The sequence below is a fragment of the Oncorhynchus gorbuscha genome, linkage group LG03, assembly GCF_021184085.1.
Source record: "Oncorhynchus gorbuscha isolate QuinsamMale2020 ecotype Even-year linkage group LG03, OgorEven_v1.0, whole genome shotgun sequence".
In the NCBI taxonomy this organism is placed as follows: Eukaryota; Metazoa; Chordata; class Actinopteri; order Salmoniformes; family Salmonidae; genus Oncorhynchus; species Oncorhynchus gorbuscha.
Genome location: NC_060175.1, coordinates 74,734,228 through 74,878,406, shown reverse-complemented (window position 1 = coordinate 74,878,406; position 144,179 = coordinate 74,734,228). Strand labels below are relative to the sequence as shown.

Below are 144,179 nucleotides of genomic sequence, written 5' to 3'. Positions count from 1 at the left end.
GGATTTCCGCACATTGGCAGCTGGGAATGCCTGGAACCCGGAAGCGCTGTTCGACATGTTCCTGCACGGAGGAAGCAAAGGACGAGCTTGCACCCAAGGAACTACCGACGGATCTCAACTCGCTCAATGCCTTGACATTCGGATGGACGGGCGACTACATGAACGAAGGAAGGAGATTTGATTTCACTTGCCCGCCGACGAGAGCTTTGTGGATGCTACCCTGGAGTTCGAGCTAGGCATCCCCACTCAGCCCCTCTCCATTCCCATGGATGTTAAAGCGCTCTATAGGCCGGGTCACCGACAATAGCACCTCCATCAACCTACGGGTGTCAGGGAACCACAGCGAGACGATCCAATTCCTGCTCATTAAGTCTCCTCAGGTTCCCGTGGCATTGGGATTTTCTTGGCTCCAGTAACACAATCCCCTCATTGACTGGCAGGCTGGTGCCATCATGGGTTGAAGCCCGTTTTGCCACGCTCAGTGCCTGAAGTCAGTGTAGCCTGCCCCGGGACGTCTTCCTGGGGGCTCGGAAGTTGCCCTGGACCTCTCCACCACTCCCGGGGAGTACCATGTGGTGTTCAGTAAGGCCCGGGCCACTTCGCTTCCGCCGCACCGACCCTATGACTGCGAAATTTACCTTCTCCCAGTCACACTTTGCTCTCTGTCGGATCCGGAGACCAAGGCTATGAGAACCTACATTGAGGACTCCCTAGCTGCAGGTTTCATCCATCCTTCTGCCTCCGCCGCCGGTGAAGGGTTCTTCTTTGTGGAGAAGGACAAAACCCTGCACCCTCCATTGACTACCAGATTCTCAACAACATCACGGTGAAGAACCGCTACCCGCTACCACTCATCTCCTCGTCCTTCGAGCCGCTTCAGGGGGCCACCGTGTTCTCCAAGCTGGACCTACAGAACGCCTACCACCTGGTGCGGATACAGATAGGGTACAAGTGGAAGACTGCCTTCTACACAGCAAGTGGTCACTACAAGTATCTGGTCATGCCGTTTGGCCTTACCAACATCCCTGCTGTGTTCCAGGCTCTGGTTTATGATGTTCTCCGTGTCATGTTGAAAAGGTTCATCTTCGTCTACCTCGACGACATCCTTGTCTTCTCCCACTCCGCCCAAGAACATGTGCTCCACATGTCCAACAAGTTCTCCAACACCTCCTGGAAATCCAGCTTTTTGTGAAAGCGGAGAAGTGCAAATTCCATTGCTCCACCATCACTTTCCTGAGTAACATCATCGCTGCAGGGAGTGTACAGATGGATCACGGGAAGGTGAGAGCGGTGGTGGATTGGCCCCAGCCTTGTCCAGGGTGCAGCTGCAATGTTTCCTGGGATTCTACAACTTTTTCCGCCAATTTAACCGGGGTTACAGCACCCTGGCTTCCCCTCTGCCTGCACTCACCTCTCCCAAGGTTCCGTTCACGTGGTCCAAAGCTGCTGACCGGGCGTTTTGAGATCTCAAACACCGTTTCACCACAGCTCCCATCTTGGTTTATCCTGACCTGTCCCGCCAGTTTGCGGTGGAGGCCGATGCTTCAGATGTCGGAGTGGGGGCTGTCCTGTCCCAGCGGTCTGCCCTGGACCTCAAATTACATCTCTGCGCCTTCTTCTCCCATCGCCTCAAAGCCACGGAGAGGAACTATGATATGGGGAATCGTGAGCTTCTCGCGGTGAAGATGGGGTTGGAGAAGTGGAGGCACTGGGTGGAGGGGGCGGAACATCCGTTCAAGTGTTTCAATTTCAGGCAAGCTAGATGGGAACTGCTTTTCACCAGGTTCAACTTCTTCCTTTCATACCGACCGGGATCCAAGAATGTCAAGCCAGATACGCTGTCGTGCCGCTACAGCCCCACGGCTACAACACTGGAACCCAAGACTATTCTTCCCACCTCGTGCCTGGCAACAGCACTCAGCTGGGGGATAGGGAAGCAGGTTTGTAAGGCGCAGCGTTCCCAGTCGAACCCCGGGGAGGCCAAGATAACTGGATGTTTGTTCCTGATGAGGTTAGCTCCTCGGTCCTGGAGTGGGCCCACTCCTCTAGGCTTGCCTGCCACCTTGGCTCCCGTCAGACCCCGATCTTTGTGCGACAGCGCTTTTGGTGGCCTACCATGATTTCTGACGTCTCAGCATTCGTCGCCACATGCACGGTCTGTGCACAGAACAAGACTCCTCGGCAAGCTCCGGCTGGTCTCCTTCAACCTCTGCCTGTCCCTCACTGTCCCTGGTCTCACATAGCCCTGGACTTTGTCATGGGTCTCCCCCATCTAATGGCAACACCACCATCCTGACAGTAGTGGATCAATTTTCCAAAGCCACTCACTTCATTCCTCACCCCAGGCTACCCTCTGCCAAAGAGATGGCCCAGCTCATGGTGCAGCACGTCTTCGGAATCCATGGGCTCCCAGTAGACATGATCTCAGACCGGGGTCCTCAGTTCTTGTCCCAGTTCTGGAAGGCGTTCTGCACATGGTCAAAACAGGAACTATAGAAAAAGACAAGAGCAATGGGGAAAACGATGGTAGGCTTGACAGACAGACAGAGAACACAGGTATAAATACACTGGGGATAATGGGGAAGATGGGTGACACCTGGAGGGGGGTGGAGACATGCACAAAGACAGGTGAAACAGAACAGGGTGTGACAGTAGTTGCTGGCTCCAGGTGGTGGGGTTGGTAGAGACCAGGCAGTGAAGAGTCATTACCAAGTATTGGTTGGCTCGCTTTGACTGGCTGTTGGACTGGGGGTGGAACCCGGAGAACAGCCCTGAGCCTGCCTGCCGTTCTGTACCTTTTGACTCTGATCTGGATTACAGACCTCTGCCAGCCCCTGACCTGTCGTTATGCCTGCCCCTGTTCTAGTAATAAACACTGTCTGCATCTGGGTCTTCCCTAAAATGTGATAGTTCATCTCTCTGCTATTTTATTCTGTAATAGGGTACATTGTAGCCATGTGTTCAAGCTAATCAAATAAAAGTTTATGATACAGCGTGTTAGCTATAAAATGAAATGCCTTCTCACAACTAAAGCTCTCATCGCAAATTATTTTACGCTATATGTATTTGTATTTACATTAGGCTATAGCCTACAAATAGATATACCATGTGGACGTAGGACTATTAGGCTATAGGCCTACTGCTAATGGCAGAGCTATCCTAAAGCATCACAAGTTGGTTCAGCTTCTTTAACATCATTGCACGATCCTGATGTTCTTTTAGCACAATAAAGGGATCTCCAATCGTTTAAAATTACACTCATCAAGATGTTGCCTAATAGTCCTACTCATCACTTTATTACAAATAGAAGATTATCACTTCTCACAATGGTGCTCGTTTAGTAAAGTTAGATCAAAGCTGAATCAATGTCTTGCAAGATGATATATTGCATTTACATAACAGAACCGAATATGATAGCATAGGTTCATAACGTTGCGGTTACACCAAAAACACCTAGTTTCTAATGACACTTTAGGATGGTCAGCTGAAGCTGAATAGTCAACAAATAAATGATCATGCATCAAAACTCAAGTGTGCCATTAGGCAGTGTCAACGTTCTAGTTGAATGGATAAGGCGGAGTCAGGCGCAGGACACAGGTATGAGTAAAATCAGAGCTTTACTCAAAATAAGCAATATTCCAACAAGGATAAATATAAATATCTATAACACATAAAAGAAACCACTTGACAACGACATTCACGCATGAAACAAAAGGGGAAGCCAGTGGGTTAAATAAGGAACATTGATTATGGAATGGAAACCAGGTGTGTACAATGAAGACAAAACTAAACGAAAATGAAACATGGATCGCTGGTGACTAGAAAGCCGGTGACGTCGCCCGCCGAACGCCGCCCGAACAAGGAGAGGGACCAACTTCGGTGGAAGTCGTGACAGGTAGGATATATGCTTTATTGAAACAAAATACAAGAGACTAATAGTTAATACCAATTGCTCTAATTTGCTCACAAAACAGTTATTCAAGAATATATAAATGCATATTCCCATGAAACTGATTGAGCTCAATCAAACGATTGGCATGTAGATGCAGTTTGGACATTTCCCTGGTAAAACGTGAATTATCATTCACAATTGACAGTGATGGCCTAACTTGGTTTTTGAGGGTATTAAAAACATTTGTTCTTTAGTCAATTTATGTGTGGGCATAGGCAGACTTTGCAATCGGATGACTCATTTTATGCATATTCTATAATGATAAGCTATTTAACTGGCTACATCTGTTGGTAGAAATCGATTGAGGTAATGATGACGTCATTAAAAAAAGTGCGCTCAACCTCACCTAAAAAAATAGCACTGCACCACTGGAACCAAATGACCTGGACTGCAGTTGAGATTACATTAAAAGTACATAGTGCTAGTGAACAATGCCATTCAAGTTATTGCTTTGATTATTACAACAATTGTGAAGATCTCCACAGACCTGCGACGACCTATGCATGCTATCTTGAACATGCATGGTTTCTATGATTACAGAAGACATTTATAGTTACAGTAACCTCAATGTGGCCATGGATGTGTTACTCATTTTAAGGTTGAATGGATTGTTACATTAGTTTGTGAGAGATCCTTATGAAACACATTGCTTTTCTGTGATCCGTGGGGGGGATGCTTCCCTGTGACATCACAAGGTAGGATTAAAAGTTTTCAAAACGGTGATTTTCAAAACCTGCAATGAGTTTCTAGCCCAAGGGAGGGTACTTTCATCTCATAGTGTTTGAAAATCACTGTATGTCATTGAGTAGAACTTTATATTTTCTTTCTACAAAAATGTGCCATTTTCACATGAGTGATAAAGTATGGTCACATTTCAATGTCTCTGTTAAACCTACCCTTTGGAATAACTTCGATAGCAAAAGTGAATCTATATAGTTTTGAAGTGGAGATGTCTCAACAATAATTCTCACAATCGCACATTGCTAATAGTTAGTAACAAACATAAAAGCTAAGTTCAAATCCTGGATGGGAGACCAAAATAATAGCTGTAGATCAATTATCCAGTAGGAGGTGCTGCCAATCCTATTGTTTTTTTATTTTTGTTAATCCTAAATTGTTTGTCACAAATTTACATGCAGAATAATAAGAATTGCCCTGAGACCAAGTTGGTCAGCCTGTGTAGGTATGCAGGAAGTGACTGTACCCCTTTGCCTGACCGTGCCACTTGCTATTGTTCCCTGTTGCTGATAACCCTGCCGACCCAAGCTCAAGGAAGGAAGGCCATCACTCGGCTGGAGGTGGCGGGCTAGTCGACCCTTTGTCATCAGATAACTTATTAACCCAAACAGTTCACCATTGGAGAATGGGTCTTCCCATGGCTCCCAGTATGTTTAACCCAGAGCAAACAGGAGACAGCCCACAAATGATAAGTAGACGAGGTTTGGGAGGATGTTCTTGCTTGCTCTCTGAATCCAATGAATCATTGTCGGCTGTTGCTGCAAACCTCCATAGATCTAAACAAGGACATTGTTTAGTGTTCATCTAATCATTCTCCACACTCAATCTAAATGAATCCGCTGGCAAACACTGTGATCGCCTATTACAGGTGGCCTGAATGATCAACTATACTGAGCAAAAATATGAACACAACATGCAACAATTTCAACGATTTTTCTTAGTTACATTTCATATAAGGAAATCAGTCAAATGAATTAAATTCATTAGGCCCTAATCTATGGATTTCACATGACTTGGCAGGGGCACAGCCATGGGTGGGCCTGGCAGGGTATAGGCCCACCCACTGGGGAGTCATTTCAGATTTTGTATTTCCCCAAAAAAGGGCTTTATTACAGACAGAAAAACTAATCTGTTTCATCAACTGTTCGAGTGGCTGGTCTCAGACTATCCCACAGGTGAAGAGGCCGGATGTAGTGGTCCTGGGCTGGCGTGGTTACACAATTTCTGGGATCTTATATTTCAGCTCATGAAACATGGGACCATCACTTTACATGCGTTTATATTTTTGTTCAGTATATATTGTGTAGAAATGGGGTAAGACATCTTAAAACTCTCCTGAAATTAGTTAATTCCTTTGTATAGTGCGTAAAAGGTCTACCCGCTCAGAAATGGCTGTTTTCTCCAGGCCGAGCTTATCAAAAGCAGTACAGATGATATACAATACATTGGTACTGTTATGAATGAGTGTGACATTTGACCTTATTATCTTCATTGACAGAGGAAATCAAATTGATTACCATGTCTTAATCTCCTTCATCTCAACAATGCAAGTCACTGATTTCCATGAATAAAACTGCTTTTTAAAATATGAATTTATTCATAATTCTATCTCAGAGTAGCCAGATGTGTCAGAACATCCCAGCTGTAAAAGCAGGTATAGAGAGCTGACTTTGCTGTCTTTCTCTAACAATTAGCCCAGGGCCCAGAGGGTAATGCTTGGTCATGGGGGAGATAGTCATGACAGCAGCGTCCCGAGGGGGAAGAGACAGATCCCAGTCAGCCAGTAACAACCAGTGACACCCAGGGTCACCCAACACCTCAGGCATATAGCTGCTGTCCCATCAGGCAACCTGGACTCAGGAGTAGTTGTAACATAGTAAATGTAAGTGTGACACCTGAAACCCCACCTCTTTAAGGAATACCTAGGATAGGATAAAGTATTCCTTCTACCCCCCCCCCCCTTAAAAGATTTAGATGCACTGGATGTCATAAGGTGAATGCACCAATCTGTAAGTCGCTCTGGATAAGAGCGTCTGCTAAATGACTTAAATGTAAATGTAAATGATATGTTACATTTCGTATGGTGCTATATGTATTAATTTGGGGATGTCCATCATCCATTTCAATTGATAAACAACGGTGACCAGGTGAACAGTTTCACATACTCATGATCATTACACACAGTAAAAGGTCCCAAGTCACTTCCTGACTGGTTATTTTCGGCTGTGCTGGTCCCTGCCGGCAGTAGCAGTTCTGAAACCTCACCTTGATCTGTAGTAAAGAAACGTGTCCCCTTCACTGGATTAGGGTGAGCTGTTTGAGAGCATTGCTTTGAAAGTCTGCTGTTCCCAGGCAGTGGAACAGGGCTTCGATATCTCCCCTTTCTGGTCCAACATCCCCTGGGTCCCTATTGGCACCTGACGATGTCCCGCCAGTTTCCTGTTCAGATGATCTGTTCTCGGCTGCGACGGCATCTGCTGGAATTGATGCATGCTCCGGGCTGTAGACTCAAAATTTGTGACAATGTCCAACACTTTAGCCCATGTCAAGTTCTTACCATATGCGACTCTTAGTAGTTTGCCACGCAGCTCCTTGCAGGAAACTCATACACTAGCTGGTCCCTTAGCTGCTCTTCTAGTCCAGCCCCAAACTCACATGTAGCTGCCAATCCCATCAGTGATGCGATATATTCAACCAATGTCTCTCCTGATAATTGTTTCCTTACTATGAAAAATATACCTCTCGCTGAGCACGTTCCGTTTTGGTGCATAAAAGTCTCTCAGAGCTTTCATTAGTTTCTCAAATCTAGCCTCAGCAGGCTTCTTTGGCGCTACCAAGTCTTTCAGTAGTGTTAAAGTCTTTGTACCAGCGACCGATAGAAACACCGCTTCTAGTTGGCCTCCAAAAACAGTGAAAACCGTTTATCACATGCTGAAACTCTCATTAGCTTTTTTCAAAGCACAAACCGATCTCACTACTGAACAATTCCATGGCTCTCGTTGGCCCGCAATGTGCGCACACAGATTCCAACTAGCCGCGCAGCTAGCTCTCTCTCGGTTGGTCGTCAGCAAACAGGATTTTACCTCAGAGTTCATCCCATCCTTGTCGCCAGTTGTTGCATCTTAGATGCTGGGTTCTTTACTGATGACTCTGAGACTTTGCTCATTTGTAAAACAATTGAGTAAGTTTATTTCACATTCACACAGGTAACACAGCTAGCCACCACTTCTTTGCTGCTTCAGTCCTACTAACCCTACTGCCTTTCCAGGTGACCACCTTGCCTCTCATTAGCCAATCACACACTTTGGAGGGCAGTAACCCAATTACTATTTGTTCATCCAAGCCATAACCCTCTGAGGAATTAATATGATTGGTTATTCTGAAAAATAAAGTTTCAAATACACCACAGGCTGCTGTGTTGTTCAAAGTACATGTAACCAGGTCATGTACATGTAACCATGTAACCAAAAATCGAACCCCAGGCTGTGGAAAACATGTAGGGGGTTTAGTGATGGAAGAACAAAAAACATATGACTATCAGGTGTGATACAGCAAATATATAGTCAAAACAGCCACAGTTGCATTAACTTATGCTCCCTGATCCCCCCCCCCCCAAAAGAAAAATGTTGGCTAACGTGTCAGGTCTTGTCAAACTCTGATACTTATATTATGGCCAGCACTTGCAAGATCCCCTGTTAATGATGGTACAGCATCCACCTTCAGTATTAGCTTCCTAGAAAGACCCATTTGAATGTTCTCCCTAATGATATTGATATTGCCTGACTCCTGAATCCAAATATTTGACACAGAGGGGGGTGGGAACCAGTAACTTTGTTGAAACTTAATCAATGTACCAGCTAAAGTCAATTGAACTGGTTTCATCCAAATATCATTAAATCTTGTGAAAATGTGATTTAAACTTTTCGGGACCTTTAAGGTTGGGGTTAGGAGCTAGGTTATAGGGTTAGGGGAAGGGTTAGCTAACATGTGAAGTAGTGGCAAAGTTGTCCGTGATGAGATTCAAACACACAACCTTTGCGTTGCTTGACATTCGCATTATATGCCCACACACCCGAACAACCAACCACCCTTTCTGTGTGTTTTTTTGTTGTGCCTTTTAAGTAACACACAGTTCAGATGCCGAATGTATGGTGAGTCGAACTGAATAGAAACTAAGAGCGGGCTGGCACGGTTAAGAACTTTGTTTGATGTACCGATTGGTTTCTTACAACCGCTCCCAACACAGCAACAGACTTCCTTGTTCGTTTTGGCGACATTCACCGAAGTCCTCCACCTGCGAATCCGAGGCCATGGTTGTGCTTCCGTTGTGGGTATGGTAGAGAAACAACCTTTATTTCCATTTCGCCTGACAGTGTAAGAACTGGGGTGTATTCATAACGGAAAGCGTTTGCCGTTTAAGAACCAAACGGAAGCGAACAGCAAAACTAGAGTTTCTGTTGGACTAATTCAGGTATGTCCCTCCCTGTTTCATTCCATTTGCTTCCGTTTAAGAAACGTTTTGCAACAGAATCTGCCGATTTAATACACACCAGCTCTGGTGCGCTGTGTGAAACAGGTGTGCTTCACCCGCAACATGCCAAAAGAGCGACAGAGGCTGCTATATTGTTTCAGATGGCACTCTATCCCCGCTCTCCAAAAGAGAAAGTGACGGGTTTTTTTCCGATGTGGTGTTTGAGTTAGGACTAACTCTTTGTCTTATGCAACCATGCCAATCGTTACATACAATATAACACTAATTTGAGTGTCCCGGATTTACGTTCACTATGTTGCGTAAATTGCAAATGAAAAAAACACTCAACACCAATTTCCCCAAAAATAAATGTCATATTTTCCGAATTCTATTATGATCAATATTGGTTGAAATGTTGAACATGTGAATTCTGACGTTAAATTCACAACCCTGATTTTGTTTTTCAGCCAAACTTGATCACAAATCTTAACGGGGACCATTGCAGGTTGTAGCCTACCTCGATTCCAAGCAACTGCGCCCACCCAGGATTGCAACCTCAAACTCTGTATCTCTGTGAACCCATTAAGATTTGAAGGCTCTTCATTGCCATCCTGTGTTCATTTAATGCATTGAAAGGGCTTCCTGCCACTGCCTGTTTTTGGCTATTTTGTAGTCTACTATTGCAGCCTACTTTACTTTAGATGGTAGGCCTATCAAGGCCCATTCCACATAGTAGCCTAAAATGAATTAGGTTGAGATTGATGTCGGTTATTCTCTAGGGCAAAATTGGATCCATGTTGTTAATTGAATATCAAATAAGAATCCAACTTTTATATGGCCAATTCAGCAAAACCAATTTGTGTAGCCTATTCGCAATCGCAGCCCATTTGATATCGAAGATCTGTGAAACGATAAGTCTATGTGCCAAACTAATTCAACTATTTGTGTAGACAATTATTCATTTCAGGGGTCCTTAAACTGTACCTTAAATATGTGGTATTTCGGCTATCGTAAATCAAACACAGATCTCCTTGAAACTTAAGTTGAGTAACCATTCTTTTTGTCAAAGGGGGTCTATTACTAGGACATGATCATTCCAAAATGCCGAGTGCACTGACACCTATTACTCTGCTCAGACGTTGCTGACACATGCCAGATCTTACAACGCCTGGATAGGTATTTTACGTATTAGCTAACCACATCATATGTTATAGCAATTTGGTGCCTGGAGGTACAGATGATGGCGTGGCATTCAACCTTCGGTTGATGCATGCAATGTCTGAGCAGGGGAACACGACCATTGTTTGCAGGTTGATCCAACACGCGGGGTCGCACTACTGGCACCTCACCTTCATATCCTATGATCTTCTGCATGCGGTGATCACTGTCCCACAGTCCCAACTGTGCCTTCGGCAAGGCGCTCTCTCGCGCTGAGGTAGGATAAACTGTGGGCTAATCTTAGGCCTACATCAAGCTACAACCAAGATGAGAGGAGAAGAGAGGTTTATGTGTAGACTATTTTTCTTCGGGTGTCAAGAGGATAATATGACAAATCCAAAAAGACTGTATGCTAGGCTAGGCTAGGCTAGGCTAGGCTAGATAGGCTACCTATATATGAAAAAATATAGTGACATGAGTTGAGTTCAAGACAGTAGGAAGAGAAAGGCACTCAACCGTACATCTAATTAAATGATCATGTTAAGGCGCAATCTGTCATTGTAACTGCATGTTAATTGACACTGAGATTGACATGATAGCAAAACATATTTCTTGAAGCCATAGCCTATGCCTACGTGTCTTGTTAACAAAGTCTCAAATGACAACGAAAACCAGGAGGAGCTGCACTCAAAAAGCAGTTTTTCCGTTATTTTCCTCAAGAATTGAATGGGTATATTCATTGAAATTACCAACCACACATTTTTACATTAACCTTATTACTTGTGCCATGCAGCTAAAACCACTGCTCTCGTGGTTTAAATGGGACTGTGCTGTCTTGCTCACTGTGTTGTCAAGCTCAACTTGAACAAACTTAATCCCCTAACAACATAGCCCTCAAACACCCCGTGAGGCATTTGTAACGTCAAATTGTCAAAACAACCACCAAGCCTCTAAAACAGCCTCTTTTGTCAACTGTTCTGTCATAGTATGCTCCAGACAGAATACAGTGCTCCCCCCTCTTGGTCATAATAGAAAATGTTACTGACTGTGCCACCTGTGAGGTACTTGAGGTGCCACCAACCAAGGCATGCAAGCCAGTGTGGCATATCCATACAAACCCTCTCTGTATAAACAACATCATGTCGCTATGTCTGCCCTCTGAATGGCTCTGTTTACAAGGCTTTGTTTAATCTATGCTGAATTGCCGGAGGTGACACGGTGAAACAATTAGCACAAACCAACCAGGCTTTAGCTACTGTTAAGTAGTCCAAACAGATTCTGATCTTAATCCCCAAAACTGACTTCATGAGGGCCTAATCCTGTCAATGGCAACAGAATCCCACCCACGTCAAAACAGCCCACTGCTCTTGCCCCAGGTGCAGTAGTCACACACAGGCCCTGGTTTGTCTCTTTATGAAACCAGATTCATTGATAGGGCTTTTTTGGGCACATGGCCCAGCCTGCAGTTTGTTAATTAGGTGGGCTGTTTTCCCATAATTAGCCTTAGTGGTGAAAATCAGAGAGCATAATGGCCCGTGGTGGCCGTGGATAATCATAGAGTTTGTGAATGTGGAGTGTAGATGCAAATCCTGAATGTTTTTAGACATAAATTCGGAATGCCTAACAACAGTCTCTCCTCCAAGACTGGAATCCAACTGGTGTTTGTGTGAGCCAACCCTGTGGATGAAAGCGTTTCCAAATGTAGGCTACTCTTCTGACAATATGGTGAACAATTTGAAAGCGCCTTGTTTGCTTTCTGTATCTAAACCTTTTCTAAAGTCAATGTCCTGGTCATCCCATTCCATTGCAATCGAGACACATCAGCAGTCTGTTATGCCCATGTTAAGTGTTGATAATGAGGTCATAAAGTCAACATTTTTAGAGCTGGGATGGCCCCATAATCCCATTGTTCTCATTAAATCCTTCTGATAGCTGTAAACAAAGACTTAAACCCACCTCAGTTTAATACTGGGGCATCTGAATGGCAGTCCTCACAGTTTAAACAATGTATATGCAGAAGTTAAGTCACGTAAAATAACAGAATAAGAACCATAGATTGTTGTGAAGATATGGATGGTCGATATCACCCTCAGGATCACTTCTTTGACTTGTCTGATTTATTGTAGAGTTCAGCTGTTGCTCTCACTCAAACTATAAAAAGGAGCCCCAAAAAATAAAATACATCCTAATCTACTGCCATGCTTGAAATAATACAGAAAGTTACATGGCAAAGTTTTTATTTAGCACATTATTGCACTTTGCACACACACACTTTTTGTATCCAGATGAAATAATTGTAGAATTATTCTGTCTCCCACATGGAGGCAGAGCCGGCTCCAGGCATAAACTACATAAGCAGTTGCTTAGGACCCAACGGTCACCTCATGTGTAGAAATGCAGGAAATATACTTTAAAATATTTTTGTTCTCTCCACTGTCAAGAGGGGACACCATTTTTTTCTCCTCTTGGTGGGGAGGCTCCCTAACCAAATCTCGCTTAGGGCCCCCAAAAGGCTAGAGCTGGCCCTGCATGGAGGGATCAGATAGCTAGATTCTGGCTACAAGATGGCCTGTGTCAGACGACTCTCACATAAACTGGCATCCATTTTTTTCCATGGCCGCTCCAGCACTCCAACCTCTTCTGGCATTCACTCTGACTGTCCACAGTGTCCAGTGTGTCTAAGGGGAAGATTCAGATCCTCTGTCACCCAGTGACATCATACCAGCGATGTATCAGCTGACTGACTGCCACGAATGACCCTCTTCCGTGGGAGTGTGGCCATTGTCAGGAGCATTAGCTGCCTCGCAAGAGGCCCTGGCTGTTCCATACAACCAATGTTGGAATGAATCTGTCTAATTCACTACTACAAGGAAGCAAGGAACCCCCAAAAATATAAACTTATACGAAAGACCACTTGCTGTCCAACTGGCATGAAGAAGGTGTGACAAAGTGGGTAAACTACATTAACATCACATGGACATTCAAGATCTTGTGATCACTTTGTGAGTGTGGCATCTATTTACGGTGCTGAAACGTTATACCTCTGTTGGGAATGATGGCGAGCGCCAGACTGGAGCATTGCGTGTATTACGTGATGAGAGGCACCGAAGCACCTCTCTATTTATAACGGATCATAGGGCCTGACACATTGCACTCTCACAACTTATGGACGGCCAACCAGAGGACACGTAGAGAAACAGCATGCCACTGCTGGGACACCGGAGCATAACACTCTATATAGGAGTGGCACAACAGCAGGAGGCTTAACAGGTAGGACCTTATGGCTGCACACATGGACAATACACTTTCTGATACAGATGTGTGGGGGGAGTCCTTTAATAGTTAGGGTAATTTCAATGTTAAGGTCATTTCAAGTACTGTTGGAGTTAGTGAATCTGTGACATACATGGATTTCATGACAACTATCTTTTTATTTTAGTTAATGATTAAATCTCCCCACCTAGACAGAAGAAATTGCACATGAAATGGTGGCTCATAGCCCACACAACGCATATCATCATGCATCAGCAGACATTATCTATGAATGCTTTTTGCAAGGCAAGTCTTAGTTGCTCTCCTCAAACAAGTCTTCGCAATGCACTTGGCAAACGTAGCCAATTCTTGGTTGAGACATCATGTAGCCTAAACTGATAGCAAACAAAGATTTTCAAGAGTTGACGTTATCTGTCATTCATTGCAGTAGAACTGTTAAGAATCCCACTTTTTTTGTTGAACTAGTTTGAGACACGAGTATCTTTATCTTCTCAGGTGTAGCACCATGTTTGCAGTGACATTTAAAGCACAGTGTTGATTTATTTCACAGGTAGTGGTGAAACTGTTTTGTAACCCTTCCTCACAATGGATGACTATGAACACAGTGTGCACGTCTCCGAGGGTGACTGGGACTCCTTCTTCCAGGAGTGCGAGGAGTGTGACCTCCACCCCCCCGCGCTGGCTGGATTGGACTCTAGCAATAGTGACTACAGCTTGAGTGACGTTGAGGATGCGGGAGGGTCCACTTTCTTAGACAAGGGTCTGCGAGTTGACCTCAAGTCAGATGCTTGGGAGGCTGTCTGCTCCATGGACGGCCCCCGGGATTCCGAGGGTTCTCCCGTGGAGCATTACCTCAACAAGTACAGTGTCAGTAGCTTGGAGAATGTCTTGTCGTGCAGCGAGGATGAGGATGTGCACCTGGAGTCTATCAATAGGTTCTTTGAGAGGCTTAAAAGTCTCCCAGAGGCTGAACAGTTTATTGAGCACAGCCAAGCAAAAGTGGGGAAAAGCAGCAAGGTGGGGCAGGGGGAGATGTGTGGTGATGGGCCACGAGCCAATGACGACGCTTTGCCAATAAACAACCCAGAGTTCAACTCCCTGTCTGCCAGCAGTGAGGCAGCAACTGGCATGGAGACCACAGAGCCAGACAATGCCAACACAACAGATAGGCCTGACTCCAAGGTGGCTCCTGAGCTCCCAGTCAATGATGCCTCTGAGGGCAAGACAGACAAATCCACCAATCCCAATGTAGAGTTGGCCATCAGAGAGAAGGATTGGATGTTGTTGCCAGCAAATGAAGCAGGGAGACTGAAAAGGGAGGGTCAATCCTGTGACTTACTCAAAGCAATATTGGAAATGACAGCCGACTCATTAAAGACACCTGCCTCTGGGAAAGTGCTGAACTCAGAATTAGCTGTATGCAAAAGTGTGGGTGATGAGAGTAATGGGGATATCATGTTATATAAACAACTTCTTAAGAAAACCTCTGATTCATGCCTTAACCCTGATAGGTATTCATCTACAAACCTTGAAGTGATGCCACACAATAAATCAACAGAAGGCAAATACCTTGCTGTCACAACACCAAAGAAAGACCCAGAACAGCAGAGCATAAGGAGCCCAGATCAGTCTCCAACATTCACCATTAAAAAGAAGAGAAGGAGAAAAAAAACGGTCAGTATTGTGGACGCTGGCCAAGGGTACAAGAGGCAATTCTTTGCCAATCATAGTGACTCTGAGGCGGAGAGATGTGCATGGGGAATAGAAATGGATGCTCATGTAAGACTATCAAGAGATTACACTGCAGTTTGCATGAATGAGGCCGGCTGTGAGCATATCAAATCCTCAGCTCACCAAACTCAGAGTTTTCATTGTCCACCTACACACTCAGAAATACTCCCAGGGAGAGCCAGAAACAATGTGACACCTGGCCCAACTGCAGTGGAGCATGACGAAGTGAGCCTCAATTTACCAACTCCCCTTCTAAGAGACCGTCAAAGTCAAACACTAACTGAGAAGAATGAGTTGAGGCCAGTAAAAGCTGAGCCTCTTGGTATGGAGGCGAACTGCAAACAAGCCAAATCTAGCTTACCTGTAAACAGTGAATGCACTGATAGATCAACATCCCCACCAGGTCGAGATGTTGACAGCGGTTTGTCAACACCTAATTATGACGGTAATGTGGCAGCACATTTACAGCCAAGCAGCGCATTACAATTACAGCCATCAACAGAATCTAAAGAATGTCCTGGATTGCCAGTCTCAATGTCCACCTGTGCTTCTAGTGAGTCATCTCCAGTCACAGAGGAAGCAAAGTTTGGCCCAGATAACATCACAAAATATCAAAGGGAGTCTGGGCCTCTGCGACTGCACGAAGTGAATGGAAAGACTCAAGACAGGGACGCCTCATCTGAGATTCTCAATACACCAGAATCAACAGAACATAACACCGCACACAGAAAGAACAACTTACTCATCTCTAAAGGCAGCAGTGGTGTTGTTTCAAACACATTGCAACCGCCTGCTCATGAAAACATAGTCCTCAAGATGCACCGAGAATTTAAACATGTACTCATCCCAACTCTTGATAAGAGTATGCCATCAGAAGTGGTCAGCACTAACACAACACTAAAACCTCCCAAGACACCATTGCTTGGCCAAATCAATAGTTTCAATGAGCCCTGCTGTTCAAAATCAGATGACGTAATCAGTCAAAAAACATTTGGAAACCAGACAGTTAATCCTGTATTAGCAATACCTCTTTTTACTGTCTCTTGTTACTCTGTTATTCCAAAGAGTGCTATGAACTCTAATCAGGCGGATGAAATAAATAATACTTATATAAGTTATGTCACTGAAAAAGACCCTGATTCGTGTACTCCAGAGAATGTCCCATTAACTCAATCAAATATTTCACTTTCGAATTCCCCTGAATTACAAATGGAAAGTAACCAAATTGTTGGGTTTCAGTCTAACAAAACATATATGACAGCACTGCCAGATAAACGTAACACTGACATAGACTTGCCAATGACGTTATTTGAAAGCTCTGATACACCTGATATTCAAACCCGATTCAATGGTCAAGAAGCAGAACTTTCTGTAGGCAAAGCAACCAGGGAAATGTCTGAACATGACAGTCAGGATACGTCTCGAGATACTCCAGAACTCAAAGTTGAGATAGAGGTCAAAACAGAGGACACTGTTAGCACAGCCAAAACAGCAGAGTGCGAGGGGATTGAAAAAGCACCCGACGAAACACGTCCTGTGTATGCCATCTCCGCTTTTTGGAATGAGATGGAGAAGCTGACCATTAATGACATTTTGCGACTACGTATGGTCAGCAATGCCCACCAGTCCAGTGTTCTCCCCCAGCCACCAGAGGCTGAGGCAGCCGACAGCTCTGATGCCGCAGACTCAGGCTACTTCACTCACATGGACGACTCCAAACCTCACCGCTCCAGTGGCGACATTTCCACCATTTCTGATTTTGACAAAAAATTCTCACAAAATACAAATGCTGATAATCCAAGCACTGATCCAATCACGAGAAATGAATCATCCAACTCTATTGGTATCTTATGGGAAAGCGAGCCAGACTCAGTTAGCGTTGGGGCTGGTATATACCCAGAAAATGTTGCAATGCTAAGCTCCGCAAGTTACATCCCCCGTCCAATCTTTTCAGGCAGTGTCCCACGGTACGTAAGAAAAATTAGCAAAAACGTCAGTGTGCAGAACCTACTAGCTCTGGAAGTTGAACCACTTTGCCAGGTGTTGAAAGGTCAGGCCTTACCAGCTGTTATATCAGAGGAAAGAGAATCAGAAATGGAGTCCTGCAGTGATGGACATTTAGTGAGGCAGCACAGTGGCATGAATTCTTTACCTTCAGCATCTTTTTCAGAGGATGTGTCAACAGAAAGCAATCAGATCTCTTTCTCTGAGATCATCCAGTACGTCTTTGGAGGAAATAAATCGGAGGCCAGTCCATCGGAAACAAACAACATGGCCGCCTACTATGTCAACAGTGATTCAGTCCCTGATTATGAGCATTTCTACTCTGAGTTTGATGCAGGAAGCTTCTTCTACCCTGTCAGGGAGGCATCAATCCACAACAAGGATGAGCAGTTGCCCATCTTTTCCTGCGGACATTCGGCCAACAAGAATCTTCAGTTCCCGGAGGCCTACGATCATTTCTTCTCCAGTGACTCGTCTGCAGACTCGGATGAGGAAGATAACCAAGTCAGAAGTCCGATCCGGGTGATCACGCGGTTGAACCATAAGCCAAATGAGACCCAAGGTGTAATAGTGGCTCCGGACATATATGAGGACTTTTTCACAGACGAGGGTCTAAGTGAGAACTTCTTCTGGAAAAACTATTTCTCCCTACGGAAGGTCCGCCTCACTGGCTCCACCAGCCAAAGTCAGAGATCTGACTCCTGGTCGCTGGTTCCTGTGGATGAGATCAAGAGTTCATTCTGCAGAAGCATTAGACCCATCCACACGCTGGGCATCCAAGACCAGCCTTTTCCTGATCAACTGCTGTACAACCTAGAAGGCAGGATCTTCAGACAGCTGGCCGAACAGAAGAGGAGATATCCGGATCTGCAGATGGCTGTTGCTAATCCCAGTAAGGCCATTTTCTCTATTATCACATACACATTACTATGCACATTCAGCACTTGGAGTCTTCAAGTATTTTACTTGTTTTATGTATCTAACCCAGCTGGGAAAACTGATACATTTCTTGACATCATGGCCAAGTTGTATACTGGTTGTAAAAGGATGTTTTTTTTTTATCTGGTTGTAATCTGGTTACCTGACGTCTCATCAGCCAGACAAGTCATTTACCATGCCAAATTTTGCAAGCTGGCAAGTTGTAGTGCAATCTAATAGTTGATGACAATCACGTTAGATAAAGACCTTAGTCATAATCAATTACTAACTGTTGTGATCTTAACGTGCTCCCTCAATCCAGCTGTCAAGGAACATTGACTAGACGCACGTAGTAGTGCTAAGCCAAGTGCCAGAGGAATGGTTGCACGTGATAACTCTTCTTCAATCACTGTCCGTATCATCTCAAGTTGCCTAGTGCCAAGCGTTATTCACATGTTTGCCGTCAAATGATAAGTATAAATAGGCCCACCATGGTGGCCAAAGGAGCACCATTCCATCCAGTAAGCAGCTCTAAGACAGAACAGTGACCTTGACCGCACATATACACAATAGCACAATATACACACATAGCACAATGTGTTTAACATGGTGATCAACAATGATTCACCCATAGATTTTCCTTAAAGAGAAGTTAGCAAAACACATATCCAAAAACTGTCTTGGAGTCAACAACAGCCAAAGTGGACATTTTTCTTTAGTAGAACATCCCTTTAAGGTGCACAGAAATACCTGTTTGCCACAGAGCTGTCCCAGTGTCACACTTTAGATTGATTGGAATTAGTCCAGGTATCGCTATGGCTAGAACCTGATCAGGGCACAGTGTGAAAGAACAGGACATTTCCTGCCTAATGTAATGAGACCTAGTCTGTCTGCAGCAGGTATGGGATTTGAGATCAATGATCTCCTCCTGGACATATTCCCTGCGTGAACGTGCATTACCACAGTATGCCCATTTCCTCTGTGCTCCATGGGGACCATTGTACTCCCAAGACAGCTGAGCAATGCCACGTCCCCACTGATCCTATATTTTAGTTTTGTAGCCAAAGAGCACACAAAGTACTCCAAAGTACTCACACAAACAGTTTCACCTGTGTGTCATCTTTACCATTGCATAGGTATTTTCCATCTATTCTATTATACTTGTATAAGTCAAATATATTTTTCAATCTACTGAGCCAAGCCAACTTGTACTGCGCTGGCCTCATTACACATCCACGATAGTTGCTGGAAACGTGCTGGAGAGGACGGTGTGAAAAGAAAATATCCAAGCCAGCACAGTACGGAACAGTAGAGAATGTTCAATCTTGAATGTGATACATTTTGTTTGACTATTTAAACAGCCACATACTGTGTCCTTTCTAGGATTAGATGCCTCCCTTGTACCTCTCAGACAGTCAGACATGTGTTTAGTCTGCATCGCATTCGCCTCCTGGGTGTTGAAGTCCGCTAACCCACAAGCTGGAGATGCCTGGAAGGCTGGTATGTACATTCTATAGACCTTGGCCTGGTTTCCCAATAGCACCTTAAGGCTAAGTCCATCGCTAGAACCTTTGTCTGAGCATGGTTAAATCTCCGAGATGTTTCCCAAAACCATTGTTACTAAAGTTACACTTGAAAATACTTGTTATTTAATGATTTGCTCAGACCACTCATAGAGCAGCTGTGTGCTTCGTTAGATGATGTATTTATTTATTCCCTGCCGTGTCGCTTTATCCATAGAAGATCTCAGCTGAACACAAAATCAAGATGTTTATCGGTCTTTTTTGTGACCACCGATGACTTCAGATGTCTTTGCAATTGGTAGAAACTGTTGGAAACAAGCATGGTTTTCAGACCCCTTGACTTTTTCCACATTTTTGTTACGTTACAGCCTTATTCTTAAATTGATTAAATTGTTTCTTTCAATCTACACACAATACCCCATCATGACGAAGCAAAAACGTTTTTTATTTTATTTTGGAAAATGTATTAAAAATAAACTGAAATATCACATTTCCATAAGTATTCAGACCCTTTACCCACTACTTTGTTGAAGTCTCCCAGTACCTGCCGCTGAAAAACATCCCCGCAGTATGATGCTGCCATCAGCATGCTTCCCCGTAGGGATGGTGGCAGGCTTCCTCCAGAACGTGACGCTTGGCATTCAGGCCAAAGAGTTCAATCTTGGTTTCATCAGACCAGAGAATCTTGTTTGTCATGATCTGAAAGTTTTAGGTGCCTTTTGGCAACACCAAGTGGGCTGTCAAGTCCTGATTGGTGGAGTGCTGCAGAGATGGTTGCTCCCATCTCCACAGAGGAACTCTGGAGCTCTTTCATAGTGACTTGGGTAATTGGCCATCTCCCTGACCAAGGCTCTTCTCCCCTGATTGCTCAGTTTGGCCGGGCGGGAAGCTCTAGGAAGAGTCTTGGTGGTTCCAAACTTCTTCCATTCAAGAATTATAGAGGCCGCTGTGTTCTTGGGGACCTTCAATACTGCAGAAATGTTTTGGTACCCTTCCCCAGATCTGTGCCCCAACACAATCTCATCTCGGGGCTCTACAGACATTTCCTTCGACCTCATGGCTTGATTTTTGCTTTGACACCGCACGGCAAGCGGTACCGGAGCGCCAGGTCTAGTACCAAAAGGCTCCTTAACAGCTTCTACCCCCCATACGATTGCTGAACAATTAATCAAATGGCCACCCAGACAATTTACATTGATCCCCCCCTTCCACCTTTGTTTTTACACTGCTGGTACTCGCTGTTTATTTAACTATGCATCTATGCATAGTCACATAGTCACTACAAATAACCTCAACACACCTGTACCGCCTCACATTGACTCAGTACTGGTACATAGCCTCGTTATTGTTATGTCATTTTCTTGTGTTACTTTTTTTTTCACTTTAGTTTATTTAGTAAATATTTGCTAAACTATATTTCTTGAACTGCATTTCGTAAAAGACCAAGTCCAAATTAAACAACAATCTATCATTACTTTAAGACATGAACGTCAGTCAATATGGAACATTTAAAGAAGAAAAACCCTTGAATGAGTAGGTGTCCAAACTTTAGACTGGTACTGTATATCTACACAAACTGGTTTTAAACCTGAAATAAGTTTGGTGAATCTACCTACAAAGCAGATGATGCCATCACAAAAACAAATTTGGCCAAAAAATGACTTTCTTACCCCCAAATCTGATTTTTGTCAATAAAAAATGCGCAGAGTTTATCACAAGGTCTTGCTTCTTCACGGGGTTTGAAGACTAAACTGAGCATGTGCACAGTGAGTCACATGATTTTAGCTTGTTCCTGATCGGAGATATTGAGAATGTTACAACTATCCAGTTTGCTCAACAAAATAATGTCTTACATGAATGCATTAGTAATCTAGTTAACACTGGTAAAGTTGTCTGTTTCCTTCAGGGACCGGGGAGAAAACGCAATAACTCCAAAACAGTATGAAGATTGGTCCTGTCCAAATATCATCAGTTTGATCGGTTTTAATGAAATGAAAAGCTGAGAAAACAACTAAACATGTTTCTGATAAGACTTCAGTTCCTCTTGGGTGCATATTTTATGTGGTTGAAATACTGTCTGCTTCACAGGAGGCTGCTGAGGGGAGAACGGCTCATAATAATGGCTGGAACGGCGCAAATGGAATGGCATCAAACACCTGGAAACCATGTGTTTGATGTATATGATACCATTCCACTGATTCCGCTCCAGTCATTACCTCGAGCGTTCTCCCCAATTAACGTGCCACCAACCTCCTGTGGTCTGATGGCATAGCAGTGTCAAAGATAGCAGATTACACGTTGATTTACATTTTCTCAAGAGATGCCACTGCTGTTCGTTCAGACAAAGTTAACATTTGTTGTAGAATTTTACTGCAAGAAATGCATAATTCTGCAGGAGATAATATTATGTTATGCTACATGTGAGAGGTTTGAGGCCTACAGTCAGTGTCCAGATTTCAGTTACCATTCTATTTAACCCATATGAACTTAAATGAGGAACACTCTGTTTATTCATAGTTACAGGGATACTCATGAGCAGGATATCAAAGGCGCATGTGAACGGCTTATCCCGAATAAGACCTTGAACAGGATATGACCTATTATCTGGAAAACTGTGCACATGTAAACATGGTCAGTATTTCATAGCGAATCATGTTACACGAGGGGACACGAGATGCTCAAGAATAGGTTTTGGAATGTTGACAAGTTGCAGTTGGGCAGGGCCGGATCCAGGCATAGGCCTGCTAGGCGAATTTCTTTAGTCACTCTCACTCAGATATCATTAACATGGAATAACCAATGGCAAAATGTGTATAGTTGCAGGAAATTGGCTTTAAAACTGCCACAATTTGCCTCTGGCCCATGGCAAAATGAGTAGAATTGCAAGATATATTATAAAATTATAAAATTGCAACAAAAAAAAATCTTCCCCATGGAAAAATAGATAGAACCCAGAAGCCAGGTGCACCAATGTGTCAGAGGAAACGCAGTACACCTGGCGACCATGTCAGCGTGCACTGCGCCCGGCCCGCCACAGGAGTCGCTAGTGCGCGATGAGACAAGGATATCCCTGCCGGCAAAACCCTCCCTAACCCGGACGACGCTGGGCCAATTGTGCACCGCTCCATGGGCCTCCCGGTCGCGGCCGGCTGCAACAGAGCCTGGACTCTAACCCAGAATCTCTAGTGGCACAGCTAGCACTGCGATGCAGTGCCTTAGACTACTGCGCCACTCTAGAGGCCCTCCTTTGTAGTAAATTTTGACACGAGAATGAATGTTTCTCTGAACTTACAATGGCTAGCCCCAAGTTGTTATATTTTTTCTCTTGTGCTTTATGTTATTTGCCTCATGACTCCTGCGTGCTTTTTTGACTATGAATTTGCTTGTTTACCCAACCGTGGGACAGTCTGTTTGTTCCTACACTCGGGACTCTGACTCTATTGGCTACACAGACTCTTGGCTTCCCATCCTATTCGAACCACCTCTCGCCGGCTTTGTATTCATGTTACCTGATGAAATTGCTGTACAATATCATCTGGTTGCCATCTGATGCACATTCAAATGATATAAATCAACACTGCAGAGCTCTCCCTGTCCTTTGCCATGCCCTGATTATATTACTTCTGATTATATCTGGAAATGTGCATGTACACCCTGGCCCATCTACAGTTGCTAGCCCCAATTCTGATTTGTGTGCTGATATCTGCGTCACTGATTTCTGCTCTCGTAAAAGCCTGAGTTCTCTGCAAGTTAACAATAGAAGCTTATTACCTAAAATGGATCAATTGAAATTGTGGGTTCACAGCTCCAATCCAGATGTGTTTGTCATTACTGAGACGTGGTTAAGGAAGAGTGTTCTGAACACTGATGTTAACCTTTCTGGTTATAACCTTTTTCGGCAAGACAGATCTTCCAAAGATGATGGAGTGGCAATATTTACCAAGGAACACCTTCAGTGCTCGCTTGTCTCCACCAAGTCTGTCCCCAAACAGTTTGATTTGCTGGTTTTAAACTTTCAAATAACTCTTTGTTGACTGTTGCTGGGTGTTATTGGCCACCATCACCACCGGCCTGTACCCTAAATGCCCTAAACTCTCTCCTGGCCCTTTACACTAAGTCTGAATTTGTCCTGCTGTGTGACCTAAACTTGGACATACTTAAACCACCTGACCAAGTCCTAAAGCAATGGGTCTCCCTAAATCTTTCTCAGATTATTACAAATCCCACAAGGAAAGACTCCAAACACCCAGAAAAGGCTACTCTCCTTGATGTTATTCTCACAAATAATCCTGACAGGTATCAGTCTGGTGTTTTCTGTATAATGACCTTGGTGATCACTGTTTTACAGCCTGTGTTCGTAACGGCTGCTCAGTGAAACGACCTGTCCTGACATGTCATAGACGCTTGCTAAAAAACTTTAATGAGCAAGCCTTTCTTCATGATCTGGTCTCTGTAAATTGGTATAGAATCAGCTCGATCCCCCTCTGTCGAAGATGCTTGTACCTTCTTTTTGCCTCTCTATGTTAGTGATGGCTGTTTAATAGTCTGATGGCCTTGAGATAGAAGCTGTTTTTCAGTCTCTCGGTCCCAGCTTTGATGCATCTGTACTGACCTCGCCTTCTGGATGGTAGCGGTGTGAACAAGCAGGTGCTCGGGTGGTTGTGGTCTTTTTGGCCTTCCTGTGACATCGGGTGCTGTAGGTGTCCTGTAGGGCAGGTAGTTTGCCCCCGGTGATGCGTTGTGCAGACCGCACTACCCTCTGGAGAGCCTGAGATACCTACTGCAGCCCTCATCCTCCACATACAACACCCGCTCTGCCAGTCACATTCTCTTAAAGGTCCCCAAAGCACACACATCCCTGGGTCGCTCCTCTTTTCAGTTCGCTGCAGCTAGCGACTCCAACAAGCTGCAAAAAACACTCAAACTGGAACATTTTATCTCGATCTCTTCATTCAAAGACTCAACCACGGACACTCTTACTGACGGTTGTGGCTGCTTTGCGTGATATATTGTTGTCCCTACCCTCTTGCCCTTTTTGCTGTTGACTGTGCCCAATAATGTTTGTACCGTGTTTTTGCTGCTACCATGTTGTGCTGCTGCCATGTTGGTGTCATGCTGTGTTGCTACCATGCTGTGTTTTCATGTGTTGCTGCCCTGCTATGTTGTTGTCTTAGGTTTCTCTTTATGGAGTGTTGTGTTGTCTCTCTTGTCATGATGTGTGTTTTGTCCTATTTTTTTATATTTTTTATCCCTGCTCCAGTAGGATTATTATTATTATATTATATGATTACATTATTATACAACATGTCTCAAACATTCAATTCAATAAGAAGAAAATGTCATTAGTTGTTCAGTCAAGAATGATGCAGTCATGCTATTGGCTCATGTGATATTTGTTTCCCACGGAACATTGCACAGTTCTCCTGGCCAACATAAGTGCGCTGTCTGCCATCCGATACCTGCGGAGAAGAGGCAGGGAAGAGGCATCTGGAGAGAAGCCATAACATCAAACACCCTCCATCTGATACAGGGACAGTCACCATGCACAGCTATGCCCTTCCTAAGTTTACCCCTTACTCCCATGGAAACTGAATTCATCTTGGGTGCTTTGACGTTCAGTCCTATCAGGGTTCCTTGGGACGTCGTACCCTAACCCATTAACATTTCTACTTCAATGGGGTAGGGACGACCCAAGGATACCGTATAGCATGGACCATCCTTTGACTGCAAGTGAAATCTGTGGTTTCCTCTTGTAAAAATATAGATTTTTTTATATTTTTAAATAGAGGGATAAAGCTATGTTTTGCTGTGCCTGAAATGTTTGCACTATAACTTATGAACATCAAGTTAGCAATAAAAAAAAACATGTCCAATCCTCTGAAATGGTCAAGATAGTGTGTATGATAATATTCCTGTATGCCATTTTTTAAGAGTGTGTTTGAGGTCTGTTAATGTCATTTGGATGAATATAACCTATAACAAGGGTTTAGATGACAACATCCTTGGGTAAGAGATGTATGATATTTATGAGCGTACCAAAAGAGACAGATATATTGAGATTTCATAATGAAGGTACCAAAATGTAGAGGAGAGACATAAGATGCCAGTGGAAAGTGCTCTAAGAGATATACACTGTCAATGTGTTTGGATGAGGACATGAATATAGTGTGTATGTTTTGGAATTGAATGGATATAAAAATATACCTATGTTTGATTATTCAATCAACTTCAAAGTATTTTACTATGTGAAATCATCGAAAACCCCAATACAAAACAACGGTGTGTTATATGGGGTGACAGGTGGTTAGAGCTCTGAGCCAGTAACCAGATTTATTTAGGGGACTACAAAAATGTGCCATTGTTTTTTGTTTATACATAATTACATAATTACGGCTGTTTTATTTGATGGCCTCTATTAGATGACTTTCTGTCATTGTATGGTTTGTTCTGTGAACTGTGAATGTATTACGTTTCAAATATATGGCATTTCAGAGTTGACAGCGGTTTCCTGTGTTCTGTCAGATTTTATACACTAGAGGGCGCTATAGTACCGTGTATAAACTACCTCCACAATACTATCAATACTGCCAGATTATAAACCACTATAAAGTAATATAATAATAATAATAATATATGCAATTTAGCAGACGCTTTTATCCAAAGCGACTTACAGTCATGTGTGCATACATTCTACGTATGGGTGGTCGTTTTTTGCTCTTAAAATGTGCAATCCCTAACAACACACACAACATCACATTTAACTTCTACTGGGCCATTTGCATCAGACAGGCACTCCATAGACATGGGGTTCCAATATAATTGTAGAGATGACTGTCTTACACCAGCAGAGAGCGAGGTTGAGCCATGAGAGAGAACGAGAGGAGTATCACAGATTCTGATCCGGGGTGAAATAACACCAGTCTACTGGCATGTGCTCATTTGACCAAAGTTCTATATTTTTTTCAAAATGAAAAACAGTTGACTAGTAAAATGTGTTTGTTTTGACTGAATAATACACATTTCTTCAAATGACTGTACTGCATTCCTCTCAGTACATTTGGTATTAGATTTGAAGTTAATCTTACCTATACTATCTGATTTATCAACTTCTATTAGTTCAAAGGAGCTTGTCTATTGTACAGTAGGACTCTCGGTTAAAGTCTAGCGTAATAGGTCAGTACTATTAATGTTTACATGGTTTGTCCAGTAGAGATGAACTGTCAGATAACACATAATGACCTCCATCCATTATAAATGCATATTCATGTTTATAAATGTTACAAAAGTTTGATAAATTATAATACATGTTAAATGCTAATTAATTGTAATGCTTACACTATTTAAATGTATATATGTATAAATAGTTTATTCATGCTTATGCAGGAAATGTGTAAAAGTTTTACCTATTTATATAATGTCTTAGTATGTTTAAGGTCATAATTACTACTAAACATCCATCAAAATAATCACAGTATAATAATGCAAATAATATCAATACTAGTTTATATTAAGAACTTAAATAAACACCTAAAAGTATGAGAAACAAGCCACAAAGACAAGCAACATTTTGCAGCAGTAACACAATGGAGAAAGTCCATTCAAGCCATCAATGTTTGCCTTGTTATTTCAGAACATTAAATAAATTATACTGATGTGTTGCTATTATTAAGCTTGCTGGAATGCTTTTTACAGCTTACAACCAAAGACACGTTGTCTATGATGCAAAAAAATATAATAATGATATAACATATGAATCAAAAGGTTTACACAATATAAAACCATTTAAACAGGACGGCTTTAGAGAAAATGCCCATAAATAATACAACTAAAACTCTCAAAATTCAAATGAAGCCAAATGCAGTGTAATGATAGTGGTAAAAAAAACATGTTCAAGCACTCAGGGATAGAAACTATGTACATTTTGCACTTTCATCAATGCTACGTTAACAGAGGTAGGCTCAGTTTCCTACCTTTTTATGCTGTTGTGTGGGAAAGTGTTTTTGCTGAATCATGTATATCTGCATTTACATACAGTACGCAGTAGTGCAGCATTAATACTAAGAAGTTCCTCTTATCTCATGGCCACTTAAAGCATTCTTTTGACTACCTAACAAATACATTATTCACACCCTATTCCCTAAATAGTGGGCTACCTTGAAACAGAGCACACTATATCACACAACCATAATATGCAGTAGTGAGCTTGGGTCACTGAATGGCTCTCTGATAGGGATCTGTTGTTTGCACACGTCCAGACGAGTGCCGGCCCATTGTTTTTATAACCATCTCAGCTGGTTGTTTGCCATGGCACCAAGGCCTCTGGCCCCCATGTCTAATCCCGTCCGGTGTGGCGAAATTCCAGACATGGGTTGAATTCTCTCGGTATTGCAGTCGTACTCCCAAATGTTGTCATAGTCCATTTCCTGGTCATCTGGCTCGGATGGTTCAAGGTATGAGTTGTGATCTGTGGGGGCGAGAGAGACGCGATTCCCAGGCTTTTAGTTTTCAAAGAGCAGAAGAAGAAGAATACAAGACCTGGCCCAGATTGGACAACTAGTTTTGGATCAGGTACAATGTTTACTGTCACTCTCTCATGGTGTGTGTGAACAGCTACACACAGTGTTACTGTAGTGTAAAACCCGTCCTGTTGCATACCTCACGGAACCCACGGTTTGTCCTCTGTTTTGTCCTCGGAATTGTGCAAAGACATTCAGCTTGAGGTGATCACCTGATAATGCCCTGAGTTATAGCCAATTACACAGTGCGTTTATATTTGGAGATACCGAGATAACCTCTTTAAATCCCATCCTGTTTTTATATGAGATAAAAGGAGACCTAGATATGAGCTAGAGCGAGCGGTCCTAGCCTAGTTGTGAGCTGTCAGTCATGGCTAGCAGTAACCCTGTCTGGAACAGTGTTCTGTTACACTGGGCTTTCCCCTCATGAGACACCTGAACACATGGTATATAAAGCTGGCCTAAGCTCCATTTCATTGGCACATCTGCGCATTTCCTTCACTTTTTTGTCAAACTGCATGTTGACAGTGACACACCCAGTCCAATATTCCAATGTTTTATATGGTATATTATACAATACTGCATGTGCACATGTGCCCTTTTTCTCCCGTCCCCTTATGAACAGACCTCTGTGTCGTTGAGGATTTTGAAGTAGATTACCAACTAAGGCAGGCTTTGCTTTTAGTGGGATTGTAGTGGGTGAATGACGACGTGACAATGTATTAGACGGGTTTGAAATGGTGTGCATGACAGAAATGCTAAGAACGCAGCAGGTTTAAAGGTAACCAATGTTGTTGCATTGTGATGTGCAGCGTGTTAGTTTATACAAGAGCATGCTTGACATTCTTACCTGGAGAGTAACCATACGGCATCTGGGGAGTGTTCATAGCAGCCATCGATGGGAAGAGCCTCTGTCAAAAGATGAGGATAGAAAGTTGTTTCACATGTACAAGAACAACAAATAGTACTTTAGAGACGATTATTATCGAGTACAAATGGAGATTATTCAAAAGTATTCGAAAGAAATGTGATTGAGCCATAATGCATTAACAGTGGCCAGGATTGGCAAGTCTTACAGCACTGTCAACAATGCGCCTTTTAAAGGCAATGCTCCTGCGTCTGCGGAGACTGCATTCAAGGTAAAGGCTGCAGATGTCGGCTCAAGCGCTTAATTTGAGCCAGTTTGCTACAGCAGGAAAACATGTTAATTATTATGTTGCTTTAATTACTGGACATTTTTTTGATATATTGATATATTTTTCGTTAGGGCAAATCAAGTCTGACATTTTTTAAGTGGAAATGACAAACTTCCGAAGCATTTTTAAACCTTGAATACACTACAAGTTTGCATTTCCTGCTGTGCAGAAAAATTCTCATCAACAAAAGATTGATCAAATTAAGATCCTACATCTGTAAGACGTATTGACCCGTAACAATAAAGCATTGAGTTCTGATAAAGGATCACCATTCATGCTTTGTGAATATGAGCCATTGAGTGTCAGTTTCCCACCTCCTTTTGCACTGCTTTGGGTGCAGGCAGCAGCCTTAGACTGGGGACAGCTTCAGTTCTCTGGTCTGCTGGCCCCTGAGGGCCCTCCATCTCCAGCCCCTGGCCTTGGCAGAGCACCAGGCTCCTCCTGCAACGCTTGCCCAGGGGAGGGGTGCACAGCTGGAAGGAGGAGGGTAGGAGATGAGGGTCCTGCTGCTTCTGTGGTGGTCCTCGCCAACTTTGTTGCTGAGAATCAGAGGGTGCAAGCGTTAAAAAGCCAGCAGGTCAAATTTGTAGTCGTGGTAATTGGAATTGAAGTGCATGTCCAATGACAGTCTTGCACATAAAGCCACTGGCGAGAAACTTAAGCACCCCCATGTGTCAATATGGTGTCCAAAATCTAGACAAACCAAGACAGAAAACTTCAATTCAATCGATTAAATCATATTTCTCTAAAATACAGGTCATGTATATGGACAGGACGTTGCTAGTGACAAGGAATTTAATCTCTCAGCAGTCCACTTCATTATGCATCAGAGATAATCAATTAGTCATCAGCAACATGCAGCCCTGAGCCTCTGTCCATTGCCTGCGTCAGTCACCCCCTGGTCAAACGCTTCCTGTATGTGTGCATGCATGTGCCTGCGTCTATATGCACATGTACACAATCAGGTACACACAACCTGATTGTGTGTATGTGTGTACTTTTGTTGTACAGTTCATGTGTGCATATGTGATATGTGTGGGTACAGTATGTGTGTGAGAGTTGGCGGGGAGTACGGTTGTGGTGTGAACTGAGACACATGGGTCCAGTATCGTGGTCGGCTTACCGTTGGCTGCTGCCTGGGCCAGCTCTCCTCCTGGGCGTAGGTGTCAGGGGTGCAGGGCTCATCGTACAGGGGTGACAGGGGTTGCCGGGGGGCACACATGTCTGAGTGGCGCTGGGGGGTGGAGAGCGATGCGTACTTCGGGGACGTCTGAGGGGTGCTCCAGCTGTTGGACTAATCACACAGGGATTTCCAGGGGTTATCATTATTCTTCCGAGCCTCAGTCAGTCATCTGTTCCTTGCGGCACAGTGGGTGAATGGCCATTGTCTTTTCTCGCTCTCTCACGCTCCTCGGCTAGCAGAAGCTAATCATTTAAGCCGCACTTAGCGCTGGGATTTGGGGTAGAGTTACCAAGCGGAGAGATGGGTCTAATCTCACACATGCTCTACAGACGGGCGAAAGGAAAAGGGGTGAGGTAGTGGGGGTGTAGTCTACTAGGATCACATCTGTATGTGTGTGTATGGGGAGTGTATGCCACTAGCCTGCTACACTAATCTGTCTTTAGTCTCTTTAATTGGAACCCCCTGACGGTGGAAGGTTACGGAGGTAGTGGGGGTGTAGTCTACTAGATCACATCTGTATGTGTGTGTATGGGGAGTGTATGCCACTAGCCTGCTACACTAATCTGTCTTTAGTCTCTTTAATTGGAACCCCCTGACGGTGGAAGCTTACGGAGGTAGTGGGGGTGTAGTCTACTAGATCACATCTGTATGTGTGTGTATGGGGAGTGTATGCCACTAGCCTGCTACACTAATCTGTCTTTAGTCTCTTTAATTGGAACCCCCTGACGGTGGAAGGTTACGGAGGTAGTGGGGGTGTAGTCTACTAGCGTCACATCTGTATGTGTGTGTATGGGGAGTGTATGCCACTAGCCTGCTACACTAATCTGTCTTTAGTCTCTTTAATTGGAACCCCCTGATGGTGGAAGGTTACGGAGGTAGTGGGGGTGTAGTCTACTAGCGTCACATCTGTATGTGTGTGTATGGGGAGTGTATGCCACTAGCCTGCTACACTAATCTGTCTTTAGTCTCTTTAATTGGAACCCCCTGACGGTGGAAGGTTACGGAGGTAGTGGGGGTGTAGTCTACTAGCGTCACATCTGTATGTGTGTGTATGGGGAGTGTATGCCACTAGCCTGCTACACTAATCTGTCTTTAGTCTCTTTAATTGGAACCCCCTGACGGTGGAAGGTTACGGAGGTAGTGGGGGTGTAGTCTACTAGCGTCACATCTGTATGTGTGTGTATGGGGAGTGTATGCCACTAGCCTGCTACACTAATCTGTCTTTAGTCTCTTTAATTGGAACCCCTGACGGTGGAAGGTTACGAAGGTAGTGGGGGTGTAGTCTACTAGATCACATCTGTATGTGTGTGTATGGGGAGTGTATGCCACTAGTCTGCTACACTAATCTGTCTTTAGTCTCTTTAATTGGAACCCCCTGACGGCGGAAGGTTACGGTAAGTTGTTTCATGTCCAGCACTTATGATGTAATATCTACATGAAGCCACATTGTCTGAATTAAGCTGAAGAGGTACTACCATTTACTTCTTTAACTCACAGACCTGTTGCTTTGTGGTACTAGTCCATTTTAGTTCTAGTACCCATAATTGCTTTTGTAAATTGCTCTGGATAAGCGTGTCTGCTAAATGACTAAAATGCCAAATGCAAAGATAAGTCTCAGAGGGAATATTCCAAAATCAAGTTAGCCGCCAGGCTGAAGTTAGTACCTTGACGAGGGTGGCTTTCTCCAGGCATTGTGGGGTGCTGGCGCGGTCACGGTGCAGGCCTGAGTAGGGGATGTTGTAAACAGGGGACAGCACCACCGGCCCCTCATGGGGGATGTAGGAGCAGTGCTGTGACAAAGGTCGAGGGTCACACTCGGACCTGGCGGCGTGGGACGAAACGCTGTTACTGCGGCTGCCCAGCCGAGCTGTCTCAGTAGAGCAGGGCCGACTGGAGATGTACTGTAAGGACACACAGAGACAGGGGGCAAAGGTCAAGTATGCTCGGTGACATTGCAACAAGCTAGGGTGATGCGAATGAACACTGATACTACTACTCAATCCTCAATACTTTTCCATTGAACAAACTTTTGAGTCAAGGTATAGGCTTAATAGAGATCCGGAAAACCGGCCCAAAGTGTGCTATTCAAAGAAACTTGGAATCTGGCAAACTTGATGCTTTTGTTCCTAACCGCCCTGAAAACGTAGGTTGGATTCCTGCTTTATTTGAATAAGTTAAGCTTATGTTATCTGTTGCCAAAATCTAAGTAAGGAAAGTTGAAGGTTTCAATCATCTTAATTGGTACTGCAGAGTACCAACTGATAAATAAACCTGAAAGTAACAAACAGCGCAACTACTGCCTTTTTAAACACACTTTTGGGACTGAACCCCATATACGGAAAGTTTTAACCAAGAAAAAGTCGAAGCTCTTTTGCAAAATGTAGATGTGGAGTGGCCCCTCATTCTATTGAGACTGGTAGATACAAAAACACTCCCCTAGATAACAGCCTCGTCTAATAGACTTGACGTAACATAGTAAATGTAACGCCTGGAACCCCAAATTGGTATGATATGTTAAGTTGGGCATGGTTACATAGGACAGATGGTTACTTAAGGCAAAACTAAAGTAGGGTCGTTGGTCAGGGTGGATGGGTGGGAGTATAACGTGAATGTCTAGCAACCCAAAGGTTTCGAATCTCATCACGGACAACTTTAGCATTTTAGCTAATTAGCAACTTTTCAAGTAGTTACTACTTTTTAGCTACTTTGCAACTACTTAGCATGTTAGCGAATGTCTAGCAACCTAAAGGTTGCTAGTTCAAATTCCATCATGGAAAACGTTAGCATTTTAACTAATTAGCAACATTTCAAGTACTTACATTTTATCTACTTTGCAACTACTTAGCATGTTAGCTAACTCTTCCTCTAACCACAACCATTTTAGCTAACTCTTTCCCTAAACCTAACCCTAATCCCTTGCCTAGGTGATGTTAGCCAGCTAGCTAATGTTAGCCAGCTAGCTAAAGTTAGCCACCTTGCTACCTAGCTAGAATTCGTAACATATCATACATTTAGCAAATTCATAACATATTGTATGTTTTCTGAAATTCGTAAAATATTATATGAATTCTAATTCATAACATATCATACGAAATGGGTGATGGACATCCACAAATTAATACATAACATACGAAACGTAACATATCATACTAAATGGAGTGTATCAGATTCACATACAGAATAATAAGACATTCTCTGAGAACAGGTTGTAGATAAACATGTAGTTTTTGTAATGATGGTTACATTGAAACTAAAGCTCATGCCTTGATTTACTGTGTGTTATACAGTTAGGGAAAAAAGTATTTGATCCCCTGCTGATTTTGTATGTTTGCCCGCTGACAAAGAAATGATCAGTCTGTAACTTTAATGGTAGGTTTATTTGAACAGTGAAAGACAGAATAACAACAACAACAAAAATCTGAAAAACCCATGTCAAAAATGTTATAAATTGATTAGCATTTTAATGAGGGAAATAAGTATTTGACCCCTCTGTAAAACATGACTTAGTACTTGGTGGCAAAACCTTTGTTGGCGATCACAGAGGTCAGACGTTTCTTGTAGTTGGCCACCAGGTTTGCACACATCTCAGGAGGGATTCAGCTCCCTCCACTGATTTTTTATGGGATTAAGGTCTGGAGACTGGCTAGGCCACTCCAGGACCTTAATGTGCTTCTTCTTGAGCCACTCCTTTGTTGTCTTGGCCGTTTGTTTTGGGTCATTGTCATGCTGGAATACCCATCCACAACCCATTTTCAATGCCCTGGCTGAGGGAAGGAGGTTCTCACCCAAGATTTGACGGTACATGGCCCCGTTCATCGTTCCTTTGATGCGGTGAAGTTGTCCTGTCCCCTTAGCAAAAAAACACCCCCAAAGCATAATGTTTCCACCTCCATGTTTGACAGTGGGGATGATGTTCTTGGGGTCATAGGCAGCATTCCTCCTCCTCCAAACACGGCGAGTTGTGTTGATGCCAAAGAGCTCCATTTTGGTCTCATCTGACCACAACACTTTCACCCAGTTGTCCTCTGAATCATTCAGATGTACATTGGCAAACTTCAGACGGGCATGTATATGTGAACCTTGCGGGTCGCTGCAGGATTTCAGTCCTTCATAGCGTAGTGTGTTACCAATTGTTTTCTTGGTTACTATGGTCCCAGCTGCCTTCAGATCATTGACAAGATCCTCCCGTGTAGTTCTGGGCTGATTCCTCACCCTTCTCCTGATCATTGCAACTCCACGAGGTGAGATCTTGCATGGAGCCCCAGGCCGAGGGAGATTGACAGTTATTTTGTGTTTCTTCCATTTGGGAAAAATCGCACCAACTGTTGTCACCTTCTCACCAAGCTGCTTGACGATGGTCTTGTAGCCCATTCCAGCCTTGTGTAGGTCTACAATCTTGTCCCTGACATCCTTGGGGAGCTCTTTGGTCTTGGCCATGGTGGAGAGTTTGGAATCTGATTGATTGATTGCTTCTGTGGACAGGTATATTTTATACAGGTAACAAGCTGAGATTAGGAGCACTCCCTTTAAGAGTTTATACTCCCTTTAAGAGTTTACACTCCCTTTAAGAGTGTGCTCCTAATCTCAGCTCGTTACCTGTATAAAAGACACCTGGGAGCCAGAAATCTTTCTGATTGAGAAGGGGTCAAATACTTATTTCGCTCATTAAAATACAAATCAATTTATAACATTTTTTTGACATTTTTTTCTGGATTTTTTGTTGTTGTTATTCTGTCTCACACTGTTCAAATAAACCTACCATTAAAATTATAGACTGATCATTTCTTTGTCAGTGGGCAAACGTACAAAATCAGCAGGGGATCAAATACTTTTTTGGGGGGTCTGTCCACAATGTGGTTAAAAAAAATCAAAGTGATGTATCTTTGTGGAGTGACACTCAAATAAATGTTTCTAAACTAAACTCTAAACACACACACACACCAAGAACAACATGTCTTATGGGCACAGCACCTTCCCCAGTATAAGCTAATTGGATGAGTGACCAGTCTGTAGGGTCATTCTCTCTTCAGGAAGTCAACTCAAGGTCTTGATAGCGTACGCAACTTCTGCTAAATCTGAAACACTCTCTGTTATCAGTTAACTTATTGATTGCTGAGGCAGCGTGTCAGTGCCCCTCATTTCTCATGGTGAAAGTTATCTTAATGGTGTTATTTCAGAGGAGGAAAACACAATAAATGATCTCGTTTTCGAGAGGTTTAAGAACTTCAGCATTGGCTTGGGTTGTACCAGGAGAGGCACAGTCTAAACCTTTGTTAATAATTCACATTTGAAAAATGCTGAGCTCAGCTCCACCAAAACAAACAAGCGCTTTAATGATATGGATACCAGATACTATATATACAGGCTACATAAAAATTACCACCACAAGGAAGAGCCTTACAACGCCCAACATCGTAGTGTAAAGGTAAATAAATGAGCTTTGAGTGGCCTAGTTCACATGGACGTAGCACACATTCCATTTAACCCTAATTTCTTTGTAGAAAGCAGAACTGGCTCAAAAACATTTCAAATACTTTGACATTTAGCTTATTTTGTCATTTGAATGTGGCTGACATATGTATTTGATCCAGGCCTGGTAGAAAGTATTCAAGTGCAAACTTACACATAGGGGTTCTGTGTAGCCTGGGGACAGAGGGTTGTCCGCGTGTCTACGTGGGAACTGGAGGTGCTGGGACCCGGAACCAGACCCCCGTCCACTGTGGGACTTCCCCAGCCTCAGAGAATCACTCCCAGCGGACTGCCCCAACCTCAGAGAATCACTCCCAACGGACTGCCCCAACCTCAGAGACTCACTCCCAGCAGACTGCCTCAGCCTGAGAGACTCACTCCCAGCAGACTGCCCCAACCTCAGAGACTCACTCCCAGCAGACTGCCCCAGCCTCAGAGACTCACTCCCAGTAGACTGCCCCAGCCTCAGAGACTCACTCCGGCTCTGGCTCCGGCTGTTCCAACTCCACCTATCAACCTCTGGAGCCTAGTGTGAAAAATACAACACTACATGTTAAGAACTGACAACAAGGGAATGGACACAGTTAAAACTCAGAAGGGCCTTGTTGTCCTAATCTAATGTCTCACCTCTTTCGCTGTGGGGGTGTAGATGATGTCATAAACGGGGGGTGGGGGGCTGACCACAGGGACATCGAAGGCTTTGAAGTGCTGGATCCAGTCATAGAACTCCCTCTTATCCAAACATGACACCACAATAGGGTTTATCATCTTGCCTGTGACAGCAGGGCAAAACAACGGGTAAGGTCACTCATTGAATGTGCATGAGGCAATGTTCAGTGACATCAGCTAGATTTGCATTCAATTGGGGACAGATTTTCATGCACATTTTCCCGCAGGAGATGTTTCCATCAAATTGACTTGTTGCCGACAAAAGGCTGTGCGTGATGACGTAGAGCACATAAAAATACCTTTTGTGGTTAAATTCCCACGTACCGAATAAAAGATACAAATGAATTGGGTTCCCATCTCATTTTGAATTCTACTGATGGTTTTCTCACAAACATTTTTGAGATATAGCAAGTGTGCCCACTCTGGTATTGACTTGTCGCGCTGTTAGCTAGAGCCACATTGGCTAGAGCGCACATATAGCCTACATGATGAGATTATTATGGACCAAAGAGCGAGATTATTTGTATCACGTCACCAGAATAAGACCCTTAATATTTATTGGAAAGGAGCATCAAGCTCATCACCTTGCACTTTCACCACCCTGATAAATTAATCGTAATTTATTTAATTTGTAGCCTAATAAACTGCATGCCTTTCCTAGTAGGAGGACCACATGTCAGCATGTCATCGTGTGACTCCAAGTTTACTTCGATATGATGGTGAATATATCAATATTTGGGCATAAAAACGTTTCTTGTTTTCTGACATTTGGAAATGTCGACAAAACACCCGCCTTCATTAAAATCTATATGTCACAACAGACCTGTGTCATATTACATATGTTGTATTTGAGGGGAGGCTTGCACAATAAGTGTGACATCGTGGTCAATTTACCTTCAATCATGAAGGTGTTGGGCTTGACGTCCTGGCAGGGTGTGGTCACAGTGACCATGTTAAGTGGAAGTTTCCCCTGCAATCACACACACACACACACGCACACGCACACACACACACACACACACACACACACACACACACACACACACACACACACACACACACACACACACACACACACACACACACACACACACCATTATACATACCATTTCACACACTTCTGATTCAAAGACAGATCAGAGGGAACATGACAAATAAGGCCCTCGAGCATAATCAAGGATATGAGTCACTTACTGTATATGAGCTCTTGGGGTGAGTACATTATGTATAGTACACAATGTACATAAGAGTCTGTGTGTGCTATCATGCCAATTCCTTGCCACTTTTTGGCATGACAAGGATTTGACTTGATAGCACAAACAGATCTGGGACCAGGCAAGCTAAGAGTCTACGTCTACAGATGTATTATCTTAATTGCATCACTCTTTTGTTGCTGAGAATATTTCTGCACGACAGGAAGTGGAAACTTGTAGTGTATTTGAGGTTTTAAAAGGCTTCTAGTTTGTCATTTCCATTTAAAACGTCAGACTTGATTTGCCCTAACAGAAAATATATCAAACCCTACAAAAAATGGCCATTAATTATACTCCACATAATAATTCACATTTCCTGTTGCGGGCAGGATTATTTTCCTGCTGTAGAAAAATGGCTCAAATTAAGATCCTACATCTGTATGGTTCAATGGGACGAATGAAAGGTACCTTGTAGAAAAGTCCGTGGCTCTCTTCTGATAGGATGATCAGAGTGGCTGGGTACATCACCAGTAGTCTGTCACTCTGCTCCTGTATTGGACACAATAGAAACAATCAACTCTCACTGCATTAGCTAATTAATTCAAATGTCTATATCCTGTCAATGTATCTTGCGCTTAGTGTAAGATTGACTAATTGAAGTGCCATGTGTTTTCACATCAGATGCAATTACATAGTTACATAGTTCTACTGGGCTTTCTGTGTCAAATATCGAAGGCCCTTACATTGAAATCTACTCAACAAAAAATATAAACGCAACATCCAAAAATTTCAAATATTTTACTGACTTACAGTTCATAAGGAAATCAGTCAATTGAAATAAATTCATTCGGCCCTAATCTATGGATTTCATATGAATGGGCAGGGGTGCAGCCATGGGTGGGCCTTGGAGGGCATATGCCCACCCACTGGGGAGCCAGGCCCAGCCAATCAGAATGAGGTTTTCCCCACAAAAGGGCTTTATTACAAACAGAAATACTCCTCTGTGTAATGTGTAATAATCATGCTGTTTAATCAGCTTTATAATCATCAGCTTCTTGATATGCCACACCTGTCAGGTGTTCTACAGCTGCACTATCGAGAGCATCCTGACTGGTTGTATCACCGCCTGATAGGGCAACTGCTCGGCCTCCGACCGCAAGGCTCTACGGAGGGTAGTGCATATGACCCAGTACATCACTGGGGCCAAGCTTGATGACATCCAGGACCTCTGTACCAGGCGGCGACAGCTCTTAAAAATTGCCAAAGACTTCAGCCATCCTAGTCATAGACTGTTCTCTCTGGTGGCAAGCGGTACCAGAGCTTCAAGTCTAGGTCCAAAAGGCTTCTTAACAGTTCAACCCCCAAAGCCATAAGACTGCTGAACAGCTAATCAAATGGCTACCCAGACTATTTGCATTGACCCCCACACACGTTTTTTTTAATCTGCTGCTACTCACTGTTTATTATCTATTATCTTTGCATAGTCACTTTACCTCTAACTACATGTACATATTACCTCAATTACCTCGACTAACCTCTATCTCTGCACATTGACTCGGTACAGGTACCCCCTGTGTATAGCCTCGGCATTGACTCGGTACAGGTACCCCCTGTATATAGCCTCGGCATTGTTATCTTATTGTTTCTCTTAAATTTTTTTACTTTAGTTTATTGTGTAAATATTTTTCTTAACTCTTATTTTTCTTAAAACTGTGTTCTTGGTTAAGGGCCTGTAAGTAAGCATTTCATAGTAAAGTCTAAACCTGTTGTATTCGAACCATGTCACAAATCAAATTTGATTTGATTTGATCTTGAGAAAGGAGAAATGTTCACTAACAGGGATATAAACAAATGTGTGCAGAACATTTGAGAGAAATAAGCTTTTTGTGCACATGGAACATTATGGGATATTTTATTTCAGCTCATGAAACATGGCACCAACACTTTACATGTTGCGTTTATATTTTTTTTCAGTGTAGTAGCTAAGTGCAAGTAGGCTGTTATCTCCCTGGCCGTGTGTGTGTGTGTGTGTGTGTGTGTGTGTGTGTGTGTGTGTGTGTGTGTGTGTGTGTGTGTGTGTGTGTGTGTGTGTGTGTGTGTGTGTGTGTGTGTGTGTGTGTGTGTGTGTTTTTCCACATGCAAATAACAGTTTTCGGTAGTTCTCAAAAGAAGCCATTCCAAGACAGCAGCATTTATTTTTCAACCATGTTTTGAAGCAATGAGCCCAATCAGTCCTCCATGACAAAATAAATCATAATGAATAAACAACAGAGTAGACTAATAAATCCTTCATTTTTGGATTATGCGCCGGTAAAACAATTTGGCTAATCTATATTCAAGGGGTATTAAATTAAATGGAATGGCTGGAAATCTGACAGACTTTGGTTTATAATGTAAAGAAATAGCCTAATTGCATTATTATCTGTAGTAAGCCTACATAACCAACCCACAACGTAATATGCTACATTCTTTTTTCTCTTCTTCTAATGACTCTTAAGGGGAAAGTAATCTAAAAGTAACAGAAAATAATCAGATTAAGTTACTGAGTTTGGGAAATCAAAAAGTTACATTACTGATTACAATTTTGGACAGGTAACTAGTAACTAATGGATTACATATAAAAAGTAACCTACCCAACCCTGTGTGTGTGTGTGTGTGTGTGTGTGTGTGTGTGTGTGTGTGTGTGTGTGTGTGTGTGTGTGTGTGTGTGTGTGTGTGTGTGTGTGTGTGTGTGTGTGTGTGTGTGTGTGTGTGTGTGTGTGTGTGTGTGTGTGTGTGTGTGTGTGTGGTGCGCACGCACTTGCATGCCCGTGAGCGTGTTTCTCCGCCCTGTCGAGGGCGTGTCTGGCAGACAGCTGACATTCCAGCTGTGAGGTGAGTCAAGTTGCTGCGTGAGCTAAGCAACTGCCTCTCACACACCCAGTTTACAAGCCCTTCAATCTCTCTTCGAAAGAATTCCATCAGGCTACCGCCAGTTCCCATCAAACGTTAATTGGCCGATTCACCCACCGGCTACATGAGCGTTGCTGTTTTATAGGATTAAGCCTAGTCAGGATCATGTATTTCCTTGGTTACTTTCTCGCTCGGTTAGCAGAGTAACGTCACGTCTTGTAGGAGTGTATGAGACCTAGGGAGTAAGTGTTGTGGTAACTGTAGTATGTTCTGCCCATACACTCCCTCAAGGTTTAGAGTTCCAGCAGACAACAATGCTCACTCCTTACATTGTGGTGAGGCCATGGTGAAGTTGCGAAAGAGTAATTGTGTGTGTGTGTGTGTGTGTGTGTGTGTGTGTGTGTGTGTGTGTGTGTGTGTGTGTGTGTGTGTGTGTGTGTGTGTGTGTGTGTGTGTGTGTGTGTGTGTGTGTGTGTGTGTGTGTGTGTGTGTGTGTGTGTGTGTGTGTGTGTGTGTGTGTGTGTGTGTGTGTGTGTGAGAGAGAGAGAGTCAGTGGGCTCTAAGGTAGATGTTGTTGATTGATAATGTTACGTTTACTCCTCATTCTCAGATCCCCGCTATCTGACTGATAACAGGTTGGAGTCATAACTGTCTAATGGACAGTTCCATAAAATTGTCTGGTTTCACAAAACAAGATAGCAACAGTCAAGACCATGAATACACTCTCTTATTCATCTTTCTTAAAATGTGTCTAATCTATTAATGCGCAATGCGGACTGTATATACAGGTTTCTTTGTTTGAGTGATATTTGAATATCAAAAAGTATCTCTAGAATCAATAATCAGTCATGTTCTAATATCAAAGGTTATAATGATTCAGTGACAGGTTATAATGTTTCACTGTCAGATTATAATGTTTCAGTGTCAGATTATAATGTTTCAGTGTCAGATTATAATGTTTCACTGTCAGATTATAATGTTTCACTGTCAGATTATAATGTTTCATATCAGATTATAATGTTTCACTGTCAGGTTATAATGTTTCAGTGTCAGGTTACAATGCACCATAGGCACATCATAAACCACAGAAAGGTGAGTGGAGGTGGGTGTTGTACCTGGCAGGGGAGGTGCTGCAGACTGACTTTGGTCACGAAAGTGATGGGCCCCAGACTCTCACGCTGAGAACCCTCCCACTCATAGATGGGGTCTTTACTGATTGAGTTCCTCAGCTCCTCTCTCCCCTCCGTGTTCTCCTTTACATTCTGCAGGGAACAGGTAGACATGTTTACATTAGTGAGGCATGGAAATAATCTACCTCACCCAACCAGTTACAAGAAATAAACATTAAACACATACAGAACTTCTCCACAGTATGAGCTATTAATGCTATAATGATGAGGCTTTTCATTCTCTGATAGTGACGCAATCATTCTTAAATACTATCATACTTCCTGGGCGAGAATACTGTATAACGAAACAACAATTGTTCCTACACTAGCTGTCACTATTGGAAGTGATACAGGAAGAATGTTGCATGAATGCTTTTTTTCTTTGCTTTTCAGAACATATGCATTGGGTTATACCGTTGGTCAAACCTGCTTGTGTAGATGCCCTATATTTCATCCACTATTGAATGTGTATGATCAGCCTTTTCCACACCTGTTGGTGTAACCATACTTTGACCCCGTGCAGATGTGAGTCTAGTGATGTGGTTGTGGTGTGGCCACAGTCATGACCGCTCCCTGGGAATGGATCATGCACTCAGGAAGAGACAGCCGTGACCTACATGACTCAACACATCCTGTTGATTGATTGCTGTTTTACCCTCAGGATCAACCCAGGGTGTAGCTCCTACTTGGGCCTCCTTAACTGGCCTCTTTAACTGGCCTCCATTTCTGTCATCTGCACTGCCATATCAATGAAACATAGTATTATTTCCTTACCTTAACCCTGGTGTAGGTCTCGATAGGTGCGATGGGGGTGCCCCCGTTGATCTCGATGTGTTCCTTGAGCAGGCCGAACCACATGTCCATCTCCTCCTGGTTGGAGCAATAGACGATGATGGGGTTCAGGCTGACACCTGCAGGGGTCATGAGGTCAGAGAGGAGATGGCCACCAGCGCTTCCTGCTAAAGCCCTACCCTATCCATTTACAAATAGGAGGTTGTACATTATGCAACTGGAAGCTTGTCGTCGCTAGTAAATCAGACTTTTGGTTTTACCACTATTTCACAAAGAAAGTATTGTGAAAATACTGTGGAGGTAGAGCTCTCCGTCATGTTAATTACACGTTCTGTCAAACTTCCCCAGAAGATACCCTGTAGCCTGATATCCCTTTCAAACTAAGACACACCAACTTTAGCATGCCGCCAACTTTTTACAGACACAGCTTCACAGAAATTATTTTAATGCATTTATTCTCTCCATTTAAATGTATGTAGTTCTGTCCTTGAGCTATTCTTGTCTATTGTCACAGAAATGCCTTGGCATTTGGCTTGGGGGAACGCACACTGCCATTTCATATTTTTTCTTGACTTTGACAGGTAAGGCCACTGATATTTAGCTAATAAATGATGGGTTAATATGCATACGTATCTAACTACTAGCCATTTGTAGTTTATCTGTCTTCAACCAAAATAACTGGGTAGTTTGAAAGGAGAGAGCACACGATGGTGTGATCACATTGGCTGGTGATTTATTTACTGCAGTATTAGGAATAATATTTAGGCACTGAACGATGGGTTAATATGAATGAGCTTCTTGAGCTACACATAGCCTCTCTTTTCCAGATGAGCTCATGCGCAATTATGTACGAATGTCTTGTCTGTTTAATGAACAAAATAATAAACTATTGATTTCATTTGCGTGTCACAACCACAGTGGTGGGAAAAGTACCCAATTGTCATAGTTGAGTAAAAGTAAAGATATCTTAATAGAAAATACCTCAAGTAAAATGATTTGGTTTTAAATATACTTAAGAATCAAAAGTAAATGTAATTGCTAAAAGATACATAAGTATCAAAAAAATCCTCATATTAAGCAAACCAGACGGCATGATTTTCTATATTTGTTTTACTTACGGATAGCGAGGGGCACACTCCAACACTATATTTGTTTTACTTACGGATAGCCAGGGGCACACTTCAACAATATATTTGTTTTACTTACGGATAGCGAGGGGCACACTCCAACACTATATTTGTTTTACTTACGGATAGCGAGGGGCACACTCCAACACTATATTTGTTTTACTTACGGATAGCGAGGGGCACACTCCAACACTATATTTGTTTTACTTACGGATAGCGAGGGGCACACTCCAACACTATATTTGTTTTACTTACGGATAGCCAGGGGCACACTCCAACACTATATTTGTTTTACTTACGGATAGCGAGGGGCACACTCCAACACTATATTTGTTTTACTTACGGATAGCGAGGGGCACACTCCAACACTATATTTGTTTTACTTACGGATAGCGAGGGGCACACTCCAACACTCAGACATAATTTACAAACAAAGCATTTGGGTTAAGTGTGTCCGCCAGATCACAGCCATTTTCCTGTAGTAAAGTAGAGTACAGATACCCCCCAAAATTCTTTAAAGTATTTTTACTTAAGTACTTTACACCACTGCATAGCGATGTAGCCAATAGGCTGCACAGACCAGTAACGTAATTAAATAGCAAAATATGCTTTTCTTTTGAAAATAATTGTATTAGTCTTAATGTCTCTTATGGACAAATGATAAACAAATTATTATTGGATCATTTCCAAACTTCGTAATGGTGTATATTTAATGGATTTATTCAAATAGGCCCATCCACATCGGCACACCCCTACTCCCACTCGTCAACAGTGCCGGCATGCGCACAGGATATATAAAAGGCTTAAGCCGGCAAGAATGTGGTAAAAAGAGGACTGTTTGAAAGGAGGTCATACAAGCAATACCCCAAAAATGTTTTTCCAGGAAACATACAGTAAATCATGTGTGAATTAGGTATAACTTACATGTAAACTACTACAGGAGAGAGCTTGCAACTTGGCCGGTATTCATAGTGTCTCAGAGCAGGACTGCTGATCTAGGATCAGGACCCATGTCCATGTCATCTTATCTGTTGTGATCTAAAAGGCCAAACCGATCATAAATCAGCCGTTCTACTCTGAAACGCTTGCTACATATGGGCCCTGCTCTCTTTGGCCTCATAACAGCTCACCTAGTGGGGAAGCAAGGCACCTCCCTCTGGACTACCTTCCTTCCCAACAGGAATGTAGCCTACAGGACCTGCAGTGAATAGAGCAGGAATCTCCCTTTATCAGCCCTACTACACATACTAGAGATAACAGCCTCTCATTCCAGCCCCTTTGTCATTGTCCGGGAATGCTTGCCTTGCCAGCTGGCTGCTTCTCTAAACGGCGGCCATGCTGCTCTCGTTAGTTGATTTTCTTTCTCCTTGTTCCAGCCTTCATTTTAGACCTTGATCATCACACTCCCTTGAAGGAGGCATTTTCACATGGTTCACGTGAGGACAGCCAAAGTTCAAACCCAACCAAGGCTTGTCGGGTTGTGAAATATTTCAGGAGCCGAGGCCTATTGATCTGACCTGTCCACCTTAACTGACGTGTGAGAGTCTGGACTATAGCGGTAGCGCTGTCGTCTCTGGACTGAGTCCATTCCTCCTAGAGGCGGGAGTGTGCGGTCCCCCTCCGCTACTCTTTTCCTGGCTTACCCTCTCATCTGTCTCATCCTCATTTCATATACATCTCAATCAGAATGCAATTAGAACAATGTTATGAGAAAATGTGGCGCAACATGACACCAACTTATAATTTCAATGAACTTTCCAGGATTTTTTAGGTCCGTTTTCGGGACCTTACATGTTCCTAGTATGTCATGCTAAGTCAACTCCTGGTCAGTTTACAGTGAAGCTGATTCAGCAGTGTAGCAATGAGGAAGATTTTTACTCAGGGTTATCGCTGCGCCGAATATCTCACTTCACTCAGAGTCTTGTCATGTTATTCTACGTGTTTTTCCAGTGAAGTCTACTACAGCCTCCCTGCAGGTAAATAAAGGCTCTCAGAACAGAGAGAATATCTGAAATATCCATGAATGTGATGTATGTTTTGGCCACGGGTAGGGTAGAAACCGTTTGACAGTGGAGATCTCTTCCGTTTCAAAAACAGGATGTGAATTATAAAGAATTCTCTGTGACTTGAGCTGACTTTACGTGTCAATGACTTTTATTCACAATGTGTATCATCTTGAGTGCAGAGAAATGCCCAAGATCCCCTCATCAAACACATTTAAATCCTAAATACATTCCAATTCTAGCCCGGTTGCCAGGTATGTCTGTGCTTTAACAGACCCCTCTGACAATAATTGCCATGCCATAGAATGGACGACAGAGAAGCTGGCTAAGACACAAATCCATCAATCATGCTCAAATTCATTTTGCAACTACTTCCTATCACTATCAAAGATGCAGTCAAGTTGATAATGAAGTCCAGGAACATTTAGAGATCAGCGCCCATATCCACAAAGCCTCTCAGAGTAGGAGTGCTGATCTAGGATCTGTCCATATCATCTTATTCATTAATATCTATAAGGTAAAACGGATCGTAGTTCAGCACTCCTACTCTGAGACAGTTTGTGGATATGAGCCCAGATTCTAAGGGGCAAAACTAGCAGGCATTAAGTAGGATGCCCCTGGAATGTGCAATAGATTAAATGTCTTGATAGGGCTTCGAGCGGGCGCTGGCCTTTCTGCCTTGACAGCTGAGCGAGTTCAGGAGCACCTGTCGCACAACAAGAGGGGCCTTCAAGAGCGGCTTGGCCCCCTGACTGAGGGCTGAGAGAGGCGACTCTAGTTAGTCTTGGGGTTGTGTGGAGGTGAAATAGGTCACAGCACTTTTGAAAATAGTGGGTGGTTGCAGTTTGGGATTGTGAACGTGAATATGGGCTCTGCCTGTCTTTGCCGAGAAAGAAACGAATCTTGAGAACCGTGCGCTTCGTTTTGAGTTTTTGACAGCGATACAAGATATAAGTGACAGTCAAGTTATTTCGCACACATCTCAAGTAGCTTTGAGATTGGTTGAAAGAAGAGGGGCATTTAGTCACTACTTAATGCAAAGTAGCTTTTACAAATTCCTGAACTAGATTTTCTTTGTTTCAGTCGGTGAGAATCGAACGTCGCCTACCACACAGCTGAGTTACAGAGAGGCTTGAGGTTTGCCTGTGAATCATAATCAACTATAAACACACGGCGGTCCAATGCCAACTCAACACAGATTGGCTATAGTCAATAGAAAACATGAAGCAAGTGATTTCAACATCTCAGCGCTCCATGCTCTGCTAATTATGAATGCCACTACTACCACAAGGAGTCATGTTGTTTTTCCCTTTCAAGTAAAAGGCCAACTAACCGTTGATCTGGAAGGCTAATTCCTGGAGTTGGCTGTGGTTACAGTTCTGCTGCAGGTTGCAGATGGTGAGTTCTTTCAGAGGAAGAGTCCCCTGCACAGCACAAAACACAAGTCAAATCTTAGTCATTCAATCATTCCCTTGAACCATACAGTTTCATTGTCATGACCATAGAAATAGACTTTTAAAAAAGGATGGGTTTCACTGTTTTTCAAGCATGAATAATACCTCATAACTAAATTGTTGACAAATGTTATAGTTTTATATTCATTGAAAGCAGTCACTCCCCTTTATGAACATTTAATGACTCTAGGATCAAGAAAATGTATTCAAAATAGCTTCTGATTTTTTGGGGATCTTATGACCATCAATGCTCAAATGTGCTCGTTTTTCCATTTCAGTTCTGGAATTTCTACTTAGGCAAATATCACTGTTAATTGGTGTGAAACTAAAGCCAGCCAGGTTGCATGTATGATTGTCTGAGGCCTTACATTTGTTGTCATAATGTCTAATATCCAGTAATGCTCCAGCAGCCTCCCACCCTGTGACTGAGTCTAGTACAAACACGATATAGACAAACACGATATAGACAAACACGATATAGACAAACACGATATAGACAAACACGATATAGACACTGCTTGATGACTGTTCATACTTTACTAGACAGGTTAAGGAGACAGTCATACACACCATGTTTACCAATACAAAAACCGTTCGCAAGGGACACGTAATCAGTGTATCGGTTATATTCACTTAGACAGGGACACGAGATTGAAAAAGACATTACATCTGAGTCATTTAGCAGATGTTCTTATAATACCGAGCTATTTTACAATCAGTGCACTGAGACTACTGTGTCATAGGAAACATTTCCTCTCCATTTGTCATTTGTGATCAATTTGTGAATCATTACTCATTAATTTACAACATGTTGAGTACAATCTATCTCCATAAATAACATAACGGCAGACTTTGAAGAACAGTTGGAAAGCCTCACCTGGTAGGTGAGTCCAGTGGTGTTGTTGGAGACAAAATGAAGGTGTGTCTGGAAGAGGTCCAGGTAGCAGTCATGCACATCCTGAGGAGAGAGTGCAAGAGACTGAGTGTGTCTGCCTGTGACTGTGTCTGTGTGTGTGTGTGTGTGTGTGTGTGTGTGTGTGTGTGTGTGTGTGTGTGTGTGTGTGTGTGTGTGTGTGTGTGTGTGTGTGTGTGTGTGTGTGTGTGTGTGTGTGTGTGCGTGCGTGCGTGCGTGCGTGCGTGCGTGCGTGCGTGCGTGCGTGCGTGCGTGCGTGCGTGCGTGCGTGCGTGCATGTGTGTGGAAGTGATATGCCTCTATCTGTCTATTAAGGTGGTCATTAGGGGAAACATAGAATATCAGAGAAAGACTAAAGGATTGGCAATATGACACAGTGTTACCAAATAATGATTTGGAGAGTGATTCATCATGACATGATGAACGTCCCACAAAGCACCAAAGCACCAGATTCCCTGTAAAGTGCACTAATTTTGCTGACTGTGAGTAATTTTACATCTGTAGGAAGTGTTGTGCCATTTGCCAAGACGAGCCCTGTATTCTTTTCAGGTTCAAAAACAGTGAAGCAATACTTCCTCCTCGATTTACTCTCTGCGTTGTATTGAGTTACCAAACAATGTGTTCTTTCCCCTATGACACTCCATTACAACACTCCATTCTTTCACTCCTTTTTTGTCTCTCTCTCGCTCCCTCACTCTCTTTGACAGTGTGATTGCATCTGTGACAGATAGCGATTCCCACGGTTGGGCGCCGGTATTTTCCTGTATACCTGTTCTTAGATCAGCCCTGAGGTTGTCTCAGGGAGTTGTTTCCCAATTCCTTCAGTGCCCAGCGTGTTGAAACGCGGCCTGCGGTCCCCTATGCTGACACGGTCTGCGGTCCCCTACCCTCGTTTTATTCATCCCCCTCAGTCACCACGTCAACGTTAGCTAAGCATTAGCTAACCGTTTCACAAACCCGCAGAGCTAGGACTACATCCTGTCCCCTCCACCTGTTTGTTTGGTTTGCCTCTCGTCGGGGGTAACTAACACACTGTTTCACTGTGGGGTTGAGGCTTGCTTAAAGACCTCATTAACCACAATGACTGTGTGGAGGTACATGTTTATTGTTTATTGTTGTTTCATCATTTAGTTAGTCAGAAGTGACTTGAGGTGTTACAGTTCTGTCAGAGGACGTGTGCGTGTGCTCGCCTCTCTGTGTGTGTGTGCATGTGTGTGTGCACGCATCTGTGTGTGTGTGTGTGTTTGTGTGTGCGTGTGCGTGTGCGTGTGCGTGTGCGTGTGCGTGTGCGTGTGCGTGTGCGTGTGCGTGTGCGTGTGTGTGTGTGTGTGTGTGTGTGTGTGTGTGTGTGTGTGTGTAGTTTCTCACCTGGCAGTGGAGAAAGCGGAAGCGGACTTTAGAGCTGTGGACCATCCTGCCATAATTTTTGACATTGATGCTGCTTTTCTTCCAGCCACTGGCTGGGTCGTAAGGGAACGGAGGTTCCCACTTAATGTTCTCGATCTTCTGCAGATCCTTATGGGTCATCTCCTGGAAGCAACCAATCACATTAGTGAATATTAGCCCATTGTGCACAACAAACCTGGGGCGGCAGGTAGCCTAGTGGTTAGAGCGTTGGACTAGTTACCGAAAGGTTGCAAGATCGAATCCCCGAGCTGACAAGGTAAAAATCTGTCGTTCTGCCCCTGAACAAGACAGTTAACACAGTGTTCCTAGGCTGTCATTGAAAATAAGAATTTGTTCTTAACCGACTTGCCTAGGTAAAACAAAACTAACTTAAATTGGGGATAAAGAAGTTTGATTGTTAATTTTAAGAAAAAAATGTTATTCAGTTGTCCCAAGATTATACATACATGTATTAACACAGTAAGTGTGTTTCTCTGACATGGTTGAAATGAGAGAAAAACATTCGTCGTAAAATATTTGTGTGTGTTCATGAAATATGTCTGTCATTTATCATGGTTTAGAGAGAGAGAATGGAAGATGGAGAGTGAGAGAGACGGACGGAGAAAGGGGGGAAGAGGGAGGGAGAGAGTTTTCCAGCGTTCCATACCTTCCTCGGAGTGACAGTGCAGAGAATATTGATGATGCTGTTGGACTTCTCCTGCCCTTCCTGGGGATACCTCTTACGGAACAAGCGGCTGCTGCTCCGGGAGGGAAGGGGGAAAAGAAACTTCTGTTACAACTCACTCTCCCATGTTTCCCACGCAGGTAGCCTAGCTAGCCTGTTTGTTTGCTGCGCTGCCAGCAGGCTTCTCAATGGCGGATGAAAACAATGAGTTCAAGATGAATGTGTTCCTTTCTGAAGAGTTCCCTTTTCAGTTTGAACGGGTGTGGAGTGTAAAGTGAGTGCCTGGTTTCACATTGTAAATCTAGACACATTTGACCAGGAAACCCGTTTGGTCAGTTCTCTTCAATATCACCCATTTAAATGAGCAAAACATTCAGGGCTTATGTCTCAGATAGGCAGTGCATGAATAAAGAAATAAAGGCTTCAATATCCTCCTTTGTCAAGCCTGAACCCCGTCTGTTATCTTTAGTGTCACCGCTTCATAAAGAAACATTTCCGGTGCATTGATAACAGAGTGAGTCAACTTTTACAATCTCCCTCGAGTTTCTCTCTCTATCTCCCTGTGGCCCATCTAAATGGCATTAGCATGAAACAAAGACTTCGTCTGAGCTGGTGGTAAATCAAGTTCGGATCAGAATGTGATGACTGACAAATAAGACTGACAAGCATGAATCAATCATCAATAAAGTGATCACTAGGTTCTTGTTCTTTGAATTCTGAGCAGAACAATATAATGTGAACACTGACTGTCTAATGCAATCCAGAAATGTAAACTCTGGTAACTTATTGACTAAGACTGGTATCTGCGAACCTAGTATATTCTGTGTCACTAGATTGGCAGTCACATTATCTTGCTCTACAGGGAATGACTGAGCTGAACCTGGCCCTTTCACTACACAGAGAGAGAATGTGAGACATTGTCATCCTACAAGAAACCTGGTATAGAGGAGATGGACCCACTGGTTGCCCTTTAGGTTACAGAGAGCTGGTAGTCCCATCCACCAAACTACCAGGTGTAAAACAGGGAAGGGACTAAGGGGGTATGCTAATTTGGTATAGAGCAGAACTAACTCACTCTATTAAATTAATCAAAACAGGAACATTTTACATTTGGCTAGAAATTCAAAAGGAAATGATCTTAACAGAGAAAAATGTCCTCCTGTGTGCTACCTATATCCCCCCACTAGAGTCACCATACTTTAATGACATGTACTAGTCTGTAGCGACCTAAATGCCAGAACCGGACAAGAACCTGACACCCTCAGCACACAGGGGGACAAACACCTGCCTGGAGGTGACAGCATTCCCTCCCCCATATGCCCGCCTAGGCACAACTATGATAACATAACCAACAAAAACTCCTGCAGCTCTGTTGTATGCTGGGTATGTACATAGTCAATGGTAGGCTTTGAGGGGACTCCTATGGTAGGTACACCTATAGCTCATCTCTTGGCAGTAGTACTGTAGACTACTTTATCACTGACCTCAACCCAGAGTCTCTCAGAGCATTCACAGTCAGCCCGCTGACACCCCTATTAGACCACAGCAAAATCGCAGTCTACTTGAACAAAGCAATACTCAATCATATATATGCCATTTAGCAGACGCTTTTATCCAAAGCGACTTACAGTCATGTGTGCATACATTCTACGTATGGGTGGTCCCGGGGATCGAACCCACTACCCTGGCGTTACAAGCGCCATGCTCTACCAACTGAGCTACAGGACCCCAATCATGAGGCATCAAAGCCAAAGGAACTGAGTAACATTAAGAAATGCTATAGATGGAAGGAATGCAGTTTGGAAAACTACCAAAAAACAATTAGGCAACAACAAATTCAATCCCTTTTAGACAACTTCCTGTACAAAATGTTTCACTGTAATAGTGAAGGTGTAAACTTAGCAGTAGAAAATATTAACAGTATATCTGACCTCTCAGCAATCTCAAATAAGAAACCGAAGAAACTTTAAACCACTTCTCTAAATCTTTTAGGCACTTTAACAAAGAACAAACAGCAAAAACCTAAACATGATCAAATACAAATCTTAGAATCAACAATTAAAGACTACCAGAACCCACCAGATTCTCCAATTACCTTGAATGAACTACAGGACAAAATAAAAACCCTCCAACCCAAAAAGGCCTGTGGTGTTGATGGAATCCTCAATGAAATGATCAAATATACAGACAACAAATTCCAATTGGCGAAACTAAAACTCTTCAAAATCATCCTTAGCTCTGGCATCTTCCCCAATATTTGGAACCAAGGACTGATCAACCCAATCCACAATTCAACCCCAATAACTACAGTGGGATATGCGTCAACAGCAACCTTGGGAAAATCCTCTGCATTATCATTAAAAGCAGACTCATACATTTGCTCAGTGAAAACAATGTACTGAGCAAATGTCAAATTGGCTTTTTACCAAATTATCGTACGACAGACCACGTATTCACCCTGCACACCATAATTGACAAACAAACAAACCAAAACAAAGGAAAAGTCTTCTCATGCTTTGTTAATTTCAAAAAAGCCTTCGACTCAATTTGGCAAGAGAGTCTGCTATACAAATTGATGGAAAGTGGTGTTGGGGGAAAAACATACGACATTATAAAATCCATGTACACAAACAACAAATGCGCGGTTAAAATAGACAAAAAAACACACGTTTCTTCCCACAGGGCCGTGGGGTGAGACAGGGATGCAGCTTAAGCCCCACCCTTTTCAACATATACAGTTGAAGTTGGAAGTTTACACCTTAGCCAAATACATTTAAACTTACTTTTCCACAATTCCTGACATTTAATCCTAGTAAGAATGCTCTATCTTAAGTCAGTTAGGATAACCATTTCTTTCAGCTTTCATTTCTTTCATCACATTCCCAGTGGGTCAGAAGTTTACTTACACTCAATTAGTATTTGGTAGCATGGCCTTTAAATGGTTTAACTTCAGTCAAATGCTTCGGGTAGTCCACAAGCTTTCCACAATATTTTGGGTGAACTTTGGCCCATTCCTCCTGACAGAGCTGGTGCAACTGAGTCAGGTTTGCAGGCCTACTTGCTCGCACACCCTTTTTCAGTTCTGCCCACAAATTTTCTATAGGATTGAGGTCAGGGCTTTGGGATGGCCACTCAAATGCCTTGACTTTGTTGCCCTTAAGCCATTTTTCCACAACTTTGGAAGTATGCTTGGGGTCATTGTCCATTTGGAAGACCCATTTGAGACCAAGCTTTAACTTGACTGATGTCTTGAGATGTTACTTCAATATATCCACATAATTCTCCGGTATCATGATGCCATCTATTTTGTGAAGTGCACCATTCCCTCCTGCAGCAAAACACCCCCACAACATGATGCTGCCACCCCTGTGCTTCATGGTTGGGATGGTGTTCTTCGGCTTGCAAGTATCCCCCTTTTTCCTCCAAACATAACAAGGGCCATTATGGCCAAATAGTTCAATTTTTGTTTCATCTGACCAGAGGACATTTCTCCAAAAAGTACAATCTTTGTCCCCATGTGCAGTTGCAAACCGTAGGCTGGCTTTTTTTATGGCGGTTTTGAAGCAGTGGCTTCTTCCTTGCAGAGTGGCCTTTCAGGTTATGTCGATATAGGACTAATTTTACTGTGGATATAGATACTTTTGTACCTGTTTCCACCAGCATCTTCACAAGATCCTTTGCTGTTGTTCTGTGAATGATTTGCACTTTTCGCACCAAAGTACGCTCATCTCTAGGAGACAGAACGCGTCTCCTTCCTGAGCGGTATGATGGCTGTGTGGTGTCATGGTGTTTATACTTGTGTACTATTGTTTGTACAGATGAACGTGGTACCTTCAGTCGTTTGGAAATTGTTCCCAAGGATGAACCAAACTTGTGGAGGTCTACACATTTTTTTGAGGTCTTGGCTGATTTTTTAAAGGTCAAGCAGTGAGGCACTGAGATTGAAGGTAGGCCTTGAAATACATCCACAGGTACACTGCCAATGGACTCAAATGAAGTAAATTAGCCTATCAGAAGCTTCTAAAATCATGACATCATGTTCTGGAATTTTCCAAGCTGTTTAATTAAAGGCACAGTCAACTTAGTGTTAAACTTCTGACCCACTGGAATTGTGATACAGTGAGTTGGAAAATTATTTGTGTCATGCACAAAGTAGATGTCCTAACCGACTTGCCTAAACTATAGTTTGTTAACAAGAAATTTGTGGAGTGATTGAAAAACAAGTTTTAATGACTCCAACCTAAGTGTATGTAAACTTCCGACTTTGACTGTATGTTTCCCATGCCAATAAAGCCCCTTGAATTGAACTGAATTGAGAGAGAGCAGGACACAGAGTATGCGAGAACACGGAATTTATTGTTCCAAGTGAACAATAAATTCACCTGCGTGTGTGAGTGTGCGCTTTCAAGTGTGTGCATGCTTTTAAAGAGGCAATGGTTAGGTGCACTTTGGACAACACTAAACCTCTGTTTTTATTTGAACATAAATCTACTTGGCAGAACCCTAAGGATACTACAGATAGAGGCTGCCTCCAGAATGGTGAACCATTTGGTAAAGTAGCAATTCATAACAGTTGTACCATCATGGCCCTTGCTTTGCTCAGTGGCTATAAGTAAAAGCATTTTACTGAGGGTCATAAAGTTGATTCATTTCATGACTCTGATAGTACATTAAAGTAGCATAAGCTTACAGCAATACTAATCAACTTCGAAACAATCCAAAATAATTATTTCATGACTAGGACGCTTTATGTCCCGGCAGTGATTATATTCTATCCTAACCATTATATTCTATCCTAACCATTCTATTGTATGCTAACCAAATCAAATCAAATCAAATGTATTTATTTATATAGCCCTTCATACATCAGCTGATATCTCAAAGTGCTGTACAGAAACCCAGCCTAAAACCCCAAACAGCAAGCAATGCAGGTGTAGAAGCACCATTCTATTATATCCTAACCATTCTATTCTATCCTAACCATTCTATTCTATCCTAACCATTCTATTATATTATATCCTAACCATTCTATTCTATCCTAACCATTCTATTATATTATATCCTAACCATTCTATTCTATCCTAACCATTCTACTCTATCCTAACCATTCTATTCTATCCTAACCATTCTATTATATCCTAGCCATTCTATTATATCCTAACCATTCTATTCTATCCTAGCCATTATATTATATTCTATCCTAACCATTCTATTCTATCCTAATCATTCCATTCTATTCTATCCTAACCATTCTATTATATCCTAATCATTCTATTATATCCTAACCATTATATCATATCCTAACCATTCTATTATATTCTGTCCTAACCATTATATCATATTCTATCCTAACCATTGTCTTTTATTCAATTCTAATTTGGGTCAGATACTGATGGGTTGGGAACCAGATTATCTGACAAGAAACAAAACTACAATCTAACAGGGAGATGCAAATAAGAGGAAAACAGTAACTGTATCACACAGTTGGAAATATACCACTGCTCATGTGCTCTCGTGTACCCCCAACCCTCCTGTCTCTGATCCCATAAACCTCCCAACCTCTGTTTAAACCGTACACCTCAAACACTGTGAAAAATACCAGGAATCTCCAATACCACAACACACGAGCCAGACATGTATGACATTAAGACTCTGCCTGTGTTGTGAGGATTTGCCCTTCCTTACCTGTTCCTGCGTATGAAACTCTTGCTGGAGAACCTGAAGTTGTGTTGGGGAACACATGACATGCTGCTCCCCATGCTGCTCTACCGTTGTCGGGGCTGTCCGCTCCTCTATAGATGTCCTGTATTATGTTCCTCTGTGATGGTGACTGTGTAACCCAAAGCAGACGGTGTGGAGGCAGTGTGCTTACTGAAGTCAGGCGAATACTGAGAGAGAAGAGGGCAGGGCGAGGATTGTATAGGCAGACCAGTGTGGGTATGTGAGAGTGTGTGCGCGCAGGGGGCGGGGCTTTGAGTTGTGTCAGGGAGTGTGTGTGTGTGTGCGCACGTGTGTGTATTTCACACCCTGCGTGGGATCCCTCTGTTAAAGCCATTCCACAACAAAGAATTGGGGGCAGAGCGAAGTGTGTAATTTCTCTCGTTCCACCAACCAAATGGGCCTAATTTCAATGTTTAAATACTATCATGAAAAGACAGGTCACTCTGAATTGGTGGTGGTTGACGGTGGTGTCAATCAGAGGGGAGAGGAGTGACCTTCCAGACTGGGACATGTCTGAGCCTGTTGCCCAAAGAAGTATTTATTATTTCCCCATATACATTGAGCACAACGTTATTACTTACGTTTCAGAGTGACGACAAAGGATGTGATATTAAAACGGAGGTCAGTCTCTTGTAGTTGTTCTATATGAATCAACAGCTTACAAAAAAAGGGAATAAACATTTTTCCCACATCTGCATAAAACATCTTTTTTCAGTAATATCACTTTAAACCCAAAATGAACTGACATTTTTTATATAACATTACATTTTATGAAAAGAAGATATCGTCCATGTATAGCAGACCAGAATGTTATGTCATTGCTTTATTCTTACCTATGTGTCTCTCTGTTTAACACTAGAAAAGTCCGGCCTTGAGCCATCCCGTTTTCAGTCATCCATCATTTTGACTGCAACATTCTAACAGTCTAATAAGTACATTTAATATTCCGTCGCAAAAATAATCATTTGGTTGTGTTTACGAAGGTCTTGGGTAACATTAGAATAGAAAAGAAGAACAATTAAGAACACAATAGTATATTCATTTGTGTTACTGTAGGCTCTCTCTAAAAACAAAACAAAAACACCACAATTCAAGTGTTAAATCCATCACAAGAGAAATACATTTTCTTTATGGCAGGTTTTAAGAAACATTATGGAACTAAGAACATGTATTCAAAATAACAAAATAGCATATTTTTAGCTGTATTATATTAATAGTCTTTGCATAGAACAGTTGTTATTCTGGTAAGAAGCCATATTTGGAAATAGAACTCATCTCTTAAAATGTAAAAGTTATTTGGCAAAGGTTAAGTGTTTTGGAAACCTCAGAATTGGCTTTTTTCCATACCTTATAGACAACGGCATACCTGCATGTGACTGTCGGAGGATTTGAAAAAGTATCTTTTTGGCGCTCCATTTCCTTGCCTTTGTGTCAATTCCAAGCTGCCCATGCATCTCTTGTTTTAGGCTACAATTTGACAATTGATAATATTATCACCCATCAGACTATTGTCAATTTAATCTTGTCTTTAGGCTAACTCTGTTTTTATATGTGTGAAGTTAGTTTTGATAGAGTTTAGGTGTAGTTGGGCTGCACAGGCTGGTGGTGAATGACTAGTGGTGAATGAGGGGCAGGAATTCTGTGATATTAACATTTTAACAACATTAGTGTGTTAAATATACTTATTTAGGAAAGGTCAAGGACGGAGGTGGGGCATGACTTTAATAATGGCAGAGATAGGCCTATTTCAATTTTAAATTAATATGCCGTCAAAATGACTACTTCAGTGCTTCTAGTGTTAATCATCGACTGATACTTGTTTGCATATGAAAGAGTTCCATATTTAAATTAAATCTACAGTTTCAGCAGGAAGGCCAGTCGATATACACAAGCTACTGTTTGATGACGGATATTAAGTGTTATAACCAATAATTATATTGTATAGTGTTATGGTAACACTGCTAATATTTCATTTAAAAAAAACTGTCAGATGAATTCCTCTCTTGGTGTTTCATTGTCATCAGGAGCAACAGAGAAAACATTTAACAAAATCAATATACCATGCGGATAGGCCAATATCTCATATTTTAAGACTTATTATAAAATGGATGGTTCAAGCCATCCAGTTTGCTGATTGACTGAAAGCCGTGGCTTATTGCCGTGGCTGAATGCTGATTGACTGAAAGCCGTGGCTTATTTAACCGTATACCATGGGTATGACAAAAAACATTTTTTTTACTGATCCAATTACGTTGGTAACCAGTTTATAATAGCTATAAGTGTCATGTTTTGTCATTGATTGTCATGTCTTGTCCCTGTGCTTCCCCTTCTATTCGTTTCCCCCTGCTGGTCTTATTAGTCTCTCTCTCTCTCTCTCTCTCTCTCTCTCTCTCTCTCTCTCTCTCTCTCTCTCTCTCTCTCTCTCTCTCTCTCTCTCTCTCTCTCTCTCTCTCTCTCTCTCTCTCTCTCTCTCTCTCTCTCTCTCTCTCTCTCTCTCTCTCTCTCTCTCTCTCTCTCTCTCTCTCTCTCTCTCTCGTTCCGTTCCGTTCCGTTCCTGCTCCCAGCTGTTCCTCATTCTCTTAACTACCTCATTTACTCTTTCACACCTGTCCCCTATTTTGCCCTCTGATTAGAGTCCCTATTTCTCCCTCTGTTTTCCGCTTCTGTCCTTGTCGGATCCTTGTTTGATGTTTGCTGTTCTGTGTGCTTGTTCCACCCTGTCGTGTTTTTCCTTCTTCAGATGCTGCGTGTGAGCAGGTGTCTATGTCAGCTACGGCCTGTGCCTTCCCGAAGCGACCTGCAGTCTGTGGTCGCGTCTCCAGTCGTTCCTCTCTACTGACGAGAGGATTTCAGTTTTCCTGTTTTGTATTTACCTGAGATAATATCCAGGATTATCGTTTTTGTTAAAGACTGGAATAAAGACTCTGTTTCTGTTAAGTCGCTTTTGGGTCCTCATTCACCAGCATAACAATAAGGCACTCTGCATTGTGTCGTACTTAACAACAGCCCGTAGCCGTGGTGTATTGGCCATATACCACACCTCCTCTTACCTTATTGACTAATTATGACCTAGGCCTAGTTACTTTAGGATTAGGAGCACTGACTAGGTATCCCCTTTTCTCCTTTCCTCTATAAGTAAGATGCCACCAACCTGACGGGTATATAGCATAATCAGAAGTGATGTCTTGACTGTGCAGTGTGTATGTGTGAAAGATGAGTCTATTCATATGGTGTCATGGAAAAAAGTGTTTTCACAATTTCTTAAAAGCATCATTAAAGGTTAATTATGAGTAGAGAGGGCACACCTAAAAAACTAAAATGTCCAAAATGTTGATTTGTTTTAAAAGTTTGAAATATCCAATAAATGTCGCTCCACTTCATGATTGTGTCCCACTTGTTGATTCTTCACAAAAAATACAGTTTTATATCTTTATGTTTGAAGCCTGAAATGTGGCAAAAGGTCGCAAAGTTCAAGGGGGCCGAATACTTTCGCAAGGCACTGTATGTATTACAACCTGGGTCAGGGAGAGGTTAAAGACAAAACAATGTCAGTGAAGACAATTGCCAGCTGGTCAGCGCATGCACTGAGTACGCGTCCTGGTAATCTGTCTGGCCCTGCGGCCTTGTGAATGTTAACCTGTTTAAAGGTCTTACATCGGCTACGGATAGCGAGATCACACAGTCATGTTCCTACATCGGTTTTCGGAGATTGATGACTCATTACTTATTCAACATACTTTCGTATATAGTGTATGTGGACCCCCCTTCAAATGAGTGGATTCGGCTAGTTCAGCCACATTTTGCTGACAGGTGTATAAAATTGAGCACACAGCCATCTCCATAGACAAACATTGGCAGGAGAATGGCCTTACTGAAGTGCTCAGTGACATTCAACGTGGTACCGTCATAGAATGCCAACTTTCAAACAGGTCAGTTCGTCAAATTTCTGTCCTGCTGGAGCTGCCCCCGGCCAATTGTAAGTGCTGTTAATGTGAAGTGAAAATGTCTCAGAGCCACAACTGCTCAGCCAAGAAGTGGCAGGCCACACAAGCTCACAAACTTGGACCGCCGAATGCTGAAGTGCGTAGCGTTTAAAAATCTTCTGTCCTCGGTTGCAACACCCACTACCAAGTTCCAAACTGTCTCTGGAAGCAACATCAGCACAAGAACTGTTCGTTAGGAGCTTCATGAAATGGTTTCCATGGCCAAACAGCCAGACACAAGCCTAAAGATCACCATGCGCAATGCCAAGCTTCAGCTGGAGTGGTATAAAGCTTGTGATGAATCACAACATCCAGCATCCGATAGACGAGTCTGGGTTTGGCACTATTTTTCATGGTTCGGGCTACGCCCATTAGTTCCAGGGAAGGGAAATCTTAACGCTTATGCATACAATGACATTCTAGATGATTCTGTGCTTCCGACTTTGTGGCAACAGTTTGGGATGGCCCTTTTTTGTTTCAGCATGACAATGCCCCCATGAATAAAGCGAGGTCCAAACAGAATTGGTTTGTCGATCAGTGTGGAAGAACTTGACTGACCTGCACAGAGCCCTGACCTCAACCCCATCAAACACATTAGTGATGAATTGGAACGCCGACTGCGAGCCAGGCCTTTATCGCCCAGCATCAGTGCCCAGCCTCACTAATGCTTGTGGCTGAATGGAAGCAAGTCCCCGCAGCAATGTTCCAACATCTACTGGAAATCCTGAAATCCTGCAGCAAATGGGGGACCAACTCCATATCAATGCCCATGATTTTGGAATGAGATGTTCGTCGAGCACATACTTTTGGTTATGTAGTGTAGTGTATCATGTAGTGTATCAAATAACCAACAACCAATTTCACAATGACTTTACATAATTTTGTTTCAAGCGGTTTAATCCACCCAAACCTAGTCATGCTGCCACATCTTTTTCAGAAAACATCAAACAACCAATATTTACTTCAGTCTGGTTTTAGACCCCATCATAGCACTAAGACTGCACTCACGAAGGTGGTAAATGTTGTTTTGATGGCGTCAGACCAAGGCTCTGCATCTGTGCTCGTGCTCCTAGACCTTAGTGCTGCTTTTGACCCAAAGCAATCACCACATTCTTTTGGAGAGATTAGAAACTCGAACTGGTCGACACAGACAAGTTCTTGCCTGGTTTAGATCTGTTGGAAGGATATAATTTAGTCTCTGTGGATAGTTTGTCCTCTAAATCAATTGTATGTTTCGGTGTTCCTCAAGGTTGTTTTAGGAACACTTTTGTTTTCACTACATATTCTACCTCTTGGCGATGTCATTTGGAAACACAATGTCAACTTTCACTGCTATGTGGATGACACACAGCTCTACATTTTGATGAAACCCCAAAATTGGCTACCCTGGAAGCCTGTGTTTCAGACATAAGGAAGTGGATGACGGCAAATGTTTTACTTTTAAAGTCAGCCAAAACAGAGATGCTAGTTATAGGTCCCAAGAAACAAAGAGTTCTGCTGTTGGATCTGACAATTAATCTGGATGGTTGACAGTCGTCTCAAATAAAAGTGTGAAGGACCTCGGCGTTACTCTGGACCCCGATCTCTCTTTTGACGAACAAGAATATTTCAAGGACATCTTTTTCCATCTTCATAACATTGCAAAAAATCGTAACCTTTTTATCCAAAAATGATGCAAAAAATGAATCCATGCCTTTGTCACTTCTAGATTAGGCTGTCATGCTCTACTCTCCGGCTATCCGGATAAAGTACTAAATAAACTTCAGTTAGTGCTAAACACTGCTGCTAGAATCCAGACTAGAATCCCAACATTGTATCATATTACTTCAGTGCTAGCCTCCCTACACTGGCTTCATATTAAGGCTAGGGCTGATTTCAAGGTTTTACTGCTAACCTACAAAGCATTATATGGGCTTTCTCCTACCGATCGCTCTGATTTGGTTCTGCCGTACAAATCTACACATACGCTATGGTTACAAGATGCAGGCCCTCGAATTTCTAAGCAAACAGCTGGAGGCAGGGCTTTCTCCTATAGAGCTCAATTTTTATGGAATGGTCTGCCTATCCATGTGAGAGACGCAGACTCTGTCTCATCCTTTAAGTCATTACTGAAGACTCATCTCTTCAGTAGGTCCTATGATTGAGTGTAGGTTGGCCCAGGAGTGCGAAGGTGAACGGCAAGGCACTGGAGCGACGAACTACCCTGGCTGTCTCTGCCTGGCAGGCTCCACTGGTATTCTCTGCCTCTGTCCCTACTATGGAGGCTGAGTCACTGGCTTACTAGTGCTCTTCCATGTCGTCCCTAGGAGGGGTGCGTCACTTGAGTGGGTTGAGTCACAGACATGATCTTCCTGTCCGGTTTTGCGCCCCCTCAGGCTTGTTTCTGTGGAGGAGATCTTAGTGGGCTATACTTAGCCTTGTCTCAGGGTAGTAAGTTGGTGGTTTGTTGATATCCCTCTAGTGGTGTGGGGGCTGTGCTTTGGCAAAGTGAGTGGGATTATATCCTGCCTGGTTGGCCCTGTCCTGGCGTATTGTCGGATGGGGCCACAGTGTCCCCTGACCCACCCGTCTCAGTCTCTACGTGCAATAGTCTATGTGCTGCTCCAGTTTCAACTGTTCTGCTTGTGGCTAGGGAACCCTGACCTATTCACCGAACGTGCTACCTTGTCCCGGAACTGCGGTTTTTCGACTCTCTTTACCACACCGGCTGTCTCAACCCCTAAATGCACATCAATGAAATACCAACTGACATTTACTCCTGAGGTACTGACCTGTTGCACCCTATACAACCACAGATTATGAACGTTTTAATATCTTGAAGAACAAGCTGGCCTTAAATGGCCATGTACTCTTATCTCCACCAGGCACAGCCAGAAGAGGACTGGCCACCCCCTCAGAGCCGGTTTCCTCTAGGTTTCTTTGTAGGTTCCTGCCTTTCTAGGGAGTTTTTCCTAGCCACTGTGCATCTACATCTGTATTGTTTGTGGTTTTAGGCTGGGTTTCTCTATAGCGCTTTGTGACATCTGCTGATGTAAAAAGGGCTTTATAAATACATTTGATTGATTGACATTTGAATGTGGGTGACAGTGACAGGGGGCTGGGTAAAAGGTGGGTTGGGGATGGTCTCGGTCTCTGCTCCACTGTGTGACTGGCTACATAGCGGTGCCTGCGAGTGTGCGCCAGGCTGTAAACTCATTAACACCCACAGGACCACAGGGGACAGAGGGCTACAGGGCAATTGACTTGTACAGACTGCAGACACATCATTTAACCCACCCTTTAAAAACTGTCCACTCTATATGCCCCCAAGAGACATGAGTAGGCTTCCATTTGACTCTTTACAGCAGAAACCTCATTAACAACAGAATTCTGACACGTTGCAGTGTACCAGTTTTTCTAATGGCTAACAGTAAGCTTTATCGTTAATATTCACTGCAATGTCTGTGTTAGTGTATTGAGTAGATGTTGAGAGTGTGTGTGTGTAGAGGTTTGTGTGAGTGTACTCTGTGTGCACACGCAAAAGCAGCCACAGGTGTGCATACTATGTGACTGAGGTCATGAAGGGTAAAGTGAGAGTGCTCAGCTGTCCACTCAGATCAGTGTGAAAGGAGAGCATACTGGGACGATACTAAACGATACCGTAGTGGGCATAGCAACACACACAAACACGCACACACGCTGTTAGCAACGCAACCTTCAACTGAACTTAACCCATGAACACAAAATGTTGAAAAGACGTTGAAAAGTAGTATTTTTGGGGGGGAAAGATGTTGAAAATACATATTTCAAACAATTTCTCACTCCAAAAAACAACCTGGGTTCTCACACCTGAAAGCCTCTTTATTTATTTTCTATACAGTGTATTGCTCCATTTCACAATAGTGCAACGTTTCTCCATACATTTTCTCGATAAATATAACATATAAATAAACGATGCAGGTCACATTGAACAATAATGTGTTAACTAAAAAAGCTACAGTCACATTGACAATGCATTCAATCCGAGAATTTGGGCAATTCCTTCGTTACATTTGATTCAACTAAATGGAGGCCAAGTTCTTGTGTGGAGATGTCACTCATGGTACATTATGAGCTCACACGAACCCACCGTGTAACATTTGGCATGGAATGTTATAATGACATCATTTTCTGGTTGTAAATAGGTTTTCTGGTTGTAGAGAAGCCTGGTTAGATACCAGATTACAACCAGCTAAATACGTTTTTTTTCTGGTCGCTAAAAAGACCTCTTAAAACAATCTGTATACAACCTGACCATAACGTCACAGAAGACATCACTGCAACCACTTTTGCGATTTGGGGACAAAATACTTCACCATTACTGGGGGAGAGGGGGTTCGGTAAAAACAAAACCAGATCAACAAAATCCTTTGAAAAAAGGAAAATAAATAACTTCTCAGAAGTTTTACATTTGATCACACTGCTCTACATAGCCTATTTATTGAACCTAGCTAACTGTGACGAGTCAAAAGCTAAAATTAGGACATGTTGTGGCGGACACAGCTCTTTAACCTCAGGTAAAGTATCAGTATTGAGTATGTAGAAACAGCTTCATTTCCTTTGCTTTGATGTGTGCCATTTTGTGGAACTTCCAAAGAATGGTATTATCTGATAGACGTGTTCCAGAGTATCGTTAGAGCTTAGAGTTATACTACATGTTGTCACACGTTTACTACGTAAACATTGCTGTGGTAACTTTGGATCCTTTTCAACAATACAGGAAGTGGTATGATGAGTGAAAGTACAAAATGATGAGTAAGTAACACAAAATGAAAGCACCATAAATGTTTCCACATTGACATTGCCGCAGCTAGTCTTAAGTATTAAGATTAGTGTTGTGTTAATTTGCCTACACATTACTTGACCCTTCTGCTCTTTAGCCATTTCAAAGCTGTCATGATCGTGATACCACTATGTGTTTATGAATGATAATGATCTATACAATGGATTGGGGTCTTCTAATTAGCTAGCGGACAAGCAAGCTTGCATACCATAGCCTTCCATACAACCGTATTGGACATCAGTTGCCATAACTACTAATGACATCGGTTGTGAAATACATGTGGCAGTGACAAGGCTACTTTTGAAAAATATTTAACATTTTCAGTCAAGGTACCAACCGGCAAAAGAATAAACACTGCATGAACAAAATAAACCTCTTTCTTTTAACTGTTGTCCTTTACAAATAATAAAGATATTTCAGTTGACCTCTGCCCGTCTTCAAAAAGTGTCTCAGAGTAGGAATGCTGATCTAGGATCAGTTTATCCTTTTAAATCATTATGAATAAGGGGGAACCTAGATCAGCATTCCTACCCTGGGACACTTTATGAATACGTAAAAAAAAAAAATCCTTATCAATCCTTCACTCTGATATACTCAACGCTCAAACTGAACAACTTCCCACTTTTGACATCCTCTCGGACACACTTCCATCAATGATATGCACGACGTTAACACAACAAAGTAAAAATAATACGGCACTCGAGTCGTAGCAGTGGTCCATTAGCTTTTCACAAAGCATCTTTGAAATTGTCGGAATATATTAGCTATATATATATATATATATATATATTTTTTACATTTAATAAATAATTCAACATCATATTATCTGTTCTTATATATTTTTTAAACAAATGTATAGTTTAGAGTAACGATAGACCTCGAATCAATAGCTACATTCTTTTTTTCCTTCTTCTCCAGCTGGTTGGTTGAAGTTTTCCTTAGGTACAGATCTAGGATCAGCTTTCCCTCCTCAATACTAACCTTAACCATTTAAGGGGAAATGCTGGAAAATGTCTAGGGGCAACACTCTATTACACAAGGCTCGTCCGTAGGGTAGGACGGTAAACAACATTGCCCGTTAATGCCACCTAGTGTGACACATACAGCTGCACTACTCATTTTTATTCCTGCCTGCCAGGACACAATGTCAGTAAACATGCATGGCAGAATCAGAACCATAGCTACATTCCTAAGTTAAAATCGGTTCAGAGACAGTAGTGGATTGCAAATGGTGTTTTTTTCCCAACCTCTTTATCTGAGGAAAACTCTCCTGTGTTCTTCAATAGACTAGAAGCTGGTATCTTTAAGGTAATACAGTGAGACTTCAGGGAAAGAGACCAGATCCAGCAGCCCCCTCTGTGTGTTTCTCTCTCCATCTTTCACTCTTCCTCACTCGCTCTTCCCATCACCTCTTCTCCCTCTAACTGTACCCCTCCCAGTCTCTCAAGCCCTTCTCTCCACTCTCCCTCTAACTGTACCCCTCCCAGTCTCTCTCAAGCCCTTCTCTCCACTCTCCCTCAAACTGTACCCCTCCCACTCTCTCTCAAGCCCTTCTCTCCACTCTCCCTCAAACTGTACCCCTCACACTCTCTCTCAAGCCATTTTCTCCACTCTCCCTCTCGCTACCTGATTCAAGTATATGCATTCTCTCACTCCCTCTTCACACAGAGCAGTTGCGTCTCTTGCTGGGGCCTGGCTGTGCGGTGGCAACCAAGGCCGAGGTTGAGGCTGAGGTCAGCCAGAGCTTAGCCCCGTGTCAAAGGCTGGTGGAGGACACAGAGAGTGTGGGCGACGAAGGCGGCGGGAAGTTGAGCAGCTCTAGGACGGCCACCCCCACACTGCTGCGCCGCGTGAACATGCAGGAGGCCGCCACCCACTTGTTGCTGCGCGGGTTGTACTTCTCAATGGAGTTGAGGCTGGAGCTGCCGTCGTTGCCGCCCACTGCGTACAGCCAGCCGTCCATAGCCACCAGGTCGTGGGTACTCCTGCGGGAGGACAGGACAACGTGCAGACTCAGTAGTAGCTCAGGCACACCACAAAGACTAACAGCTAAAAGCTGCGGGTGTGTTAGCGATCACCTGCTGAGTGTTGACAAACAGTGATCCAACATGTAGAATTGTTCTGTGGTCAGAGGTGATAGGGAAAAAGCGGGTTGCCATCCTATTGGTTCCATTGCTACAGGCAAGCTCAATCAAGCACAGTGTTTCAAATGAACTCAGATAGTATTTTAACCCAGTTGGTGGCCATTCATTAACTGATCAATTAACTACTAGGCAGAAAAGAAAACCAAAACAACTTCCCTGACTAGCCTGTTGCTAAAGACTGAGCTCACTGCAGTGTAAATGGAGGCAAATGGAGGCCTGGGCATATTCATTAGTGCACAACGCAACAAAATGTTTTGTAACGGAAAGTGAAAAAAGGTGTTTCTTCTGTACAAACTAAGGTAGGTCCCTCCTTTGCTTCCATTTGGTTCCTATTGAATATGACTCTGCTGAGACCAGATCAGGCTCTAGATAAATATGAGCCATTCTACTGATTACAGCAATGGTTTATTTATAGGGCCGGGAGCATCCACTGTTGTCAGGTTCCCTGCTCAAATCTCCCATTGTGTGCATGTTTGTGTGTGAGTGAGAAACTAATTTAATTTGAATCATCAAGTCCTGGTCTCTGAGGCCCATTGTGTATGCCGGTTCCTCCAGAAACTCAGATACTTTGCTGAGCAAGGGCTGGAATGAAGGAATGAAAACCTGAAACCAGCCATTTATGAGGAGCGAGAAGGCTCTATGCATGCATTGACTATGCAGTTAGTTATAGCTACAGGTGATCGGTAGTAATTGTGACGTGTCTGGCGGTGCCCACCTGCGGATGTTCATGGGCGCCACGCCCTCCCAGGCATTGGTCTTGGGATTGAATCGCTCCACCGAGTTTAGGCAGCTGGTGCCATCGTTGCCCCCGGCGACATAGAGCATGCCCTCCAGCACAGCCACCCCGGCACTGCTGCGTCGACTCAGCATATTGGCGATGGCTGTCCATGCGTTACTCTGTTCCGAACCAATCAGAGGGTTGTTGGTCAGTTTTGAGCAACTTATCAGTGCTGGTTGAGGTTGAACTCAAAACATAGCTTCTCCTTTTTGATTTGGGCAGAATTTCAGCTTCATGGTCCGGTTTTAACCAGATTAAGCCTACTCATGGACTTTAAATATAGCCTGGTGGAACAAGCCTGATCACTATGTTCACCATTCTACTTAACTGAATGGTGAACGCAGTGATCAAATTCGTTTCACCAAGCTACTGAAAACCATGCCTAGTTGAGATTCTTCTATAGGCTTAATCTGGGTCCAGGAAACTGGCCCAATGTCTTAATGTGCATATTGATAGAGATCTGTCTGTTTGTTTGTTTATTACCTGTGGTTCATATTTTTCCACTGTTGCTAGGTGTGAGGAGCTATCATATCCTCCTACTGCATACAGACTGCCATCTAGAGAGAGAGGTGGGGGGAAAGAAAGAGGGAGGGAGTGAGGGAGGGAGGAGGGAGCGAAAAAGAGCGCCAAAGAGTGAGAGTGCTGTGACAATAAGCTCAAAACTCTACATATCAGCTCGCAAATATAAAATATGTTTGATGTGGCCCATATTTACTAGGAAGCGAGTAATAGGCCAGGGATGGCCATATTTGATGGGGGTGGGGGCCACAAGAAATTTGAACTCATCATGAGGGGCCACATTGGCTCGTGGGTCTGCGTACCCACATCCATACCCATACATGCAGTCAGACCCGGCCCTAGCCTTTTGGGGCCCCTAAGCGAAATTTAGTTGGGGGGCCCTTCCCACTTCGTGAGCAAAACATTTTAGCGGTCCCCTCTAGACAGCAAAGAGATGTTTAAGAGATCATTTCCTACAATTCTATTCATTTTGCCATGGGGCGGAGACAAATGTTTGCAGTTTTTAACATGACATCTTTTGATCAATAGGGGGGCCCACGGTCAGTAATTCGACCATGATTACTACAAGTTAAGCAGAAAGTTTAGATAGCCAGCTAAAAATGTTCGCTGAAAATGTTCGCTGAAATGGGCTAAATGAATGACTGTCAGTTATTGACATAACACATGAACTGCTGATGCACAAGCACATTTTAAAATTGCACCATGTATATTCCATTGATGTCTAATATTAAAGAAGTCTTAAGGTATTGCTCGTCTGAGGTAGAGAACCTTATGATAAGTTGTCGCCCACACTATCTACCAAAAGAGTTCTCATCTGTATTATTCGTAGCCGTCTATTTACCACCAGACCGCTCTCAAACAACTCTATAAGGCTATAAGCAAAAAAGAAAATGCTCTCCCAAAAGTGACGCTCCGAGTGGCCGGGGACTTTAATGCAGGCAAACTTAAATCAGTTTAACCAAATTTTTACCAGCATGTCACATGTGCAATAAGGGGGAAGAAATCCTAGACCACATTTACTCCACACACAGAGATGCATACAAAGCTCTCCCCCGCCCTCCATTTGGCAAATCTGACCACCATTCTATCCTCCTGATTCCTGCTTAAAAACAAAAACTAAAGCAGGAAATATCAGTGACTCACTCAATACCGAAGTGGTCAGATGATGCGGATGCTACACTACAGGACTGTTTTGCTAGCACAGACTGCAATATGTTCCGGGATTCAGCCAATTGCATTGAGGAATACACCAACTCAGTCATTGGCTTCATCAATAAGTGCATCGATGACGTCGTCCCCACAGTGACTGTACGTACATATCCCAACCAGAAGCCATGGATTACAGGCAACATCCGCATCGAGCTAAAGGCGAGAGCTGCCACTTTCAAGGAGCGGGAGACTAATCCGGGCGCTTATAAGAAATCCCGCTATGCCCTCAGACAAACCATCAAACAAGCAAAGCGTCAATACACGATTAAGATTGAATCTTACTACACCGGCTCTGACGCTCGTCGGATGTGACAGGGCTTGAAAACTATTACGGACTACAAAGGGAAACCCAGACGCGAGCTGCCCAGTGAAGCGAGCCTAGCAGAGGAGCTAAATGCCTTTTATGCTCGCTTCGAGGCAAGCAATACCGAAGCATGCATGAGAGCACCAGCTGTTCTGGATGACTGTGTGATAACGCTCTCAGTAGCCAATGTGAACAAAACCTTTAACTTCTTATGGCTTGGGGGCAGTATTTCGACATCTGGATGAGAAGCGTGCCCAAAGTAAACTGCCTGTTACTCGGGCCCAGAAGCTAGGATATGCATATAATTGGTAGATGTGGATAGAAATCACTCTCAAGTTTCCAAACCTGTTAAGATAATGTCTGTGAGTATAACAGAACTGATATGGCAGGCGAAAACCTGAGGAAAATCCATCCAGGAAGTGGGATTCTTTTGATGTGTGTATTTTCAATTGAATGCCTATAGAGTATCTAATGGGTTAGGACCCAGATTGCAGTTCCTTTGGCTTCCATTAGATGGCAACAGTCGTAAAACATTGTTTCAGGCTTGTTTTCTGAAAAATTAAGAAGAATGAGACCTTTCTGTCAGTGGACTGAGGAAGAATGCAGAGCTGGTTTGTGCCCGTGACCGGGTGCGCCCCCTTCGTTGTTTTTCCTTTCCATTGTATACGCTATTGTCCAGTTGAAATATTATCCATTATTTAGACAATTGACAACCTGAGGATTAAATACAAACATCGTTTGACATGTTGACGGACTTTACCGATACTATAAGGATGTATTTGTCTGCATGTTTTGACCGCCTTTGAGCCAGTGGATTACTGAACAAAACGTGCCAACAAAAACAGAGTTTTGGGATATAAAGAGGGACTTTATCGAACAAAACAAGCATTTATTGTGGAGCTGGGACTCTTGTGACTGCAACCATATGAAGATCTTCAAAGGTAAGTGATTAATTTTATCGCTATTTCTGAATTTTGTCATTCCTTTACTTGGATGTAAAATGTTTGTATGCTTTTGTAAGCAGGGCGCTGTCCTCAGATAATCGCATGGTATGCTTTCGCCGTAGAGCCTTTTTGAAATCTGACAAAGCGGCTGGATTAACAATAAATGAATCTTTAAGCATAACACTTGTATATTTTATGAATGTTTATTATGACTATTTTTGAATTTGGCGCTCTGCAATTTCACCAGATGTTGTCGAGATGGGTCGCTAGCAGAACGCCTGCGCCAGAAAGGTTAAACACAAAGCCGCTGGGCCAGGCGGATTACCAGGACGTGTACTCAAAGCATGCGCGGACCAACTGTCAAGTGTCTTCACTGACAATTTTAACTTCTCTCTGACCGAGTCTGTAATACCTATGTTTCAAGCAGACCACCATAGTCCTTTTGCCAAGGTAACCTGCCTAAATGATTACGGCCCGTGGGACTCACTTCGGTAGCCATGAAGTGCTTTGAAAGGCTGGTCATGGCTCACATCAACAGCATCCTCCCGGACACCCTAGACCAACTCCAATTTGCATACCACCCCATCAAATCCACAGATGATCTTAATCACACTCCACACTGCCCTCTCCCACCTGTACAAAACACTGATGCGAGAATGCTGTTCATCGACTACAGCTCAGTGTTCAACACCATAGTGCCCTAAAAGCTCATCGCTAAGCTAAGGACCCTTGGACTAAACACCTCCCTCTGCAACTGGATTTCCTGATGGCCACCCCCAGGTGGTAAGAGTAGGCAACAATACGTCTCCCACGCTGATCCTTAACACTTGGGCTCCTCAGGAGTGTGTACTTAGTCCCCTCCTGTATTCCCTGTTCACCCACGACTGCGTGGCCAAACACGACTACAACACCATAATTAGGTTTCCTGACGACACAACAGTGGTAGACCTGATCACCGGCAACGATGAGACGGCTTATAGGGAGGTGGTCAGAGAACTGGCAGTGTGGTGCCAGGACAACAACCTCTCCCTCAATGTGAGCAAGACAAAGGAGCTGATCGTGGACTACAGGAGAAGGTGCGCCGAACAGGCTCCCATTAACATCGACGGGGCTGTAGTGGAGCGGGTCGAGAGGTTCAAGTTCCTTGGTGTCCACATAACCAACGAACTATCATGGTTCAAACATACCAAGACAGTTGTGAAGAGGGCACAACAAAACCTTTTCCCCCTCAGGAGACTGAAAAGATTTGGCATGGGCCCCCAGATCCTCAAAAGGTTCTACAGCTGCACCAACGAGAGCATCCTGACCGGTTGCATCACCGCCTGGTATGGCAACTGCTCAGCAACTTACCGTAAGGCGCTACAGAGGGTAGTGCGAACTGCCCAGTACATCACTGGGGCCAAGCTTTCTGCCATACAGGACCTATATAATTGGCTGTGTCAGAGGAAAGCACATAAAATTGTCAGACACTCCAGTCACCCAAGTTATAGACTGTTTTCTCTGCTAGCGCACGGCAAGCAGTAACGGAGCGCCAAGTCTCGCACCAAAAGGCTCCTCAACAGCTTCTACCACCAAGCAATTAGACTGCTGAACAATTCATAAAAATCGCCACAGGACAATTTACATTGACCCCCCTCTCTTGTACACTGCTGCTACTCGCTGTTTGTTTGTTACCTATGCATAGTCACTTCGCCGCACCTACATGTACAGATTACCTCAACTAGCCTGTACCCATGATCACTTATTTTAGCCTACTTGGTAAATATTTTCTTCTTCTTGAACTGCACTGTTGGTTAAGGGCTTGCAAGTACGCATTTCACAAGTCTACACTTGTTGTATTCGGCGCATATGGCAAATAAAGTTTGATTTGATTTTTTTGATTATTCTAACTGTCAACAGTAAATTGAGACGGAGTTCCCCCCAAAAAAATTATCAGCGGCCCTACAAAAGAGGGACGGCACACCAGTTGCCCATCCCTGCTCTAGGCTAACATACAGTAAGTATATCCTTTCTCAATAGATTACATAATCACACAAGAGTTGGACAACACTTGCTCACCTAGAGTGGCCACACGGACGTATCTCCTTCGGGTGCTCATGGCAGCGATGGAGGTCCAGGTACTGGTGAGAGGGTCGTACCGCTCTGCACTGTTGGGGTGGAGGGGGTTATTCATTATATACAAATGTCATCTCAGTATTTGCATCCGTGATGGTCAGAATCTGTTGTGACAAAGCTCAAAAGTAGTCCAGCATTTTGAACACATGGCTCATAATTATCTATATATTTTTTATGTACCTGTTGAGACAGGAAGCTCCGTCGTAACCACCGGCGGCGTACAGGAGGCCGTGCAACACTGCCACGCCCAAACAGCTCCGTCGCGTCCCCATTGAAACCTCAGGCTGCCAGGAGTTGGTGACAGGGTCGTAGGACTCCACTGTGGCCAAATCTGAGGTGCCGTCATACCTGAGGGAGACCAGAGTATATCAGAAAGAGAAGTGTATCGAAACCAGGTGTGGGCCACTGGTGACCCGCGGATCAGTCAGACTCTCAACTTAAGAGTCTCAACTGTTGAGAGTTAGAATAATAGAATACACAAGGTGCCCTTTTGAAAATTGGCTGTGCATCAGCAGTCAATCAATTAGCCCATGTCAGCAAAACATGTTTTAGAGTTAGTCTAGCTATCGAAACTTAAACTAGTAAGCATGGTCGAATAACCGACCAGGGTGGGGCCCATTAATTATCAGTCATCATATTAAAAACTGCTAACATTTGCTCCACCCTATGGCAAAATGTGTAGAGTTGCAGGAAATTAGCTGTAAAACTGCACATTTTTCTCTCTGCCCCCTGGCAAATTGAGTAGAATTGCATGAAATGAGTTCTGAAATTGCTAAATAGCATTCTCTTGCCTGTGAAGAGTTGGGCCACTAAAATGTTTTGCTCGCAAGGTGGGGGCAGGGTATATGGATGTTATATACAGACCCACAAGCCACTGTGGCCCCTCATGATGAGTTCTGTTTTTTGGTGGCCCCACCCCCATCAAAGTTGCCCATCCTCTGTCGCTAAGATCTGGGCACATATTCACAAAGGGTATCAGAATAGAAGTGCTGATCGAGGATCAGTTTTGCTTTTTCATCATATAGAATAAGATGGAGGGGGGCTGATCCTAGATCAGCACTCCTGGTCTGAGACCCTTTGTGAATAAGGGGCCTAGTTCCGCTTTAGGTTTCTTCCTTTAATCTCATCTCAAAAGGAGGGTTTCTTTGTTAAGCAAGTCTTCACAACTGTACTGTGTTAACAGTTACAATAAAGAAACTTTAAATAAAATACATTTGAATTAATTTATTATCTGTTTATCTATTTGACTGGGTAGATGTGCAGGAGTTTCTCATCTAGCTAATTTCCACCAGTAGCACCTGGATAAAACGTTGCCATTGCAGACAATGAGAGTAGTGCATCAGATACTATTTTGTTCAATCTTTCTCTTGATTTACAAAGGCACCGGTTTTGTTTCCCTCCCGGGTAGAGAAGACGTGCCTTGGCTTCAAAAGTCAGAATTTGCATAAATACACTTGAGGGGACCGCTAATATTAGTCTTCCAACAGGTTCCTCCTACCACAGTTAACTGTTTATCTTATTATACCAAATGCCAATAATTCAACGTGTTTGCTTGAATGAGAAATTGGATTACAATATACTGTATCTTCCCTAATCCTAGTTTCTCTTTCAGACAGATTGCAAACTTTATAACACTTTACTTAACACCCAGCGTCATAAAATGTTGGGTCACGGTCATAACAGCTGACACATATACTCCAAAACATGCATCCTGTCTGCAATAAGGCACTAAAGTAAAACTGCAAAAAATGTGGCAAAGAAATTAACTTTATATCCTGAATACAAAGCGTTATGTTATAATTGGGGTAAATCTAACAACACATCACTGAGTACCACTATCTATACTTTAAGGCATAGTGGTGGCTGCATCATGTTATGGGAATGCTCATAATCAGTAGTGAGATTTTTGGGATAAAAAGAAAAAGAATAAAGCTAAGAAAAGGCAATATCCTTGAGGAAAGCCTCGTTCAATCTGCTTTCCACCAGACACTGGGAGATTAATTCACCTTCCAGCAGGACAATAACCTAAAACACATACATATACACTGGAGTTGCTTACCAAGATAATATTGAATGCTCCGGAGTGGCCTAGTTACAGTTTTGGCTTAAAATGGCTGCCTAGCAATGTTCAACAACCAACTTAACCTGTTATAATATGGTCATAACACTGTCATGACACATATGTAGACCTGTATTTTATGGCTGGTTATGACACCCACAAAAGGCAAAACATTCCATTACACCATAAACATACTGTTGACACAACATATGTTATATATATTTTTTAAAGTAAATTGACCATGTTAAATTAGCATTGTGATTGCACAGACATTGATGTCAGACAATCACCTACCCCAATGCTCTGTTGCAGATAACTGGGATGAATGCACAAGCAGATTTCAGAAGGACAAGACACTTTCTTTTTGACTGATGACTGACATAAGGGCATGTACGTGATTGGCCTATCTGGCTTATATGATCATGATGGTCATAATGCTTCTTGACAGTGTCATAAAGTGTATTCTCTACAAGTTATTTAAAATACGATGAAAAAAACGTGACCGTAAATAATTCAATACAACAAAAACAAAGGATTTAAGAGACAAACTTATAAACGAAAACAAACTTCTTGGCAGGAAAAAATGAATTTGAAAAAAATGTGGGTTTTGACACTTATGTAGGTGTCATAATCAGCCATAAAAACAACACAATATATGTCACAACAGGTAGAAATACATGGGTCATGACAGTGTTATGACCATATGACAGGTTATGACAAGTTATGTCAGCTGTTATGACATTGTTATGATGGTTATGACCATGGCATAACGTGTTAGGACACTGGGAGTCATGTAAAGTGTCAACGTAAACTTAACCGAGCTATCTAGCATAATTAACACGAGTGTACTCTTCCAGTGTTGAGGATGGTTCCATATCGAAGCCGTAACTAATGTTGTGCTAGCTAATACCCGAATCTAAACCATATAGAGGTAAAAGAATGGTCTGACGAGGTCATTTATTACCCTCCCACAGCGTACAGCTTGTTGCCAATGGCCGCCACGCCCACACGTGCCCGCCGAGTGGACATGGATGCCACCATGTGCCATCGGTCAGTCCGCGTGTCGTAGGCCTCGCAGTCACCGTGGATAGCAAACAGACTGCCGCCACCTGGGCAAAACACAGACAAAAAAATAATGTCATCTAAATATCTGAAGCGGCCATTTAAATACACTATATATTTTAAAAAAGTATATGGACACACTTTCAAATGAATGGATTCGGCTATTTCAGCCACACCCGTTGCGGACAGGTGTATAAAATAAAGCAAACAGCCATGCAATCTCCATTGGTAGTAGAATGGCCTTACTGAAGAGCTCAGTGACTTTTAACGTGGCACCGTCATAGGATGCTACCTTTCCAGCAAGTCAGTTTGTCAAATTTCTGCCGTGCTAGAGCTGCCCCGGTAAACTGTAATTGATGTTATTGTGAATTGGAAATGTCTAGAAACAACAACGGCTCAGCCGTGAAGTGGTAGGCCACACAAGCTCATAGAACAGGCCCGCCGAGTGCTGAAGCGTGTAGCCGTGCAAAAATAGTCTGTCCTCTGTTGCATGCAATGTTTGACGAACAGGTGTCCACATACACTACATGACCAAAAGTATCTATAGATATATGGGTATTAAAACACAGTGGCCAACATTTGACTTTTTACAGGTTCAATGCCCTAAAACAATACACTAATATTTATAGACATGTTAAGCGCCAAACTTCTTTAGAATAATTGCTGCATCCAATCTATTTCAAATGTAATGTTTTATGTATCTGTGAGCAAGTTAGCTTTTAACCAAGGGCCAAACTCAGGATCCCTGTTTCCTAATGGCACTCTACAGATTCAGAAATTAAAGAATGTGTATTTGTTGGGCTTGTATAATATACACGTACGTACGTACGTATGCATGTACGTATGCATGCATGCATGTATATATGTATGTATGTACATTTACATTTACGTCATTTAGCAGACGCTCTTATCCAGAGCGACTTACAAATTGTATGTATGTATGTATGTATGTATGTATGTATGTATGTATGTATGTATGTATGTATGTATGTATGTATGTATGTATGTATGTATGTATGTATGTATGTATGTATGTATGTATGTATGTATGTATGTATGTATGTATGTATGTATGTATGTATGTATGTGTGTATGTGTGTATGTGTGTATGTGTGTATGTGTGTATGTGTGTATGTGTGTATGTGTGTATGTTGCCTTCAGAAGGTATTCACACCTCTTGACTTTTTCTACATTTTGTTGTGTTACAGCCTGAATGTATTACATTGAGAATTTGTTTCACTGATCTACACACAATACCCCACAATGTTACCGATTTACACACAATACTCCCGATTTACACACAATAGCCCACAATGTTACCGATTTACACACAATAGCCCACAATGTTACCGATTTACACACAATAGCCCACAATGTTACCGATTTACACACAATAGCCCACAATGTTACCGATTTACACACAATAGCCCACAATGTTACCGATGTACACACAATAGCCCACAATGTTACCGATGTACACACAATAGCCCACAATGTTACCGATGTACACACAATAGCCCACAATGTTACCGATGTACACACAATAGCCCACAATGTTACCGATGTACACACAATAGCCCACAATGTTACCGATGTACACACAATAGCCCACAATGTTACCGATGTACACACAATAGCCCACAATGTTACCGATGTACACACAATATGTAGCCCACAATGTTACGATGTACACACAATAGCCCACAATGTTACCGATGTACACACAATAGCCCACAATGTTACCGATGTACACACAATAGCCCACAATGTTACCGATTTACACACAATAGCCCACAATGTTACTGATTTACACACAATAGCCCATAATGTTACTGATTTACACACAATAGCCCATAATGTTACTGATTTACACACAATAGCCCATAATGTTACTGATTTACACACAATAGCCATAATGTTACTGATTTACACACAATAGCCCATAATGTCACTGATCTACACACAATACCCCATAATGTCACTGGCCTACACACAATATCCCATTATGTCACTGGCCTACACACAATACCCCAGTATGTCACTGGCCTACACACAATACCCCATAATGTCAAGGTGTAATTATGTTTTTACACATGTTTTGAAATGTATAAAAAAATGAAAAGCTTAAATGTCTTGAGTCAATAAATATTCAACCCCTTTGTTATGACAAGCCTAAATAAGTTCAGGCGTAAAAATGTGCTTAGCAAGTCACATAATGAGTTGCATGGACTCACTCTGTGTGCAATAATAGTGTTTAACATGAATTTGGAAATGACTACAAATGATGGTTCCTCAGTCGAGCAGTGAATTTCAAACAGATTCAACCACAAAGACCAGGGAGGTTTTCCAATGGTTCACAAATAAGGGCACGTATAGGGAGATTTTTAAAAAAGCAGACATTGAATATCCCTTCGAACATGGTGCAGTTATTAATTACACTTTGGATTGTGTATCAATAAACTCAGTCACTACAAAGATACAGGCACCCTTCCTAACTAAGTTGCCAGAGAGGAAGAAAACTGCTCAGGGATATCACCATGAGGCAAATGATGACTAGAACAGTTACAGTGTAATGGCTGTGATAGGAAAACGTTGTAATTACTCCACAATACATGATAGAGTGAAAAGAAGGAAGTCTGTACAGAATACAAATATTCCAAAATATTCCTGTTTGCAATAAAGCACTAAAGTAAAACTTCAAAAAAATGTGGCAAATAAATTAACTTTATGTTCTGAATACAAAACATTATGTTTAGGGCAAATTCAACACAACACATCACTGAGTACCACTATTTATATTTTAAAGCATGGTGGTGGCTGCAACATGTTATGGGAATGCTTATCATCAGTAGTAAGATTGTTGGGATAAAAAAAAAGATTAAAGCTAAACAAAGGCAATGTCCTTGAGGACAGCCTGGTTGAATCTACTTTCCACCAGACACTGGGAGATTAATTCACCTTCCAGCAGGACAATAACCTAAAACACATACATATACACTGGAGTTGCTTACCAAGATGACATTGAATGCTCCGGAGTGGCCTAGTTAGTTTTGACTTAAATGGCTGCCTAGCAATGATCAACAACCAACTTGACAGACCTTGAAGAAGTCAAAATAATAAATGGGCAAATATTGTACAATCCAGGTGTGCAAAGCTCTTAAAGACTTACCCAGAAAGACTCACAGCTGTCATCGCTGCCAAAGGTGATACTAACATGTATTGACTCAGGGGTGTGAATACTTATGTAAATTAGATATTTCTGTAATTCATTTTCAATACATTTGCTAAAATTTCTAAAAACATGTTTTCAATTTAAGAGAAAAAATATATTTAATCCATTATGAATTCCAGCTGTAACAAAAAATGTGGACTACGTCAACGGGTATGAATACTTTCTGAAGGCACTGTGTGTGTGTGTGTGTGTGTGTGTGTGTGTGTGAGTGAGTGAGTGTATGTACCCTGGTGGGTAACCTCGGGGGCACACTGACCGACGGCGAAGAGCACGGGGCTGGCACCCTCGCAGCGGCGCGGCCGGGTACGGCTGTTACTCAGCACACCCCTCTGCTCGGGCATAAGATGGTACTTGAGGGCCTCGATGAGCAGGTCCTTGCACTCAGAGTGGTGGCGCACCAGCAGCTCCGTGTCCACGTTGCTCATGAGGAAATCCCTCCGCAGCAGGGGCAGACGCACGCACTTCATCAGCTAGAGTGGGAAGGGGAAGGGCAGACGCTTTTATCCAAAGCGACTTGTAGTAGTGTGTATACATCTTGGTACGGTGGCCTCAGCAGCAATGGACACCCACAATCCTGACGTTGTAAGCGCCAGGATTCACCAATTTAACCACACAGCTGCACGTCTATATCTTACCCAGGGTACGTGCTGCCTGCGCCCATCTATGTCGTGTTTGACCCAGCTCAGCACGGCCCGGTATACCTCCTCTTCTGACGGTACGTTCAGGTTGTCACTGGAGATCAGGTCTAATACCTTAACAGAGGGAAGAGAGAGAGAGAGAGAGAGAGAGAGAGAGAGAGAGAGAGAGGGACACACTCATCACATGTGGGCCACAACAGTTTGCATGACACAAAAATAAAACATTAATTCATTCACATTTACCTTGGCATGTTCATTTTGGAATTACTTGAAAAAAGGTCCATTTCACTCCCAACTATTTTTATAATGAGCCGAGGTAAATATGTGCTTGTATATGTGCAAATTGTCATGATGAAAATGGCTATGAAGCATAATCCCAGCACCACAGCGAGAGACAATGTGGTGGTGTATCTAATCTACAGTAGGAGTTCATACCGTTTCTGTACCCATATAACTGTAGCTATGGGTAAGGGTGTGTCCTGCTATAATAGATCGTGACTATGAAGTGCGCGGGTGTACGCTTCAGTGCGTGTGTATTGCAGAGAGGCTAGCACTGTTCCTAGACTGGGGCTCGGCCGTAGTGGCCAGCTGCTGCTGAGATCAGTCGAATAGCAGCAGCCTCAGAGGAAGAGCATCGGCTAATCCACAGGAACTACAATCCCCACAGCACAGTCGAGCACAGTACAGCATAGCACAAAATGAACAGCCTCCGTTCCTCTAGGAGTATTATTGCCCTGTATCCCCCTCAACATAACACATAGGCTACTGTAGCATATACTGACACAATGTGTGTGTGTGTGTGTGTGTGTGTGTGTGTGTGTGTGTGTGTGTGTGTGTGTGTGTGTGTGTGTGTGTGTGTGTGTGTGTGTGTGTGTGTGTGTGTGTGTGTGTGTGTGTGTCTGACATGTGAAGTGTACCTGTCACAAGTGTGTGAGAGAAATAGCAAAAGACAGTAGCTACACAACAAATGTCTGTGTACATCAGTCATGATGACAATGTGTAGTAGAATATGACTAGGAGATCCAGTCAGAACAGTTGCCAGTCCCCTCGATCTAAAAGGAGGAAATCACGAGTTTCACAGCTCTGTGAGCTCAAAGATGCTCAGAGCAGTTGGTTAATAAATCCTACCCTGCTTGCAGAGCTCGGTGACGGGCACACCACAGCTGCAGAGAGGAATAAAAAGAGAACGAAAAGAGAGAAAGGCAATGAAACTAAAGAGAGCGAGAGCGAGAGAGAGAGGGGAACGAGAGAGAAGCACACCACAGCTGGCTACCCCGCAGCTCTGTTTCAGACGTCCCCTAGCCATTTTACTCTTGGCTAATGGACTGTGCCCAGTAAAATGTCACAATGGCGCGGTTCTGAGACTTGACAACCTGGGAGAGACGTGCTGTGTTCACACTCACGGAGGGGATCCAGCCTATTCATATCGGATTGGTTTGTTTGAGGTGAGGAGGTAAACGTGACGTCATCGCTCTCGGAGTTAGTGGCTACCCTATCAAAACGGTTTGATTTTGTTAAGTTCAGGTCATTCATTTCCCAAGCATAAGCTGTGAGGTGTTGTCATCTCTTGGTGCACTCCCAAGAGAGACAGGTGAGTAACATTAAGATGGTAGGGAATGAAAGAGTGTAGTGTAGAGTTCTGATCAGCTCACTCAAGACAAGTGAATGAAAGAGGATAGTGTGGTGTTCTGGTCAGGGAGAAAAACATTTTATAGCCCCCGCCTAACAGCTGGTGCTGTCACAGCTGTCACATGTCCTAACCCGGTGTTCCCCAACTGGTGGCCCAGGTGACTATTTGTCCTGCCAAGTTTTCTGAGCAAAAAATATTAGAATAATAATTCAAAAGAAAAAACATTGTTGGACATAAAATACTCTAAAAACACCAGCAAATCAACTCCAAGAGATTTTAATTTGGGGAATCTGTTCCAAAGTATAGTTACGCATAATAGAGAGAGATACAGTGGAGCTCCAGAAGTATTGTGACAGTGAAACGTGTTGTCGTCCTTTTGGCTCTGTACTCCAGGACTTGAAAGGATACAATGACTTTCATCCAAATCAGGTGAACCGTTTAGAGATGACAGCACTTTTTGTAAATAGTCTCCCTCCCCTATTTTAGGGGACCAAAAGTACTGGGACAAATTCAATTGTGTGTATTAAAGTAGTCAAAAGTTTAGTATTTGGTCCCATATTCCTAGCACGCAAGGATTACATCAAGCTTGAGACTCTAAAAACTTGTTGGCTGCATTTGCTGTTCCTTTTTGTTGCATTTCAGATTATTTTGTGCCTTATAGAAATGAATGGTAAATAACATTATTTACCATTCAAAAAATAACACATTCATTTTGGAGTCACTTAAAACAAGAACATAATATGTTTCTAAACACTTCTACCAATGAGGATGCTACCATGATTACGGATAGTCCTGAATTAATCACGAATAAATATGAGTGAGAAAGTTAGACGCACAAATAGCATAACTCCAAGACATGCTAACCTCTCACTATTACAATAACAGGGGAGGTTAGCATTTAATATCAAACCCCCAAGACATGCTAACCTCTCACCATTACAATAACAGGGGAGGTTAGCATTTCATATCAAACCCCCAAGACATGCTAACCTCTCACCATTACAATAACAGGGGAGGTTAGCATTTCATATCAAACCCCCAAGACATGCTAACCTCTCACCATTACAATAACAGGGGAGGTTAGCATTTCATATCAAACCCCCAAGATATATATATAATATATAAAAATATATGCCATTTAGCAGACGCTTTTATCCAAAGCGACTTACAGTCATGTGTGCATGCTAACCTCTCACCATTACAATAACAGGGGAGGTTAGCATTTCATATCAAACCCCCAAGACATACTAACCTCTCACCATTACAATAACAGGGGAGGTCAGCATTTGTGGGATGAAAATGGATGAAAATGCCCTCAAATTAAAGCTGACAGTCTTTAACCTCATAGTCATTGTATCATTTAAAATCCAAAGGTGTTGGAGAACAGTCAAAGCAAACAAAAAAATGTGTCACTGCCCCAATACTTTTGGAGCTCACTGTATGTGATTGTATACAAATGTAAACTAGGTTTGAAAAGACAACATTTTAGTTAAATGTTATACAGTATCTGGGCTTCTTGCAATCGATTTGCAGTCTACATATTATTTGTAATTATGTTCCGGCCCTCTGATCATCCACTCAATATATATATATATTTTTTTTTGAAATTATTATTATTTATTAATTTAAACGGCCCATGGCTGAATCTTTGTTGATGATCCCTAGCCTAACCTGTCATGTCTGACACCATCTCTCTAAACTTATTTTCACTAATAAACACACCTAGGTATGCCTCTAAGACCAACTCAGACCCTAACACAGACTATTGACTTCAACACCTCAAATCTTCCCAAAGGAATCATGGAGCGTTCTCTTCTTTCCACATGATGCTAGGTTGCTAACTGTCCCATTCACCTCTAATGGTCTCCTGGCATCTTGTAACCACACATACACCATGGCTGTGTTCCAGGCTGACGACATTGCAGACGCATGCCAGATCTCACAATGCCTAACTAGCTAACCACATCGCATGATATAGCAATGAGATGCACGACTGCACAGTCGATGACATGACAAGCAACCATTGGTAGCGAGCAACGTCTGCAATGTAGTCGGCCTGGAACGCGCCCATCTTTGGAAGTTCTCTGCCCGATTACCATTTTGAGGGTATGACCCCCAACAAGGCTGTCATTGGACAAGTCCAGACACTGAGTTAACGTGACATAAAACTAGTCCGGGTCAGGGAGGCGGAGATCACGATGAGTTAAACTACAAGAGACCCTTGATTGACAAGGAGCTGAGGATTTCTGTCTAGTGAGTGTTGAAAGGGAACTACGCACTTGTCTTTGCTGCTTGCTCTTTGAAGGCCCTTGAGGGGGTTGAGGAAAGGTTAGAACACGACCAGATGTCCTCCTCTCTTTGCCGGAAAAGGGGTGAGAGAGAGTGTCAGAGAGGGAGAGTCAGAGACTAATGCTAAGCTAACCTATCTCAGTGTGTCTTTCAATTTACCATTTGAAATACTAACTACCAGAGAAGTGGACAGCACTCACCAGAGCTATTTTCCTAGTGTGTCTACAGCTTGCAGACTCCCAACATCAGTGCACAAGTCAAAGTGCACCAAAAGTGCCCTGATAGCTTTCAACAATTCCGATGCAACTCATTAGCTAAAGGAGATCCCAACGCTGCCACCAAATACAACATCAAGTCGTTCTGTGCGGAAAAGCATATAACATGCTATTTCAGGACTCTTTCTGGCCCCTACCTGCTTTAGCGGCAGCAGCATGAACTCCTCAGTCTTGGACACCTCCACAAAGTGCTGCAGGACGTACTTGTGCGCCGACTTGAGCAGGTCGCTGCAGGAGTGCGTGTCGGCAAAGCTGCGGATGCCCAGGCAGTTGGAAGGGTCCAGCTGGCTGAGGAGGAACTTACAGCAGGCGTCCCTCACCCCGTTGAGCTGCAGCAGGCTGGCCGCTGGAAGCAATGTCTGGAAGCAGATGGAGTGATATAAAACAATATGTAGAATGTGGCAGAAGTATATGGGATAGGATGTGAGGAATGGTATAGGAATGTGCAGTACAGGGTAGGTATATGGTGTGATGGGAAAGGATGTGACAGATGGGATGGGATTTGACGGTACTACAGTTGAAGTCGGAAGTTTACATAAACTGAGTTTAAATCTATTTGGCTAAGGGTGTTTTACAATTCTTAACCTTTAATCCTAGGAAAAAATCCCCAGCTTAGGTCAGTTAAGATCACCACTTTATTTTCAGAATGTGAAATGTCAGAATAATATTAGAGAGAATTTTTTATTTCAGCTTCTATTTCTTTCACCATATTCCCAGTGGGTCAGAAGTTTACATATACTTAATTAGTATTTGGCAGCATTGCCTTAAAATGGTTTAACTTGGGTCAAACATTTCAGGTAGCCTTCCACAAGTTGAGGAAATATTTGCCCATTCCTCCTGACAGAGCTGGTGTAACGGAGTCAGATTTAGTGGCCTCCTTGCTCGCACACGCTTTTTCATTTCTGCCCACAAATTTTCTATAGGATTGAGGTTAGGGCTTTGTGATGGCCACTTCAATACCTTGACTTTGTTGTCCTTAAGCCTTTTTGCCACAACTTTAGAAGTATGCGTGGGGTCATTATCCATTTTGAAGACCCATTTGTGACCAAGCTTTAACTTCCTGACTGATGTCTTTAAATGTTGCTTCAATATATCCACATAATTTTCCGGTCTCATGATGCCATCTATTTTACTGCGTGGTCCCATGGTGTCTATACTTGCGTACTATTGTTTGTACAGATGAACGTGGTACCTTCAGACATTTGGAAATTGCTCCCAAGTATGAATCAAACATGTGGAGGTCTACAAAAAAAATTGAGGTCTTGGCTGATTTCTTTTGATTTTACCATGATGTCAAGCAAAGAAGCACTGAGTTTGAAGGTAGGCCTTGAAATACATCCACAGGTACACCTCCAATTGACACTAAAGCCATGACATCATGTTCTAGAATTTTCCAAGCTGTTTAAAGGCACAGTCAACGTAGTGCATGTAAACTTTTAAACCACTGGAATTGTGATACAGTCAATTATAAAGTGAAATGATCTGTCTGTAAACAATTGTTGGAAAAATGACTTGTGTCATGCACCAGGTAGATGTCCGAACCAACTTGCCAAAACTATAGTTTGTTAACAATAAATTTGTGGAGTGGTTGAAAAACGCATTTTAATGACTCCAACCTAAGTGTATGTAAACTTCCATCTTCAACTGTATATATAAAAGGGTATAAAAGGGTATAAAAAGGGTATAAAAGGAACATAAATACTTTTACGAAGTCATGTACAGTGCATTCGGGAAGTAGTCAGACACTTTGACCTTTTACACATTTTGTTACGTTACAGTCTTAGTGCTAAAATGGATTGAATAAAAAAATCCTCATCGATGTAAACACAATATCCCAATATGCCAAAGCGAAAACAAGTTTTTAGAAATGTTTGCAAATGTATTGAAAATAGAAAACAAAAGCCTCAGACCCTTTGCTATGAGACTTGAAATTGAGCTCCTTGTGTATCCTGTTTTCATTGATCATCCTTGAGATGTTTCTACAGCTTCATTGGAGTCCACCTGTGGTATATTCAATTGATTGGCCATGATTTGGAAAGGCACACACCTATCTATATAAGGTCCCACAGTTGACAGTGCATGTCAGAGCAAAAACCAAGCCATGAGTTTCAAGGAATTGTCCGTTAAGCTCAGAGACAGGACTGTGTTGACGCATAGATCTAGGGAATGGTACACATACATTTCTGCAGCTTTGAAGGTCCCCACAGTGGCCTCCATGGAAGAAGTTTGGAACCACCAAGCCTCTTCCTAGAGCTGGCCGCCCGGCCAAACGGAGCAATCAGGGGAGAAGGGCTCCAGAGTTCCTCTGTGGAGATGGGAGAACATTCCCGAAGGACAACCATCTCTGCTGCACTCCACCAATCAGGCCTTTATGGTAGAGTGGCAAGACGGAAGCCGCTCCTCAGTAAAAGGCACATGACAGCCCGCTTGGAGTTTGCCAAAAGGCACCCAAAGGACTCTCAGACCGTGAGAAACAAGATTATCTGGTCTGATGAAACCAAGATTGAACTCTTTGGCCAAAATGCCAAGCATCAGGTCTGGATGAAACCAGGCACCATCCCTATAGTGAAGTATGGTGGTGGCAGCATCATGCTATGGGGAAGTTTTTCAGCGGCAGGGACTGGATCGAGGGAAAGATGAACAGAGCAAAGTACCGAGAGATCCTTGATGAAAACCTGCTCCAGAGTGCTCAGGACCTCAGACTGGGGTGAAGGTTCATCTTCCAACAGGACAACAACCCTAATCACACAGCCAAGACAACGCAGGAGTGGCTTCGGGACAAGTCTCAATGTCCTTGAGTGGCCCAGCCAGAGCCCGGACTTGAACCTAATCGAACATCAGTGGAGAGACCTGAAAATAGCTGTGCAGCGACACTCCCCATCCAACCTGACAGAGCTTGAGAGGATCTGCAGAGAGGAATGGGAGAAACTCTCCAAATGCAGGCGTGCCAAGCTTATAGCGTCATACCCAAGAAGACTCGAGGCCGCAATCGCTGCCAAAGGTGCTTCAATTAAGTACTGAGCAAAGGGTCTGAATACTTATATAAATGTTATATTTCAGTTTTTTATTTTAAAATAAATTAGCAAACATTTCTAAAACACCATATTTGATTTGCCATCTATTGTGTGTAGATTAATGAGCGGGGGAAAAAACAATTTAATCAATTTTAGAATAATGCTGTAACAAAATGTGGAAAAAGTCAAAGAGTATGAATCTGAATGCACTGTAAGTATCAGTATCTTATTGTGGAATACTTTAAAAGGTTTTGAAGGGCAATTATTTAGCTAAATGATTTCAGAGCTAAGAAGACAAAGATATTACAACAAGAGTAAAATACATCTTAAACCCTGACCGATTTTGTGCCTTCCACAAACTTCTGAGTAACTCTGACGCTAACCCTTCGCTAGGTACCAGCGGTCAGAGAAAAAGATACGCTTAATAAAATGTTTTCAAGACTACCATTTAGAATAATGACGGTACATTAGGGCTACGTCACAAATGTCAGTCTTCCCTACATACTACTTTTCACCAGAGTATTATGCAATGCACATAAGTAGTGCACTCTATAGGGAATAGGGTGTTATTTTAGACACTTTTCTTCCTACCTGCACGTTGCCCTCCCCCACCACGATTTCTGCCGTGTAGGCATACTGAACCAGCTGTTCCAATGCCTGGGGGTCAATGTCATGCAGGGTCACGTGGGTCTGACGACTCTCCGACATCTCATCTGTATGACCAGAGGCAGACAGAGTTTTCCACTTAATAAAGTCTGAAATACATGTGCCTGTGTCTGTGCGGACAATCCAATACAACACTCATCTCTACGTACATTTAACTGAAAAGAAAAGAGAGAGTGTGGTGTGTATGTTTAACATGGTATACTCTAATTGTCACATACAGTATATCTCACATAGAGCACTTCTATCTCCCATAAGACGCACATTCTTATAGGGCAGTCACTGCATAGCACTCATTTGTAGCAGTCTGTGTGATCAATTGTTTTGACTGTCAGACAATATTTGTGTAATTCTGATCCCTGGATCTATGCAGCGCTTGCACTAAGCCAAACGCTGGTGAAGAAGCATGATCACAGCAGCATGGAAGGGAGTTCAATTGTGCCAAAAGATCAAAAAGAGCCATCACGCACGCACAGGCACACCAGCGTTTTGTTTATATTGATTAGATTTGTCAGCTATATCAGAAGATTTGTATAGGCCTAGGTTTAAAGCATGGTCAGTTGAAAAGAAGCCTAATGGGAAGTCTTAACACCTCTCTCTCCAGGGACATACCCTCACAAAGCTCTAGTCTGAGCTGCAGGATGGAGGATGAAAACTTGGACACACACCTCACCTGGTGACCTATGACCCCAACAGGAAAGAGAACGCACACAAACAGGGAGGAGGAAGGAAGTGGTCACTGGTGAGGAAGTAAGAGCAAACAAATGAGGTGTTGCTCACAAGGTGAGATGCCACTCACACATTGAGCGAAAATGTAGCACAGTTCAAAGCACAATTCATTTAAGCATCAACCAAGAATCGCCAAAAACATGTCACACACCACTTTGTTCATGGTTCTAATAATTTAAACACATCCAATTTGTTTATATTCCGTAGCAATGGAGAATCGTGCAAGCTTCAATAGTGTAATGAGGCGTGGAAGAGAGACAGCTAGGGTAAAGAGAGTAAGACGGTGGCTAAAAGGGGGTGACTAACACGAGGGGTGAACACTTGTGAAGGCGTGGACGAACGGAAGCGCAGTCCCAGTAGCAGGGAGAGCAAACTCCACGGAGGGATACTTACTTGTAAACATGGCATGGAAGTAGGGACTGCAGGAGGCCAGCACCACCTTGTGCGCCTTGATCTCCTTGTTGGAGACGTGCAGCACGATGTCGCAGAGCAGGCCACGCTGGCGCATCCTGTTCATGGACACAAACGAGTCGTGGTAGTGGCGCTTGGAGTTGTGCGAGATGCTGTGGCCATCACGGTTCAGCAGCTGCATGCCCCCCTCCATCATGGTGCCGTGGTCAGCAGCAGCCGGCTCCTGCCTGGGCCTCACTCTGGGCGACTGTGACACACAAGAAGAGCCATTTTGGTTTATTCCATACAAATACAACGAAATTCAATTGACCCCGATTTGATACAAATACCCCCTGGCTGAATTATTATTATTTTATCTAATAGGCTACTGATTGTGTCATAGATCAGCAGATTGTGTTAGTGTTGTCACGATACCAGAATTTTGACTTCGATGCCGGTACCAGGTTTAGTGTCACAGTACTCTATACCAAAACGACACCACGGCGGCATAAACAAAAAAGGCATATTAGCCAAAGTCACAGAATGGCACTTGATGCAGAGAGAAACTCAGCTACTGCTCTGTTCAATTGTTTGGCGTCTTCTGTATCATTATATTACATTTTCTTCGAGTCAAAATTCTTCAGACAGCATTGTATGCATTAATGAATCCATTTGACTTTGTTTTTACCGATCTAACAACATAATGGTAATCATTTATTTGTATGGTAAATCTCTATAGATGACAATGGCACTGCAATGGATAGCTGCCGTTTTACAGGCTCCTGATCAATTCTGCTATTTTGTGAGTATTTTGTGAGTATTTTTGCGCTGATCTGAACTCTGTTTGTACATGAGGTTTCCGCCATCTTTTCTTCTGACCGAAAAGAGCTTCTGGACATCAGAACAGCGATCACTAACCTCGATTTGGATGATGATTTCTACTTCAACAAGTCGGCAGTGCAGGATAATCTGCTCACCCCAGACAAGGCCCTAATCCCTGAGACTCGGGAAAGGAAGGTACTGTGTTAGAGAGGCCGACTTGCAGGCACCCTGACAAAACTACGTTGGCGAGTAAATAAACCGCCTTTTCCCTCCATTCTATTGGCAAAATAACTCATCGCTGGAGAACTGTTTTATCCTATATTTCTCAGAGTCGTGGCTGAACAAGGACATGGATAATATACATCTAGTTGGTTTTCTATGCACCAGCAGGACAGAAAGGTTCCCTGGGGGAGGTGTGTCTCTTTGTTAACAACAGCTGGTGCGCAATCTCTAAAATTAAGTCAATCTCGAGGTACTGCTCACCCAAGTTAGAATACCTCATGATAAACCGTAGAACAGGGATCATCAATTTGACTAAGATTTTTTTTATTGAGTGGATGATCGGAAGATAATTACAAATAATTTGTAGACTGCAAGTTGACTACAAGAAGCCCAAACAGAGATAATATTTGACTAAAACATAATCATTTCAAACCTTACTTATATTGGTATATGATCACGTGTCTCTCTATTATGCGTGGAAATAATTGGGAACAGATGTCCCAAATTAAAATCACTTGGAGCTGATTTCCTGGTGGTAAAGAAAAGAAAGTACAGTGCGGAGAACAAGTATGCTGATTTTGCAGTTATTCCTACTTACAAAGCATGTAGAGGTCTGTCATTTTTATCATAGCTACACCTCAACTGTGAGAGACGGAATCTAAAACAAATTTTAAAAATCACATTGTATGATTTTTAAGTAATTAATTTGCATTTCATGACATAAGTATTTGATCACCTACCAACCAGAAATGAGGGTCCACATACTTTTGACCAAGTAGTGTATTTACTACAGAACAAACATAACAGGATAAAAACAAAAGAATAACAATAAAAAATGTAAGACTCAAAAAAGCACCCTAATGAAAAGCCAAGCTAAAAAGGTGTGTTTTAAGATCTCTTTGAAATATGTCCACAGTTTCAGCCCCCATCAGGTGCTCTGGCAAGCTATTCCAGACGCAGGGGGCATAGTAACTAAAGGTAACTAAAAGGCCAGTGCCAGAGAATCTGAGAACCTGAGGGACTTACTGGGTACACAACGCAACAGCACGTCTGATATGTATTGGGCTGCACAATAGGAGATCGATTTCAAAACCAACTGGATAACAGTAACACTATCTTGTTTTTGTCATGTCTTTGGCTATGCCGGATTAAGTGATATCAGGTCGCAATTGTAAATGAGAACTTGTTCTCAACTTGCCTACCTGGTTAAATAAAGGTGAAATAAATAAAATAAATACAAATATGACATGCTATTCTATAAAATCCTTTCTCAGTAATTAATATTACCTGATTGAGCTAATCATGTAAATGTAATTAACTAGAGAGTCGGGGCACCACAAAATAATATTTATAGAGCTGTTATCTTCCAAATAAACTCTTAAAGACCTAGTAATATTTTACATGAATAGCAGTCAATATTAATCGTCACCTTAATTCAGTCTCATCAGAAAGTTGTGAATTCTTGGTCATCTTCATGAACCGTGGCTAACAAGTTGAATTAGTAATACAAAATTGGGTTTAATTATTTATTTACTAAATACCTAACTAAATCAAACAGAATTACATATACACAGAATGAATTATACCTTGATTACAAATTATGTCATAAAGGAAAACGTCCCTGGTGGACGGAACAGATATGACAGCTGGTTACACAAAAGAAAAGGGTCTGGGTTTGAGTGAAAGAGCGGGAAAACTGAGGAACAAAGGGCGAAGCTGTGCTATCATAAATACAGTAAATATCTTATGCATACCACCCATTTGGAAAGGGAAAATGCAATAAATATTTTCTCTGAGCTGCGCCTCGGTAGGTTGGTGGTATGGAAGGCCGTGTTGCCCAACCGAGTCCTTTGAAGAATGTCTCTGGTGGTAAATTGGATATGTTGTAGTAACATTGTTGTGTGGTAGATGGGTTACTCTGTCTGTTCTTTCCTAGCCTACGTTTGCAGCTGCTGTTGCTAACTCAACGGCTAGGAGGTATCACTTTTGTAGTGAATAAGAGTTCAAAGTTCATACCATTCGCAACCAAAGCTCACGCTGAGGTTGGCTTCGTTCTGTAGTTATTATCTGAACCATTCTGACATCGGACCGTCATCCTCACATCCTCGGAACAGGAGGTTACATTTTCGTCAAGGCTTTATATAGTGGAGCGAGAAGGGTGTGTTTGAAAAGTTTTATAACCCATGTCTTATCACAGGGGCGGGCCACTGACTGAGCAGAGCTCTAACCTTATGAAAACCCAAAGCTCTCATTTGGAAGCTAAAATTACATTTAATCTCTTCACCAATAATTTTATATTCAAACATTTAAATTGAACAACAATTCCATGTGACTCCGATAACTACAATGTGCAGACTTTCCACTGTAGAGTTTGTCATCCTGTCATTAATAAGAATGTCTCAGATGACAACCGAACTGACATCATATTCATTAAGTACCACCGCATATGTTCAATTGGTCGGATTACCAGAATATAGTTCAATTCCCCCCACCTTCTGATGTTCCCAGAATCTCTATGTTAACCAAGGGGTTTTCAAATGTCACATCAGTAGGGTAGAGAGAGGAAAAAGGGGGAAGAGGTATTTATGACTGTCAGAAACCTACCCCCAGGCCAACGTCATGACACTTTGGATCTTCATGCCTGATAACCTAGGGCCTTTAAGAATCCACTGTCTATGTGTGCTATAGATTCCATAGACTCTATGGAGACGTTGTACTAAATATATCAGTGTAGGAGGCATTAGTTTTAACTGTGCAGTGCACAAAAATATCCTTTAACAAATGTATTGTTTAACCATAGACTGAGAAGCATGTCAAATGTCACCACTGCTGCATAGGGCTTCTGTCACACACACACACACACACACACACACACACACACACACACACACACACACACACACACACACACACACACACACACACACACACACACACACACACACACACACACACACACACACACACACACCATGTTCTAATGCCCAGGGCAAATAGCTGGCATCAGGCCATTTTGCACATTGGTACTTTGCAAACGTTAAAATGACATTTAAGCAGCAGAGGCTCCTTGGGGGAGGACTGTCCTGCTCTGAAGAATTTCTGATTTTTTTTTTTATGTTCCTTTTTAGATAACACTATACTAAATATATGCATGTCACCAAATAAGTGATTAAAACATATTGTTTTGCAATGAAGGTCCACAGTAGCCCCAACATCAGTCTGTAGGGTAGCACCATGTTGTAGCCGAAGGACAGCTAGCTTCCATCCTCCTCTGGGTGCATTGACTTCAGCACAAAACCTAGAAGGCTTGTAGTTCTCACCCCCTTCCATAGACTTACACAGTAATTATGACAACATCCTCCAACCAATCTTGAGCTCTTGCAGCATGAACTGACATGTCTCCCCACAATCAAATGATTCTAAAATTAATCTAGTACTGAAAGCATAAGCTATAGCTAGCTAGCACTGCAGTGCATAAAATGTGGTTGCAAGAAAGAGAGAACCAGTTAAATTTCATATTTCCACTTAGCTAGTGAATGCAGCTAGCTAGTTTAGCCTACTCAAACACCTGGCTCAAACAGAGAGGGATGCAATGTTAGCTAGCTGCCTATAGCTATCCAACACTTGAAGTCTTCCAAGTCAAGGTAAGATTTTGGTTTTATGAATTTATTGCCACCGAAGCCTGCCAGTGCAACTGCTAAACTATTTTCTGACTGTATACAGTACTGCATGATTGTAGCAGGTTTACTAACACTTTAGATCTAGTAGCTATGTTGACTATGGCGTTATAATATGGTGACAACGATGTAGGCTGTGTGTAGAGGTTAGCAGTTATGATATGAAGGTTTGGCTTGGAAAGGTTTTTTCGCATGGTCACAGATTGCTGATGTGTTGTGCACTGAATTCCACAAGAAAAGGGAGAAGGTGAGGGAGAAGAGCACGTAGACGCAAGAAGAAATTATTCCACAATCAAAGAGATCATTCTGTAACGCGGTTTCAGGGGTTGTGTTGTGGATGGACGGTATGTGCCTGCGAGGTTTCCGTGTTTTCTGGCTAGCAGGACCATAGACAGCAATGGGAAGTATTCCCCAGAGGCAGGACCATGGACAGCTCAGGCAAAACTTCAGGACTGCAGCAGAACAGCCACACCTGTCTCCAGTTGTATTTAGAGACTAAACTGCAGACAGGTGAAACCAATCAGGGCCTCTGCTTAAACACGTTCTGGGTTTGCTTTCTTGCCCTTTTTAAAATTTTATTTGACCCCAGCTGTTGAAGGAACAGGAGGCTATTGGAGAGACTGAGCATACAGTGGAGAAGGTGGTTTACCGGAATAAAGGAACTGATGATTTCAACACGGAGTGAACCCCCAAAGACCAAGATTGGAGGACTGGTGACGATGTATTTACTTTGCTTGTTTGAGTTTTGTATATCACGAACTCTGCCGGTACCTGATAAAATAAACCATGTTAACCCTTCACGTGGACTGGTGGTATGCGTTTGTGTAAACCCTGCCCTGCAAAGATCATGCTGCTGAAACCGCCACAGTATTCAGACCCCCTCCCAATTTCCACATTTTGTTACTTTACAGCCTTATTCTAAAATGTATTAGATAAATGTCCTCAATCTACACACAATACCCCATAATGACAACGTGAAAACAGGTTCAGAGATTCTTGCTAATGTATATAAAAAATGATACCTTATTTACATAAGTATTCAGGACCCCTTGCTATGAGACGCAATTGAGCTCAGGTGTATCCTGTTTCCATTGATTATCCTTGATGTTTCTACAAATTGATTGGAGTCCACCTGTGGTAAATTCTATTGATTGGACATGATTTGGAATGGCACGCACCCGTCTATATAAAAGGTCTCACAGTTGATAATGCATCTCAGAACACAAACCAAGCCATGAAGTCAAAGGAATTGTCCGTAGAGCTCAGAGACAGGATCGTATTGACACACAGGTCTGGGGAAGTGTACCAAAATATTTCTGCAGCACTGAAGGTCCAAGAATACAGTGTCCTCCATCATACTTACATGGCGGTTCCGAACTAATTCCAAGACTCACCCTAGAGCTGGCCGCCCAGCCAAACAGAGCAATCGGGGAAGGGCCTTGGTCAGGGAGGTGACCAAGAACCCGATGGTCACTCTGACATAGCTCCTCTGTGGAGATGGAAGAAACTTCCATAAGGACAACCATCTCTGCAGCACTCCACTAATCAGGCCTTTTTGATAGAGTGGCCAGACGGAAGCCACTCCTCAGTAAAAGGCACATGACAGCCTGCTTGGAGTTTGACAAAAGGCACCTCTGGTCTGATCAAACCAAGATTGAAGTATTTGGCCTGAATGCCAAAGCGTCACATATGGAGGAAGCCCGGCACCATCCCTATGGTGAAGCATGGTGGTGGCAGCATCATGCAGTGGGGTTATTTTTCAGCTGCAGGGACTGCGAGACTAGTCAGGATCGAGGGAAAGGAGCAAAGTACGGCGAGATCATTGATGAAATCCTGCTCCAGAATGCTCAGGACCACAGTCTGGGGTGAAGGTTCACCTTCCAAAAGGACAATGATCCTAAACACACAGCCAAGACAATGCAGGAGTGGCTTCGGGGACAATTAAATGTCCTTGAGAGGCCCAGCCAAAGCCCGGACTTGAACCCGATTGAACAGCTCTGGAGAAACCGGAATATAGCTGTGCAGTGAAGCTACCCATCCAACCTGACAGCACTTGAGAGGGTCTGCAGAGAAGACTGGGAGAAACTCCCCAAATACAGGTGTGCCAAGCTTGCAGCATAGCACCCAATCTGACACGAGACTGTAATCATTGCCAAAAGTGCTTCAACAAAGTACTGAGTAAAGGGTCTGAATACTTATGTAAATGTAATATTTTCCGTTTTTTTTAAATACGTTTTTAAAATTCTAAAAACCTCTTTTTGCTTTGGGGTATTGTGTGTAGATTGAGTTTTAAACAACGATTAAATCCATTTTAAAAGTCAAGGGGTCTGAATACTTTCCGAAAGCACTGTTTGTAGCCGCTCTAAAGTGAACTGTTTGCGTGTGATCAGGGATGTATCAATTTCGCCGATTCTGTTAAACGTTTGTTTAACGGAACGAAACGGGCTGAACATACCTGACTGTTGGACTAAGGATTACACCCTATATCAGTTAGATGCAGTCAATAGCGTGCAAGGCGTTAACGAATGTGTCAATGTCTGCCACCTTGATTACTCAAATTTCTCTCGACTTATGAACCTGGCGTACGTTGTAAACTTTCATTCGTAGGCTAGGTTGTAGCAACTTCAAGATGGGCATAGGGAAAATCCACCTAGACCTATCGATGTTTCATTGAGCTGGGTGAATATGGTGTAATATAAATACGGCTGTTTATAAATAAACAAAAAATCTCGTCCGCCAATGCCATTGTATTTTTAACGCATACAAGATTGCCACCCCACATGAGAATGCATTTGGTCACTGCAGTAAAAGACACACCGACTGCATTATCCGCGGCCATGCCACACAAAGCTATTCCACATACACATTTCCTTTTTCGGACTCATTCAGCATTCTGGATGGCTGCTAGACATACGGCTTCAATTTATGCAGGCCATTTCCCCGTTGTGACCGTCACCATCTTTGTTCGTTTAACAACATGCATGCTGTCATCACCCCTTCTTACTTGAGCTTGTTTCTATTCATTTATATTCCTAAAGATGTGGTACTGCACCCCAACTCCCACACCATCTACTTCGAATGACAGTATCATCAGCAAGAAAATGGAGAGAAAAAAAGCCAATTACCGGTGATAAACGTTGCGGTTTCGTCGCCCCTCTTCACTGAAATGATGGGGAACGTGAAAACAACACGAGATGCATCCAAATTGATACTCTACTGCCTGTCTCGGTCCATATGAGTAAAGCATACGACAGGAAGAAAGCCTCTATTCAATCATGTTGTTGACGTACGTAAATGCAAACTGCATGAGCAATGAGTGACATCAAATGTTAAGGTGGACCTGCAGCAGTGATGCTTAGATACTATCTTGCCGCGTGGATAAAACGACATTTAGGCAGGAAATGTTTGCTGGCTGTGTAATTGTAAAACGCGTTTGTGACGTTCATAAATTATAACTACCGGTATGTCCAAGTTGCTATCTAGACCACCTTAAATCGACAGTGCGACTGCAGCCCAGTGAGCACCGTCCGACGCCAACGTCCATGGACCTTGCGATTTGGTCCGTCCACCCTTGCCTTGATTTCAACGTCTACAGACGTTTTCCGGCCTCGATTTGCCCCATTTTACATTTAAGTCATTTAGCAGACGCTCTTATCCAGAGCGACTTACAACGTAGACGTCTATGATTGGTTCCGATTTGGTCCGGTCTGAACTCGGATTTGTCCCAAACATAAACGTCTATGTTTGGGAAGTTTGGACAGCAAAGTACAGTGCAGCAGTTTTTGCCCTTGCACTACACAGCTTTTTCAAATAATCAAAGCTTGATGATTAGTTGGTTAATTGAATCAGCTGTGTAGTGCTAGGGCAAAAAAACAAAATTTAGTTTAGGAAACCATGCAGTAGAGCACAGCAGAGTACAGTAGAGCAAAGTATAGTTCAATACAGAAGAGTACAGTATAGTTCAGTACAATACAGAAGAGTACAGTATAGTTCAGTACAATACAGAAGAGTACAGTATTGATAGAGGAATTTTAAATTCCCTTATGTTTTATTGCCAAAACCAATTAAATTCGCACTCATTTCTAATTCATGATAAGTTGTAAGTTTATCATTTGCATGAATTAGCAAGAGACCAGTCTTAAAAAACAAGTTCAGCATTTATTCTCGATGAGTACTGAATGCTCACACACATTACCACAGGTTATAAACTGAAAATGACGTCAGCGTTTTCCAAACGTTCCGTTTCACAAAGAGGGCCCCTCTAATTCTCAAGCCTCCGCGTTATCAGCACGAAGTCAAGGCCAGTCAGCATAAATCAACATTCCCGACCATTTTGGAGATGGCCCGTTCCCACCACCTGGAGATTTGTACAACTGAATGAACTTAAAGAACAGACCTTCATTGTTACTTAACTTCCTGACTACATTATATACAATTGTGAAAGGGAGCAAGAGGGACAGTACATTATAGCATTTGGACTAGTCAGTTTCTGATTGGAATGTATACATAATTAGTCATTTCAAACATATTTTCCTCTATCAAGTATAGTTAAGTACAATACAGATGAGTAAAGTATAATATATTGTACAACACCCTACTGTACTGTTCTGTACTCTACCAAAATAAACTGTTCTGTACTGTACTGAACTAAACTCTACTGTGCAGTTTAAACTTGTGAAATAGACTTCTATGATTGGTTCAGATTTGGTCCGGTCCAACCAAATGTGGACGTAGAATGTATGCACACATGACTGTAAGTCGCTTTGGATAAAAGTGTCTGCTAAATGGCATATATTATTATTATTATTATTGTTTGGGGATGGAGCTCATTAGAATAATATCCAGCTGGCTTTGCAAGAGTTAATTTACATTTACAGCATATGCTCTTATCCAGAGTGAATTACAGTCAGTGTATTCAACTAAGGTAGATAAACAACCACAGATCACAGTCATAGCAAGAAAGACGTTTCTGTAACAGTTACTGAGAATGTTATAAAAGTATTTTTGCCCCTGTTGGTCTGAAAACTTTGAACATGGTCACTGCCAGTTCTAAAACAAGCAATAATAAATAGTCCATACTGCAATCTTCAGTTTGCTGCATTTTCCTATTTTATTGGAATTGTTTTAATGTGATATAATGCTTTCTTCATTGACATGTAGAGATAAGTGAATGTTGAAATTTGGCCATAGAAACAATGACCAAGAAAATATGAAATTTCAACATCTGTAAAATACACATTTTCAACATCTGGAAAATACATATCCCCTAAACACATGTAAATATTGGACTATAAATTGTGCCATCCTGTATTATACTAAAATGTTTATTCTATTCTACTGAGCCATTTTATGTCTGTATTCTTATCTTTTATTATTTATAATTTTTGTTGGATTGTTGCGAAGGAACCTGCAAGTAAGCAATTTGTTGGTTCGTGTATACCATGTGCATGCTGTACATATGACTAATACAACTTGAAACTTCTATAAAAGACGACTTTTAGAAGTCTTTTTAATATCATTTTGCTCACTGGGAGGCTACTGTGGACCTTCTGGCCACTCAAGAAGGCACATAACATTATCACAAAACATAACCTCCAGCAAATGTTCTTCCTCTATCAAGTCCAGTGGTATTGAAACTTTTTCAGTGGGGACCCAGTCTTTTCCAGAAGAATTTCTATATACACCATTTTTTCAGCAAGAATTTCTTGCGACCCCACCCTACCCCAAATCTAATAACCATAAACCTTTCCAACCATCTAATAACCATAAAATTGGTACATAAACATATATTTGACCTGCGTGCTCAGTCCCCTCCTGTAGTCCCTGTTCACCCACGACTGCATGGCCAGGCACAACTCCAACACCATTATTAAGTTTGCAGTGGTAGGCCTCATCACCGACAACGACGAGACAGCCTATAGGGAGGAGGTCAGAGACCTGGCCGGGTGGTGCCAGAATAACAACCTATCCCTCATTAGGGCAGCAGGGTAGTGGTTAGAGTGTTGGACTAGTAACCGAATCCCTGAGCTGACAAGGTACAAATCTGTCATTCTGCCCCTCAACAGGCATTTAACCCACTGTTCCTATGCCATCATTGAAAATAAGAATTTGTTCTTAACTGACTTGCCTAGTTAATTAAATAAAGGTTTTTTAAAATGTACACTACCTTAATTGGCCAGACCACCCAGTGCCGACCAAGATGTACTACCGGGCTATCTGCAGTGTCTCACCAACCCCTCTATTACGCTACTGCAACTCTCTGTTCATCATATATGCATAGTCACTTTAATAATTTCCACATGCACATACTACCTCAATCAGCCTGACTAACCAGTGTCGGAATATAGCCTCGCTACTGTTATTTTCCAGTCTTTTTACTGTTGTTTTATTTCTTTACTTACCTATTGTTCACCTAATACCTTTTTTTGCACTATTGGTTGGAGCCTGTAAGTAAACATTTCACTGTAAGGTCTACACACACCTGTTGTATTCGAAGCACGTGACAAATACAATTTGATATGACTTTATTCAATTCATTACACTTAGCTCTTAACAAAATTAAAACAATAAAACAAATGACTCAATAAAATTGTATTTTTCGAATTCATCTTTCTCAAAAACGTTTGTATATTGTCCCATAAAATAAGATGTACTATTTTTTGTTTCGCTGACCCCACTGCACTTCCCCGCGACCTCAACTTTGAACACCACCGGTCTAGACAGACAAGAACTTCGATAGACCAGTGACGCAATCAGGACGTCCGATCCGATATATCCGATTTGTCAAGATCACGTTCCAACAGAAACGAGTCTGGTTTCCCACGAGATTAACATTAAAGAAACTAGACTAGTCTTCCAGATGGCTAGCTAAAGGTTTTTCCTTTCATCTGTGGCTAAAGCATAACTAGCATCGATATTGCTGCAATAGCTATCTTCTTACCTAGCGAGCGAGACACCGGCCGCCTTGACAAATTACATGGCGATGTTGGGATTCAGCTAGTTAGCTTGCAATCAAGACTCACCAGCTGTCGTCTGTGTCGCAAGGACAGCACAAATGTATTTTTATTTGTAACCTTTTGCAGTTACTCGCTAACCCAACAATATGGTGTTGTCCACAAAGTGCAGCATGTAAGAGATTCAATTTATCAGTCTTGAATTGTTAATTATCACTTCAACATCCCATGTCGCATCAAAGCAATGCATTTTATCTAAGGTTACAGTATACTGCTGCACACACAAATGACACCGAAAAGTAACGTTACTTAGCCTGAAAGGGGAAACTAGTTAACGTTAGCTATGTGCATTTTAAACCCGTATTTATATTTGACAAAAAAACACAGAAAGTAAAGTAAACTGATACATGTTGTGCTATTGCTTATGATAACGATTGAGAAACTCAATACAACATATATTTTGATTAACAACCTCTGCAAAATCTACTGGATTTGCTAACACATTTTAGTTGTAACGTCATAACATGCGTCAGAATGGTGGCGTTCGAGGTCGTTTTGTCACCGTACGCAGATTATCAATTTCACAATGATTGGAGAATCATTTAATGCCTCAAGAACCACATTCATACAATACAAACAATGTGAACGACCAGTGGGTTGCAAACCCGGATATCATGCCAGAGGAGCGCATAAACCTGCTAAACTATACCTGAATATTAATACATCCGACCCTCCTGACACCACGACAGTTTCCCCCACACAAAACGACTAACAATTTACATCGGCCCAATTAAGTGGTCACCGTGGCATGCCCACATTTCACCTACGGGACTCCAAACTGAAATTCACATACAAGGGACAGTACTTAAATCGGCCAACCTTGAAGAAATATAAATGTATCGACTAGGGGAGCAGTCAATACAACTCTCCAGGTCAAAGCAGGCAACTGATGCAAGGTATAATAATAACCCGTGTGGTCACCAAACCACCTATGTTACCATTTGATCTTGTACTCAGGGTAGACCACACATATGTTGTATCCCAAAATTACATATCGCGCCATTGTCTTTTAAACGGGAGCGTGTCCACCTGTACATGTGTGCGACAGACTCATCCGAGGCACACAGAGCTCCGCTGTGACGATCATTGTTTGCACCAGCATCTCCTGCCCACCAGAACTGTCTTTCTTTTCACAAACTCTTCAGGTCACAGGTAAATTAATCTTGCGTGTATGGTCATCAAACCATCTGTCTCGAGCAATTTTGACGCTGGTGTGCAGCGCGACACAAAAAAAAGACGAGCTGGAACGCCCCAACAGACTAACACCATTGCATTGTGGGAACAGAATTGGTAGTCACGTTTTTGATCCAGCATGGCAGGAAAACAGAAAAGCAAAAGGTAAATTGCTCACAGTGAAATATGGGTACTGAACACATTTGTTCTATGAAATAACAATGTAGCGAGTTTCTTTGTATATTGTACATGTCTAGTGTTTCGTGTCGTACTTTATTTGCCTTGGAATGTTAAAAGTGGAGTTGATAGCGCACTTTAAATAATCGTTAGCCTTTGCTAATAGTTAGCTAGTTTGCTTGGTTAGAAATGGTTGACATGCTCGCTAACCAAGTTAGTTGAGTGAGTGAGTGATCAACATGTTACTTCCCCTGTTCTGTTTTCAAGTTTGTTTTGGCATGGTTTATTGAAATTTACTGTTAAACGGATCCAACTAACTAGCTAATTTAGCCAACTAAACTAACTTTACTCGCCATCATTGTCACTGCAGAGAGACTTGTAAACGTATCTGATAAAATTCGCTAGCTTGTTTAAATGTAGCTAAGTAACTGATATTTGACTTTGTAATTAAATATCTTAATGTTTGCTATATTGGCTGTTTATTGTTTCTATGTTGCAGGAAGTTGGAGGACCTCAGTGTGGACGAGTTCCTGCTATCTGGCTTTGACTCGGCAGGTGAGGCTGATTCTGAGGATGACACACCTACCCGAAATGGACAGAAATCCAAGAAGAAAGCAGGGCAATCCGCAGCTCAAGACAAGTAAGTGTTTCTCACTTCTTCATTCAGTGTCTGCCCCAGATACTTTAGTATACCCTAAAAATACAAATGTCCTCCCAGGTCACCTGGTCGAATGTTATTTAATAAATGAGTATGTCCTGTCTTGCAGGGGTGATGACAAAAAGAAAGGCAAGGCTTCTCAGCACAAAGACTCGCTGTCAAGGCTAAAAAGTAAAGATCCAGAGTTCTATAAGTTTTTGCAGAAGAACGACCAGACCCTGCTCAACTTTGACGACACCGACAGCTCCGAGGATGAGGAAGAGCGGAAGTACCACACGCTGCCCAAACAACTGGAGGTACCAGGGCTTTGATTTTGACAAATGTTTAATGATCTGAAACTGTAAATCAAATGATGTATAGAGTGACTATAGAGTGAGATTCCTGATCTAAAAGGGTAGCCTATGCTTGACTAAACCAGCAGCATTAGAGAGGAACATCTCATTTTACACTTGTAAATGTCCAATTTGGGGATGCGGATTTTACACTCAACGTGTATTCGTTATTTTATATTTCTTAGCATGTTTTTTGTCTCTATAATGCCATTTACATTTTTCAGAATGTTAACTTTAAGGTTATGTGTGACTGTAGGAGGCCAGTTCTGATGATGATGATGAGGAACAAGGAGAGTCCACCAAGAAATCCAAGAAGACAGCAGAGGCCATCAAAGTCACAGAGAAAATGGTTGACGAGTGGCAAGCCGCAATCAAGGTAAGACTTACCTACAGACTATCCACCGAACATAGACCGCAACCTTTTTCCTCTACCAGACTTTGGGTGTAGTCATTGTAAACAGACTACACCGGGATGCCGGTTGCATAATGGCCATTTTCAATAACCAACATTTGATGCATATTTTGTCTCTGCAAATAGAATAGGGCTTTGTCCCATCTTCCACCTCTCAAACCTCTGGGTTAACTACCGTCCGTCCCATGAGTGTCGTGATTGAAAAACTATGCCTACCAGGCAGCATTAATTAGGAAGGAAAAACATATTATTATATGAGGTCAAGAGGCTTTTGTTTCTACTGTACCACAATACCAGTGCTTTTGCCCTTCATTCTTGTGTCTTTACTTGCCTCCCATCCCTTTGTCTTCAGGATGAGCCTACACCTCGCCTCTTCAGAGAGATCACACAGGCCTTCAAGGCTGCCGTGGCGACCACCAAAGGAGAAGGGGGAGATCCGTGTCGATACAAAGTGGCCGACAGTTCAGGTAGGGATCATACCCTCCATGAGTGTGTATTTAGTAGTGTCAACATACTTTAGCCCCAAGGACGATGATATCATTTGTGGTGTGTGTGTGTTTTCCAATAGTGTTCAACGCCTTGGTCCTGTTCTGTATCCGAGACGTGTACGTGGCTCTGCAGAGGATGCTCAACCTAAAGCCAGATAAAGACCAGAAGAAGTAATAAATGGAGACCTTTCTTCTTTACATAAGCTTTAACCATTTCCCTGATGCTTAGTTTTGAGTAGAAAATTGCTAACCCGATTAACCAACAAGCCAGTGTATTTTATTATTTGTGCCAAGGTGATTTAATTTGTTTTAGGTGTATCCATTTTAGAGGTAGACCGATTATGATTTTTCAACACTGATACCGATCATTGGAGGACCCGAAAAAAGCCGATACTGATTAAACGGCCGATTTTGTATTTAAAAAAAAAAAAAAAATATATATATATATATTACAATTATTTGTAATAATGACAATTACAACAATACTGAATGAACACTTATTTTAACTTAATATAATACATCAATACAAATCCATTTAGGCTCAAATAAATAAACATGTTCAATTTGGTTTAAATAATGCAAAAACAAAGTGTTGGAGAAGTAAAAGTACAATATGTGTCATGTAAAAAAGCTAATGTTTGAGTTCCTTGCTGAGAACATATGAAACATATTGATTTATGATTATATGCCATTTAGCAGACGCTTTTATCCAAAGCGACTTACAGTCATGTGTGCATACATTCTACGTATGGGTGGTCCCGGGGACCCTGGCGAAGCTTCCTTTAAACATGAGACTTCAATATTCCAAGGTAAGAGGTTTTAGGTTGTAGTTACTATAGGAATTATAGGACTATTTCTCTCTACCATTTGTATAACTTCCGTCCCTCTCCTCGCCCCTACCTGGGCTCGAACCAGGCACACATCGACAACAGCCACACTTGAAGCAGCGTGGAATAACTACTCCAAGTCTCAGCGCGAGTGACGGTTGAACCCCGCTAACTAGCTAGCCATTTCACATCGGTTACACCAGCCATTTGGCTGATAGGCTTGAAGTCAAACGGCGCTGTGCTTGCGAAGAGCTGCGGGAAAAACGCACAAAAGTTCTGTTTGAATGAATGCTTACGAGCCTGCTGCTGCCTACCATCGCTCAGTCAGACTGCTCTAACAAATCATAGACCTAATTATAACATAGTAACACACAGAAATACGAGCCTTTGGTCATTAATATGGTTAAATCCGGAAACAATCATTTCGAAAACAGAACATGTATTATTTCAGTTAAATACAGAACCGTTCGGTATTTTGTCAAACTGGTGGCAACCCTAAGTCTAAATATTCTTGTTACATTGCACAACCTTCAATGTTACATCATAATTACGTAAAATTCTGGCAAAGTAGTTTGCAATGAGCCTGGCTGGCCAAACTGTTGCATAAACCCTAACTCTGTTTGCAATGAATTCAAGAAAAGTGACCCAATTTCATCTGGTTAATATTGCCTGCTAACCTGGATTTCTTTTAGCTAAATATGCAGGTTTAAAAATATATACTTCTGAATATTGATTTTAAGAAAGGCATTGGTGTTTATGGTTAAGTACAGTCGTCCACGGATTGTTCTTTTTTCGCAAATGCGCTTTTGTTAAATCATCCCCCAGCGTTGCATCGATTATATGCAACACAGGACATGCTAGATAAACTAGTAATATCATCAACCATGTGTAGTTTACTAGTGATTATGATTGATTGATAGTTTTTTATAAGATAAGTTTAATGCTAGCTAGCAACTTACCTGGGCTTCTACTGCATTTGCGTAACAGGTAGTCTCCTTGTGGAGAGCAACGAGAGGCAGGTGGTTATAGCGTTGGACTAGTTAACTGTAACTGTAAGTTTGCAAGATTGGATCCCCCGAGCTGACAAGATGAAAATCTGTCGTTCTGCCACTGAACAAGGCAGTTAACCCACCGTTCGTAGGCCGTCATTGAAAGTAAGAATGTGTTCTTAATTGACTTGCCTAGTTAAATAAAGGTATATATTAAAAAACGCAAAATCGGCACCCAAAAATACCCATTTCTGATTATGAAAACTTGAAATCGGTTCTAATTAATCGTCCATTCCGATTAATCGGTCAACCTTTAATCCATTTCGGGCTTTCCTCTCTCATTTTCTCATCGTCAGGCCAGTGCTTCCATCTTCCAGTCCTAAGTGGCAGAAGTACCAGGTGGACATCAGGATGTATCTCAGTGGGATCGTTCAGGTTTGTCCCGCTATTTATTTCATCCTCCCTCTTCTCTACCCCCCCCTCTTGTCTGAATTGTCACTGTTACCTTTCCCTTTTCTTGCATACAGTATTTGTGTTGGATGTACCCTAGTGTTTTTTTACTCTTATCGAAGATACATTTCATTTGATGTACCTCTACTTACAACAGCAAATAAATGGAACTTTTAACTCTCCTCCTCTGTTCACAGCTCTTGTCATGTCTCACAGAGGCCACCGTCATCAGTGCAGTTCTGAGGCACGCCAACCAGCTGGTTCCCTACTACCTTTGTAACCCCAAACAGTGTCGCCACCTGCTCAAGGTGACTTCCAGTTACCACAGCAACACCTATATGTAGGCTGACCAAACTGCATTGATGATCATCGGGGGAATTAGGCAAATTATGTTTTTGTATTGTCAAGCCGTTATGATTTAGTTCAATGGATGATAACCCTGCAGAGATAACCCACATTAATATCGGTTGAGTATATAAACAGTGTTGTGCGGCACTGGAGGATCCCTTCCTAGGAAATGGCCTATTACCACTGTCAGAACCGTGTAACTCCATTTTGTCCCCGTATAGTTTTTTTTTAAATTACGTTCATTGAAAATAGTAGCACTGACGTTTCATAATTGTATTTTCGTAAATGGTCAAATATGACTGTCTTTGTCATTTCCTGAAAAGCTTTTAACGATGCAAGACTTCCGACAGCGACACTATGCTCTGGCCTGGTAGCCTTGCTATTGGGACCTGGGTCCTCCATTCCCGACGCTAGCTCTCACAGTCCACCTCTCACCTTTTTTCCCCCTAGCAACTGATCAAGCAGTGGAGCACCGGGGAGGAGACGAGCCGCGTGCTGGCTTTCCTGGCCCTCAACAAGATCTGCAGACAGAAGCAAGACACCAACCTCAACCCCATCCTCAAGGTTTGTTCTCTGTCTCTCTCTGTTCCTTCCTCTGGGGAGGTGAGACCATCGTGGGTGAAAAATGCTTCATTCATTTGGCCCACGGTAGTTAATACCCGTCAGGAGTGAGTAAGTAAGGTGTATGTCTCCACATCTGCATTAAAAGTGCTAAACAAATATCGCTTCCCAGTTAGTGGCAAGTGTCTGCACATAAAAATTCCTGAATGGTGGCACATAGCAGTACAAAGTGAAAGGTGTAAAGTTGCCTGCACAACTGTTGGAACTCTCCTTTTTAACTGAACTCGGACACCCTTTAACCTCGTTTTCTTTCCTCAGCAAATGTACATCTCGTACGTGCAGAATTGCAAGTTCACGTCGCCCACCGTTCTGCCTATGATCAACTTCATGCAGCGGACACTGACGGAGATGTACTCGCTGGACACACAGGCCTCCTACCAGCACGGCTTCATCTACATCCGCCAGCTGGCCATCCACCTGAGGAATGCCATGACCATGAAGAAGAAGGTTAGCAGTTAGTCGCACATCCATTCATACACTAGGACCTGAAATCACTAAGTGTCTCCAAGTAGAAGGGCTGATCTAGCATCACGTGCCCCGTTTATAATGTTTTAAAAGGCGAATCTGATCCTAGATCCGCACTCTGAGATGCCTGGGGAATTTCGGGCCCTGGATGTTGGAAATGAGGATAAGGCAATTATGTTGTAGGACACCAGGAAGTACAGCTAATGATGATGATGATAATAGAAGGAATAATGTTACCTATAAAGGTTTTTATACTGGCCTGTGATATTCTAACATCGGAGCTAAGCGTTTCAATATTGGTCTATCTCAGTGGTTCCCAAACTTTTTTTCTAGTCCCGTACCCCTTCAAACATTCAACCTCCAGCTGCGTACCAGCGTACTCTCAAATGTTTTTTTTGTCATCACTGTAAGCCTATCACACACACACACACTATGATACTTTTATTAAACAATAGATTGAGTGTGAGTTTGTCACAACCCGGCTTGTGAGAAGTGACAAAAAGCTCTTATAGGACCAGGGCACAAATAATAATAATAAAAATCAATCATTTTGCTCTTTATTACATATATAACCTTATTTGTTCATCAAAAATTGTGAATAACTCACCACTGGTTAATGAGAAGGTTGTGCTTGAAAGGATGCGCATAACTCTGCAATGTTTGGTTGTATTGGAGAGAGTCTGGCTTAAAATAAATTCACACAGTCTGTGCCTGTATTTAGTTTTCATGCTAGTGAGGGCTAAGAATCCACATAGGTACGTGGTTGCAAAGGGCATCAGTGTGTTAATAGCGCGATTTGCCAAGGCAGGATACTCTGTGCGCAGCCCTATCCAGAAATCTGGCAGTGGCTTCTGGTTAAATTACATTTTCACAGAACTGCTTGTTGCAATTTCAGTGAGGCTCTCTTGCTCAGATATCAGTAAGTGAACTGAAGGCAGTGCATGAAAGGGATAAGAATCCAGTTGTTTGTATCGTCCATTTCGGGGAAAGTACCTGCGTAATTGCACACACAGCTCACTCGGGTGCTTCGCTATATCACATTTGACATTGTCCGTAAGCTTGAGTTAATTTCCACACAAAAAAATAATTTGATGATTGGTAGACCTGTGTGTCGTTTTTGTTAAGATACTACCCATCCCGGGCCGGGAGCGTAATCATCAACTGACACTAATTAGCATAACGCAACGGACATAAATATTACTAGAAAATATTCATGAAATCACAAGTGAAATATGTTGAAACACAGCTTAGCCATTTGTTAACCTCTTGATTCTAGCCATCCCGGATCCGGGATCGTGAATACAGCCTCAAGCTCATTAGCATAACGCAACGTTAACTATTCATGAAAATCGCAAATGAAATAAATATGCTAGTTCTCAAGCTTAGCCTTTTGTTAACACTGTCATCTCAGATTTTCAAAATATGCTTTTCAACCATAGCAAAACAAGCATTTGTGTAAGATTATTGATAGCTAGCGTAGCATTTAGCATAGCATTTAGCGTAGCATTCAGCATGCAACGTTTTCACAAAAACAAGAAAAACATTCAAATAAAATAATTTACCTTTGAAGAACTTCAGATGTTTTCAATGAGGAGACTCTGTTACATAGCAAATGTTCAGTTTTTACAAAAATATTATTTGTGTAGGACAAATCGCTCCGTTTTCTTCATCACGTTTGGGTAAGGAAAAAAACGAAAATTAAGTCATTAAAACGCAAACTTTTTTCCAAATTAACTCCATAATATCGACAGAAACATGGCAAACGTTGTTTAGAATCAATCCTCAAGGTGTTTTTCACATATCTATTGATGATAAATCCTTCGTGGCAGTTGACTTTCTCCTCTGAAGAAATGGAACGCGCATGGATCTGGGGATTACGCAATAATTTCGACGCAGGACACCGGGCGGAAACCTGGTAAATGTAGTCTCTTATGGTCAATCTTCCAACGATATGCCTACAAATACGTCACAATGCTGCAGACGCCTTGGGGAAACGACAAAGGGCAGGCTCATTCCTGGCGCATTCACAGCCATATAAGGACACAGCGCCTTCAGAATCTGGGGCATTTCCTGTATGAAACTTCATCTTGGTTTCGCCTGTAGCATTAGTTCTGGGGCACTCACAGATATCTTTGCCGTTTTGGAAACGTCAGAGTTTTTTCTTTCCAAAGCTGTCAATTACATACATAGTCGAGCATCTTTTCGTGACAAAATATCTTGTTTAAAACGGGAACGTTTTTTTATCCAAAAATTAAGAGCGCCCCCCTATCTCGAAGAAGTTAATCACCCTGTCATCTCAAATTTTCAAAATATGCTTTACAGCCAAAGCAAGACAAGCATTTGCTTAAGTTTATCGATAGCCTAGCATAGCATTATGACTAGCTAGCAGCAGGCAACCTGGTCACAAATCAGAAATCAAATTAAATTGTTTACCTTTGATGAGCCTCAGATGTTTTCCCTCACGAGACTCCCAGTTAGATGGCAAATGTTCCTTTTTTCCAAAAATATTATTTTTGTAGGCGAAATAGCTCCGTTTGTTCTTCACGTTTGGCTGAGAAATCGACCGGAAATTGCGGTCACTACAACGCCGAAAAATATCGACAGAAACATGGCAATCGTTGTTTATAATCGATCCTCAAGGTGTTTTTCAAATATCTATTCGATAATATATCAACCGGGACTGGTGGCTTCTTAGTAGGATAGAGAGAAACAATGGCCGCATTTGTCCTTTACGCACAAAACACTCTGAGAGACTTCAGCTGACCACTGACGCAATGTTGACGCACAGACTCATTTTTCAAAATAAAAGCCTGAAACTATGTATTGTGACACTAGACACATTAGGGAAGCCATAGAAAAGGGAATCTGGTTGATATCTCATTCACTGCTCAGTAGGAACGCAGAGCCTTCTAAATCAGAGCCCCTTCCTGTTTGGATTTTTCTCAGGCTTTCGCCTGCAATATAATTTCTCTTATACTCACAGACAATATTTTTACAGTTTTAGAAAAGACTCTAAAGTTTCCATCCTAAGCTGTCAATTATATGCATATTCTAGCATCTTGTCCTGACAAAATAGCTGTTTACTTTGGGGATGTTATTTTTCCAAAAATGAAAATACTGCACCCTAGATTCAAGAGGTTAATGCAGACCGAAAAGAGCTCCAACTTCTTATTAATCATACCCTCAAATTTGTCCCACCCCACACGTTGAATATAGTTGCGGAGAGTCCCTGTAATCCTAGATTCAGATCATTACGGTGAGAAAAAACATCACCCAGATAGGCCAGTCATGTGAGAAACTCGTCATCGTGCAAGGGGTCAGACTCAGACAAGTGAAAATTAAAGAACTTTAAGCTCGTCTCTCAATTCCAAAAAACGTGTCTATACTTTTCCCATATGTTGTAAAAGTCTTACATGGTCGCTTGTATAGTGCAGAAAATACACGAGAGTTCAGGGGCCTTGCTTTAACAAAGTTAACCATTTTCAATGTAATGTCCAAAACGTCTTTCAAGCTGCCATGCATTCCCTTGGCAGCAAGAGCCTCTCGGTGGATGTTGCAGTGTACTGGGAGCAACTGATTGCACGTGCGTTACCACTTCACTATGTCTCCCTATCATGGCTTTTGCGCCATCAGTACAGATACCAACACATCTTGACCACCAACGTCCATTTGATGTCACAAAGCTATCCAGTACTTTAAACAATATCCTCATGTTGTCCTGGTTTTCAGAATAGGATGTCTTCCTTAACTTCTTATGGGCAGGCACTGGATGGCCAACATCTGGTGAAATTGCAGAGCACCAAATTGAAAATACAGAAATAGTCATATTAAACATTCATAAAATATACAAGTGTTATACATCGGTTTAAAGATGAACTTCTTGTTAATCCAGCCGCTGTGTCAGATTTCAAAAAGGCTTTACGGCTAGAGCATACCATGAAATTATCCGAGGACAGCGCCCCACTTACAAAAGCATACAAACATTTTCCAGCCAAGTAGAGGAGTTACAAAAGTCAGAAATTATTCTCTTACCTTTGATCTTCATATGGTTGAACTAACAAGACTCCCTGTTACACAATCAATTTTTGTTTTGTTCAATAAAGTCCCTCTTTATGTCCCAAAACCTCAGTTTTGTTGGCGCGTTTTGTTCAGTAATCCACTGAGGTGGTCAAAACATGCAGACGAATACATCCCAATAGTACCAGTAAAGTTTGTTGAAACATGTCAAACGATGTTTATAATTAATCCTCAGGTTGTCTGCAAAGCAGCTCTGCATTCATCCTTTGTCCTCTGACCAAAAGGTGTTTTTACTCCTCGTTTTTCAAAATACAAGCCTGAAAGCATGTCTAAGACTGTTGACATCTAGTGGAAGCCATAGGAACTGCAATCTGGGCCCTAACCCACAACAGACATTCAATCGCAAAAAAATCCTGGATGGATTGTCCCCTGGTTTTCGCCTGCCATATCAGTTCTGTTATACTCACAGACATTATTTTACCAGTTTCAGAAACTTCTGGGCCTGAGTAACAGGCAGTTTACTTTGGGCATGTTTGTCATCCAAACTTCAAAATACTGCCCTCTACCCAAGAGGTTAATTGACCCCCATAAATATAACGGCCATATACCCGGAGCTGTGCCAGGCCTGCCATGTCTGTTGACTCATCCAGCTGTAACTCACTGGCTTGTATGCAAAGCAGTAATTGTTTCAAAACATCTCCTGCCATGTCAGTGATGCATCATGAAACAGTGTTGTTTGAAGAAGACATTGTCTGTATAGTTCTTTTTGGCCTTTTCCCCCCAGCATTGTCCCAGCCGTATCTGCGGAAGCAGGAAGAATTAAGTCCCCTACAGTAGTATGGGGCTTGCCTGTCCTAGTCACTCAGTAGCTCACAATATAAAAAACTTCTAGCCCCTTCTTATTAATGGTATCTGTTGCTTTAATACATGTCTTACTACTCGAAAGTCGTCTTTATTCTCGCTCAAAAAACTCCTGTGGCTTATTTTTCATATTGTCATGTTTCTAAATGTCTGCGCAAGAGGGAAGGTCTACTGCGAGCGCGTGACGGTTAATGTGATTGAATGTTAATTATTTAACTAGGCTACCTGTATTTGACATTGTTGTTATTTCGCTGAACACCAGATGGTTTCATTTTATTTTGGGCAGTGAAACGAGGCTGCGAGGGGGGGGGGGGACTCACCTAAATGTATAGCCCCGTTTGAAAATGTGAATAAAAAAATCATTTGAATCACGTTTTTATTTGGTGTAGCCCTGGGGAACCCCAGTTTGGGAATACCCGGTCAACACCATTGCTCTGTATCCCAGTAATAATTTAGAAACAACCAGCAATTGCATGTAGATCAGTGCTGATGTTAAATGTGATGTACTTTAAGGTGTGTGTGTGTGTGTGTGTGTGTGTGTTTTTTGATCCCTGCAGGAGACATACCAGTCGGTGTATAACTGGCAGTTTGTCCACTGCCTGTACCTGTGGTGTCGTGTGCTCAGCACCCTGCACCCCAGCGACGTCCTGCAGCCCCTCATCTACCCACTGTGCCAGGTCATAGTGGGCACCATCAAGTGGGTACACGTACACAGACCTATGGGCTTAACTTGGGATCATACTGTTTCATGGGCTCTGTAGAACACACAACCAGGATATCACACAGAGATCTATGGGGAAGGAGAATACTGCATCTCTTTTCTGAAAGTATAACATAACATAAAGCATCTGTTTTTCACCTAGTTGTTGTATAGATCAACAATGACACGTGCTTTAGTATGTATACCCTCTGTTAGGGTAGAATGTCTAGTTAGCATGATATGACCAGCCTATGGTCTCTGCAGATTCTCTATTGGTTATCCGTCTTTGAATTGAAATACAATCACATAACATAACAACGGACACAAACTAAGCCTAGGTTTGGTCCACAACTAGGCTTAATCTCTCTGTGAAACTGCACCAAAAAGTTTAACTTCACACTTTCACCAGCAGGTGGTAGTGTTGACCGCTGTTGTGACTCTTATCTTTCTTACTGTGCAGGTTGGTACCCACCTCTCGCTACTACCCTTTGAGGATCCACTGTGTGCGAGCCCTCACCCTCCTCTCTGGCAGCACCCACACCTTTGTGCCCGTTCTGCCCTTCCTACTGGAGGTAAGACCCCTTACCCCCTGCCAGAGGTGCTCATCTCCTCCCAGAGCAATACCCTCATGGGCCAATATTTACAAAGTGTTCTGATCTGGGATCAGTTAGGTCTTCTTTTTTTTTACTTTTCTTTTTTTACTTGATATCGACAGCACTCCTGCTATTTGAGTCTTTGTGAACAGGGATCCTGCAGGATTTGGCTCCACACCCTACTGTAGCTCAACTAGTTCAGGGCTCTCCAACCCTGTTCCTGGAGAGCTACTGTCCTGTAGGTTCACTCCAACCCTAATCTAGCACACCTGATTCTAATAATCAGCTGGTTGATAAGCTGAACAGGGTTAGTTACACCTGGGGTTGGAGTGAAAACCTACATGTTTTTTCTTTATTTAACGAGGCAAGTCAGTTAAGAACAAATTCTTATTTTCAATGACTGCCTAGGAACAGTGGGTTAACTGCCTGTTCAGGAAGCTCGGGGGTTTGAACTTGCAACCTTCCGGTTACTTGTCCAACGCTCTAACCACTAGGCTACCCTGCCGCCCCTCTACATGAGGGTAGCTCTGCAGGAACAAGGTTGGAGAGGCCTGAACTAGTTCATCGCTAACCAGGACCTTGATCAGCTGAGTCCGGTATGTTAACTTACAACAGGGTCGGCATGCATTCTCAGTAGCTCACTAGGATGAGGGTTGGCCACCCCTGCCGTAAGCACTTGTGTGGCCTAGATCAGAAAAGGTTGAATAGATGTGAGCAATACGGTGAGAGGACAGCATTGGGCGACAGACCCAATGGAAACACAATGTGGTTTCCATTGAAATATTTTGTAAGGTGTCAGTGGAAAACAGTCTGTAGGTCTCAACAGCTAAACACGAAGTAGGTTCTGAAAGATGAGGGGGTGGAAGTAAATGTGAGTGGTTTGTGACATCAACCTTAACCCCTGCACTAGTCTCTTCCTACTAGCAGACTTTGCTGATAGCTTCTTTATTGAGGGAAAGTGGACTTACTATGTGATACGTGGTTGTCTCACCTAGCTATCTTTAGATGAATGTAGTAGCTGTAACTCGCTCTGGAGAAGAGCGTCTGCTAAATGACTACAATGTAAATGTCAAATGTTAGACACCTTTGTTATTAGGGCAGGTCCCAAACTGTCACCGTTTTCAGTTTGGCGCGTGTTTGTCAGAGTTAGCCGGCAATTGAACGGTACGTTCGCGCTGCGAACAGCCCATTCCATCTCGTCCCGAAGATGCTCTACAGGGTTGAGGTCTGGGGACTGACCAGGCCTCTTAAGTAAACTGAACTCAATGTCATGTTTCAGGCAATGTTTTTCCACTCCTCAGTTGTCCAGTGTTGGTGACTGCGTGCCCAATGGAGCCGCTTCTTCTTGTTTTTAGCTGATGGGAGTGGAACCCGGTGTGGTCGTCTGCTGCAATAGCCCATCCGTGACAAGGATCGACGCTCCGAGATCGATGTGGACTGGGCTCTTATTTGCCTGTTTGTGGGCCCGCCTGTTAGCTTGCGCGATTTTTGCCGTTCTCCTTTGACCTCTCATCAACAAGCTGTTTTCTCCCACAGTTTTTCTTTGTCGCGTCCTTCTCGGTAAACCCTAGACAGTGTCATTTCTGGAGACCGTCCGTTTCTAGGATGCTGGAACCGGTGCACCTGGCACTGACTATCATACCATGCTTCGGTCACTCGTTTTGCCCATTTTAATGTTCAATCAAACTGTAACTGAATGCCCCTGACTGATTTTATATGGCAAGCCACGGCCACTTGACTCGCTGTCTGTATGAGTGAACCATTTTTTGTGAATGGGGTGAATGGTTCACCTAATTAACTGGCCACTGAGTGTACTGTTAAGTGAAGTGTCATAGTTGGATGTTGTGACAAACAATGGATGCTATTAGGGATGGGAATTGCCAGGGTCCTTGCGATACGATATTAACACTACTTAGGTGCCGATATGTATTGCGATTCGATACTGTGATTTTATTGCAATTCGAAAACCAAAACATGTTGCTTACAAGATGTCCCTCTGCAGCAGACAAGGGAGAGCATGAGAAAACAAGCTTTCATCAGTCATGGAAATTAAGGGGCTGAAAACAAATTGGCTCCCTACTTTAAAATAAGATGGAGAAAAAGCTATAAAGGAGAAATACTGGGGTTTTGTTTCAGGTACAACCAACTAGTGCAAAATAATGTGATATCTCAAAATGATACCTCGATATGTAACGATCGATAAAACAATTTTTTCCCCCCATCATTAGATGCTACGGCCAAATGTAAAGCAAGTGCCGTGCTACAAAGGTTCAACTCTGGTAACGTTACAGCCCTTTAGTGAAGCCTGTGAAAACTGGTGCGTTATATTTGTTCTTTGCAAAAGGTGTTCCTCAAACTCTGGGACAAAAAAACCTGGCCGTTTACAAAGTAGTGATACATTATGTGATGTTCGGGTTGTCCGTTTGTCAGGGACTGGGTCAAATTCCCTTTGAGCCACCCCCATCTAGCCAGCTAAGTAGCCGCGTGAGAGTACTTGTTATAGCTCAGTGAGTTGTTTACATGCGTGATGGCAAGACAAGTGTCTGGCATGAGAGCGGGTGGAGGATGCTTGGCTTGACGTGTTGGGCATCGTGTGATGACATGCATTATCTGAATTAGGCCCACAGAATTATACCTAGTAGAGGAGCTGCTTCTATGGAGGAACTTTGAATGTTTTTGAACTTCATAGTTGACTTAACATTGGACCAAAGAAGCTAGCTAGCTAACAAGCTTGTGTGTGCAGAGTGACACCAGAATTAAAAACATGTCTTATCTTTTTTTGTAGTTAATAAATTCAATGTGAAATGTGGTAACTATAGTATTCCTAACTAGCTTTGAAAAAGGTTTTGGTTCTTTTCTCTGAACAGGTTCCAACCCCTGATCTCTAGAATCAAATCCAAAAATCCGCTGACTGTCAGTCAGTGGGTGTTAGCCTCCTGTGGTGGGGAGTCAACTCCAAAATAATAGATTCCTTGCCCGTCGACTCCCATTTCTGTGTCAAGCTTCGATCCCACTAGGAATCTTGGCCATGTTCTGTTATAATCTCCACCCGGCACAGCCAGAAGAGGACTGGCCACCCCACATAGCCTGGTTCCTCTCTAGGTTTTGGCCTTCCTAGGGAGTTTTTCCTAGCCACCGTGCTTCTACACCTGCATTGCTTGCTGTTTGGGGTTTTAGGCTGGGTTTCTGTACAGCACTTTGAGAAATCAGCTGATATACGAAGGGCTATATAAATTGATTTGATTTGAATCGACTCCTAAGATTCAGTATTTTTGCAACAGAGTAAACTGATTTCCGTAGTCTACTTCGAGGACACACTCTTGCATCTTTCTCAACAAAGAAAGAGCCAGCTAGCAAGAGCTGGATGGGCACAGCAAGGCATGTAGGCCATCCGTCAGACCTGTGCATCGGTAGACGAAAGACCTAGGCTATTGCAATGCTGTATTTCGCAATGTCTCGCGCAAGTTCACTAAAGCTGAGGTAGTCAATGTGTAGGCTGAGCAGTTCTACAAGCAACAGACCGAAGACCAAACGCATACTAGTGTTTTTATAGAGAAGAGAGAGAGCAGTGGGGGCGGCAGAGAGATGGTCAAAACAGCGCACAGGTTATATCTTGGTAATCTGTATCTAGCAATGCCTCTTAAATTCACCTAACGTATATATTAGGCCATCACTGAGTATGGCTAAGCTATTCTTCATAGTGCCAGTGAATTGAATTTACATTTACATTTAAGTCATTTAGCAGACGCTCTTATCCAGAGCGACTTACAAATTGGTGCATTCACCTTATGACATCCAGTGGAACAACCACTTTACAATAGTGCATCTAAATATTTTAAGGGGGGGGGGGTGAGAAGGATTACTTTATCCTATCCTAGGTATTCCTTAAAGAGGTGGGGTTTCAGGTGTCTCCGGAAGGTGGTGATTGACTCCGCTGTCCTGGCATCGTGAGGGAGTTTGTTCCACCATTGGGGAGCCAGAGCAGCGAACAGTTTTGACTGGGCTGAGCGGGAACTGTACTTCCTCAGTGGTAGGGAGGCGAGCAGGCCAGAGGTGGATGAACGCAGTGCCCTTATTTGGGTGTAGGGCCTGATCAGAGCCTGGAGGTACTGAGGTGCCGTTCCCCTCACAGCTCAAATGTAAATGTAATTGAAGTTGAACACTGCCAAATGCATCAGTTTAATTAGGCCTAAATGTGCAATAAAAAGTATTTAATGAAAACATAGACTGGTACCTCTCTACGAACAGGGTTGGAGAGCCCTGTGTTAGGCAATAGATCTCAAAGCAGCATCCCCGCTGAACTTTTAGAAAAATGGCAAGTTTACTTTCTCATCCATAAATAGTCAAGTGCAAGTACGGTTCACCAGCTCAAATCGGCAGGATGTGGGGCATTGTTGTTAGGAAGGACGTCTACCATGGATGGATTCCTAAAATAATGATTGTGATCGCACTTCATCAATTTAAATATTATGGGGAGCCCTATACATTTGGCAGGCAAGCACGAGTTATCAGTGTGTGGCCTATTATGGTCTAGACACAACGTTGAAATATCTTCACGCCTACATAAGAGGCGATTCAATTTGGGAAAAATGTGGAATTACAGGAGGCCGTTTTAGAAAAACGAATCCTATGTGACTCGTCCTCTGGAATAACACATCCCTGGATAATAATGACAACCAACATCTCTAGTAATACCCGTCCGAATAGGGCTAGAACATGGCAAGGAATAGGCTTATCAGCGTGGAGTGTGCCGCATCATCCCATGGGATCAGTCAAGGCTGCACACAGCGGAAATATTCTAGTTCCTACACATCACCTTCTACATTCAAACAAAGTGTGCAGCGTCAAGCTCCTGTCAATCCTCTAGAATGCGAATGTAGTCTTTTATAATGAGGGGGTGTGTTTGTGTGTGCGCGCATCCGTTTCAGCTTGTTTTGGGAGTCGAGCAAGGGTCAAAATATCCGGGACTCGTGCACCACTAGTGGTAAGCTAGCGTGAGAACGGCAGTATGGAAGCGACTGCTTGGCCTTGTGGGAGTGGTCACTGTGTTGTGTGGACGGTTTGACCAGAGCGATGAAGACAAGGCTGTGGTTTACGCTCTGCTCCTAAAGCGCTCTGCAGACCACATCCTTTCTGCCTATAGCGCAGCCGTCCACCCCCCCCACCCCAGCACACACACACACTCTCCAGGACCCCCTAGCAGCACAGTGTTTATTTGTGACACTCCGTTTCCTGTCTTCTCTTTTACTGTTCCCCTCGTTAGAGAAAAGCGAGGCTGAGGTGCTCGCTGCTACGGTTTTAATTGGAGCAGCAGACCCAACCGTTACGTTATGCTCCTCCGTGTGTGTTTGTCTGCTGTGGGTGGACGGCTGCGCCATAGGCAGAAAGGATGTGGTCTGCAGAGCGCTTTAGGAGCAGAGCGTAAACCACAGCCATGTCTTTACCGCTCTGGTCAGACTGCACACACGGTGACCCCCCCCACAAGGACAGACAAGCTGTTGCCTCCTTACTGCTGTTCTCATGCTAGCTTACTGCAGGAGGTCAACACTCACTAAGATGCGCGCACACACCATATACAACAACACAGACTACACACGTCCATGCACACCACACATACTCGTGTGTGTGTGCGTGCGTCTCTCCAAGGGGGGTGGTATATATGATTTGGGGCTTCCTGCTCCAGTGGCTCCCTCTGTATCAGGGCTGACCCATGCCTTCCCACTTCCCCCCCTGGCTCCCCCGCAGACCGCCACCACATCCGATGTTTGTACAGACAAACTGGGCCAAGAGCGCTCCACTCGCCTGGTACCAACGACCTCACACACACGCACACACACAGCATTACGTAAAAACACAAGATAAAATACAGGGCTAGGCCTATCTATCGCACCTAAACACACACAGTGAGATGTACAAAATATAGGTAAAAACACAAATGTACACTTACTTACTTTGGCTATATCTTTACGTTGAACATTTACGAGTGTCTATTGTCAGGAGTCTGAGTGATTTTCCATGAGACAAGCCATGGAATGATAACCAAATGATGTGGAGGTCTGGCTTGTGTGTTTGAGGGTACTGTCGCTGTTCTGTTTTCACGTTGTGTAATCTGTGTCATGTCTTTGCAAATGTTGCATGATTTCTGAACGCACTAATTTTGTGTTCATTGCTTGTTGTTTAGATCATCCATCAGGTGGACTTCAACAAGAAGCCTGGCCGGATGAGTGTGAAGCCCATCAAATTTGATGTTATCCTGAAGCTCAGCAACACCAACATGCAGGAGAAGGCCTACAGGGTGAGTACTGCTAGCTTAGCATGCCAGCTAACTAGGCTTGTCTGCCACAGGAGAAGACTTAGACTGGGGGAGTACTGCTAGCTTAGCATGCCAGCTAACTAGGCTTGTCTGCCACAGGAGGAGACTTAGACTGGGGGGAGTACTGCTAGCTTAGCATGCCAGCTAACTAGGCTTGTCTGCCACAGGAGGAGACTTAGACTGGGGGGAGTACTGCTAGCTTAGCATGCCAGCTAACTAGGCTTGTCTGCCACAGGAGGAGACTTAGACTGGGGGGAGTACTGCTAGCTTAGCATGCCAGCTAACTAGGCTTGTCTGCCACAGGAGGAGACTTAGACTGGGGGGGGGGGGGGAGTACTGCTAGCTTTGCATGCCAGCTAACTAGGCTTATCTGCCACAGGAGAAGACTTAGACTGGGGGAGTACTGCTAGCTTAGTTAGCATGTATTATTTGCGGCAGGAGTAGCCTTAGAACTGGGTAAATCCATTTGAATTCAATCACTTTTTGACTGCACCTCTTTTGATTTGAACAAAACCTTACATATTTACTCATTTCTACAACTGTTCAGAAAGTGACTTTTTGGACCTGAATGCCCAAACATTCGTGAGATTAGGGTGCTAAAAGTTGACCCGTTTTACATACCCCACCATACCATGAGACATGCATGGTCTTTATCACTGGAAAAGATCATCGGTTGTGATTAATATAATTTTAAAAGGTTACTAACAGTGTTGTCAAACTATTTGAATATTTCTAGAGATTTTATATAAATGGTATTGTTTAACCTTGAATGTCAATTATCTAAAAACGTAAATTAAAAAATCTTAATTTCAAATACAGTGCATTCGAAAAGTATTCAGACCCCTTGATCTCCACATTTTGTTACTTTACAGCATTACTCTGAAATGGATTACATTTTTCTTCTTCAAATCTACACACAATACCCCCTAATGACAAAGTGAAAAACAGTTTTTTAGAAATTGTTGCACATTTATTAAAATAAAAAAAATTGATACCTTATTTACTTAAGTACTCAGACTCTTTGTTATAAGTCTCAAAATTGAGCTCAGGTGCATCCTATTTCCATTGATCATCCTAGAGATGTTTCGGCAACTTTATTGGAGTCCAACTGTGGTAAATTTAATTGACTGGACATGATTTGGAAAGACGCACACCTGTCTATATAAGGTCCCACAGTTGACAGTGCATGTCAAAGCAAAAACCAAGCCATGAGGTTAAAAGAATTGTCCGTATAGCTCCGAGAAAGGATTGTGTTGAGGCACAGATCTGGGTACGGGTACCAACATTTTTCTGCAGAATTGAAGTTCCCCAAGAACAGTGGCCTTCATCATTCTTATATGGAAGAAGTTGGAACCACTAAGACTCTTCCTAGAGCATGGCCAATCTGCCAAACTGAGAAATTGGGGGAGAAGGGCCTTGGTCAGGGAGGTGACCAAGAACCCGATGGTCACTCTGACAGAGCTCAAGGGTTCCTCTGTGGAGATGGGAGAACCTTTCAGAAGGACAAACATCTCTGCAGCATGTCACCAATCAGGCCTTTATGGTATAGTGGCTAGACAGAATCCACTTATCAGTAAAAGGCACATGACAGCCTGCTTGGAGTTTGCCAAAGGGCACATAAAGGACTCTGACCATGAGAAACAAGATTCTCTGGTCTGATCAAACCAATATTGAACTCTTTGGCCTGAATGCCTAGCATCACGTTTGGAGAAGCATGGTGGTGGCAGCATTCTGCTGTGGGAATGTTTTTCAGCGGCAGGGACTGGGAGACTAGTCAAGATCGAGGGAAAGATGAACGGAGCAAAGTACAGAGAGATCCTTGATGAAAACCTGTACCAGGGACCTGAAAGCAGCTGTGCAGAGAAGCTCCACATCCAATCTGACAGAGATTGAGAGGATCTGCAGAGAAGAATGGGAGAAACTCTCCAAATACAGGCCAAGCTTTGTAGCGTCATACCCAAGAATACTCGAGGCTGTAATCGCTGCCAAAGGTTCTTCAACATAGTACTGAGTAAAGGAGCTGAATACTTACCTAAATGTGAGATTTACGCAAGTAAAAATGTTTTTAATTTTTTATTTGCTTTTTCATTATGGGGTAGATTGGGGGAGAAAAAAAATACAATTTAATCAATTTTGGAATAAGGCTGTAACGTAACAAAATGTGGAAAAGGTCAAGGGGTCTGAATACTTTCTGAATGCCTGTTGTAGCTTAGAACCTGTTTTACATCATCTAAGGCTTTTGTGTTGTGCCCTACATTGGTGCTCTTGAATATAGGGTGGGTGTCATGTTTTGACTGATAAATGTACTAAAATGGGAATAATATATTTTCTTTTTCAGCGTGGTACCATAAAGTTGGTTGAAGGTCCACACAGAGAATTTTGGCTTGAATGGGAATATCTGTTTTAAATGATACTGTCAAGACTCCAAATGAAACCTATTGAAATCATAGAAATATAGATAATAGAACAGACATGACCATTTTAAGTTGACGTTTTGCGGTGGGTGGACCCTTTGTGGTAATAATTAGAAGTAAACATTTCAATTTAAATGTTTACATCAAAATTTCAGTGGTCTGAAGGCATGGGTCACTTCTATTAATTTTATGTCTATGATTGAAATGACACCCACTCAGTTTTCAAGAGCAGTTTTTAGGTAATTGACATTAAAGGTTTAAAAAATACAATTTTTATATAAAAAAAACTTTTTCAGGAAATAAGGGAAAAAAATGGCAACTGTTTTACGCTTTTACATTATGTCAAATTCAACATATTTTCCAGTGATGAAGACATGGATGCTTTATGGTAGGGTGGGGTGTACAAAATAGGTAAACTTAGAGCACCTCGGTCTCCTAAATGTTTTGTCATTCCGGTCAAGAAATTAATGTTCTGACCACTTCTTCCATGGGCAAACATGTATGGAAAGTGATAGGGTCAATACCTTTTGAATTCTATTACGAGATTCATATGTTATTGTTAGTTTTTAACAGGTAAGTCTAGTTCTGTCCCCAAGCACCTAGTGGTCAATTTCGTATCTTCTCATGCCACTTTACGTCTTGATACTTTAATCATCTCAATGAAGACTTCGGTTAGGCCACCACTAATTAGACATGTGTATTGTCTGTGCACCTCTCTTTGAACTGGGTTATTTCTGTGACTTGTTTTGGAAAGCTTAATGGTGATGCACCTGTTTTCCAATGGTTGCCGTGATTGTGGAAGCGCCTACAATGGTGTGGCCTGGCACCTTTAGTACAAGGATTGCTGGAGGTCAGAGAGGTCATGAATATCTATAGCTATTTTCGGGTGTTTAGAGAACATGTGTGACTAGCTTAGGATGTCTATTAGGATGTCTTAGGATGTCTATTGTAGGAGTGGCCAAAGTCTACAGGTTGAAAGTAGCATGTCCTCCAACGACCAATCTGCAGGAGAACTGTGAAAGTGTGTCTTGTTGTCCTGCATCAGCACATTTAGTTTCACATCTTTGCTGTCTTGGTAGTCCTAGACGGCTACCTTGCCTAATCAGTAAGATTTTATTTAGTATTACGGCCATTATGCAATTCCCCTTAATTCCACCCCCCCCCCTCAAATAAAACAAATGTATTTGGAAGCATGCCAGATTAGATTACGGCGCACTACTCAACCTGTTGTCTGTGTCACGGTAATAGAATAACGATGGAATTCTAACGCGTGGCAACAAGAGCAGCCAATCAACTCCATGTCTAGGCCCTACTAGTTGATGTGTTTTCACACTCCTCCCTGACACAGTGTTACCCACCGTGTGTGCATAAGGGGATTGAGGGCAGCGGGCAAAATCCCACGTAAGGGGCTCTGACCAAGCCAAGAGGATTGCCACACGGCCCTCTGGGATTATCCCTTGCACTCCGCTGGTCAGGACTGGCTTTCAGTGCTGTTGCCAGGGGCAACCAACGCCACCGGCTCCACCAATTGCTTCTACCTTGCAGTCGGTGCCTGGTGACTCACCCTTGCTACTGCCAGACATGGCTAAATTAACACCTGTCTGACCATTAGACCAAGTAGAGTGTCTGACTACAGTAGGCTGTATGTGACCTACAGTACAGGAATACTAGTACTATAATAGAACTGAAATGGGTCTCCTATCCTTTTTTACTTTGCTTCTGTAGCATTCCATGTTATTGCTGCCGTGTTGGCGGACCCATGCCAAATCATATCGTTTAGGGGGTTAAGTGTGGCCAATGGAGTATCCACTGGGGTTAGCACAGAGCCATGGGGAATGCAGCATCAGGTGGCAGACAGCAGGTGACCGCTTAGAGATAATCGGATCCGTCAGGTAAATCCAGTCTGTACTGACGGCTGTACTCACATAAATAGCCGCGATCTGTAAAGTGTGTGTTTGAGACTTAACCTGAGGAGTGGCGTTAGTGCGCTGAGGTGTCCCTGTAATCTAGCTCGGTGTTTGCACATGTCTTCTCACAGATGAACTCCCCTCCTTTCTCCGAACAAGCCTCTTGAATGTTAATATGAGTATCACATTCGTGTGTGTGGTCCCTTCGGTTTTTCTTTTCTGATTTGTATACTTTTGTGTTGTTTCAGGATGGGCTGATAGAGCAGGTGTATGACCTGATCCTGGAGTACTTCCACTCTCAGGCCTGCTCCATCGGCTTCCCAGAGCTGGCCCTGCCCACCATCATCCAGGTAATACCAGCTCCTTCTCCTCTTCTCTCCACCCCTAGTCAGCTAATAGAACCACTTCACCAGTTGATGCAATGGTATAATGTCCATACCCTAAGCCAGGGATAGGCAACTGGCCCTGGAAGCAAAAACAAGTTTTGAATTTCTTACTCCTGATCAGCGACTGATTCAGATTTTCGGACCAATTTGTAAGTCGCTCTGGATAAGAGCGTCTGCTAAATGACTTAAATGTAAATGTAAATGTGGACATTTTATTCTACACATTTGGTAAATGGTCAGCTATTCAACATACTAACTCAAACATTTTTAGGTGTTGACTATCAAGTAAAAAAATAAAATAAAAATCTTAGCTGCTAGCCTTTCTCTGCAGCAAACACAAGGCGGCAAGAAACTTGACTTGGTCTTATAGTGAGTAGGCCAGATGGAAAAAGAGGGCGAGACAGAGTGGGTTGAAGAGTAAAGTGTGTCTGTGCTGACCTTTTAATGGTTCCACCGGCTTGCCGTTGTTTTTACGGCCCTGTGACCAACCACTGAGCCCACTTCCTGTCAGAGACAGCCAGCAGTGGGTGGGTGGGAGGCGAGCTCCTCTACAAGCTATGCCGAAAGACCAAGGAAGAAATGGTCTGCCCTCAACAAAGCAAACGGCGCATGACAATTCCTCTTCTACTCCAGTTTTTACTGTTGCCACACACACAAACACACGCGCTGGGCATAAAGTAGTGACGGTCCAGAGGGGAAAGACAAGCACCAGACTAGGTGATTATATACCGCTTTTCACTCTCCCCCCCCTCCCCTCCTTTCTACCTCCTCTGCTGCTCCACAGCTGAAAGCGTTCCTGAAGGAATGCAAAGTGGCCAATTACTGCAAGCAGATCCGCCAGCTGCTGGAGAAGGTACAGGAGAACAGCGGCCACATCACAGCCCGGAGACAGAGGGCCGCCTTTGGAGTGGCCGACGCGGCCGCCGTGGTGAGTTTGGCTGTGTGTGTGTCTGCCCGTGAGCAACTGAGCCTGTCTGTGCCCGGTCTTCTGGGCTGCTGTTCCAGAGCCCTCATTTCACCTCTTCAATGTGCTCGCGGGCACGCACACACACACACACACACCTCTTTCCCATCAGTGCCTCTGCTTCCTCAAATATATAGACATTCACCCAGTACGTACATAAGGTTTCATGATTAAATTGAGATTTTCAGCAGCCAGCAAGCTGAACTTCTTCAATTATGTGATGGTTCACCAACAGTTGATTATTGAGTTGCGTTGGTTGTTGGATTCCAACTTATTGTTTTTTACACACACACAACAGTCTGCTGGGGAGCTGCCTGGAGCAGTCCCACCTCCTCTTAACCCCCTGTACACCCCCTTCCAAAAAAACACATGCATACGCCAATCCTGGGCGAGCTCCCGTAGGAAGTGCCTGTGAAGGTCTCCACCAGCCTAGAGCGTTTAACCATCATGTGCCCCCTGACCCTTAACCCCCTGACCTCTCCTCTGGCTGTGTCTTTTACACACACAGACAGTGGGGAGATAAGAGCCTAGGCTACACACACTTAGTGGCTGCTGCAGTGAAACCTGAGTAGGAAGCCGAGGTAGAGGGAGGGATGCGGGAGGAGACATCCCTAGGTGAACACTGTGGCGCTAGTTAAAGGACAGCGCTGTGGTCATTAGACCCTCCTTTATAGGTTTTTGAACCAGCCTCACAGCCTTAATGAGGGAGGTGTGTGTGGGGCGGAAATGCCTATACCTGTGTGCGTTTTCCTCTCACCGTATGCACTCCACCTTGCCCCACCAAGCACACACCCCTTCCCAGGCTGCATTGCGCCTCCGATCCTGGCTGAGTGCCTTGGTCACGTGCTAAAGATTGAAGAGTGAAATGAAAGAGGGGATGTCTCTGTGTGTAATTTAGCCTGGGAGAAGTGTGTGTATGTGTACGCACGCTGCCAGAGACGGACAGCGTGGCACCGGAGGCAGCGCCCAGAGGAGCCTTTCGCCATGGCATCCATGCTTGCCGGGGTAGAGGCCAGCCCCTGTTCCGGCTGCAGTGGGCCCCAGACACCCAAACACAGATCACATTTCAATGGTCCTCAACTGAAGCCTGAAGATCTTTTTTTCTTGGTAGGCCTATGCTTTTTTTTTTTTTTTTTTGCAGTTTTGAGCGAAAGGTTTTTGCCATCATCTAGAGTAGGTAGGCTAGGTGTGAGGAAACAGCTGTGCCAAATACTCAACCCTAATCCCATAGCATTGTTTTGTCTGGGTTTGAAGTGTTTACAAAAGCACTGGGTCTTTCTGTTCACGTCCTGTCCTCTCCTCTTTGTGCTGGGGCCCAGCCTAATAACCGCCACTGCAAATTGTCGTAAATAGGTTTAGCTAACCGACGAAGGAAGCTGCGGTCTATACGCTCTATTGAATTTGGAGATCAGATAATCCTATTTGGCCTGATCAATACCATCCGCAAAGACCTTTAGGGGAAGGGCTGGCGTAGATTCTCCAGTCTCCTCTTTCAGCTTCTCTTCTCGCTCTCTCTCACTCTGTCGCTCTGACCACCATTTGCCTCATGCAGCACGCCACATCCTTCGCATAGAGTTGATCAGGCTGTTGGGCCGTACATTATCATGCTGAATCATGAGGTGATGGCGGCGGATGAATGGCACGACTATGGGCCTCGGGATCTCATCCCAGTATCTCTGCATTCAAATTTCCATACATAAAATGGAATTGTGTTCGTTGTCCGTAGTTTATGCCTGCCTATACTATAACCACACTATACTATAACCACACTGCCACCATGGGGCACTCTGTTCATAACGTTGACATCAGCAAACCGCTCGCCCACACAGAGCCATACACGCTGTCTGACCTCTGCCCGGTAGAGCACACTTCTCCAGCATGCCATTCGGCATTTGCCGAACTGCAATTAGGTCAAGACCCTGGTGAGGATGACTAGCACGCAGGCGAGCTTCCCTGGGGCAATTTCTAACAGTTTGTGCAGGAATTCTTTGATTGTGCAAACCCACAGTTTCATCAGCTGGTCTCAGACGATCTTACAGGTGAAGAAGCCGGATGTGGAAGTCCTGGGCGGGCGTGGTTACATGTGGTTGTGAGGCCGGTTGAACGTACTGTCAGATTCTCTAAAACAACGTTGGAGGCGGCTTATGGGAAATTAACATTTAAATTCTCTGGAATCAGTTCTGATGGACATTCCTGTAGTCGGCTTGCCAAAAGCACAATCCTTAAACTTGAGACATCTGTGGCATTGTGTTGTGACACAACTGTGTTTTAGTGGGCTTTTATTGTCGCCAGCACAAGCTGCACCTGTGTAATGATCATGCTCTTTAATCAGCTTGTTGATATGCCACACCTGTCAGGTGGATGGATTATCTTGGCAAAAGAGAAATGCTCACTAATAGGGAAGTAAACAAATTTGTGCACAACAATTTCCACCTATAATTTAGCCCAAACAACTAACTCTTTCCCTACTGTATTTATTTATTTTGCTCATTTGCACCCCATTATTTTTATTTCTACTTTGCACATTCTTCCACTGCAAATCTACCATTCCAGTGTTTTACTTGCTATATTGTATTTACTTTGCCACCATGGACTTTTTTTTGCCTTTACCTCCCTTATCTCACCTCATTTGGTCACATTGTATATAGACTTGTTTCTACTGTATTATTGACTGTATGTTTGTTTTACTCCATGTGTAACTCTGTCGTTGTATGTGTCAAACTGCTTTGCTTTATCTTGGCCAGGTCGCAATTGTAAATGAGAACTTGTTCTCAACTAGCCTACCTGGTTAAATAAAGGTGAAATAAAAATATAAAAAGATTTGGGGAGAAATAAGCTTTCTGTGTATGTAGAACATTTCTGGGATCTTGTATTTCACTACATGAAACATGGGATCAACACTTTACATTTTATATTTTTGTTCAGTATAAATTGAAGTGAAAGTACACCACAATACCCAGACATTTAGTTTAAATCAATGTCGATACGCCTCAGAAAGGAATAAACTGAGATCCGTCTCGTCAGTAGTAGCTCAAAACCAGTCTTTCCTTATTATATTGATACTTGAACTCCAAGTATCGATTAAAAAAGGGTGGGGAGTGGGGTTTCTTCTAGGTAGTGTTAGCTAGCGCTAGTCTGCTGTGCCTTCACCAAAAAGTCTGTATTTTTCATCCTATAGCTTGTTTGCCATCTTTTTAAATAGTGAGTCAACATGTTTTAAGCACTAATATCCCTGACTGATCAAACCGTGTTTTCTCATGCTCGCTCTGCAACAGACCTATAGTGATCAATATGCATGGAATATCAAATTGCAATAAAATCGCAGTATCGAATCACAATACATATAGAATTGTGCAAATCACAATAAATCATATCGGCATCTAGGTATCGTGAGGTCCCTGGCAATTCCCAGCCCCAACACATACACAAATACAAAGTGGCTATGTAACGTGTGTGTGTGTGTGTGTGTGTGTGTGTGTGTGTGTGTGTGTGTGTGTGTGTGTGTGTGTGTGTGTGTGTGTGTGTGTGTGTGTGTGTGTGTGTGTGTGTGTGTGTGTGTGTGTGTGTGTGTGTGTGTGTGTGTGTGTGTGTGTGTGTGTGTGTGTGTGTGTGTGTGTGTGTGTGTGTGTGTGTGTGTGTGTGCAGGCGAAGTGGGAGAAGCAGACTGAGGAGGAGGGGACGCCCCTCACCAGGTACTTCAGCCAGTGGAAGAAGCTAAGGGAGAAGGAGATCCAGCTGGAGATCTCTGGGAAGGAGAGGGTAACTATCAGACACACACACACCTACATACCAACTGTTTTAAGATAAAAGTATTTTCAGGACATTCATCCAAATTAAACAAACGTCCCCATCCTATTTTTACAAACGATACGTTTAACTTGAAGGTTTGAGTAAGATAATGCATTGATGTCAGTGGGAAATTGGTGGAAATGTTCAAGGTTGTATGCAAACATTTTTTAAGAATTTGACCCTTTTATTTGTTTTCAATGGGGCCGGTTTCCAGTGGTTTTTAGGAAGTAAATATAGCCTAAATGTTTAAAGTGGTTTTTAAGTGACTTTGCTGCATCATCTGGATCTTGAGCAATGGTCTCGTTGTCATGTGGTCCCAAATCCTTTGACAAGAAGTTTTCCATGTCACTACATTTTGAAGTGGAGCTGCATATTGACATTTCCTCTCTCATTTAAGATGGAAGACTTGGACCTCCCTGAGATCAAACGCAGGAAAATTCAGGAGAAGAAGGCTGTGGACAAGAAGGAGTTCAAGGATCTCTTTGAGTCCGACAGCGACTCCGATGACGACGGAGGACTCAAAGTCAAAGGTAACCCCATTTACATACACAGCTGGGTCCTGTTCATTACACACCAATTGGAAGAATAGCATTTCGAAACCGAGAGGGATGACTTGGACCTGTCCAGTAAGAAACACTCATTTTGGTTTCCTGTTGCCAAATTGTCTCAGTACATTTCCTGTTAGAGCTGGCCAGTAAAGACTCCCAGTAGTGTCTCTTACCTGATGAGGCGCATGCTTGAGGGTCCTATGCATGTCTTGGCCATTAGGAGGCTGCATTGAGTTGCACAGAGTCCATCTACAGCAGGCATCGTCAACTAGATTCAGCCATGGGATTTTTATTTTTATTGAGCGGATGGTCCGGTCCATGTGCCGGAACATAATTACAAATAATGTTTATACTGCAAATTAACCGCAATAAGCCCTAACATGTATACATTTTGCCTTAAAACCAAATCATTTCAAACCTTCCTTATATTTGTATACAATCATGTGTGGGAATACTTAAGAACATATTTTTTTAAATTCAATTAACTTGGAGCTGATTTCCTGGTGTTTTTTTACAGTCATATGTCCAACAATAAATAATACAAAATAAATAAAAGTTTACATTTTTTTTGATCGCTCAGAAAACTTGGGTGCCACATAAAACCACCAGTTAGGGAACCCTGATCTATATGCTGTTGGCCAACAACACAGAAGCGCACTCTCTAACACACACTCACACACTGTAGTACACAATTAAGCGCCTATACGGCAAGGATACAACATAATTTTTGGGCTCGCTCTTTTTGAGATAGTACGTTACTTCTCTACTCGGAGTGTAAGCAGTATTGAAGTCGATGTTCGTGAATCCTGATCCAATCAATGGCTCATTCTGAGGGAATGTACAACTGACCTCAGTGTAGCCATGCAGCCCTCCCAGCAAGACATGCTCTATACAATTAGTTGGAGTTTACTTCTCTCTCTCTCCTCTATCCTTCTATATCTCTCTCTCCTATATCTCTCTCTCCTCTATCCTCCTATATCTCTCTCTCCTATATCTCTCTCTCCTATATTACATTTACATTTAAGTCATTTAGCAGACGCTCTTATCCAGAGCGACTATATCTCTCTCTCCTCTATCCTCCTATATATCTCACTCTCCTATATCTCTCTCTCCTCTATCCTCCTATATATCTCTCTCTCTCCTCTATCCTCCTCTATATCTCTCTCCTATATCTCTCTCTCCTATATCTTTCTCCTATATATCTCTCTCCTATATTTCTCTCATATCTCTCTCTCCTATATCTCTCTCTCCTCTATCCTTCTATATCTCTCTCTCCTATATTTCTTTCTCCTATATTTCTCTCTCTCCTCTATCCTTCTATATTTCTCTCTCCCTTTCTCACTCTCAGCTGAGTGCAGCTGTCACTCCTGTCTTCCTTTAAGCCCTGTGTGTCTGGCCCTCTGCTCTGGGTCATCCACAGGACACGGGCAGGGCAGGAGTCCTCTTTTACAGCTTTACAGTTGGACAACCTTAGAGGTCGGAAGGAGAGAGTGAGGGGGCGGTAGGGGATTTTCTTTTCATCTGGTCCTCATTGTAGGGAGAGTTTCCGCAAATGGGCGGGCAGCTGCCGGCAAGCCGCGGGCCCACCTCGCCCCGGCGGCACGTCCCCTTGCGCTCTCTCTCTCTCTCTCTCTCTCAGGAAGCACAGGCTTGGATCCCGGTGGGGGTTCCTAATTCAAACCAGCCCACCGGAACAGCCAGAGGTGGCCGCTCCCCAGTACTTCCCCTACTCCCCCCTCCGCTTCCCTCCAGCTCCCAGGGCTTAACTGGCTGCCCCCGCATGTCCTCCGCACACACAAACCAACCAACCCACCCTCCAGCCCTTGACAACCTTCCAACCTTTGGGCAGCTTACCAAACTGTGGTTGGTTGGAGTCAGCTGAGATTCCCCAGTGGTGGAGATGAAGAGGAGGAAAAGTGTGAGGGGAGGAGAAGACTGGTTTCTATGAATGTGTCTAGTTGTTATTGTGGGGTGTCAAGTCCTTCAGGTCGTTTGGGGGCAGACAGGCATGTAGATCCTGCTGTCCCTCACAACCCCAGTCTAGGTCGAAAATATACAGGTTAAGATTAGGATTCTAATATCCCAAGAATTCTAAACCATTGTACCAGCAATGCAAGCAAAAATGACTGGAAGTGAATGTTAGCAGTACGGAAAGTTTGCCATCAAAGTGGAAAAATAACTGCAATTGTAGTGAAGTTCAGCTAACTACTCAACAAACACATAGCGTAACTATTTTCCTGTCATTCTAGTCATTTAAACATTTTTCAAATGCGTGGAATTATTACTTTTTCCTAACCTGTATATTTTCGACCTCAACCCCAGTCCGGTGGTGGGTGGGTCAGCCGGCTGGCTGGCTTTTGGACAATAAACAAATAAACAGAAAAGCCGATATACTTTTTCCGCCGGTCAATTGTCCAGGATAAAACATTTTTTTTGCCTATTCATTGATGGACATACCAATAAATACATTTTGGTTGGTCATTCGGATTGGTCATTCTAGGTAGCTCACTGTGTATCGGTGTGTGTGGTCAATATGCTCTTAGTAGTAAGTGTTGGGAGTGTGGCAATTGAAGTGTCTGCCTCTCTCCTCCTGGCTACCAACATCTTATCAAACCCTATTTTAAAGCTCAGGGACCACTCTGCAGTGGCCTCTGCCACACACACACACACACACACTCTCACACACACACACACACACACACACACACACACACACACACACACACACACACACACACACACACACACACACACACACACACACACACACACACACACACACACACACACACACACAAGACAGACTCGCCTATTTTACAGAAGGAATTTGTAGCTGTCTGAAGTGAAGCCTGCCTGCTATCTCCATTTTATATATTTAGGCAGCAACTGAGTGTAAGATGTGTGAAATTGGCTGTGGTAAACTGTCATGAGTAATGCATTCTCAGCTCCATCACCATGCAGGTAATAGGCAATTCCAAGGTGGTTAGATGCTACCTACCTGCCTGCATGTGTACACTTCTGGGCCCATATTCATAAAGCATCTCAGAGTACGCAAGCCTGATCTAGGATCAGGTTTCCTCTGTTCATGTAAACGTATTAATTATGATCCAAAATGAAAACTGATCATGTATCAGGACTCATATTCTGAGATTCTTAATTAAAAGGATTTCTCTGGATTTTGGCATTGAAGCCCTTTATCTACTTCCGCAGACTAAGTTGAACTCGTGGATACAATTTTTTTATGTGGTTTGAAAGAAGTTGCTAACTAGCGTTAGCGCAATTTCTGGAAGTTTATGTTAACTGCTACCATTCTAGTAGATACGATTAACTTCCAGTCATTGTGTTGACACTAGTTAACATTGGCTCGTGAAACTACCACCCTTTGCAAAATTATTATTTTTTGCCTATTCATTGATGGAAATGCCAGTCAATGGAAATGCATTTGACTGGTCATACTTATTGGTTTATTTGCATAATTTAGTTTAATTATATTGGCGCATGTGTACAATATATTCATGATGTATCTTATTTATCACACCCGTAGAGCAGGGTTCCCCAACTGGCGGGTAGTTTTGCCCCCAAGGGCACATTAAAAATATATATATATTTTTTTTTATTGTTTGACATAATAGACTTAGAACACTGGGAAATCAGCTCCAAGTGATTTTAAGAAATCTGTTCCCAATTATTCCCACACATAATAGATAGAAACAAGATTGTCTACAAATGTAAGCAGCGTTTGAAATGATTGTTTTAGTCAAACATTATACTCTTATCTGTTTGGGCATCTTGAGGTCAATTTTCCATCTACAAATGATTTGTAATTATGTTCTGGCCCCCAAACCATCTGCTCAAGAAAAAAATTGGCCTGCGGCTGAATCTAGTTGATGATCTCTGGCGTACAGCATACAGATATTGATCCTTTGAGTCGAACAGACAGCTCAAGAGCTGCTGCAGCATCTTGTGGTGCTTTCAAGACAACTGGGAAAGAAGACAGTTCCCGAATTGGATGACCGTTCAGAACTTTTTCTCCAGTCGCAGCTATTTTTTATTTTTTTCAGTTGAATGCGCTTAAGTCGTAAGTGCCCCTTTTTCTCCCCAATTTCTTGATATCCAATTTGTAGTTAGTCTTGTCCCATCGTTGCAACTCCTTTAGGGACTTGGGGAAAGGCTACGGTCGAGAGCCATACGTCCTCCGAGACACGACCCTGCCAAGCCGCACCTATCGCTTAACCCAGAAGCCAGCCGCACCAATGTGTCGGAGGAAACACCGTCCAACTGGCGACTGTCTGCGTGCATGCGCCCCGGTCCGCCACATAGGCGTCGCTAGAGCGCGATGGGACAAGGACATCCCAACCTGACAAACCCTCCCCTAACCCGGACGCCGCCTCATGGGTCTCCCCGGTCACGGCCGGCTGCGACACAGCCCGGGATCGAACCTGGATCAGCTGAGCCACCCGGAAGGCCCTCGAGTTCCCAGTTGTTTTGAACGCGGCATCAAATGGCAGGGGAAGGCAGGCTTCATCAGCGCGTCACACCACATTGCAATGAGCTGAAGGCAGTATGCATTTTGAAAACCTACTTAATTGTTTGAAACCTGAATGTTTTAATGCATATTATGAGGCATGTCTTACCTTGCTTCAAAATAGCCTATTAGATCTTCGGCCTTTCTAAACTGATATTTTCATCTGTCACATGAAGCTGTTCGCTTGTGCATTGCCCGTTTGGCAATGGTGTTTTCCCGCTAATTGCGTTATGGAATGAACAATTGTGTGTAGTCTACTACCTTATGTGCATTTCTGCTCTCATAATGTGAATAAATAATAGTTTATTTAAAAAATAATTGCTAAACGTTCTGATCTGTTGCATCAGATTCATTGCATTTTTTGTTTTTATTTTATATGTACTGGTTGTATGAATTTTCATCTTATCGTCCCACAGCTGTCCCAGAGTCTGTTTGGAATCGGCTATTTCTTTCTCGACAAACTGACCAATAGAATAGGTAGCCTAAACTTTTCTAGTAGATTGACCAAGACTAGTGATTTTGCTGTTTGTTACTCGTCTTGTTGGCTGAGGAAAAGTAAATGTGGACAGTTATTCTAACATGTTCAAAGTGCACATCCGAATCCGTTAAGACCACACATCATTGAATCCTCAACTTGCAATTTCTGTTAATATGAATAACCATATTCTAAATGTGATTTCTGTCATTCTGATCACCGTGGGTGGAAGCCCTAATCAGGTTATGCACCCAGTGCATATCCAGTAAATTTCTATACTGTCCGGTAAATTAAATGTTGTCGATCAAATATCCGGCAGCACATTTTCCATACGGAAACCCCGATCTGAATAAAACCAAGTCAAAGCTAATGAGGAGTAGTAACTGTTACTTGATATTGGATTTCTCTCTCTTCTTGCCAGACAAAAAGGGAGGCTCTGACGAGGAGGATGACGATGATGCTGATCTTCTTCAAGAGCTGTCTGACCTGAGCGACGATGAGGGGGTGGGGGAAGACCATGATGGTGCTTCAGGTTTGTGGACTGGCTTCTCTCTCACAGAGCAGGACAAAGATGTGTTTTCCACACTACTAAGCTGAACCAAGCTGGACTGGCCTGGTTACGCATCGACTGTAGTTTCTGGAACTGTGACGGAAAGGCTAATGTGAAAATGGAACATGCACGTACAGGGAGTACGGTATGGTTTGGGTCTGCACACTAGTGTGAGTATTAGAGGACACGTACAGGGAGTACGGTTTGGTTTGAGTCTGCACACTAGTGTGAGTATTAGAGGACACGTACAGGGAGTACGGTTTGGTTTGGGTCTGCACACTAGTGTGAGTATTAGGACACTTACAGGGAGTACGGTATGGTTTGGGTCTGCACACTAGTGTGAGTATTAGAGGACACGTACAGGGAGTACGGTATGGTTTGGGTCTGCACACTAGTGTGAGTATTAGAGGACACGTACAGGGAGTACGGTATGGTTTGGGTCTGCACACTAGTGTGAGTATTAGAGGACACGTACAGGGAGTACGGTATGGTTTGGGTCTGCACACTAGTGTGAGTATTAGAGGACACGTACAGGAGTACGGTATGGTTTGGGTCTGCACACTAGTGTGAGTATTAGAGGACACGTACAGGGAGTACGGTATGGTTTGGGTCTGCACACTAGTGTGAGTATTAGAGGACACGTACAGGGAGTACGGTATGGTTTGGGTCTGCACACTAGTGTGAGTATTAGAGGACACGTACAGGCCTGCTCCAGAATTGATCTCCAGCCTCCTAACACTTTTGTGTTGACAGATCTGTAAGGAATTTGATGGGGTGTAATCAAAATGGTGATGGCGCCACCTAGCCTTCCAATTGAACTAAGGGGAGCTTCCAACATATTGTTCACTCCATCTAAAGGGAACCTGCCATATTCTCCACTGAACCCCATTTCGGGCAGAACTAATCCCAATCACATTTCAGAACAAGCTATTTACATACATTGCTGCCTGATATTGTCTTGCGGTGTGATTTTGTTGCCTACATGTTTCTAGTTATTGTATAACATCAGTATGAAAAACAAAAATTCCTACTTAAGGGGTAATCAAGGGATTGGTACATAGGCCCAGATTTTTAGACTTTGGCATTGTTTGAATCCCAGATTGCCCCTTTAAATGAATCCCTCTTTCATGCTCTTCTTTCTCCTGTCTCTATAGATGATGGTGGTGGTGGTGGTGGTGATGATGATGATGATGATGAAAAGAGGGGGCTAAAGCCTCGAAGTCGCCCAAACAGCTGTCTAGCATGGCTCTGAAAGAGTTGGCAGAAGGAGACGAGGACTTGGTGGAAGACCTGGAGCTCTCCGACCAGGACTGACACACAGTGACTCATATATATACACACACACAACGATTGGGGGTGGAGAGAAGAGTGTTGGCTCGGAGCCCATCTTTCCGTACATTCAATCATTACTACTTTCCCTGTGTGGACTCCTTTCTACTATAATTTGTTTTGGTTTGCTCCATCAATGTGTACAGTACAAACATGTTCTTAATGCAATTGCACATTACAAACTGACCATGCAATTGTATAAAATAAAATATAATTCCTAGACCTCTTTGTTTGTTTCTTAGTGAGACACTACTGATGCATGTATGCATTGTTCGGTTCAGTGTACAGGATTGTGAATGAACAAGTGTGGTGGGTTGTAGCCAATAAGTGTGTGCGTGTGCAAGTACATGAGCACCTGTTACCCTGTTTTGAACTAGGGTTTCCTGTGCATTTACTAGGGTTGCCTTTAGTAAATGTAATTTGTTAGAAGAAAGGGCTTGACTATACTATAGCTGGGCTGTGCTATCCTATGGTGGGCTGTGCTGGGTATGGGGGAGGGGTTCCAGCCCCAGGGCAGCAGTGTGCCAGGCAGGCACAGCCATGTCTGATGTCTTGCCAGTCTTCTCTGCCCAGGTGGTGAAGCAGGAACACAGACTGTCTGTTTCCTTGCCAACTAACACACACACACACACTTAATCCTCATTTTCTGCACCATCACTACATTTCCTTCCACTGCTTCTTCAGACTTCCTCTATATCATTACTCCTCTCCTCCTTCCTCTGCTTCTTCAGTGTCTCCTGACCCCTCCTGTCTCGGCCTCCAGTATTTATGCTGCAGTAGTTTGTGTCGGGAGGCTAGGGTCAGTTTGTTATCTGGAGTACTTCTCCTGTCCTATTCAGTGTCCTGTGTGAATCTAAGTGTGCGTTCTCTAATTCTCTCCTTTCTTTCTCTCGGAGGACCTGAGCCCTAGGACCATGCCCCAGGACTACCTGACATGATGACTCCTTGCTGTCCCCAGTCCACCTGGCCATGCTGCTGCTCCAGTTTCAACTGTTCTGCCTTACTATTATTTTACCATGCTGGTCATTTATGAACATTTGAACATCTTGGCCATGTTCTGTTATAATCTCCACCCGGCACAGCCAGAAGAGGACTGGCCACCCCACATAGCCTGGTTCCTCTAGGTTTCTTCCTAGGTTTTGGCCTTTCTAGGGAGTTTTTCCTAGCCACCGTGCTTCTACACCTGCATTGCTTGCTGTTTGGGGTTTTAGGCTGGGTTTCTGTACAGCACTTTGAGATATCAGCTGATGTACGAAGGGCTATATAAATAAATGTGATTTGATTTATATCATTACTCCTCTCCTCCTTCCTCTGCTTCTTCAGACTGCCTCTATATCATTACTCTTCTCCTGCCTCTGCTTCTTCACACTGCCTCTATATCATTACTCCTCTCCTCCTGCCTCTGCTTCTTCAGACTGCCTCTATATCATTACTCTTCTCCTGCCTCTGCTTCTTCACACTGCCTCTATATCATTACTCCTCTCCTTCCACTGCTTCTTCAGACTGCCTCTATAAAAAGGAGAGTGGACTCCTTCCTCTGCTCTCCCCCTCCACTCATTCCCTCTTTCCACTCTCCTTCCTTCTGGTAGTGAGTGTATCAAGGTAACATTGGAACATTCATTAACAACCCCTAGGCACTTGTGTAGATCTGAAAGGACTGGATAGGTATGAGCAATATGGCTAAAATTCCACCTAAAGCCTACCAGCAAGACATTTGTCTCGTGGTTTTCTAACCAGACAAGAGACCGTTCCTTGATAAATATCTCATATTTTTGCAGTGCATCTTTAAGACCGTTAGGTGTGTGCATGAAAGGGTTTCCATTAGGAAAATGTGGTGCCCGACATTTGATCAGCATTTTAATTTACTGGACATTTTGAAACATTTACCGGACCCATGTGCATTGGATGCATAACCTGATTAGGACGTCCACCCACGATGCTCGGAATGACAAATCACATTTAGATTATGGTAATTCATATTAACAGAACATGCAAGTGGAGGTTGGAACGATTTAAAATATATATTTAAGTCGACCTTTATTTAAACGGTCCTTAGCAAATTAACATGAGCACTTTGATGTTAGAATTGACATTTTACTTTTCCTCAGCCAACTAGATGAGTAACGAACAGCAAAATCAGTAGCCTATTACAGTCTAATGTTACTATCTCCCATAGTAGAAAAGTTTATATATTCAATTAGTCCGCTTGTCGTGAAAGAAATGGCCTATTCCAAACAGATCAGACTTTAGTTTAAAATGTTAAACTATTTATTCAATGTGCACAAGACGGTAGGATACGCGCCAATGTAAATGCAATTAATGGGAAAACAACATTAGCCTTTGACAACGCACCGCACATGATAGCAGTTTTATGTGATAGAGAATAAAATATTTGTTAGAAATTTAGCAAGATGGGAGCTCTAACAACAACTAGCATGGGTTGCTAATATGGCGATTGTTCCTTTGGTTAGGCCTAGTGGACAATGAAAGTTTATATTTACTGAACAAAAATATAAATACCACATGTAAAGTGCTGGTCCCATGTTTCATGAGCTGAAATAAAAGGTCCCAGAAATTCTCCACAAGCAACAAAAAAAAGCGTATTTCTCTCAAATGTTGTGCACAAATGTGTCTATATCAGTGTTAGTGAGCATGTCTTCTTTGCAAAGATAATCCATCCACCTGACAGGTGTGGCATGTCAAGGAGCTGATTAAACAGCTTGATCATTACACAGGTGCACCTTGTGCTGGGGACAGTAAAATACCACTCTAAAATATGCAGTTTTGTCCCACAATGCCACAGATGTTTCAAGTTTTGAGGAAGTGTGCAATTGGCATGCTGACTGCAGGAATGTCCACCAGAGCTGTTGCCAGAGAATGAAACGTTTATTTCTCTACCATAAGCTCCCTCCAATGTCGTTTTAGAGAATTTGGCATTACGTCCAACAGGCCTCACAACCACAGACCACGTACGTGTATTGCGTCGTGTGACCGAGCGATTTGGCAGTGTAATTATGGTATTGGCAGGCGTAAGCTACGGACAACGAATGCAATTGCCTTTTATCGATGACACTTTGAATGGACAGAGATACCATGACGAGGTCCTAAGTACCATTGTCGTACCGTTCCTCCACCTCCATCGCCTCATGTTTCAGCATGATAATGCACAGCCTCATGTCGCAAGGATCTGTACACAATTACTGGATGCTGAAAATGTCCCAGTTCTTCCATGGCCTGCATACTCATCAAACATATCACCCATTGAGCATGTTTGGGATGCTCTGGATTGACTTGTGCGACCGCATTTTCCAGTTCCCGCCAATATCCAGTAACTTCAAACACAGCCATTGAAGAGAAGTGGGACAACATTCCACAGGCCAGAATCAACTGCCCGATCAACTCAATGCGAAGGAGAGGTGAATGGTGGTCACAGGAGATACTGACTGGTTTTCTGATCCTATTTTTTATTTTTTTAATGTATCTGTGATCAGTCATATGAAATTCATAGAATAGGGCCTAATGGATGTATTTCAATTGTCTGATTTCCTTATATGAACTGTAACTCAGTAAAATCTTTTGAAATTATATTTTTGTTCAGTATAAAATAATTGCCTCCACGGATATGGTCTGATTTTGGCTAGGCTATTTTGAAGCAAGGTAAGAGATGCCTCAATATGTAGTAAATCGTTCCAGTTTCAAACAATTAAGTACATGTTTTCAAAATGCAAACTGCCTACAGCTCATTGCAAAGTGGTGTGTGACACACTGATGAAGCCTGCCATTCGTTGCTTATGCATCTGCTGTTTGAGATGCTGTAGCAGCAGCTCTGGTACTGTCTGACAGATTTTCCGCTCAAAGGCTCTGTATCTGTGTGCTGTATACGTGTGATAAGATGCATAACGAATCTCGACTACTGTACATGTGCCAATTTAATTCCTCAAAATGATGCAAATTAACCTATAGACCAATAAGCATGAAACGTCAAATGTATTTACATCGACTGGTATTTCCATCAAAGAATAGGCTAAAAAGCATTATTTCGCAATCGATTTTTGTTCTTCTCCTCCGGGACAATTGGTCAGTGAAATCAGCTTTTCGGACGTCTGAATTAATTAACCGAAATGATGGTTCTTTTTCGGGTTTAAAAAAACCCGAATTGACCAGTTCGTTCGGTTTTTACTGTGAGCTCAATGCACACACTGCACAGTTTCTCTAGAGATGAATCAGATCCAGCTGAACTGTGCAATGTAGTAGGGTGTTGTAATTTCCAACAGGCCAATATTCTACATGTGGCAATTAACCACAGTAACCAGGTTTCCATACAACCTTTTTATGCGAGTAAAGTACATGTCAGATAAATAAAATGTAATGACAGGCCTGATGGAAACAGAAGATTTGTTGGTCAACTTTCCAAATGTCTACAACAACAAAAAATGCTATAAGGTGGTATATTTTTGTGTCTGTAAAATTAATTATGCGAGAAATGTAGGTGGAAAACTTGGGAGTCACGCAATGACATGTTGTGGTCATTGCAGGCTAAAGATTAAATAAATTATGATGCTTCACCTGGAATGCTTTTCCAAAAGTCTTGAAGGAGTTCCCACATATGCTGAGCGCTTGTTGGCTGCTTTTACTTCACTCTGCGGACCAACTCATCCCAAACCACCTCAATTGGTTTGAGGTCAGGTGACTGTGGAGGCCAGGTCATCTGGTGCAGCACTCCATCACTCTCCTTGGTCAAATAACCCTTGCACAGCCTGGAGGTGAGTTGGATCATTGTCCTGTTAAAAACATCAGATGGAATGGCGTATCGCTGGAAAATGCTGTGGTAGCCATGCTGGTTAAGTGTGCCTTAAATAAATAAATTACTAACAGTGTCACCAGCAAAGCACCCACACACCATCCCACCACCTCCTCCATGCTTCACGATGGTAACCACACATGCGGAGATCATCTGTTCACCTACTCTGTCTCACAAAGGACAGATTTCCACCGGTCTAATGTCCATCGCTTGTGTTTCTTGGCCCAAGCAAGTCTCTTCTTCTTGTTGGTGTCCTTCAGTAGTGGTTTCTTTGCAGTAATTTGACCATGAAGGCCTAATTCACGCTGTCTCCTCTGAACAGTTGATGTTAAGGTGTGTCTGTTACTTGAACTCCGTGAAGCATTTATATGGGCTGCAATCGGAGGTGCAGTTAATTGGCGATTTCTGAGGCTGGTAACTCTAATGCACTTGTCCTCTTGCAGCAGAGGGAACTCAGGGTATTCCATTCCTATGGCGGTCCTCATGAGAGCCAGTTTCATAGCGCTGCACAAAGTTCTTGAAATTTTCCACATTGACTGACCCTCATGTCTTAAGGTAATGATGGACTGTCGTTTCTCTTTGCTTATTTGAACTGTTCTTGCCATAATATGGACTTGGTCTTTTACCAAATAGGGCTACCTACTGTATACCACCCCTACCTTGTCACAACACAACTGATTGGCTCAGATGCATTAAGAAGGAAAGAAATTGCACAAATTAACTTTTAACAAGGCACACCTGTTAATTGAAATGCATTCCAGGTGACTACATCATGAAGCTGGTTGAGGAAATGCCAAGAGCATGCAAAGCTGTCATCAAGACAAAGGTTGGCTACTTTGAAGAATCTCAAATATATAATATATTTTGATTTTTTTAACACTTTACTGGTACTGTATATATATAATTATTTTGTCTTTGGAAATTGTTCCGAGGGTCTATAAAATGGAGGCGACCCACAGGCCACCAGTTGCCCATCCCTGATGTAGGCTGTATCTTCAAGCTGTTGGCTAGAGCACACATGCCACTACCAGAGAGGGCACACTCGCTATATAATGCAATTTTGGGGGGGAGAAAACCTGCAGTTGACTTGAAAATGCAATGGAAACACATTTAACTTTTATTCAGTAATTGGGAATTTAACCGAAAAGGTATTTTATGTGCGCTACGTCATCACACACAGCTTTTTATCCTCAACAAGTCAATTTGATGGAAACACATCTCTGATGGAAAAATGTGCAAATGGTTTTTATGGTGATTTAAGCATATTCACATGAAAATCTGTCACCAATTGGATGGAAACCTAGTTTGTGACCATAGTCCACTGCACATCTACTTGTCTGGTCTGTTTGTTTTTTTACGCCTTCTACAGAAGAGACCGAAGAATGGCTGATATTGAGGGGATATCAAGAGCAGCTGTTGCTTCGCGAGTTATCGCTTCCTGAAAATACGTGATCTAAGGGATTCATAGTTGGTATTCAGCAGTCATAAAAGTATGCCTTATTTACTTTGAACAACTACAAAATAGTTATTTTTGTCAGACCGCCTGTGTCGTAGCTCTATAGAGATGAGTTGATGACTTGGAATGGAATAATAAAGATATCAAATAAAACAAATGTAATATACACAACAACTGAAATATTTTATTAAAGTAATGTGAATATATGATGGTCAATAAGGGATAAGCAGTAATGGGCAGTCACTACCAATCATGAGACTTTTAATTATTATTTTATTCTGTGTTACAGTATTCAACCCAAATAATTAAAACCGAAATATAAAACCGTGATTATTTTTCAATCATCTAAATTGAAACCGAAAGACTTCGAAAAGCACTAGGTCACTCAGCACTATAAATGATCGTACAGAAGCCGGCTATTAGGCCTTCCGGCTAACGGAAACCCTGTTGCATACAGCACTTGCACACAATAGCAACCAGTTGAGTAAGAGCTGAAGACCAAGCCAATGAAATCCCAGCAGAAATCCCAGCAGAAATCCCAGCAGTGACCAATACATGTCAGTTTGACAGCTTCAGTGGAAACTGTTTTCTTTGAAGGATAAAGGTGTGTGTGTGTGTGTGTGTGTGTGTGTGTGTGTGTGTGTGTGTGTGTGTGTGTGTGTGTGTGTGTGTGTGTGTGTGTGTGTGTGTGTGTGTGTGTGTGTGTGTGTGTGTGTGTGTGTGTGTGTGTGTGTGTAAGGGTCAGGTTTATCCCCACAGGCAGGGAGGCCTTGGCCTGCGGCACAACCTCACACTTTGACAGCTGGTGTTGACCTGAACCATGCCCCCAGGAGTCCACTCTCCTACAAACACACACCATCCAACAGTCAGAGAAAACACTCCAAAGAGTATTCTCTGACTACTCGTATCACTGACTGCTAGTATTCAAGTGAGGAGAGAAAAAAGTCGTTGAGCGTTTCTGAC

At 42.8% G+C, this 144,179-nt stretch overlaps 4 protein-coding genes across 8 annotated transcripts; 2 read left to right on the top strand and 2 right to left on the bottom strand.

Annotated features, from left to right (window-relative positions):
• Positions 1-13,266: 13,266 nt before the first annotated feature.
• On the top strand, positions 13,267-26,260 carry LOC124031902 (PPARGC1 and ESRR induced regulator, muscle 1). The gene is made up of 4 exons (XM_046343707.1): positions 13,267-13,589; positions 14,143-18,219; positions 19,629-19,745; positions 25,187-26,260. Exons 2-4 carry the CDS (start codon positions 14,178-14,180, stop codon positions 25,270-25,272), a joined length of 4,245 nt encoding a protein of 1,414 aa, XP_046199663.1. The 5' UTR covers positions 13,267-13,589; positions 14,143-14,177; the 3' UTR covers positions 25,273-26,260.
• Positions 26,261-27,254: 994 nt separating this feature from the next.
• Positions 27,255-56,288, bottom strand: LOC124031901 (pleckstrin homology domain-containing family N member 1-like). The gene is made up of 16 exons (XM_046343706.1): positions 56,101-56,288; positions 50,398-50,488; positions 49,713-49,874; positions 48,309-48,389; positions 47,311-47,401; positions 42,830-42,966; positions 42,002-42,148; positions 38,463-38,543; positions 37,696-37,771; positions 36,760-36,905; positions 36,287-36,658; positions 32,328-32,564; positions 30,604-30,774; positions 29,795-30,019; positions 29,135-29,195; positions 27,255-28,232 (listed from the first exon to the last, which is right to left on the bottom strand). Exons 1-16 carry the CDS (start codon positions 56,172-56,174, stop codon positions 28,045-28,047), a joined length of 2,340 nt encoding a protein of 779 aa, XP_046199662.1. The 5' UTR covers positions 56,175-56,288; the 3' UTR covers positions 27,255-28,044.
• A 7,646-nt stretch (positions 56,289-63,934) lies between these two features.
• On the bottom strand, positions 63,935-97,203 carry klhl17 (kelch-like family member 17). 5 transcript variants are annotated; one of them, XM_046343702.1, is made up of 14 exons: positions 96,761-97,203; positions 89,833-89,911; positions 88,918-89,182; positions 88,408-88,476; positions 87,724-87,845; positions 84,256-84,477; positions 79,922-80,038; positions 79,513-79,756; positions 75,957-76,101; positions 73,114-73,281; positions 72,877-72,965; positions 68,326-68,399; positions 67,780-67,961; positions 63,935-66,905 (listed from the first exon to the last, which is right to left on the bottom strand). In XM_046343702.1, exons 3-14 carry the CDS (start codon positions 89,129-89,131, stop codon positions 66,677-66,679), a joined length of 1,875 nt encoding a protein of 624 aa, XP_046199658.1. In that variant the 5' UTR covers positions 89,132-89,182; positions 89,833-89,911; positions 96,761-97,203; the 3' UTR covers positions 63,935-66,676. The 5 variants fall into 5 exon arrangements, with proteins under 5 accessions (XP_046199658.1, XP_046199657.1, XP_046199659.1 ...); XM_046343701.1 differs by lacking the exon at positions 89,833-89,911 and having other exon boundaries at positions 96,761-97,202; XM_046343703.1 differs by lacking the exon at positions 89,833-89,911 and having other exon boundaries at positions 79,543-79,756; positions 96,761-97,199.
• Positions 97,204-101,840: 4,637 nt separating this feature from the next.
• Positions 101,841-137,181, top strand: noc2l (NOC2-like nucleolar associated transcriptional repressor). Its single transcript, XM_046343700.1, is given in 20 exon segments — positions 101,841-101,986; positions 102,498-102,638; positions 102,766-102,952; positions 103,245-103,364; positions 103,753-103,867; positions 103,969-104,059; positions 106,061-106,139; positions 106,352-106,462; positions 106,953-107,066; positions 107,382-107,570; positions 113,024-113,163; positions 113,627-113,738; positions 119,941-120,054; positions 124,642-124,743; positions 125,564-125,707; positions 129,389-129,502; positions 129,930-130,062; positions 135,502-135,612; positions 136,785-136,826; positions 136,829-137,181. Coding segments are annotated over 20 exon segments (2,301 nt in total). The 5' UTR covers positions 101,841-101,960; the 3' UTR covers positions 136,945-137,181.
• The last annotated feature ends 6,998 nt before the right edge of the window (positions 137,182-144,179 follow it).

Coding starts and splice junctions, on each gene's coding strand:
- klhl17 (XM_046343702.1), bottom strand. CDS start 89,131: ATGATGGAGGGGGGCATGCAGCTGCTGAACCGTGATGGCCACAGCATC. Junction 80,039..84,255: donor TGCTGCTGCCGCTAAAGCAG/GTAGGGGCCAGA, acceptor CCCTCTGTTAAG/GTATTAGACCTGATCTCCAG. Junction 66,906..67,779: donor GCGCCCATGAACATCCGCAG/GTGGGCACCGCC, acceptor GTCCTCCCGCAG/GAGTACCCACGACCTGGTGG.
- LOC124031902 (XM_046343707.1), top strand. CDS start 14,178: ATGGATGACTATGAACACAGTGTGCACGTCTCCGAGGGTGACTGGGAC. Junction 18,220..19,628: donor GATGGCTGTTGCTAATCCCA/GTAAGGCCATTT, acceptor TGTCCTTTCTAG/GATTAGATGCCTCCCTTGTA. Junction 19,746..25,186: donor TGGAGATGCCTGGAAGGCTG/GTATGTACATTC, acceptor AACATTGCACAG/TTCTCCTGGCCAACATAAGT.
- LOC124031901 (XM_046343706.1), bottom strand. CDS start 56,174: ATGGGGAGCAGCATGTCATGTGTTCCCCAACACAACTTCAGGTTCTCC. Junction 38,544..42,001: donor TGCAGCACCTCCCCTGCCAG/GTACAACACCCA, acceptor TGTCCAATACAG/GAGCAGAGTGACAGACTACT. Junction 29,196..29,794: donor CCAAAGCAGTGCAAAAGGAG/GTGGGAAACTGA, acceptor ATCTTTTGACAG/AGGCTCTTCCCATCGATGGC.